Raw genomic sequence first — 130,337 nt, 5'->3', positions numbered from 1 at the left:
CCTATACTTTTCTTTATGTTGACTGATTTCGTATATACGGTTTTGGTAGATTGGAAACTTTGTATGTGTTTATATGTCCTCAGAACTGGAGGAATCTGCTATAAGGGGCCTTTTTGTTGGTGAACTTCCATGTGACAGAAGGACTTCCTAATCTTCTGCCTGAGTACATGTATTTGGCTGCTAAAATTCTGGGAAAGGGAAGGAAGAATGAAGGAAAGAAGCTTAGGAGCCCATTATTCAAGACAGGCGTCCACTTCATTCCTTGTTTTTGATACTATGACTCACCTCCACCTCTCTCTGGGCCTGGTGGCCTCACATCTGAAGCCTCTATAGTTTCATTTCTGCAAATAATAAGGCTTGAAGAGGGGTGACAGCAACTCCTGGCTGTGAGGGGTGGGAAGGGACACTTGGGATCCGTTATTTCCTTGCTCCATTTTTAGCCCATTGCCATATGCCTCAGTTGTCCATGGTAACTGGTACCTATAAATCCTGGAACTCTTGGGATCCCATCAGAGAAAATATACCCACTTCTTATCGACATCCCCCTTTGAAAACAATGAGGTTGTAACTTATGCTCCACGTCAGTTAGCTCTGTTTTCCATCTTCCATTTTTTAAAGACTAATATTTACATACATAAAAATTTTAATTCTCACTTGCTGATGTCTCTTGCTCCCTAATTTTTATCTTTGTAGGTTTATACTTTTAAAATTCCGTGTCTGCCATGCTGGTGGGGGTAGGGAGAGATCATTTAATTTTGTGTGGCTATATATTACCCTAAAATCTTGATGGGCTTTTGAGAAATCTCTCATGGCACACTGAAGAAATGCAGTTTCCAGCATTGGTCACACGGTGGCGGAGCGACCCTACGTTTAATTTATAGTTTCTCCATGCAAGCCCCACTGCCAACCCCACAAGAGTTGGGGTATTGGAGTCCTGGCTAATCCAGCAAGGTGGACTACAGAATTGTAGAATATTTCCATTGAACTGTTGGAGAGCTTTCGAGTCCATCTCCTTTAGAGACAAGGAAATGATTCACAGGAGTCAACTAATGTATCCAATACCCGGAAGTAGTAAGAATAAATTTGAACTTTAAATTTTTTTTTTTTTTTTTGAGGCGGAGTCTCACTCTGTTGCCTAGGCTGGAGTGCAGTGGTGTGATCTCGGCTCACTGCAACCTCCGCTTCCCAGGATCAAGTGATTCTCCTGCCTCAGCCTCCTGAGTAGCTGGGATTACAGGCATGCGTTCCCATGCCTGGCTAATTTTTGTATTTTTAGTAGAGACGGGGTTTCACCATGTTGGTCAGGCTGGTCTCAAACTCCTGACATTGTGATCCTCCCACCTCAGCTTCCCAAAGTGCTGAGATTACAGGCATGAGCCACCAGGCCCCGCCTTTTTTCTTTTTCTTTCTTTCTTTTTTTTTTTTTGAGACAGTCTTGCTCTGTTGCCCAGGCTGGAGTGCAGTGGCATGATCTCGGCTTACTAATACCTATCTCAGGTTCAAGTGATTCTCCTGCCTCAGCCTCCCAAGTAGCTGGGATTACAGGCACGTGCCACCACACCAGGCTAATTTTTATATTTTTAGTAGATGCAGGGTTTCACCATGTTGGCCAGGCTTGTCTCAAACTCCTGACCTCAAGTGATCCACCAGACTCGGCCTCCCAAGTGCTGGGATTACAGGCGTGAGCCACTGTGCCCAGACTAAAAGTTATAATTGAAGTTGCCTTTGAATCAAGATGGGACTGTGAATGTATGGAAGTGGGGGTGGGGAAAAGGAGGCCGCTGCATCCCCTGCTTGAATGTGATGGGAGAGGGAAGCTGAAGGAACGTCACCGGTTCACTCACTGCATGTTCTGAGCACCTGCTGCGTGGACAGCAATGCAATAAGATTTGTGAAAACACAAAAAGGACTAGAGTCCCTGCCCACCACTCGCTCACAATCCATTAAAGAGATAAGCCAGTTAACCACAAACAAGGAAGTAGGCAATAAATGCCCAACGGAAAAGCAGGCCAAATGTATTCTTCTCGGGATTTAGAAGAGAAAGGCAACTGCTCTGCTCAGAAGTGGGGAATATACCTGCTGGTGGGATTCGGGCTGGCCTTGGGAAAATAGCATAGGGCCACCTTTCTCAAATTGTAATTTGTGTGAGACTCCTCTGGGGCTTTTGTGTAATCATAGATGTGAATTGTGCAGAGCAGCTGCAGTTCTCAGAAGCTCCCAGGTGATTCCCATGCAGGTGATCTGAAGAACACACTTTGAGTAGCAAGGGTATGGGAACTGGTTCATGAACTTGGCTGCACATGGGAATCACATAGGAAGTTAAAAACGAACAAAAAGCCACTATCATCTCAGGAATTCTGGGGTGCAACCTTGGCATTAGTTTGTTTGCTTATTGTGTAAAGAAAGTGTCTCACTATACCCTCAGGCTGGTCTTGAACCCCTGGCCTCAAGCAGTCCTCCCATCTCGGCTTCCCAAAGTGCTGGGACTCCAGGCATGAACCACTGCACAGAGCCAGTGCTTGTATTTCTAAAAGCACTCCCCTAATGTGCAGTAAAGTTTGCACACCACTGGCATAGTAGATATTTGTCACTCTTTTTGCCCATCCAGTTACCTAAATCCCCCATCTTAGAGTCAGAGGCCACCTCCCACTATTGAAGCTGAAAACAAGAGATTCTCCCTTTTCCCCACTTCCCTGGCACCTGGGGCAGGGGCATGTATTTTGGGCTTCACCAACCAATAACCATCCAGACTGTGAACAAGAAGCCACTGAAACAAAGCAGAATCCATACAGTATCCATCCACCTTTGCAGGAGTTTTGGCACTGGCGGCAGCCAGTTTTCAGAGGCAGCAGGGACAATTCTTGGGGCGTGATGTCTGTGTTGATCAGCAGTGACTACAGGGCCTTAGCAGACCAATTCTTTTAAGTCTAATTTTGAGCACTGGTCTTGATGCACAATCTTTTTTGTTGTTGTTTTGGAGGGCACACCCGGATCTTGGTGCACAGCCTTTAAGACTGGTTCTATGGTCTTAGAGACTAGGAGCTACCCAGTATAACCGTAGACACACACGTTCACAGCCCTTTAGGGCTAAACTTATAATACATTTTTTTTTTTCGAGATGGGGGTCTCACTTTATCAACCAGGCTGGAGTGTGGAGTGGAGTGCAGTGGTGTAATCTTGGCTAACTATAGCCTCAACCTCCAGGACTCAACTGATCCTCCCACCTCAGTCTCCCAGGCAGCTGAGACCACAGATGCACACCACCATGCCTGGCTAATTTTTGTTATTTTTTGTAGAGACAGATTTTCGTCATGTTGCCCAGGCTGGTCTAGAACTATTGAGCTCAGGCAATCCACCCACCTCAGCCTCCCAAAGTGCTGAGATTACAGGCATGAGCCACCACGCCCAGCCCTTATAATACAAATTTTAAAACTTAATAAAACAAATGGGTAGATTAATAAATTGTTATAAGGCAAACCCCCTTGCAACCAATATCCATGTGAAAAGATTTTGCTATCCTAGGAACCCTCTGCTAAGAATATCCCTATCCTGGCCGGGCACAGTGGCTCCCGCCTGTAATCCCAGCACTTTGGGAGGCTGAGTGGGAGGCCGATTACCTGAGGTCAGGAGTTCGAGACCAGTCCGGGCAACATGGTGAAATGTCATCGCTGCTAAAAATATAAAAATTAGCCAGGCGTGGTGGTGGGTGCCTGTAATCCCAGCTACTGGGGAGGCTGAGGCATGAGAATCACTTGAAACTGGGAGGCAGAAGTTGCAGTGAGCCGAGATCATGCCATTGCACTCCAGCCTGGGTGACAGGGCGAGACTCTGTCTCAAAATAGTAATAATAATAATATCCCTATCCTGACTTCTAGGATAATGATTTTCTTAATTTACATTAGTATATTATGCTGTACTTTCCTAAACGCACTATAGTTCAGCTTTGCCTGCTTTTCTCTCTCTACCTATTGAAATTGAATTTTGAAGAGGCTGAAGCAATTGTCCTGTAAAGTTTACGGTCTGGATTTTGTTGATTGATTTAGTATAACATGTTCTGTGCTCGTTTTTCCTATAAATTAGCAGTTGGCTCTAAACTACAGATCTGATCTTTTGATCAGGCATGGCCTCCTCATAAGCATGGTGCTCTTGGTCAGAAGGAACATAAATGTCTGTTTTGTTGGATCTTTTTGTGATGTTAGTAGCCATCGACCGTTGCCTAGATCCATGAATTCATCAGAGGTTGTGAGATAAGACTCTATTACTTCTTCTTTTTGGTTGTTGTTGGAATACTTCTGTACAGAGAAACTTCATCTTGTTGACTATTCAGTTACGCAGTGGTATAGTTCATATAAGGAAGGTAAGATTAATTATTGATTCTTTTACTTACCACCAGAGGAGTTGTAGGGGGAGGGAAGAGCTATTTCCCTGGCATTCTCCAATAGTGACCAATTAGGGGTGTGTGCATGTGTGTTTGGTATCATCATAAACTCATGGATTTACACATATTCAACAGGTTCAGACTGTCCCATCTTTAGCCAGAGTGAGCATCTTCAAGTTAACTCCCAAGCCATCTTGATAACATCCCTAGATTTTGAGTTTGAGATCTGATGTAATCAGCTATTTCAGGCTCATTTTACCCCTTTCCTGACACAAACTTGGAATCTGCCATTTCAAGAAGCCCTGGTTTCAGAGGAGGGAGGGTGCACAGTCTCAGCCCAGAGCTTCAAAACAGCCCGGCGGCCTTGCCTCGCACCCCAGCCGGTCCATCGGTCCAGCAGCCTGCGTAGCGGCCAGCGCCGGCACATCCCGCTCTGGGCTTTAAACGTGACCCCTCGCCTCGCCCTGCCCTATGAAAATGTTGGTGCTTCTTACTTTCACCGTCGCCTTCCACATCACCTCTGCGGCCTTGCTGTTCATCGCCACCATCGACAATGCCTGGTGGGTAGGAAATGAGTTTTTTGCAGATGTCTGGAGAATATGTACCAAAAACACGAAGTGTACAGTAATCAATGACAGCTTTAAAGAGTACTCCATGGGCCGGGCGCGGTGGCTCACCCCTGTAATCCCAGCACTTTGGGAGGCCGAGGCATGCGGATTATGAGGTCAGGAGATAGAGACCAGCCTAGCCAACATAATGAAACTCCGTCTCTACTAAAAATACAAAAATTAGCCGGGCGTGGTGGTGCGTGCCTGTAATCCCAGCTACTCAGGAGGCTTGAGGCAGGAGAATCGCTTGAACCAGGGATTTGGAGGTTGCATTGAGCCAAGATTGCGCCACAGCACTCCAGCCTGGCGACAGAGCGAGACTCCGTCTCAAAAAAAAGAAAAAAAAAAAAGAGTACCCCACTCCGCGGCCGGGCATGGTAGCTCACGCCTTGTAATCCTAGCACTTTGGTAGGCTGAGGCGGGGGGTTCACCTGAGGTCGGGAGTTTGAGACCAGCCTCACCAACATGGAGAAACCCCATCTCTACTAAAAATACAAAATTAGTCGGGTGTGGTGGCACACACCTGTAGTCCCAGCTACTCGGGAGGCTGAGGCAGGAGAATCGCTTGAACCCGAGAGGCGGAGGTTGCAGTGAGCCGAGATCGCGCCACTGCACTCCAGCCTGGGCAACAAGAGCGAAACTCGTCTCAAAAAAAAAAAAAAAAAAAAAAAAAAAAAAAAAGTACACCATGCTACAATGTCATATCTGTGCCTCATGATTGCAGCCTCCATTTATACAGACAGGCGCGATGAAACAACGGATTTCTATTACCTGACCAAAGAAGGCAGCTATGGCTACTCCTACATCCTGGCGTGGGTGGCCTTCGCCTTCACCTTCATCAGCAGCATGATGTACCTGATAACTGAGGAAGCCGAATAGAGTTCCAGAGCTGGGTTGCTTTTGCTGCAGTATAAAATCCACATTCAGACAACCATTTTGTATATAATCTTTTTTTTTTTTAGGTTTTTCTAGCAAATGAATTGTTTCCTTTAAAAGTAAAAAAGAAAAAAAAAAAAAGCCCTGTTTCTTAAAGTGGGAGAAGGGACTTTCTTAGAGCCTACTGTAGTACTGTAATAACCTTCAGTTTATTGTGGGTCTCTCTTGCTCACTTGCTATTGGTAGTGTGCACACCCCTTCCAGTTCCAGCCACTGCTCTCAAGCTGGCTTGCAGCCTTCAAGTACCTGCTGGCTATCTGGAGCTCCCAGACCAATCAGATGCCCCATTGCTTCCCTTTGCTTTCTTCTGCGCGAGATGCTGAGGGGTAATATAAAGCAGAAACAGTAGTAAATGAAGTATACTTCGAGGGTATTACTCTTTGTTAGAAGGTGCCAAGGTTGGGCTAAATGGTCACACAACCACTCCAGACTCTTCCTGCTGTCTCTGCCACCTGTTCATTACCCCAGGCCCTCCTGAGAACTGTGATAAGGTGAAGTGAACACAGGAGGGACAGTGGTGTTGGCCTGGTTTCAAAATCCGACTCCAGCACCAACTGGCTGTGCAACCTTAAGCAAATGACTTAATCTGAGGCCGTTTCTTCTTGGGTACTAATTCACAAGGACGTTGAAGACCTAACCCAAAGTACCTAGAGCAGTGCCAAAAAAGCACCTAGCAGGCTCACCAGAAATACACCGCGCCCCCATTCACACACTACCTTTGCCTTCAACCCTGCATTTCCCTCTGCCATTTTAGCCCGGTCTTATTGAAACCCTGATTAACACGACTTCCCATGTGACCTCTAGAACCCTTGTTTCTCCTATTCAAATCCATCTAAACTTGCTTTCCACAAACACACTGCTCTCGCCACTCTCGAGTTTACCATGACTCCCCAGGGCCTGTCATTGTCTAGTCTCTGTGGTCTCTTCTTACAATGACCTCCCCATCTGCCCTAGCCAGTGAATCGACATTTCGAAGAACCAATTAATGTCCCTCCTCCCCCCAAAAGCAATCCCATTCTCACCAACTGAACTTGATATATTAATACAGCAATTAAAATCCAGATTACAATTATTTGGCTCTTGTATATGCTTAACTTGATGAATTACTTTTGTTTTCTAAACTAGACCATCGATTTAAGGGGGGAGACCATATCCTATTTCCCTACACCAATCTTGTTTGTTTTTTTTTTTTTTTTTTTTTTTTTTGAGACAGAGTCTTGTTCTGTCACCCAGGCTGGAGTGCAGTGGCATGATTTCGGCTCACTGCAACCTCTGCCTCCCGGATTCAAGCGATTCTCCTGCCTCAGCCTCCCAAGTAGTTGGGATTACAGGCATGTGTCACCATGCCCGGCTAATTTTTGTATTTTTAGTAGAGACAGGGTTTCACCATGTTGGCCAGGCTGGTCTCGAAGTCCTGACCTCAGGTGATCCACCCGCCTTGGCCTTCCAAAGTGTTGGGATTATAGGCGTGAGCCACTGCACCCAGCAAAGGCAGAATTGTAGGTCCCAACAAAACAAGTATGTTGGGGGGAAGGAATAGAACATTAAAAACACTCCATGTGATTCTTAAAATCACTGCATCTGAGAAAAACTCTACATATACTTTCAGCAGAGACAATCTTGTCAACAAATATTTATCTTTATTATTGACTAATAAAGCCTGAATATAGGATCAAACATTTCTTTTCCCTACACATAAAGACAAGGCTGTTGCTATGTATAACAAAAGCAGGAAATACTGTTTTTTGTTTTTTTTTTTTTGAGAAGGAGTCTTGCTCTATAGCCCAGGCTGGAGTGCTGTGGTGCGATCTCGGCTCACTGCAACCTCTGCCTCCTGGGTTCAAGTGATTCTCCTGCCTCAGCCTCCCAAGTAGCTGGGATTACAGGTATGCGCCACCACGCCCGGCTTTTAGTATTTTTAGTAGAGACGGGGTTTCATCATGTTGGCCAGGCTGGTCTTGAACTCCTGACCTCAGGTGATCCACCCGCCTCGGCCTCCCAAAGTGCTGGGATTACAGGCGTGAGCCACAGCGCCCAGCCAATACTTTTTTTTTTTTTTTTTTTTTTTTGAGACGGAGTCTTGCTCTGTCGCCCAGGCTGGAGTGCAGTGGCGCTATCTCGGCTCACTGCAGCCTCCTCCTCCTCCTCCCGGGTTCACGCCATTCTCCTGCCTCAGCCTCCCGAGTAGCTGGGACTACAGGCGCCCGCCACCACGCCCGGCTAATTTTTTTGTATTTTTAATAGAGACGGGGTTTTACCACGTTAGCCAGGATGGTCTCCATCTCCTGACTTCGTGATCCGTCCGCCTTGACCTCCCAAAGTGCTGGGATTACAGGCATGAGCCACCGCACCTGGCCAATACTTTGTTTCTTAGTAAGAGGCCAGCTGCTGCTAAAACAAGGATTTACCCTCCAGTATGAGGAGCCCAGCTTGGTCCCCCTGAGGAATCAGGTGACCTCAGCTGTAGTGGCCTTAGGCACATCCAACTAGTGTAAGCCAGGTGTGATTAGGATCGTGGCATCTCCTATTTTGGCACAAGGATGATTCCGCTTTAGGATCCCAGAGATAATTCTATTTTTTAATGTAGTTTCTCAGCAAAGACAGTTCTTGAAATTGCCTTTCCAGTTTTCCATAGGTTGACAGTGATTTCCCATTTTTGTCAACTCTTTGAGTTTGCGATTCCACATTTTTTTCAGAAGTAATCTTCCAATTCCATAAATAAATGAAAACCAAACCACACAGCTGGAAATCAAGTTTTGTTTTTATATGAACAGAAGTAGACCATCTAGAAATATTTCAGTTTATTTAAATTGTTAAGTAGAATATGAAACCGAATTTGTAGCTAGTACCAGAGAATGGACTTAACTGTTTGGTGTTTAATGAGAACAGCTTCTACACAGGATCCCAAGAGACTTACAGAAAAGGGGCAAAGCCCTAATATTAAGCAAATAAAACTCATGTTTCAAACAGATTATACAAAAATTGATTTATACTTCATTTCCCTTTTTTGATATTTAGAAAGTGCAGATTTAACAAAAGGTAGCCATATCCTTTCTATGTACAATGCCGATTATAATTATGCAAAACTGTCAGTCTGTTATCCAAAAATCCCAGTGTTTAGCTCTCCAACCTTAAGTCATGGAATTGAATAAGAATTAAAGAGGGTTAAAATAAAAAAGCTAATGCCACATTCCAGATAAAGGGAAGCAACAAATACATTAATCTAACAACAGTAGGTTTAACCTAAACTTTTCAAAAAGCTTAACATCATTTCATTATATTTTTAGTGGAAAATTAGGGATTATTTGGCAATGCTGCTTTTTACTAGTAGTAAACAATGATAAAGTCAAGTGTGGGAATAACCTAAGAATAACAACCAGTGAGGCATATAAAATTGTTTTTAGGGCACTATCTGAAAAATTTGTGGATTTTCATAGCAGATACGTCCCTATGTTGTTTGCTTATGTGAGCCAAGAGGTCATTAAAATGCTATTCACGACACAGAAAGACTTCTCAATGGAAGCTGCTGTCCTAAACTCAGCCTCTGCTAGAAATGAATCATGCTATTCACAATTCTTTCAACAAAGGTATCATCTTAGGATGCTAGCAGCATAGCAAACTTCACTTACCCTATCCTAATGATAAGCAATGAAGCAAAACTAGAAAAAATGCAGTGAAAAAAGGACAGGGTTAGAGATAGCTAAAGATCTTATCTTTACATGAAAAGCCTTTCGTTGTCCTTTTTCCAAACCCATGGTAATACAAGTTTTCCAAAAGGATGTAAAGACAGGACTTAAAATTAATAATATTCTAAAGTATTTCTGAATCTTAAGGTAAAGAAACTTAACACTGAAAAAGTGTTCTTCAGAGGCCAAATCTCAATACATTTGGCAAACATGTTAATAAAATTCACTCCTCCTTCCTGCTTTTCCTTTTTTAAAAAAACAACCTGTACTAGGCTACCAAGCTGCTAGAGGAGTTGCCAAAATGCAGACTACTCAAATTTAGGTTAAGAGATTTATTCTAGGAAAGTGAATAGGCTATACACCTAATTAGAAAGACAAACCACAACACCCTCCAAACACTAGTGCATGCAGTTAACTCTTCCATTTCATAAACTCAATGGATAGACAGGAAGGGAACAAAGAGAGGAGGAAAAGCAGAACATAGAAGTAAAACAGCAAATGAAGGCATCTGGGACACATTTTAGGGAAGAGAGCAAATGAGGGGGGAAGACACCAATTAACTGACATTGGATAGTAGGCAGTTAGAACTTATCTTTCCGTTTACCTAGCAAGTTACATCAGTGCTTTATATTAAACTTGACAAACCTACTAGTTTGTCCCTTTCACTCTTAAATATACCATGAGGTGGTTGGGGAGGGAGAAGCAAATAAAGCAGCATGCAGGGAGACGCAAGGAAGAAGTGGCCAAGGAGAAGAAATGGTGGCAGGAATAGTTTTAAATATCAAGGCCACTTAAAACAAGACTCAGCAAACCAAAGCTATCACTTCTGCATTACCCTTTGTCCTCAATTAACTACTTTGAAAATTACAGCCAAGCAAACCACAAACATTTTAATGGTTTATGTTTGGATGATATGTCTCCTGCACATGCTTCCACCAGAACAAAAAAGGAAAACCAAAGAAGTTCCTTTCCACATAAGGCACAGGACAAAATTAATCCCATTTACATATTCAAGGCGAAAATGAGTGTTTTCCTGGCTTTTGTTTGTTTCTTTTGCTATCACATGTCTATAGATTATAGGGACTCAAGCACATTATCCATGACAGAAAATTCCACTGTTGTACAAAATAAAATTGTTAATTCTAACTTTATTCTTATACAATTTGCAGAATAGATTTGAAATGATTGCTATAGGTTTTAATGTTGATAAGAACTGGACTATAATACAACTGAAATGCAGTTGAGCTGAGCAAGTACATTTAAAAATGAACTCACAGACATGATTTTTCTATACATTTTTTTGTTTGAAGAAAATTATGATAAAGTCAGCAAGCAGTCACAGATGAAAGAACAAATAAAATAGGTGGCTTGGATAGTTAAGATGAGAAACAAAAATATCTGTTTAGAGTTAAAAATGGACAGAGTGGTTTATTTTGCAGCAAGAAGAGAAAACGGGGTAGTGGATGGCAACTGATGGAACAGGAGAATGCTCAGCAGCATTTGCTCTTCCAGCCTGTCACGCCTCCTCCACTGCTGATATCTACATTTTCACTGTTGGGCTCTTTTACAGGGGTCTGCAACAAACACACAAGGAAAATAACTCATGAAAAAACACTGCCATGGATAAAATCACGATTCAACAGGAATATTCTTATGTCAATTTATACAACAAAATACAACTACAATCACAGGAGATAGGTTTCCCCTCCGTGCAAAGTAAAGATTTGGAAGCTTTGTTTTGATTTTCTTTTTGCCTGCTTCCTCCAAGCTGTGAAATATTGTAGACATTTCCTGGCATGCCTTTATAAAGCTTCTGAAATCTTCTCAGCTCTAACTCTTAAATAGATTTTGTTATCTTCTAGCCCTGACCTCTGAATATGTTTAGTACTTAAAAGGCATTGTGGAGCAAGTTGTATGAAACCAGTGTTAGGTATATGTAACGTCACAGAAATAAAACTGCCCTTTTCTGTTATCTGCCTTTTTAGACCAATTTTATTACTGTATCATAGTTTTAAAAAGGCAACCTCAACTGATTAAGTGAAAAGGAGTGGAGCAAAATGTAGTTATCTAATTCATGTTAAAAATGGATATAGATGGCTGAGCACAGTGCCTCACGCCTGTAATCCCAGCACTTTCAGAGGCCAAGGTGAGAGGATCACTTGAGGCCAGGAGCTAAAACCACGTTGGGCAACACAGCAAGACCCCCATCTGTATAAAAAATTTAAAATATTAGCTGGACACAGTGGCTCAAGCCTGTAGTCCCAGCTACTCAGGAGGCTGAGGCAAGAGGATCACTTGAGCCCAGGAGTTCAAGGCTGCAGTGGGCTATGATCACTCCACTGCACTCCAGCCTGTGCAACAGACCAAGAGAGTAAGACTCCTCCCAACTCCTCTAAAAACACCGAAAAACCCCAAAGGAGATACAACAAAATACTAACAGTAGCAACCCTTAGGTGGTAAAATTATGGTTGATTTAATTTTATTCTTAGTATAATTCTGCTTTTTCCCAACACTAAATATTACTTTGAAAATCAGAAGGGCCGGGTGTCGTGGCTGAGGCCTGTAATCCCAGCACTTTGGGAGGCCGAGGCGGGTGGATCACCTGAGGTCAGGAGTTCGAGACCAGCCTGGCCAACATGCCAAAACCCTGTCTCTACTAAAATTACTAAAACTAGCTGGGTGTGGTGTTGCACGTCTGTAATCCCAGCTACTCGGGAGGCTGAGGCAGGAGAATCGCTTGAACTCGGGAGGCAGAGGTTGCAGTGAGTCAAGATCCCGCCACAGCACTCCAGCCTGGGCGACGGAGTGAGACTCCATCTCAAAAAATAAAAAGAAAAAGAAAAAGAAAAAAAAATCAGAATACAGTATTTTAAAAGGGTAGGCCCATTTTTATATATTAAAAATATTTTTAAAGTGATACCTTACATACAGAAAAGTACATAAAGCTTAAGTGTAAGCCTGATATATTTTTAGTATATATTGTCAAACTACCAGATCAGGATATAGAACATAATACTCCCAAGAAGGCTCCCTTGTGCCCCTTTCCTGCCAGTACTGCTCTCTTCAAGTTACCCAATATTCTGATTTCTATCATCTAAGATTAGTTTTTTTCTATTCCTAACCTTCATATACATGGAACCATAGTTGAATATATTCTTCTCTGTGGCTTCTTTCACTCAGTATCAGTCTTTGAGATTTATCGATGCTATTGTATAGAACAGTAGTTCATCACAACATTTTGAAAGCTAGGACGTACCTGAGAACTTATTCTCTCATGGAAACAATATAAAGTTAAGGGCTTTTGTAGCCCAAGAGGGAAAAAATTAAAATATTTTAAAAATATTTTAAAACCTCAAGTAGCCTAAGACAAGCCTAGTTAACTCATACTGAAGTGACACTGCTACTTGCCCTTAGAGCTCTCCTACTTACTCCCACTGCCTAATTGGGATTCTTCTCCTCCATGTATGTTAAAGCAGCAAATTATGCATTAAAAAGACCTCTGTGGGGTTTCCAGTACAAGTGACTTTGCTCCTAATACAGATCTTTGAGAAAAATGTAAAGAAGAAAAAGGGGCAGACCAGCATCCAGCAAGAAAAAAAAGTACAGTTGCACTGAAAATACTCTCTCTCTGGGAACTTCCAGGTATGAGTCAGGTTAAAGACAACCAGGGAGGCTCCTACAACTGATTTTCTTATCTTTTTAGAATTTAACTTAGATCCTTGAAACAGATTTAAAAAAAAGGGGGGGGGGTATCTCTTGCGGAGCAAAATCTTTTACAGCCAAAATATTTATTAAGTTGAAGTTGAGTTTTAATTAAGTTTATTAAAAGTTTTAGGCTGGCTCCTAGCTAAGAATAAGAAAAGGCCAATAACCAAATAGAAAAATTGGGCAAAGGAATAAACAAACAAAAATACTACAGAAAAGGAAATGTAAAAGTGATTCTTAAACATATGTTTTCAGGTCACGCGTGGTGGCTCACGCCTGTAATCCCAGCACTTTGGGAGGCCAAGGTGGGCAGATCCCTGAGGTCAGGACTTCGAGACCAGTCTGGCCAATATGTTGAAACCCTGTCTCTAGTAAAAATATAAAAATTCGCCAGGCGTGGTGGCGGGCTCCTGTAATCCCCGCTACTTGGGAGGCTGAGGCAGGAGAATCTCTTGAACCTGGGAGGCAGAGGCTGCAGTGAGCCGAGATCATGCCACTGCACTCCAACCTGGGCAACAAGGGCAAAATTCCGTCTCAAAACAAACAAATGTTTTTAAATGCTCAGCCTTACTCAGAAATTACCTGCGAATTAAATCTACATTTTTTAACCTGTTAGACTGGGAAAGATCTGAGTCTTGTAAATCCACTGTGCTGACCAGGGTGTGAATAACACATATTCTCATATACTGCAAGTGGGTGTGTAAATGGGTATAACCCTCAGGACAGACTTTGGCTGTATTTATCAAAATTGCAAATGTACATACATGTACGCTCTTTGGCCAGTTCTCAGAATCTGTCCTTCAAATGTATGTGCGTGTGGAAAATAATTTAAATACAAGATTATGTACTACACACACAGTTAATGTGCACATAAGTTTGAAAATAATCTAAATGTCCCTCACTGGGAGACTTGTTCAATTATGATATAAACAATCAAAGGAATAGCATGTAATTATTTAAAAAGTAAAATTATTTTGCTTATAGTAAGTGAAATAAGCAAAGTGACAATCAGTGGAGTATGTTACCTCATCTGTTAAAAAGAAAAGGTTGTGGGGGTGGGGTGGGACAAAAATATATATTCATATTTACTCAGAGTAATAACTGATAAATTAATTACATCAGTTACCTGGGGAGTAAGGGGGAAATGAGGAATTGGTAACATTGAGGGAATTAAAGGGAACAAGGTGGGAAATTTCTGTATCCTTTTTTTTTCTCCTTTTAAAATGTTTGAAGCAAGAGAATGAATCATGTAGCCAAATAATTAAATTAAAAGATGTTTTAAATTGCTTTCATTTTAAGTTAATTCTAATGTGAAGGAAGTTTACATTTGCTGTTTTAACTCACAACTTCACCACATCTAAGTGTATGGATGTGTATGAAAAAAAATTGCTACCTAGTATTTGGGCCTGCTTACTTGGGGAAAACTCTAGACCAAGTTTGTCCAACCTGCAGCCTGCACACAGCCCAATACAACAAATTCGTAAACTTTGTTAAAACATGATGAGATTTGTTGTGTGTGATTTTTTTTTCTTTAGCGTACAAGCTATGGTTAGTATTAGTGTATTTTATATGTGGTCCAAGACAATTCTTCTTCTCCACTGTGGCCCAGGGAAGCCAAAAGATTGGACACCCCTGCAAGTCTAGACTGAGATCTTTATTTAATAGTATACTCATACTTTAACCTTTAATAATGATAATAAGGAAAGCTCTATCTCACTGGGGCACAAAATTATATATATAATGGCTATATAGCACTATTCAAAAAAAAAAAAAAAAGCCAAGACTGATGAGAAGATCAAAGGACATAGTATAGACAGAAAGTAAGCAGAAACCACGAAGACCAAAAAGCCCAGAAAGAGAAAGGACACAGAGACAAGAGCGTTTCACTAGGTCTTGCAGTAACTCCTGCCAGTCTTATCCTGGTCTTTAACTCGATTGTGAATACTGGATAATGTTTCATCCTGACCCATTAATGTCTGAAATACAAAGTACCTTCCACCAAGTTTAAAACAAGCATTTTTCTATTTCTTTTATTCCCTTCATTTAATTAAAAATACAATTTTTGGCACGTGGCTCACACCTGTAATTCCAACAATTCAGGAGGCCAGGGTGAGAGGATCACTTGAGGCCATGAGTTCAAGACCTGCCTGGACAAAACAGTGAGACACCCCCAATCTCTACCAAAAAATCTGAAAATTAGTGAGGGATGGTGATGTGTCCTCGTGGTCCTAGCTACTCAGAAAGCTGAAGCAGGAGGATGGCTTGAGCCCAGGAGTTCAAATCTAGCCTGGGCAACATAGTCAGACCCCATCAATTAAAAAAAAAAAAGAGAGAGACCAAGCCAGGCTTGATGGCATACCCCTGTGGTCCCAGCTACTAGTGTATCACTGGAGGCCAGGAATTTGAGGCTATGGCCAGCATGATCACACTTGCCAACAGCCACTACACTTCAGCCTGGGAAACACAGTGAGACCCTGTCACAAAAAGAAAAAAAAAAGGAAAGAAAGAAACACATTTTTTCCTAGTTGTATTCTTCTATTCTTTTGCTCTTCAAAAGAACAATAAATAATATAGATTTATTTTCTCAAGAAATTCTAATGGGTTTCACCTTAACTCAATTGTGAAAGACTATTCTTTCAAAAAAAATCTTAAAATTGTTTTTATAATTCAAAAAAGAAAGCTGTTGAAATTTCAAAACTAAACTGCCTATAGTCGGTAAATGAATCTGCCCTATGATCCGTCCCCCTTACCACCATCACTCTCTTGGAGTGCTATTTAGACTTTGGTATCTACCCTTCCAGTTCTCTAGTTGCTAAAAATAACAAAATGTATCTGCGTGTACATATGTATGTTTGGTATCATATAATCTTGAAAAATGAGATCACTTCACATATTATATCCTAATTTGCTTTTTATCACTCAATACACTATGGAGATCTTTTATACTTATTTTAATTGCTGTCAGCCTCTCTCATTCTCTGAAATAAAATTCAATTTTTGATCTGACTGGATTCTCATAGAAAAACATCTCCTAAAGCAGGAAATCCCAAAATATGATATGCAAGGAAGCTGGCAGACTCAAAAGGGCACCAATTTTTTAGTCCCATTGAAGAGCAATAACTGATGACTGTTTTTTCCAGTTTGAATATTCAATTGTAGTAAACAGATACCTACATTTCACTCTAAAAATTAGGTCCCTTAGTTTTAATGCCTCTATATAATTTACTTCAATGTAAATATCTCAACTCAATCTCTTATAATTGCTCAGAAATTTCACTAGATTTATATGTGACATACCACCTCTACTACAGCTAATGTCTCTGTCCTTCCAAAGTGGAGAAAGAAAACTGGTTGGTTAAGAAAATTTAAAAACAAACATCTACCTTTTATGTATAGGTTGGTTTTAGAAAAATATATTAATATTTCAAATATAAAAATAGAAAGGTTACCAAATGTAATTACATTTTCTCCTATACAACATCTGCTTCTCTTTTAGGATGTGTGTCAGATTTTTTTTTTTTTTTTTTTTTTTTTTTTTGAGATGGAGTCTTGGTCTGTCCCCAAGCTGGCATGCAGTGGCGTGATCTCGGCTCACTGCAACCTCTGACTCCCTGGTTCAAGGGATTCTTCTGCCTCAGCCTCCCAAGAAGCTGGGATTACAGGCACGTGCCACCACACCCAGCTAATTTTTGTATTTTTAGTACAGATGGGGTTTCACCGTGTTGGCCAGGATGGTCTCATCTCCTGACCTCGTGATCCACCCGCCTCAGCCTCCCAAAGTGCTGGGATTATAGACGTGAGCCACCGCGCCTGGCCAATGTATGTCAGATTTTATCTGTATTTATTTGCATTTAAAATTTCAACAGATTGAACAGAGAATTCAGGACTCATAACCAAATCCATGCATTATACCTATTCACTCGAGGGAAAATACGAAAATCCGATTTCCTAATTTGACTACATGTTACTTACACTAGCAAATATTGAGAGTCACAAATCTTAAACCCAGAAACAAACCTGAGGTAAAATATAAATTCCCCAAGATCACATTTTCAGCATTATTTATTTTCTTACATAATAGGTTTTATTCAGTACGTACAGAATATGTACACGCCCTTTATTTGCCTGAGAAGTGACTAATATGGCAGAATAGCAATTCTGTGGCAATAACTACTTAATAGATTCATTTCTTAAAATTTCCTAAATTATCTTTGAGAATGCAAAGTACTCATTAAGCGAAATGAGTCCAAGAGTAAAAAGGCTAGAAAAGACAAAAAGCTGGAAAAAATAATTGAACTAGGGACTAGACAGTGACTGTGGAGCTCAGAATATTAATGGTTACCACTGACTAGATCCTTCAGATTTCTAGATGGCTTTCTGTTTCCCCAGTTCCTTATAGCACAAGTCCCCAACCCCGGGGCTGTGGACTCTTACCGGTCCGTGGCCTGTTAAGAACGGGGCCACCCAGCAGGAGGTGAGCAGCAAGTGAGTGAGCATTATTACCTGAGCTCCGCCTCCCATCAGATCAGTGATAGCATTAGATTCTCATAGGAGTGCAAACCCCACTGTGAACTGCACATGCAAGGGATCTAGGTTGCGTGCTCCTTAGGAGGATCTAACGCCTGATGATCTGAGGTGGGGTAGTTTCTGGGTGAAACTACCCCCCAGTACGGTCCATGGAAAAATTATCTTCCATGAAACCAGTCCTTGGTGCCAAAAAGGCTGGGGACTGCTGCCCTACAGAAACAATACCACCCAAACTCAAATTCTGTATGTAAATCCAGTACTTCAGAATAGACAAAATATTCAACAGAGATACTCAGGTACCTGGCAGGATATAAAAACAGGAACTTACCTTTCGAAGGATATCTTCAGCTAACGTGAGGAACGCCTTTTCGATGTTTATATTTGCTTTTGCACTAGTCTCAAAAAACCTAATACCATGCTCCCTTGCAATCTAAAACAGAAACAAAATATCATCATAAAATTATCAAGCATGGGTTGCCAACTGCTGACTTTAACAGCTTAAATATTAATCTTATTCTGAAGGCAGTGGTCCCAACTAGAATATATAACACAGAATATTTCAGCAAGTCAAGCTCTTTCATAAAACAAACAAAAGAAAAGTAATCTCCTTACCCCAAAAGTTTATTTCAGATATTCTAAGTCAGATACTTCACACTGGGGGCAAACTTATGAGAAGCTCAACCTGACTCCTCAGGGTCTAATTTCTGCTCACCATAGGCTCCTGATTGTCACATTTTAGAACCATACTAATTGATACATTTCCTTAAAGTCCTAAGTTTAAAAACCGAGGATTAATGACTTATATTTTTCTCTCTTTGTAGTTTAAATAAGGCTAAAAATACTATGGGCACATTTGATTCTCCCATACATGTTAAATATGCACTGAAAAAAAATTCACTCAAATGATAAAATATTATTTCCAACAAGCATTTTAAAAACTATGTAATTAGCTTAGTGTGTTCGATCACTATTACTATAAAAATAATCAAAAGTAGCATTACCTTTACAAAGACAGAGCAGAGTATCAGTTTAATTCAGATTTTTACCTGTTCTCCTTTTCCTTTAGGTACAACTCTTTTGTCGTCCATATCACACTTGTTTCCTAGTAACATTCTTTCCACATCTTCATTGGCATGCTAAAATGAAATAAAATTTTACTTTTACATACTACCATGAATTACGGCTTAACAGTCTTTAAAAGTGACTTTATTCTCTCAATTTAGAGGGTCATTTCTATAGCTTTGAAGTTTTAAAGCAGTCACCCTAAAACTACTCCATACTAAAAGCCTACACAAATTCTTAGATTACCTAGCAAAAGAAACGCAATTCCCAAGACATATCCATGTCAAATACTATTTCCTCCCTAAAGGAGGCTGTCTACTTTCTAGGTATGTTCTTTCTTACCAAAAGAGAAGATACAAGCAAAGAAACTTGCATAATCTAAATCCAGGCTGGATCATTTCAGATTTTATAATGCATACTACCCTATAGAAGCCTTAATTAAACATTTTATAGAGCCTTAAACTCTCAAATAGCTGTGCTGCTATGGCACAAGGAGGTCCATGCAGAAAAATCAGTTAAAAACAAGTGGTTGTCCCCTTAAGATCCCAATGACAATTTTTGCAGAAATAGAAAGATCTATCCAAAAATTCATATGGAATCTAACATCAAAAGAATCTCTCTTTTTGAGACAGAGCCTTGCTCTGTTGCCCAGGCTGGAGTGCAGTGGTGTGATCTGGGCTTCCTGCAACTTTCGCCTCCCGAGTTCAAGCGATTCTCCTGCCTTAGCCTCTTGAGTAGCTGTGAGTAGCTGGGACTACAGGTGTGTGTACTACCATGCCAGCTAATTTTTGTAGTTTTCTGGTAGAGATGGGGGGTTTTGCCATGTTGGCCAGGCTGATCGCGAACTCCTGGCCTCAAGTGATCCACCCCCATCGGCCTCCCAAAGAGCTAGGATTACAGGCATGAGCCACTGAGCCCAGCCAAAATAATATTAGCTGGGGGAGTCAAATTTCAGAACTTACTGCAAATCAAAAAGTGTGGAACTGGCATAAAGACAGATACACAGACTAATGGAATGGAATAGAGAGCCCAGAAATAAATCCTCACATACTTAGTCAAATGACCCTCGACAAGGATGCCAAAATCAGTCAATAGGGAAAGGACAGTCTTTTCAATAAATAGCACTAGGAAAACCAGATATCCACATGCAAAACAATGAAGCTGGATCCTTATTTTAAACCATATAAAAAAATTAACTTGAACTAGATCAAAGACCTCAAACTATAAAACTCTTAGAAGAAAACATAGGGAAAAGCTTCAGGACACTGGATTTGGCAATGGTTTCTTTGACATGATACCAAAAGCACAGGCAATAAAAGAAAAAGTAGTTAAACTGTACTTCATCAAAGTTAAAAACTACTGTGCAACAAAGGACGCTATCAAGAGAATGAAAAGACTACCCACAAAAAGGAGGAAATATTTGTAAATCATGTATTTGAAAGGGAATAATACCTAGAATATATAAAAAACACCTAAAACTCCTAACAACAACAAAAAATGACAGCACTTTGGGAGGCTGTCAGGAAAATTGCCTGAGCCCAGGAGTTCGAGACTAGCCTGAGTAACACTGTGAGACCTCATCTCTACAAAAAATTTAAAAATTAGCCAGGCACGGTGGTGTGTGCCTGTAGTCCCAGCTACTTAGGAGGCTGTGGTAGGAGAATCACTTGAGCCTGGGAAGTTGAGGCTGCAGTGAGCCATGATCATCATGCCTCTGTACTCCAGCCTGGGGAACAGAGCAAGAACCTGTCTGGAAAAAATTTAAAAAAAAAAAAAAAAAAAAGCAAGCAAAGGATTTGAATAGACATTTCTTCAAAGAAGATATACAAACAAACAATATGCACATGAATAGATGCTCAATATCACTAAGATTAGGAAATGCAAATCAAAAACCACAATGAGAGATACCACTACATACCCATTAGTATGGCTACTATTAAAAAAACAGAAAACACATATTGGCGAGGATGTGGAGAAACCGACACCTTTGTGTACTGTTGGTAGGAATGTAAAATGGTGCAATCACTGTGGAAAAGTCTGGTGATTCCTCAAAAGGTTACACACAGAATTATCATATGATCCAGCAATTCCACTCATGGGTATACACGCAGAAGAATTTAAAGCAGGGACTCAGATATTTGTACACCAGTGTTCACAGCAACATTATTCACAATAGTAAAAGGGTGAAAACAACCCACATATCCAACAATGGGTGAATGAATAAACAGAACATGGCATATAAAAACAATGGAATATTATTCAGCCTCAAAAAATAAACAAGTTCTGACACATGCTACAATGTAGATGAACCTTGAAAACTTTATGTTAAATGAAGTAAATTACTTACAAATTGAACAAATACTATATGATTCCACTTATATGAGGTACCTATAACAGTCAAATTCATAGAAAATAGAATGGTGACAGTTGCCAGGAGATGGGGAAAGGGGGAGACAGAAATCATTGTTTAATGGATGCAAAGCTTGAGTTCAGAAAGATGAAAAAGTTCTGGAAATGGATGGTGGTGACGGTTGCACAACAGTAGAATGTACTTAACACCACTGAACTATACACCAAAATAATAGTTAAAATGAAAATTTCATGTTGTATGTATTTCACCACAATTTTAAAAAGTATTCAAAAACAACAATAGGCTGAGCACGGGGGCTCATGCCTGTAATCCCAACACTTTAAGAAGCTGAGGCAGGAGGAGCACTTGAGCCCAAGAGCTCAAGGCTGGAGTGAACTATTATCACTGCCACTGCACTCCAGCCAGGGCAACAAAGCAAGAACCTGTCTCAAAAAAAAAAAAAAAAAAAAAAAAAAAAGCAACAACAACAATAAGAAAAACAACAGCAACAAAACTGCCAAATGGCTGCGGTTACTTCATTTCCTGTAGCTATAAGAAAAAAAAAAACTAGGAAAGTTATAAAATATGCTGATTTAAAACAACATACAGTTGACCCTTGAACAATGGGGGTAAGGGTATACCATGTATAACTTTTACTCCCCAAACACTTAATTAGTAACAGCCTGATGCTAACCAGAAGTATTATCAGTAACAGTCGATTAACATATTTTATATATGTATTCTATACTGTATTCTTACCATAAAGTTAGAGAAAAGAAAATGTTATTAAGAAAATCATAAGGAAGAAAAATATATTTACTATTCATTAAGTGGAAGTGGATCATCATAAAGGTCTTCATCCTCAATGTCTTCAAATTGAGTAGGCTGAGGAGGAGAAAGAGGAGGGGGTTGGTCTTGCTGTCTCAGGGAAGGCAGAGGCAGAAGAGGTAGAGAAGGTGGAAGGGGAGGCAGGCACACTCAGTTTAACTTTACGGAAAAACATTGTAATTTCTTTTTTGCTTTTTCATTTCTTTAAAAATATTTCTATACAAAACCAATCCTTCTTTCATCATTTGCTTCAGTTTCAGTGCCTGTATCACACAATGGTCCATGTTGTACAGTAAGTCTAAAGCAGTCTTGAATAATCAGAACCCTTCTGCCAGATTGTCTACAGTCAATTTGTTTTCTGGCACTACTTCTTTGCCTTCTTCCTTATCGTCCAACGCTGGTTTGGAAGCACCGGCATCTTCATTAAATCATCTTCTGTTGATTCCTCTGGTTGATGTCTATTAGCTCTTGTCTTATCCACAGTCTCTTTCATAAATTCCTTGACTGGCTCTGCTACAAATCCTGTGAAATCATGCTCAACATCGGTACACAGTTTTCTCCAGCAGGAAGTTACTGTTTTGTGCTTGATGGCTTTCATGGCTTTTTCTATAACGATGGCATCTTCAGCGGTGTAATTCCTCCAGATTTTCATGATGTTCTATTGAGGTTAGAGTACCGTGTGTTATTAACCTTAAAGGTCCTCATGATCCCCTGATCTAGATGCTGAATTAGAGACTGTGTTCGGGGGCAAGTAGACCACTTCAATGTTTTCGGTGTTAAACTCATGGGGTTCTGGGTGGCCAGGGGCACTGTCCAACATCAAAAGAACTTTAAAGGGCTGTCCCATAATGGCAAGGTATTTCCTGATTTCAGGGACAAAGTATTGATGGAACCAATCCAGAAAAAGGATTCTCAGTGTTCAGGTCTTCTTGTTGAATGATCAAAAAACTGGCAGCTTCAAAAGACTTTTCCCTTCAGGTCTTGGGGGTTAGCAACTTTATACGTAAGGGCAGTCAGTCCTGATCATAAACCCAATTGCATTTGCACAGAACAGTAGTTAGCCTATCCCTTCCTGCCTTAATTCCCTGTGCTTTCTTCTTTTCCTAACACTCATGTCCTTTGTGGCCTGCCCCCCTCCCTGCCACCCCGAGAATAGGACACTTTTAACTGCATTAAAGACTTGTTCAGCGGTGCCCAGGAACTTGTCTGCTGTGTCTTAGTCAGCAGAAGCTGCTTCTCCTGTTAGCCTGCCATTTTTAGGCCAAGCCTCTTTCTAAAATTATCAAACCATTCTTTGCTGGCATTAACTCCTCTAGCTTCTCTTCCGTTTTGCTTTAAGTTGTCATATAATAACTTCACTTTTTCTTGAATATCATAGTCTACAAGTATGCCCTTTTTTTTTGTTTTTTTTTTTGAGACAGAGTCGCTCTGTCGCCCAGGCTGGAGTGCAGTGGTGTGATCTCAGCTCACTGCAAGCTCTGCCTCCCGGGTTCACACCATTCTCCTGCCTCAGCCTCCCGAGTGGCTGGGACTACAGGCGCCCGCCACCACGCCTGGCTAATTTTTTGTATTTTCAGTAGAGACGGGGTTTCAACGTGTTAGCCAGGATGGTCTCGATCTCCTGACCTCGTGATCTGCCCGCCTTGGCCTCCCAAAGTGCTGGGATTACAGGCGTGAGCCACCGCGCCCAGCCTACAAGTATGCCTTTCTTATAGCAATCCTGTACCCACATAAGAGCTGCATTTTCAACATGAGATAAAAAGGTATTCTGTAAAAAGTGCAAGGTTTCACACCTCCTGCTGTGGCTGCAGTGATGGCTTCACAAATTTTCTTTTATTTAAAATGGTCCTTATGCTGGATTAATTTATCTTGAAATAACGGGCAACCACAGCTGCAGACCTCATTCTACAGTACATATTAAGCAATTCAATTTTTTCTTGTAATGTCATGACTTTTCTGTTTCTCAGGATTGCTTCTGGCATCACTAGTGGCACTTTGTATAGGTCTGATGGTGTTATTCAAGGTTTATGGTATTGCACTAGACACGATGAAAACACGCAAGAACCACAAAAGACCTCTTTTGATTGCAATATGGGATTTACTGGAGACACAAACTGTTCACGGGGAGATGATCCACATCACATGGTGTTTTAAGCAGACACTTGGAAACATACGAGCTCACCAAAATAGCAACAGGAGGTGGCTACAAAATTATCACAGTAGTACAGTATGTATTAGTTATTTTTATGCAATTATGATTTAATACTGCATCTCTGTTACATTTCTCTTGATGCAAAAGGTGCCTTGTATGGGCTCTGTGTGTTTGAGTGTTAATAAATTTAAACTTTTAATAATAGATCTGTGTATGTTTTATGGTAGTAATAAAATAGACTAGTATCTACATATACTTTAGACATTCATAATATACTTAACTTTTTCTTAATTTCCCCCCCGCCCAATATTTCTAGGTTATGTGGCTTGTCTGTGAGTTTTTCAAGTTGTTGCAAGTCTCTAACATTTTTTCCAAAAGATTTGTTTTTAAAAACCTGTTTATAGAGCTGGGTGTGGTGGCACACACCTGTAATCCCAGCTTCTTGGGAGGCTGAGAAGGAAGAATCACTTGACCCCTGGAGTTTGAGACCAGCCTGGGCAACACTGCGAGTCCCCATCTCTTTAAACAAAAATATCCATGTGTAAGTGAACCTGCAGTTCAAGGGTCAATGACAGTTTAAAAGGGGGTAGACAAAGGTGGGATTAGGGAGGAAACAACTCTTTTGTTGCAAGGACGATACCCTTAGTAGAATCACAAGCTTAACAAAGAAAAATTATACCGCATGTGGTGGCTCACGCCTGTAAAGCCAGCACTTTGGGAGGCTGAGGTGGGTGGATCACATGAGGTCAGGGGTTCGAGACCAGCCTGGCCAATATGGCAAAACCCTGTCTCTACTAAAATTACTAAAATTAGCCGGGTGTGGCGATGCACGTCTGTAATCTCAGCTACTTGGGAGGCTGAGGCAGGACAATCACTTGAACCCAGGAGGTGGAGGTTGCAGTGAGCTGAGATGATACCACTGCACTCCAGCCTGGGTGACAGAGCAAGACTTTGTCTCGGGAAAAAAAAAATTATAATATACTATAAAGAAACTCGCTGGCTGGATGCGGTGGCTCATGCCTATAATCCCAGCATTTTGGGAGGCCGAGGCGGGCGGATCACGAGGTCAGGAGATTGAGACCATCCTGGCTAACACAGTGAAACCTCGTGTCTACTAAAAATACAAAAAATTAGCTGGGTGTGTTGATGGACGCCCTGTAGTCCCAGCTACTCAGGAGGCTGAGGCAGGAGAATGGTGTGAACCCGGGAGGTAGAGCTTGCAGTGAGCCAAGATAGCACCACTGCACTCCAGCCTGGGCAACAGAGCGAGACTCCGTCTCAAGAAAAAAAAAAAAGAAACTCCCTATTTAGGGATTCCATGGTCTTATCTGAATTTAGTGCCTCTTAATTTATGTTACTGCTAAAACAAAGGCAACTTGGCAAATATCCAGTAATAAGCAGCAATATACCAGGTGCTCCTAAAATCCTGCCATGTGCTAAAAGTAAGAGGCATTTTGATCTCAGAATCTAAGGATGGACTTCGGGGACATCAATAATTCCAAGGAGCACACATAAAACTTTGCAAGTTGTATAAGTACATCATTCTGGTAAGATTCTAATTTCTCAAAGGGGTCCATGATCCCAAAGAAGTACAGAAGCATGGTTTTAAAAGCTCCCAGCTGCTAAATGGACAAATTATCACAGTGACCTGTAATAATCTACCCACATCCTAAACACTGCAAGTTACCAGAGCCACTAACATGAACCTCCACTCAAAGAGAAGATAAATTATCTGTAGCTTTAGAAGTCACTGTTCTACTAAGAACACCTGTAAGTTAGGTGCAAGCAGGCTGATGGAACGAAGCCGAAGCCAATAAATAAATGATCAATGAAGTATAAAAAAGGGAAAATTACCTTATATATAAATTTATAAGTGTTAAGATATTTTCAGCCTGTTTTTTAAAAAAGCTTTAGCAATCAGACCACCAATTTACAACCTACTACACCTCCACGCCAACTCACATCAGTATTCTGGGGCTAGTGAGGAAATAGGTATAATTCTTTATACATGTGTACCATTTCAGAGCATAAATATAATTCTAGCTCAAAAATATATTTGAAAGTAAGCCTGCTGGGCACAGTGGCTCATGTGTATAATCCCAACATTCTGGGAAGCCAATGCAGGAAGATTGCTTGAGCCCAAGAATTTGAGGCCAGCCAGGGCAACACAGTAAGACCCCATCACCACAAAAATAAAAATTAGCCAGACATGATATAGCACGCTTGTGGTCCTAGGTACCTGGGAGGCTAGGCTGGGAGGATAGCTTGAGCTCAGGAGGTAGAGGCTGCAGTAAGCTGTGATTGTGCCACTGCACTCTAACCTGACAGAGTGAGACCCTGTCTTTAAAAAGAAAAAAAAAAAAGCAAAGCTAAGACCTGAAAAGACTTGGGATACACTTCTTTGAATAACAAAACACAAAAACTAAGACAAAGGTCAAAATAGTATTATACAACTCTTTTTAAAATTTATTTTTTTTTTGAGACAGGGTCTCGCTGTGTCACCCAGGCTGGAATGCACTGCTATAATCAGCTCACTACAGCCTTGATCTCCTGGGCTCAGGTGATCCTCCCACCTCAGCCTACCAAATAGCTGGGACTACAGGTACTCACCGCCATATCCGACTTTAAAAAATAAACTTTTTTAGTAGAGATGAGGTCTTGCTATGTTGCTCAAGCTGGTCTCGAACTCCTAAACTCAAGCAATCCTCCCACCTTGGATTCCCAAAGTGCTGGGATTACAGGTGTGAGCCACCGTGCACAGCCCTATACATCCTTACTTGGATGATCTTACTAACAATAAGCAGCAAGCATGATGAGGTTAAAGACTTCACTGCTGAGCCAGGGGACCAATAAAACAGCACTCAGAATACACAGAACTTCTCTCATACATTTTCTTATGCCAACATGCACATTAATCTTTTTTCAGTCGGATACGCATTGTGTTTACAACCACTTACGGCAAAAACACCCAAAGAAAGATTGGTAGTTGCACCACACAGACATATCCATAAAGAGACATGTTTATGCAGGAGGACACATATCTCTATGAATCACACATGCAGACTGTAACTAGCTTAAAATATGGTTAATTTTCCCAAGGTACTAATACAGAGAGGTGCATTTAGACCAAGGTTTCTCAACTTCGGCCATACAGACATTTTGGGTCAGCATTCTGGGTTAGCATTCTTCTTGTACCCAAGCTGTGATAACCAAAAATATCTCCACATATTGACAAATGTAAAACTGTCCTTGACTGAGAATCACAGATTTAGAGATCACTGTCTATCATTAAATAGAAACAACAAATACTTTAAAAGGATGTTGAAGTTTAATAATAATGAAACCATTCAGAAACCAATATATATTTCACAAATATAAGCCTCATAGTTGTTCTGATATTTGACTAGGTACATGAGAACCTGTTAATTCCCCACCCCCACCCCACCCCCGGCCTTTGTTTTTTTTTAAAGCACTTATTTGCCCGGGAGGTCTGGGCTACAGTGGGCTGTGTTCACACCACTGCACTCCAGCCTGGGAAACAGTGAAACCCGGTCTCAAAAAAAAGGGGGAGGAGGGGACGTTACTTTGTAAAAATTGGAGCTAAAAGAACATCTTTTTGGCCGGCGTGGTAGCTCACGCCTGTAATCCCAGCACTTTGGGTGGCTGAGGACGACGGACCATGAGGTCAGGAGTTCGAGACTGGCCTGACCAACATGGTGAAACCCCGTCTCTACTAAAATTACAAAAATTAGCCAGGCGTGGTGGCACACGCCTGTAATCCCAGCTACTCAGGAGGCTGAGGCAGGAGAACCACTTGAATCCGGGAGGTGGAGTTTGCAGTGAGCTGAGATTTGCGCCACTGCACTCCAGCCTGGGCAACAGAGCAAGACTCCGTCTCAAAAAAAAAGAACATCTTTTTATATCTATTAGAGAAATAATCTGAGACTTGGGTTTCCTAAGGATTTGTCCTTCCTAAGCTAAGTTATTTGGTCCAAAGTACGTTTCTCTAAATATCTCTATAGCCAAGGTAGTTATGTTCCCCAGTTACCCAAAGTAAATTAACATATATGATCTCTCTTAAATTGGAATCCACTGCACTTTTTTATCAGTCCCATCTTTATCTGGGTAACTTCTCATCTCCTCAGGTCTCAGTTTAAAGTCGCTCCTCTCACCTCCCAGGCTATGTTAGTTAGGTACTTGTTTTATTTACATGTTAACAACTTTGTACTTCCTAACTCTTTTGTTTTTTTTGTTTTTTTTTTTTTTTTGAGACGGAGTCTCGCTCTGTCGCCCAGTCTGGAGCGGAGTGCAGTGGCACGACCTTGGCTCACTGCAAGCTCCGCCTCCTGGGTTCACGCCATTCTCCTGCCTCAGCCTCCTGAGTAGCTGGGACTACAGGCACCCGCCACCATGCCCGGCTAATTTTTTTTCTTATTTTAGTAGAGACGGGGTTTCACCGTGTTAGCCAGGATGGTCTCAATCTTCTGACCTGGTGATCCGCCAGCCTCGGCCTCCCAAAGTGCTGGGATTACAAGCATGAGCCCCCCGCACCCGGACCTTCCCAACTCTTAACACTAAGTAGGGGATCATTTATGTTGTTTACGCTGCATCCCCAGCCTAGTTCAAAAACACTGATCCCAAGAGTTGTCCCTTGATGTAAAGTTTCACCTCAACAAGTTTCAAAACCTTCATATAATAACTCCCCCTCTTGGACATTCGCAACACACTAAAGCATATAAAAATTGAATAAAAATACCTATTTAACGTATTTGTCCACAGAATGTCATATGCCAAGTAATACTACTAAAAAGTAGAACACGCTTCAGAAAACACAGATTTAAGAGTATATAAATTCTTCTTATCTCTATTCCAAGGAACAGAAAACTTGTATTTGTCTCCTTTTGCTAAAGAAATACAAAGAGTGGCACAGTGGCACATGCCTGAAGTCCAGCTAACTCAGGAATTTGAGACCAGCCTCCTGGGCAACACAGCAAGACCCTCTCTCTTAAAAAAAGAAAAAGAAAAAAAAAAAGGCCGGGCGTGGTGGCTCACGCCTGTAATCCCAGCACTTTGGGAGGCCGAGGTGGGCAGATCATGAGGTCAGGAGATCGAGACCATCCTGGCTAACACGTTGAAACCCCATCTCTACTGAAAATACAAAAAATTAGCTGGGTGCGGTGGCGGGTGCCTGTAGTCCCAGCTACTCGGGAGGCTGAGGCAGGAGGATGGTGTGAACCCAGGAAGCAGAGCTTGCAGTGAGCTGAGACAGCGCCACTGCACTCCAGCCTGGGCGACAGAGCAAGACTGCGTCTCAAAAAAAAAAAAAAAAAAAAAAAAAACACAAGACAGAAAGAAAGAAAAGAAATACAGTCTCCATGGGGAATGGCTGATTGGTTCCAGGACCCTACTTCCTTTATCAAAATCCATGCATACTCAAGTCCTGCAGCCAGCCCTGTGAAACAGACATATACAAAGAAGGCTCCACACCAACCTATATTATATGTGAGTATCAAAATTCATATTTTCAATCTGCCTTTAGTTGAAAAAAATGTATATTAAGTGGACCTGTGAGTCAGGCATGGTGGCACATGCCTGTAGTCCTAGCTACCAGGAAGGCTGAGATGGGAGAATTATTGGAGCTCAGGGTTTTAACACCAGCCCGGGCAACATGGTGAGACACCCATCTCAAAAATATTTTTTAATTAAAAAATATTAACAACTGGTGGGGCGCAGTGGCTCATGCCTGTAATCCCAGCACTTTGGGAGGCCAAGACAGGTAGATCACGAAGTCAGGAGTTCAAGACCAGACCAGCCTGACCAAGATGGTGAAATCCCATCTCTACTAAAAAATACAAAAAAAATTAGCCGGGCGTGGCAGCATGCACCTGTAGTCCCAGCTACTCAGGAGGCTGAGGCAGAAGAATCACTTAAACCAGGGAGGCGGAGACTGCAGTGAGCCAAGATGGCGCCACTGCACTCCAGCCTGGGCGACAGAGCAAAACTCCGTCTCAAAAAAAAAAAAAAAAACAGTAATAACAACTCTACCTGTGTAGTTCAAACCCACATTGTTCAAGGGTCAACTGTAATTGTAAGGAAAGGTATTAAAGCTCAATTCAGTTTTTAAAAAAATAACAGTTTTGAGTTTATAATTTACATATCATAAAATTCACCCTGTAAAAATATACAATTCAGTGTTTTTTTAGTTATTTACGAGGCAGTTCAACTATCACCACTACTAACTTTATAATATTTTTATCACTCCCCTATAAACCTGTACTCATAGCAACCACTCTTTTCTCTCCAAACATCACCCCCAGCACCTGGCAATCATGAATCTACTTTCTGTCTCTATGTTTTTGTCAATTTGGGGCATTTTATTTAAAGGGAATCATGTAAGGCCTTTTATGTCTGGCTTCTTTCATAAGGTTTTCAAGGTTCACCCACACTGTACCAAGTATCAGTCCTTCATGCCTTTTAATGGCTGAGTGATGTTCCCTTATATGAATATACACATTTTATTTATCCATTCATCAGTTGATGGATGTTTGGGTTGTTTCTGGTTTTTTTTTTTGGCTATTGTGAACAATGCTGCTATAAATACTTGTGTACACCTTTTGTGGATATATATTGTTAATTCTCTTGGGTAAATACCTAAGAGTAGAACTGCTGGTCATAAGGTAACTGTATGTTTAACCATTTTGAGAACTGCCAAAATATCTTCCAAACCAGCTGCATCTTTCTACAATTCTACCAGCAATATATGAGGGTTACAATTTCTCTCCATCTTTGTGAACGCTTGTTAGAGTCTGTCCTCTTTTCTTCCATTCTGTGGGTTGGCTTTTTACTTTCTAAATGGTAGAACCTTCAAAGCACAAAGGTTTTAAATTTGATGTAGCCCAATTTATCCATTTCTTTTCTTTTGCCACTTCATGGCTTTAGATCTTACATGTAGGTCCATGATCCTTTTTGGTTTTTTTTCTTTTTTTGAGACAGAGTCTCACTCTGTTGCCCAGGCTGGAGTGTAGTAATGCAATCATGGTTCACTGCAGCCTCGACCTCCTGGGCTCAAGTGATCCCACCTCAGCCTCCCAGATAGCTGGAACTACAAGTGCATACCACCATACCCGACTAATTTTTTTTTTTTTTTTTTGTATATTTTTGTAGAGATGGGGTTTCACCATGTTGCCCAGGCTGGTCTCAAACTCCTGGGCTCCAGCGACCCACCCACCTTGGCCTCCCAAAATGTTGGGATTACAGGTGTGGGTCACCATACCCAACCTTTGTGGTCCATTTTGAGTTAACTTTTCTGTATGGTATGAAGTAGGTGTCTAACTTTCATTCTTCCACACAAGGATAGCCAGTTTTCCCAGCACCATTTGTTGGAAAGACTATTCTTTTGCCCATTGAATTGTCTAGCCATCTTGTTAAAAGTCAACTGACCATATATGTAAGAGTTTATTTTTAGACTCTCAATACTATTCAATCAATCTTTATGACTATCCTTATGTCAGTATCACAGTGTTTTGATTATTGTGGCTTTGCGGTTAAGTTTTAAAACCAGAAAGTATAAATCTTACAACTGTGTACTTCCTTTTCAAGATTATTTTGGCTACTCTGGGTCCCTTGCCTTTCTATATTAGTTTTAGGGTCAATTTGTCAATTTCTACGGGGGGGAATTTTTAAAAAAGCAATTGGGATTTTGATAGGGATTGCACTAAATCTGTAGATCACTTTGGGTAGTAATGCCATCTTAATATTGTCTTCCAATTCACAAATAATGGCTATCTAATTATTTAGATCTTTAATTTCTTTCAACAATATTTTGTGGTTTTCTGTGTTCAAGTCTTACACTCTTTTGGTTAAATTTACTCCTAAGTATTTTTTGCCTTTTGATATTATTACAAATGGAAATTTATTCTCAATGTAATTTTTAGGTTATTGCTAGTGTACAGAAATAAAGCTGATTTTTATATGTTGATCTCATTTCTTGTAACCTTGCTGAACTTGTTTATTAGTTCTAAGAGTTTTCTGGGTATATGTTTGTGGGTTCTTAAGGATTTTCTATATAAAATATTCTACCATTTATAAATAGTTGTTTCACTCTGGATGGCTTTTTTTCTTTCTTTCTTTTTTTTTTTTTTTTTAGCTCTGGCTGGAACTCAGCATAATGTTGAACAGAAGTGGCCAGAGTAGATATTCTTGCCATGCTCTTGATCTTAGGGGACAGGTACAATAATAGCTGTGGTATTTTTATAGATGTCACTTACAGGATTAAGGAAGTTCTTTGCTATTCCTAGTTTGTTGACTTTTTTTTGAGACAGAGTCTTGCTCTGTCGCCCAGGCTGGAGCACAATGGCACGATCTTGGCTTACTGCAACCTCCACCTCCTGGGCTCAAGCGATTCTCCTGCCTCAGCCTCCCGAGTAGCTGGGGTTACAGGTGTTTGCCATCACACCTGGCTGATTTTTGTATTTTTAGTAGAGACGAGGTTTCACCATGTTGGCCAGGCTGGTCTCGAACTCCTGACCTCAGGTGATCCACTTGCCTCGGCCTCCCAAAGTGCTGGGATTTACGGGTGTGAGCCACTGCGTTTGGCTGACTGTTTTAATCATAAAAGAATGTTGGATTTTGTCAAATGTTTTTTCTGTGTGAACTGAGATAACTGTATGGTTTTGTCGTCTATTAATATGGTGTATTACATTGACAGGTTCTGACCCTTGCATTCCTGGGTAAGTTCCTCTTGATCATGTTATATAATCCTTTAATACACCAGAGAAACAAGATTTCCTCTTTCTTTCTTTTTGAGACGGAGTTGCACTCTGCTGCCCAGGATGGAGTGCAGTGGTGCAATCTTGGCTCACTGCAACCTCCTCCGCCTCCTGGGTTCAAGTGATTCTCCTGCCTTGGCCTCCTGAGTAGCTGAGACTACAGGTGCCCACCATCATGCCCGGCTAATTTTTTGTGTTTTTCATAGAGACAGGGTTTCACCATGTCGACCAGACTGGTTTCAAACTCCTGACCTCAGGTGATCCGCCTGCCTCAGCCTCCCAAAGTGCTGGGATTACAGGCATGAGCCACTGCGCCTGGCCAAGATTTTCTTTTTAAATAACTTCTTTTCTTTTTCAGAGACAGAGTCTCACTCTGTCACCCAGGCTGAAGCACAGTGGTATGATAATAGCTCACTGCAGCCTTGAATTCTTGGGCTCAAGCAATCTTTCTGCCTCAGCCTCCCAAGTAACTGGGACCACAGGTGTACACCACCACACCCACAATTTTCCTTTTTGATACCTGGGTTGTATGTTTCTCAGTTTATCTTGGGAAACAAACCATCCAGTCTACCATGTCAGATGTTTAAGTCTGCGGTATAATAAAAACATATATTAGGTCTTTGTTCCCAGTTCCTGTCACTGACCTCCCAATTTCCTGAGTGACAGGGTTGTCTTTTGTTATTCATAACAAGATTCTTTTGACTATAATGAGTTTATGCTAATGAGGTGACTGATGACAAGGCTCCTATCTAGCTTCAGAATGGGGGCTGGTCTCCAGAGGAACCAACCAAGTGATAAGAGGATTGGAAATTTCAGTCCCACTTCCTGACCTCCTAGGAGGGGAAGGGAGACAGACATTACACTCAATCACCAGAAGTCAATGATTTAATCAATTATGCCTAAGTGATGGAACTTCAATTCAAAAATCTGAAAAACTGAGGGTAAGGAATATTCCAATTCGGTGAACACATCAAGGTGCTGGGAGAGGTGGCGTATCCAGAGAGGGGATGGAAGCTCTGGAGCCCTGCCGCTACTCCCCACATATGCCTCTCTTCCATTTGGCTGTTCCTGAATTGTATACTTTATAATGAAACTGTAATCCCAAGTATAGCATTTTCCTAAGTTCTATGACTCACCCTAGCAAATGATCACATGGAGTGGCATTGTTGGCATCCCCAAAATCTATAGCCAGCTTGGACAGAAGGCAGAAATGTGGGTAAGCCTGGGGACCCAGGACTTGCAAATGGCATCTCAAGTGAGGGCAATTTTGTAGGAATGAGTCCTTAAACTTGTGGAGTCTGATACTAATTCAGGGTAGTCAGTGTCAGAATAGCATTGAATAGCAGGACACCAGTTCATGTGGTAGAATCAGAGAATTGGTGGTTGTTGGAAACACACTGCAGAATCTCTAAACTGCTCTTACTACAGACTACTTACCTGAACAATAAAATAAAGAATAAGGAAATCAAAATAAAGCTTTTTTGTTTTAAGATTTGTATTTTTTTTTTTTTTTGAGATGGAGTTTCGCTCTTGTTGCCCAGGCTGGAGTACAATGGTGCGTGATCTCAGCTCACTGCAACCTCCACCCCCTGGGTTCAAGCGATTCTCCTGCCTCAGCCTCCCAAGTAGCTGGGATTACAGGCATGTGCCACCCCACCCAGCTAAGTTTGTATTTTTAGTAGAGACGGGGTTTCTCCATGTTGGTCAGGCTGGTCTCGAACTCCTGACCTCAGGTGATCCGCCCACCTCGGCCTCCCAGAGTGCTGGGATTACAGGCGTGAGCCACCGCGCCCAGCCAAGATCTGTGTATCTTTAAATAATTATTAAAAAATAATAAGCTTCTCCCAAAGATTTATTGTAGCAACAAAACAGTGGTAATGAGCCCTTAGGATTGCTACCATTAGGGGTATTATCTTGGGTCTAATATTGGTTTAAGACTTGGTCTTTGTGTATCTGGCCAAAATTTGCTTCAAAGAGTTACTGTTAACAAAACTCAAAGCCTAGAAGGTAGCAATAAGGCATGAAAAACAACTCTTAACAAGAAGCCACCTATGCTGTAGCAAAGAAACAGACATGCTTTGATACATAATTTTAACTTATAAAAAGTAACATCAGGCTGGGTGCAGTGGCTCATGCCTGCAATCCTAGCACTTCAGGAGGCCAAGGTGGGCAGATCACTTGAGGCCAGAAGTTCAAGACCAGCCTGGCCAACATGGCGAGACCCCATCTCTACTACAAATACAAAAATTAGCCGGGTGTGGTGGTGCACACCTGTAATTCCAGCTACTCAAGACACTAAGACACTAGAATCACTTGAACCCAGAAAGCAGAGATTGCAGTGAGCCAAGATTGTGCCACTGCACTCCAGCCTGGGTGATGAAGTGAGACTCTATCTCAAAAAAACCCAAAATACAGAAAAAAAAACAACATTTTCACATGCAATGGAACTATTTTCTTAGTTAGGTTTTTACTATATTAGTATTCCATATATTTCAAAATGCCTAGAAGCAATATTATATTTCTATAACATGAAAAATAAAGTTTTAAAAAATTACTACCGGACATTTCATTCATTCAATAAAAATTTATTAAGAAAAAATTCATTTCCAGAAAATCATTGTAAAATCACTGGTAGCTTCTATTTGGGGTCATCTTGTAAGATGGCTATACAGAGTTTTGGAGTAATTTACTAATTGTCTTGAATGGGGCTCTAGATAGACTGTCCAAAAACTTAAGAAAAAATTAGCAAATAACAACATTAACTTTTTTTTTTTTTTTTTTGGAGACGGAGTCTTGCTCTGTTGCCCAGGCTGGAGTGCAGTGGCGCAATCTTGGCTCATTGCAACCTCTACCTCCCAGGTTCAAGAGATTCTCCTGCCTTGGACTCTTGAGTAGCTGGGACGACAGGTGCACATCACCACACCCAGCTGATTTTTATAATTTTTAGTAGTGATGGGGTTTCACCATGTTGGCCAGGCTGGTCTTTAGCTCCTGACCTCAGGTGATCCTCCCACCTCAGCCTCCCAAAGTGCTGGGATTACAGGCATGAGCCACCATGCCCGGCCAACATTAACTTTTAGAAAATAGAAATACTTCAATAATAATGACTTCAACAGTACATTATATCCTGAAGATCAGTTGGAATATTTATTCTTCCTAACCAAGCACACAAATGTGTGTTCATGAAGGGTTTATACAAGTTCTAGGTCTTACCTCATCTATGTTTCTAAGCCATTTGCTGATGTTTTCAAAACTTTTACCATTGGTGATGTCATATACTAGCATGATACCCATTGCGCCTCTGTAGTAGGAGGTTGTGATGGTGTGAAATCGCTCCTGGCCTGCTGTATCCCTGAAATAAACAGCCAATAATTTCTATTAAGCATTTTGATATTACTACATTTCACATAAAGGACAAAACAAGAATAGTTTTTCCTAAGTATATATAAAAACTTTTTAGTTGAAGGAAATTAATAACCTACCCATACTGGATGAAAATCTGAAAGGGAAAACAGTAGGAAGTGACACATAAAACTCAAGTTTATTGAATAAGCACTAGCAAACACCATAGAAACTCTTAAAATTTCATTTTATTTAATAATTTAGTTCCATAATGTAACACAAAAGCAGGTAGGATTTTTAGAACATTAGAGAACTATACCATAGTACAGTCATATTTACATTTAGAATCATTAACCAAAAGTTGTAAAGATAACCTCACTTATAAATAATAAGACAGAAATGTAAATAGTAGTATTTTCCATTATTTAATGCTTAAAGCCAAAGGTGTAAGATGTATTTTGCTCCTGTAACTATGCCCTCTCATTTGTATCATCATTTTGCTCTTTTATGGATCATCTCATCAGCTTACAAACATGTTTTAGTATCTTTTTTAAAAAAGCAAAAATAAGGTCGGGCGCAGTGGCTCACACTTGTAATCCCAGCCCTTCGGGAGGCTGAGGCGTGTAGATCACTTAAGGTCAGGAGTTCAAGACACTTGGCCAACATGGTGAAACCCCATCTCTACTAAAAATACAAAAATTAGCCCGGCATGGTGGCACGTGCCTGTAATCCCACCTGCTCGGGAGGCTGAGGTAAGAGAACTGCTTGAACACAGGAGGCACAGGTTGCAGTGAGCCAAGATGGTGCCACTACACTCCAGCTTGGGTGACAGAGCGAGACTCCGTCTCAAAATAAATAAATAAATAAATAAATAAATAAATAAATAAATAAATAAATATAAAGCAAAAGACCCCAATCTCAACCCTGTATCTCTCCAACTATCCCTGCTCCTCTTTCGAGTTAATATTTTTAAAACTTTTATTTTGAAATAATTACAGCCTTACAGGAAGTTACAAAACTGTGCAGAGAGGTCCTGGGTACCTTTCACCCAGCTTTTCCTAATGATAACATCTTATATTACTGCAGCATAATAGCAAAACCAGAAAATGGACATTGGATACAATCTACAGACCTTATTAAGATTTCAGGGTTTTTTTTTTTTACATGCACTTATTTGTGTATGTGTGTATATATAGTTCTCTACAATTTATTACATGTACAGATTTGTGTAACTACCACAAGACAAAGAACTATTACATCACCTCTTTACTCCCCATAGTCCCTAAACTCTGATCAATAATCTGTTTTCTATGTTTATATTTTTTTCATTTCCAGAATGTTACGTAAGTGGAATCATGTAGTATGCTACCTTTTGAAATCGGCATTTAACACTTCTTTCACCATAATGCTCTTGAAGTCCTCTCAAGTTTTGCACATAATCCTGGTCTGTCCCATTTCATTGCTGGGTAGCATTCTATGGTATGTCTGTATCACAATTTGCTTAATTATTCACCCATGGAAGGACATTCAGGGTTGTTTCCAGTTTTTGGCTATAACAAAGTTCGAAGAATATTCATTTACAGGTTTCTATGTGGACATAATTTTTCATTTCTTTGAAATAAATGCCCAGGAATGTTATTTATGGGTAATATGGTAAGTGTATAACGGTAAGAAACTGGCCAACTTTTTCCAGAGTGGCTCTATCACTTGACATTTGCACTAGCAACATATAAAAGATCCAGTTTCTCTGCATCCTCACCAGCATTTGATGCTGTCACTTTTTTATTTCTGTAGTTCTAAGAGGGCACATAGTAATATTTCATCATCACATTAATCTGTATTTCCCTGTGGCTAAGATGGTGAACATTTTTTCATGTGTTTATTTGCCATCCACATGTCCTCTTTGGTGAAATGTCTGGTTTTTTTTTTTGCCCATTTTCTAATTGGATTGTTAGTTTTTTGTTTTTGGGGTTTTTTTTTTGAGATAGAGTTTCGATCTTGCCGCCCAGGCTGGAGTGCAATGGCACAGTCTCGGCTCACTGCAACCTCTGCCTCCTGGGTTCAAGTGATTCTCCTGCCTCAGCCTCCCAAGTAGCTGGGATCACAGGCGCCCACCACCACGCCCAGCCAACGGTTGTATTTTTAGTAGAAATGGGGTTTCACCATGTTGGCCAGGCTCGTCTCAAACTCCTGACCTCAGGTGATCAGCCCGCCTCAGCCTCCCAAAGTGCTGGGATTACAGGCGTGAGCCACCGTGGCTGGCCTGGATTGTCAGTTTTTTTGTCTTTTTACTGCTGACTTTTGAAAGTTCTTTTTATACAGAAGTCCTTTGTCAGATACACTGGCTTGTAAATATTTTCTCCAAGTCTGTAGCTAGTCTTTTCATTCCCTTGACAGGGTATTTTGTAGAGAGGAAGCTTTTAATTTTGTGAAAGTCTAATTAATTTACTGATTTTTTTTTCTTTTACAGATCATGTGTTTAGTGTTATGTCTAAGAATTCTTCACCTAGTCTTTTTTTTTTTTTTTTTTTTGAAACAGGGTGTCGCTCTGTTGCCCAGGCTGGAGTGTAGTGGCACGATCTTGGCTCACTGCAACCTCCGCCTCCCAGGTTCAAGAGATTCTCCTGCCTCAGCCTCTGGAATAGCTGAGATTACAGGCACGTGCCACCACATGCAGCTAATTTTTATATTTTTAGTAGAGATGGGTTTTCGCCATGTTGGCCAGGCTGGTCTTGAACTCCTGGCCTCAGATGATCTGCCCGCCTCAGCTTCCCAAAGTGCTGGGGTTACAGGCGTGAGCCACCACACCCAGCCTCTTCACGTAGTCTTATGTTCCAAAGATTTTCTCCTGTATTTTCTTCTAAAAGCCTTATGGGTCTTTTTTTCTTTTTTTGAGACAGAGTCTTGCTCTGTCGCCCAGGCTGGAGTGCAGTGGTGTGATCTCGGCACATTGCAACCTCTGCCTTTCGGGTTCAAGAGATTCTCCAACCTCAGCCTCCCAAAGAGCTGGGACTATAGGCGTGTGCCACCACACTGGACAATTTTTGTATTTCTAGTAGAGACGGGGTTTTGCCATGTTGGCCAGGCTGATCTCAAACTCCTGACCTCAGATGATCCACCCGCCTCAGCCTCCGAAAGTGCTGGGGTTATAGGCGTGAGCCACCGTGCCCGGCCACCTTATGGTTTTATTAAACCGATGGTACATTTTGAGTTAATTTCAAATAGGACATTTCTATGAATGTCCTATTGCTCAAGCACCATTTGCTTGAAATGTCGAAGTAATAACCTTGCTCCATTGAATTGCTTTTGTACCTTTGTCAAAAATCTGCAGGCCATACCACAGTTCAATCTGTGTCTGGGTTCTTTATTCTGTTGCAATCTCCTATGTGTCTAGGCCTCCTCCATTACCATACTGTCCTAGATTACTATGGTTAAATAAAAAGCTTTACAACCAGATAGATTGATTCTTCCCACTTATTTTACTTTGTCAAATTGTTTTAGCTACCCTAGCCTTCCCATATAAATACTAGGATAAGCTTGTCTATATTTACATAAAAATTTTCCCAGCAAATTTCTTTAAAGAGTTTTCTCCAGTTGCTGTTTTCCCACTTTCAGTCCTTAACTGATTCTAATAGGATTGCTATTACTGATTACTCTATCAAAACTCCTTTTCAGAAGGTCTCCAATAACCTGGATGCCAAACCCAATAGCTATTTCCTCTTTATATATCATCCACCTATTAATGACAGGGATATATTCTGAGAAATGCATCATTAGACTATGTCATCATTGTGCACACATCATAGAGCGTACTTATACAAACCTAAATGATTAGAGCCTACAACATACCTGCACTATGTGGTATATAGCATATTGCTCCCAGGCTACAAACCTGTAGAGTATGTGACTATATTGAATACAGTAGACAACTATAACACAATAAGTATTTGTGTATCTAAATATGTCAAAACATAGAAAAGGTACAGTAAAAATGTGGTATTACAATATTGATAAGACAACCATTGTGTATGTAGTCACTGACTAAAATATCATTATGCACTGTATGACTGCATCTTAATCACTAAGTAGGATTCTACACAGTTGACTGCATTCTCTTTTTTCTTTTTATTTTTTTCCTGAGACGGAGTCTCACAGAGTACAGTGGCACAATCTCGGCATACTGCATCCTCCACCTCCCGGGTTCAAGTGATTCTCCTGTCTCAGCCTCCCAAGTAGCTGGGATTACAGGTGTGTGCCACCACGCCCAGCTAATTTTAATATTTTTAGTAGAGATGGGGTTTCACTATGTATGTTGGCCAGGCTGGTCTCAAACTCCTGACCTCAGGTGATCTGCCTGCCTCGGCCTCCCAAAGTGCTGAGATTACAGGTGTGAGCCATTGTGCCCAGCCGACTGCATTCTCTTCTTGTAACACTTTATTCTCATGACTCTTTGGATAAGTTTCTGGTCTTCATTCTAAGTCACTGGCTGCTTGTTAACAATACCTTTTGTTGGCATTCTAAGATTCAGAGATGATGGACTGCCGTTCTCCACACACCAGCCAGAGTGATCTTCTTTAAACATTATGTTTGATCATATTATTCTGCTTAAAACTTCTAATATCTTCATTGGGGAAAAAAAACAGGCTTTCCAACAAATGGTGCTGGAACAACTGAATATATCCATGCAAAAGAAGTAAGTTGGACCTCTACCCCATACCATATATAAAAATTACCTCAAAATGGCAGGGCGCGGTGGCTCACGCCTGTAATCCCAGGACTTTGGGAGGCCGAGGCGGGTGGATCACGAGGTCAGGAGACTGAGACCATCCTGGCTAACACAGTGAAAACCCAACTCTAATAAAAATACAAAAAATTAGCCGGGCGTGGTGGTGGGCACCTGTAGTCCCAGCTACTCAGGAGGCTGAGACAGGAGAATGGCATGAACCCAGGAGGCAGAGCTTGCAGTGAGCCGAGATAGCGCCACTGCATTCCAGCCTGGGCGACAGAGCAAGACTCCATCTCAAAAAAAAAAAAAAAAAATTACCTCAAAACAGATCAAGACCTAAATCCAACAGCTGAACTATAAAAACTCTTAGAAGAAAACATAGGGGTCATCTTCAAATCTTGGATTTGACAACTGTTTCTTACACATGTCACCAAAGCACAAACAACAAAAGAAAAAACAGGTAAATGGGACGTGAAAATTAAAAACTTGTATTTCAGCGAACAATACAAGGTGAAAAGACAACCCACAGAATGGAAGAAACTATTTGCAAACTTGTGTATCTGATATGGGACTTGGGTATGCAGAATATACAAATAACTTACAACTCAACAATAAAAGGACAAATGACCAAACTTAAAAATCAGCAAAAGATCTAAACAGGCATTTATCCAAAGAAGATACACAAATAGCCAATAAACACTTAAGATGCTCAACATCCTTAGTCATTAGTGAAATGCAAATAAAAACCATAATGAGATACCAACCTAGCTCCCCACCACCACAGGATGGCTATGACCCAAACGACAATATACGTTAGTGAGGATGTAGAGAAATTGGGACCCTTATACCCTGTTGGTGACAATGTAAAATGATGCAGCCATGTTAGAAAACAGTCAGGTAGTTCCTCAAAATGTTCAACATGGAGGTACCATATGATCCAACAATTCTAGGCATATAACCAAAAGAAATGAAAACTTGTACGTCCACACAAAAACGTAGACGTGAATGTTCACAGCAACATTATTCATAATAGCCAAAAAGCAGAACAACTGAAAGGTCCATTACTAATGAACGGATAAATAAAATGTGGTATATCCATACAATGGAGTATTATTCAGCCATTAAAAAAAAAGAATGAAGTACTGATTCATGTACAACACAGACAGACCCTGATAACCTCATGCTAAGTGAAAGAAACTAGTCACAAAAGACCATATATTATATGATTCCATCTATTTGAAAAGTCCACATAAAGAAATTTTATACAGACAAAGTTGATCAGTGGTTTCCCTGGCCAGGGAATTGGGAGGATAAAGAGTGACAGGTATGGGGTTTCCTTGGAGGGGAGATAAAAATGTTCTGAAATGGTAACGATGGTTGTACAAATTTGTGAATATACTAAAAACTATTAAATTGTTTTAAATGGGTATATTGTATGGTATGTGAATTATGTATAAAAAAGTCATTATAAAACAAACTGAAAATATGACTAGGCTTTCCAAAAAAATAAAAGTAAAAACAGAAAACTTCCAATAAAAACTCATTATAACCAGAATCAATTCCAAACTCTTTATTCTGGGGATTACAAAGCCTTACAGTAGTTTAAACCCTTCTCCAGCCCCTCTCATTTTGAGGTACTCTTTTCCCCAATCACTAGAAACCATTTTTAAATTCGTAAGTTTGTTCCTACTAAGAGCTTCTGCAAGATCTGTTCCCACTACCTGCATATGACTGGTTTCTCAAAATCTTTTCATATCTTAAATGCACTTAGCATGTTCACATATCTGCCATCTATTCATTTATCCATCAATCCGAATATTAACTGAATGTCTACTATAGGTTGGGCATTATGCAAGAATATACACAGAACATGGGTTTGGGGTCAGGCTTAAGTTTATCCTCAGGTTCTACCCCTCCCAGCTTAGTGACCTTGAATGTACTTAGCTTCCTTGGACCTTAGTAGTTGTTGTTGTTGTTTTCACTTATAAACAATAAGGAGGGATAATGAACAATAAGAAGTATTTTCCATAAAAATATGCAAGGCTGCAATAATGTCAACGTGAGACTCAAAATTTCATTCTATGTTTTTAAGATGTCCTAACAATGCTCTAAATCAAGACCATCTTTGCAGACAGATGCTCTATGGTATTAAGAGCTCTCAAGTTAATATTTATCTGTGCTTACGCAGTACTCAAAGCTGCTTCACAAGGAAAACCCTGGCTTTGCCTGTAGCCCATTTCTATGTAAGTAAAATAAAATGGTGTTTAGCTAAGTGAAAGACTTGGACTTTTTAATCTTAAGAAAATCACAGCCTGGCCAGGGGCAGTGGCTCACGCCTGTAATCCTAGCACTTTGGGAGGCCGAGGTGGGCGGATCACAAGGTCAGGAGATCGAGACCATACTGGTTAACACGGTGAAACCCCGTCTCTACTAAAAATACAAAAAATTAGCTGGACGTGGTGACAGGCACCTGTAGTCCCAGCTGCTCAGGAGGCTGAGGCAGGAGAATGGCATGAACTCAGGAGGCAGAGCTTGCAGTGAGCCGAGATAGCGCCACTGCACTCCAGCCTGGGTGACAGAGCGAGACTCCGTCTCAAAAAAAAAAAAAAAAAGAAAGAAAAAAGAAAAAAAAAAATCACAGCCCAGTCACTTGCTCATTTCATCTCAAAATATATAGATCTGCCCTGGAAAATAAGACAATATCCCATTCTTTCATTCTACCAGTATTATTAAGTACTACACACTAGACATTATTCCAGGCACAAGAGATAAAGCTGTAAATGAAATAAAAATTCCTGCCTATTGAAGATAAACACATAAATAAAACATTATGGAATGTCAGAGAATTATTAAGTGTTAAGGAAACAGAAAGCAGAGCAAGAAAAGAGATTAAGCCTTCTCAGAGAAAATACCAAATGGCAGATCCTGCCACTATCATGGGAGGGTGTGAAGGCACTAGGGGCCCTAGACTGGGAGGCTTCAGGAGTGGTGACTGGGCCAGGGTTGCTGCTGAGGCCTAGGAGCTCAAGGAGGCAAGGACAAGGACAAGGAATAGCTCTCTGTCACCAAGGTGGGTTACCTGATCAAAGACATGACGAGTTCCTGGAGGAAATCTCTCTATTCTCCCCGCCCATCAAGGAGTCTGAGATCGTTCACTTTTTCCTAAGGATGTCCTCAAAGATGAGGTTTTGAAGATTATGCCCATGCAAAAAGAGACCTATGCTGGCCAGTGGACCAGGTTCAAGGGATTTGTCACAGTCAGGGACAAGAGTCACATCAGTCTGTGTGTTAGGTATTCCAAGGAAGTAGTCCCTGCCATCTGCAGGCCACCATTCACTGGCCAACCTCTCCATTTCCCATGTGCAGTGAAGCTACCTGGGGAACAAGATCATTAAGACCCACAGTCCCTTGCCAGGTAACCACTGCAGCTCTGTGCTGGTGGCCTCATCCCAGTCCCTAGAAGCACTGCCCGCCCCTGTGCCCAAAAGCTGCTGCTGATGACCCCTATCAATGACTGCTACACCTCCACCAGGAGCTACACTGCTACCCTAGGCACCTTTGCCAAGGTCACCTTTAATACTATCTTCAAGACCTATAGCTATCTCATCCCCAACACCTCAAGAAAGACAACACGTTCAATGAGTCTCCCTATCAGGAATTCACTGACCATCTTGTAAGACCCATACCGGAGTCTCCATGAAGAAGACCCAGGCTCCAGCTGTGGCTGCTATGTAGTGCTTTTATACAAGAAAAATATAGTGAATTAACTAGGACTCTGAAAAGGGAGAGGGTCCAGCCTGGGCAACATGGTAAAAAGCATAGTAAGATCTAGACTTACCCCACTAAAATGTAAGCTTTTGCAGGCAGGGCTCCTATCTGTCCGATTTATGCTTATATTCCTACCACCAACACCTGGCAAATACATACTCAACAAACATTTATTGACTAAATGACTTTGGTTGCTTACTGTTCGTATTTCACTTCTCATCTTAAACATCACCTCTATAGAGAGGACCTCCCTGATCATTCTATCTAGATCACTTCCTCCCTCATCCTTACCCCATTCTCCAACACTTTACCCTATTCACCTTGCTAGCATTTATCACAATTTGTGATATATTTATTTACTTGTTTGCTCCTGTCCCTATGGGTGTGAGCTCTGACAGGGCAGGTGTCAGGCTGTCTACTTTTGGGAAAAAAAAAAAAAAATCCTTGAATGAAGACAAACATAATTTAAGTTCATGGTATTTTGGGTATAGACAAATTGTTTATCTCTGAAGACATCCAGGTCTTCTTAAAATAAAATGCAACATGAGAAATTTGACATCCTAATTTATAAGGTAAGGAATAACTTCATTATGTTACCAAAAAACACAGGGTTATGAAATCTGGGGTCTCTGCCTTGCAGAGCAGATTGATATGCCTCTGGCCTGTACTGGTTTTGTCAGTGCCCAGACCAAAAATAACTGTCACAATAACAGCCAGAGTACACAGCTTCCCCAACCCCAAGTGTGGTACTAACAATTAAGGAAATATACCTTTTTAATTCCTAGAAACGTATCACTTCTTTTTTATAATGTCAGTGGGAAAAGTAGGATTTCACAGCAATTATTGGCTGTCTATTTATTACTTTAAGTAAGGACAATTCTATTCTCATTGTCTTGTAATTTCAGAAACTTGATCTTACTAAGTAGACTGTCAGGGAATAATTTTTTAATGGCAGAGGATAAGAGAGTAGTTTTGAAAGCAGGCTTAGAAACCTGTATTATGGTGACATAAAAAGATACTGTGAACATGTACAATGTTTAATTGTCCCTTCAGATATTTAACACCTTCTTTTGCTTATTGGATTTGACCTGCTGGACTGGATTAGACTTGGGCATATGTGTGTATGCAAACCTAAAAATAATGTCACCAATAAACAAGCAGCTGTGGCTATTTTTAGCCCTGGGCAACAGATCATCAGTAAGCCTAGAAATAGTGAGGCAAGGACCCTGTTCCCTGATTTGAAATAAACTATTGATTGCCTTAACAACTGGTGGGGGATGGTATAATCAGAGTCCGGGTAGGACCCAGGACAGGACCCAGGAAAAGGATACTTTAAAATCAAGGAGCTAGGTCATTCTGCGGGGTAGATACAGTCATGTTGAAAAGTATAAAAGTTTGAAATACATAAATGAAAATGGGATCTAGAATGTTAAAAAAAAATTGACCAGGCGCAGTGGCTCACACCTGTAATCCCAGCACTTTGGGAGGCCAAGGCGGGCGGATCACGAGGTCAGGAGATCGAGACCATCCTGGCTAATACAGTGAAATCCCGTCTCTACTAAAAATACAAAAGAAATTAGCCAGGTGTGGTGGCGGGCACCTATAGTCCCAGCTACTTGGGAGGCTGAGGCAGGAGAATGCCGTGAACCTGGGAGGTAGAGCTTGCAGTGAGCCGAAATAGCGCCACTGCTCTCCAGCATGGGCGACAGAGCGAGACTCCACCTCAAAAAAAAAAAAAAAAAAAAAAAAAACCCAAAAAAACAAAAAACAGAAATACAGTGACAGAAAGCACAGTGGCTGCCTGGGGACCAGGGGTAGCAGGGAAGAAGGGATTACAAAAGATCACAAAGAGGCTTGAGGAAACTTTTGAGGTGACAAATATGTTCACTATCTTGACTGGTGATTGTTTTACAGGTTTATACGTATGTCAAAACTTAACAAATTTTACACTTTATGTGCACTTATTCTATATCAGTTAGATTATACCTCAATAAAGCTGTTTTCTCAAAAGGAGTAACAGATTTCACAGGGTCCTTTTTAGTAATTAATGGGTTAATATACATAATACACATTTGCTGGAAAATATTGCCATTATAATTCTAAATTCTATGATTCAGACAAATACAAATTCAAAGGTTTGTACTTCTTCAGGCAAACCTAACACAAACTAATAAAAATAATGCCCATAAAAAGTTAAAAACATATTAAAGAAAACAAACATTTTCGCAATGCATTTCACTAAAAACTTTGCATATATTATTTCATGTAATCCTTGTAACAATCCATTGAGACGGGTGTTACTATCTCCCTTTACATATGAAGATAAAAAGCCTAATAATGAGTATATAATCTGCCTCAGTTCACACGGTAAGTAGAAAAGATTATTAGATCTCATGGACTTAAGTCCATGCAATGGTTTTTACTGCACAAAAAGGTCACCTGACTGCCTGCTTTAAAAACAAAAGTCTCACAGAATCTAAACCTGTGACAAAAAAGAATTTCACTGTGAAACCTTAAGGAACCTGACATTCTGCTACATAAAGTAAATTAGCATCACTTACCATATCTGTAGCTTGATCTTCTTTCCTTGTAATTCAACTGTTTTGATCTTGAAGTCTATTCCTACAATGCAGAAAAAAAGGTAAACTGTAACTGTGGCTTTACATTTGGCTATACTAAAATTAATCACAGTAAAAACGCTCACACCTTTTAAACTTGTCTGTGTTTGTTTGATTCCAGATATTCACCAAGTATGCAACACTGAGCAAATGTATCCAATTTTAAACCTGAGTAATACAAGATCCAGGATAGGAGGAAAAATAGATACAGAAAAGACCAAGTTTTGGGCTGGGCATGGTGGCTCACGCCTCTAATCCCAGCACTTTTGAGAGGCTGAGGTGGGCAGATGGTGTAAGCCCAGGCGTTCGAGACCAGCCTGGGCACATGGTGAAACCCTGTTTCTACTAAAAATACAAAAATACTAAAAACACAAAAAATTAGCCAGGCATAGTGGCACACAACTGTAGTCCCAGCTGCTCAGGAGGCTGAGGTGGAAGAATCCCTTGAACCCAAGAGGCAGAGGTTGCAGTGAGCCTTTAATTGTGCCACTGCACTTGAGCCTGGGCAACAGAACAAGACCATGTCTCAAAAAAAAAAAAAAAAAAAAAAAAAAAAGAAAGAAAGAAAGAAAGAAAAAGAAGAAAGAGTGAGTTTTTACAAATTAGGATATAAGAAAGTAAAATTTAAAATATCTAATATTCTAACACATACGAATAAAAAGGTTCCTAGTGGGGGAAAAATATTGCCTTCACTAAGCTGCAGAACAAAGGAAAACTACCAAGGATAGAGGGTCATTTCATAATGATAAAGCAGTCTATTCTTCAGGAAGGGATAAAAATACAAATGTTTAGCATGAAGCAAAAATTAATAGAACTGCGAAGAGAAATACATAAACCTACAATTATAGTTGGAGACTTCAACATCCTTTCCCTCAAAACCAGATTTCTTTAAGTAGACAGAAAAATCAATAATGATACAGAAGACTTAAACCACACTATATTAACCAATTTGACATAACTGACATATACAGAAATCTCCATCTAACAGCAACAGAATACATACCATTTTCAAGTGCAGACTGAGTATGTATCAAGAGAAAACATAAGGGTCGTAAAAGAAGTTTCAACACATTTAACAGTATTGAAGTTGCCAGGCACGGTGGCTCACGCCTGTAATCCCAGCACTTTGGGAGGCCAAGGCAGGCGGATCACCTGAGGTCAGGAGTTCGAGACCAGTCTGGCTAATGTGGTGAAACCCCGTCTCTACTAAAAACACAAAAATACCATGCCCAGGTGTGGTAGGGCATGCTTGCAATCCCAGCTACTTGGGAGGCTGACGCAGAAGAATCACTTGAACCCGGGAGGTGGAGGATGCAGTGAGCTGAGATCGCGCCACTGCACTCCAGCCTGGGCGACAGAGTGAGACTCCGTCTCAAAAACAAACAAAGAAAAGAGTATTGAGGTCATACAAAGTATGTTTTCATTTTCTGGTTTTTTGTTTGTTTGTTTTGAGACAAGGTCTTGCTCTGTCACCCAGGCTAGAGTGCAGTGGCATGATCTCAGCTCACTGTAACCTCCACTTCCCGGCTTAAGTGATCCTCTTACCTCAGCCTTCCAAGTAACTAAGACCACAGGCACGAGCCACCATGTCTAGCTAAGTTTTGTATCTTTTTGTAGGACGGGGTCTTGCCACGTTGCCCAGGCTGGTCTCGAACGCTCAAAGTGACCCACCGGCCTTGGCCTCCCAAGGTGCTAGGATTACAGGCGTGAGCCACCGCACCCAGCCCAAAGTATGTTTTCTGTCTGCAACAAAACTGAACTGGAAATCAATAACAGAAATACATCTGGGAAAACTCCCAAATATTTGGAAATTCATGGTCAAAAAAGAAATTATAGTGAAAATTAGAAAATTTCTGAAATGAATTAAAATGAGAATATCAAAATTTGTAGGATACAGCTAAAGCAATATTTCAGAGAGAAATTCATAGTATTATATTAGTATTCATAGTTCACATTAGGAAATAAAACTGTAACAAAATTCAAGCATTGTTTCAGAAGGGGTCAAATACCAAAAGAACAGGTTAAGTCAGTAATTCTTAAAGTATGTTCCAAAGATCAAAAAAGCCAAGTTTTCAAAAGTAGTTCCCTATAGGGCTTAACTTGACAGAGTAGAAAAGAAGTTACTAGAGAAAGAAAAAGGTACCTTCAAAACAAAGTCAATCCAGAAAAAGGCATAAGCCGCAAACTAAACATTACTAGAAGATCCATCCATCCATCCATCCATCCATCCATCCAGCCAGCCAGCCATCCATCCAGCCATCCATCCGCCCACCCACCCACTATGGCAAGCACACTACAAAAATACTCTAAAGTTCTGGCATACATCCTTACACTTTCTACATCAGAATTCTGAAGCTGCTCTGTGACTGTATCATGTTATGAATGACAGCAATAGTCCATTTGACTTGAAGGCAATAAATGGAGTAAAAAGACAGTAAAAAGCAAAGTGAAAGACAGGGCTAACATCTGTTTATAAAAGGAATATTAAGTAAATTTGCAGACAAATTTGAGTTATTCAATCCCAGCAATAGAGCAGTCCCAATAAACTGAAACTTATTTCACTACAAAACATCCAGAAATGTTTCATATATCAAGCACACTGGCAATAAATTTCTCCAAGAGAAATTGCTGTACACCAGAAATAAAGACGGAACTGAAAACCAGAGCAGATAAATAGGCGTTACTTGCACTTCGGCAGTGGCAGGGCTGTGAGAACAAAACCAAAGAGCTTGCTTTTTGTTCTGTTTTGTTTTTTGGAGACTGGCTGTCGCTCTGTCACCCAGGATGGAGTGCAGTGTCAGTCATGGCTCACTGCAGCCTCGACCTCCTGGGCTCAGGTGATCCTCCCACCTCAGCCTCCTGAGTAGCTGGGACTACAGGTATGTGCCACCCTGCCCAGCTAATTCTTGTATTATTTGTAGAAACGACGTCCCAATATGTTGCCCAGGCTGGTGCTCCAACTCCTGGGCTCAAGTGATCCTCTTGCCACAGACTCCCAAGATGTCAGGATTACGGGCGTGAGCCACTGCGTCCAACCTGAGCTTGCTTTTTTTTTTTTTGAGACGGAGTCTCGCTCTGTCGCCCAGGCTGGAGTGCAATTGCGCTATCTCAGTTCACTGTAAGCTCCGCCTCCCGGGTTCATGCCATTCTCCTGCCTCAGCCTCCTGACTAGCTGGGGCTACAGGCATCCGCCACCATGCCTGGCTAATTTTTTGTATTTTTAGTAGAGACGGGGTTTCACCGTGTTAGCCAGGATGGTCTCGATCTCCTGATCTCGTGATCCGCCCACCTTGGCCTCCTAAAGTGCTAGGATTATAGGCATGAGCCACCGCGCCCGGCCTGAGCTTGCATTTTTAACAGCCATACTGAGAACACGATGAAAGGTCTAGGTCTGGAGGCTTTAAGTAATTGGAACCAATAAATTCTTTGCCTGAAACCCAGAAAGGACTACAATCTTAGTGAGAGTTGCCTAGGGAAAAAAACAAAACACAACTATTCACTGGCAAAGGGCGATCATAAGGAAGTTTCTGATACCAGGCCTCATGGTTCAGATTTGACAATCCGAATACATAAAAAATGATCCTTGGCTATTAACAGCAAACGTAAAAACTGTCTGAAGGTACAAATCCTTTCTTCAGACCCTACAGGATTCCCACAAATAAAACTCTATTTAATACTAGCTCATTAAATTAAGAAACATTAAACGCCACATAAAACTTACCCATTTTGAGTAAGTTAACAAAGACAACCGAACCCCCAAATTTTCAAATGCAATAATTACTTAACATGATTAAAATTACTAAGTGGGGCCGGGCACAGTGGCTCACGCCCGTTATCCCAGCACCTTGGGTGGCTGAGGCGGGGGTATCACTTTAAGTCAAGAGTTCAAGACTAGCCTGGCCAATGTGGTGAAACTCCGTCTCTACTAAAAATACAAAAATTAGCCAGGCATGGTGGCACGTGCCTGTAATCCCAGCTACTCGGGAGGCTGAGGCACGAGAATTGCTTGAACCCGGGAGGCGCAGGCTGCAGTGAGCCAAGATCGCACCACTGCACTCCAGCCTGGGCAACAGTGCAAAGCTATGTCTCAAAAAAATACATAATAAATAAATACGGCCAGGTGCGGTGGCTCACGCCTGTAATCCCAGCACGTTCAGAGGCTGAGGCGGCAGGGTCACCTGAGGTCAGGAGTTTGAGACCAGCCTAGCCAACATGGTGAAACCCCATCTCTACTAAAAATATAAAAATTAGCCGGGTGTGGTGGTGGGCGCCTGTAATCCCAGCTACTTGGGAGGCTGAGATAGGGGAATTGCTTGAACCCGGGAGGTGGAGGTTGCAGTGAGTCAAGACCGTGCCACTGCACTCCAGCCTGGGTGACAAGAATGAAACTCTGTCTCAAAAACATAAAATGAAGTGAAAAAATGAGATGAAATGAAATGGATGAAATAAGGGGGCTTTTTTTTTAAGTAAGGAAAAAGGCTGGGTGTGGTGGCTCATGCCTATAATCCTAGCACTTTGGCAGGCCAAGGTAAGAGGACTGCTTGAGTCCAGGAGTTTAAGACCAGCCTGAGCAACAAGGCAAAACCTCATCTCTACAAAAAAATTAGCCAGGCATGGTGGTGCACACCTGTAGTCCCAGCTACTTGGGAGGCTGTGGTGGGAGGATCACCTGAGTCCAGGAGGTTGAAGCTGCAGTGAGCTGTGATCATGCCACTGCACTCCAGCCTGAGCAACACAGTTAACACCCCACTCCTCAAAATAAATAAAAAACATGAGAAAAACAAAAACAAGGTAGTAAATTTTTCATAAAGCTTGACTTTAAAAGATGTCCTTTTATTGAGATTACAGCCAGGGTAAGTTTTTGAAAATGACAAGTTGATTTGTTTTCTCTATGCTTTCAGGATAAAATTGTGAAAATGCCTCTTAGTATCAAAGTCTTCAGTCTACATGACATCCCTGATCATCATGTTTTCTCATGTCTCTCGTTTAGCATATGCTACTTCGTAAATCCTCTCCTCATCCCAGTTTTCTTTTCCTGGTAAACTTCATTTATCTTTCGAGATTCAGTTTTGCTCCTGTGGAACAAACACAAAAGAGGTATCTATGCAAGCCTCAACTGATAGTGAACATTTAATTAAGCAATCTAAATACATAAACAGACCTAAAGGTAAATCGAACTTCAGAAGAAAATATGTGCTGCAATCTTAAATATATATTATGAGATAATTAAAACCTGTTATGTGTTTCTAAAGAATATTGGTTTGATCCATATTGCTGACATTGTCTTTCCATGGCAGATGGATGATAGTATACACCAATAATTAAAACTTCAAATAAAGACTTCATACATTTTTCCAGGGAAAAAATTATTTTTGGTCCAAATATTCTGGGGATCCACGGAAGAAAAAAGAAAACAAAGTCCTTGCCCATAAACTTCTGCAAAGAGGTCCTGGGGTAGGGAAATGCTCACCATATAAAAGGAAGAAACAATATCATTCAGTGAGTTTCCTGCCCATACCTTAGCTCTACTCTGCATCTCATTTTTCATAACTAACCTCTCACCAAGAAATGGTTTAACACCAACCTTCAACAAAACCTGTTATCCCTAGAATCTACAATAATGCCCCTATCCCTTCAAACTCTTGGGTTTACCTTATTGCTCCCCTCTTAATTTGAGCCAGTCTGCTTTTTAATCAGTCAAAATCTTTCAGCTTGCCCCATTATGTTTCTCATACACAATCAAAAGAAAAAAGGGTCATTTACCCACCATTTAACCTAACCCTACTTCTACAGTCCATATTGTTTTTCTTTAAGAATTTCTCAGAAAATCATCCTAAAATGACCCGGCTGTCTAGACTAACCCTGAACATGACCAACAACTTCAGCTAGGTATACAATTTATTAATTAATCTTAATGACAAGTGTGACAACTGATACTATTTCAGGAAACTTGCCTGAAGAAAGATGAAATAAGGATACAATCTGAAAGCGCTAAACCCCCTGGCATGGAAACTAGGCATCACTGGAAAATGTCTAAGAATTTGGGCTGTTTTCAGGTACCTACTTAATCTAACTGGTCAAGACAGAAGCCTCATTTTGGACTCCTTGAGTTTCCCTCACATTTCTTCTAGTCAATAATCACAACTACTAGGTTCTATTACTAAACCTTTTAAATTTGGAGGTTAAGGATCCTTCCTCACTAAGTTTCCTCTCTATTTCACTTTTTGTTTTTACCAAACTTCTTCGAAGTTACCTATATGTGCTGTCTCTAGTTTTCTCTCCTCTCACCTCTTGAATCCTTTCCAAACAGGCTTTGTTGTTGTTGTTATTATTAACCACCCCAACACACACACACACACACACACACACACACACACACACACACACACACACACACACACACAGCTCTCACTATGATCAATGATCTCCATGTTCCCAAATCCAATGATCATTCCTAAGTCCTCATCTGATCTTTTTTCTTTTTTTTTTTTTCTGAGACACAGTCTCACTCTTTCATCCAGGCTGGAGTGGAGTGGCACTATCTCAGCTCACTGCAACCTCTGCCTTCCAAGTTCAAGCAATTCTCCTGCCTCAGCCTCCTGAGAAGCTGGGACTACAGGCACGCACCACCACACATGGCTAACTTCTGTATTTTTAGTAAAGTCAGGGTTTCACCATGTTGGCCAGGCTGGTCTCGAACTCCTGACCTCAGGCGATCCACTCACCTTGGCCTCCCAAAGTTCTGGGATTACAGGCATGAGCCACCATGCCTGGTCCTCATCTGATCTTACTAGCTGTAGATGAAGGAATTCTTCACTCTTTTTTGCATGAAAACTCCTGACTCTCCTACCTTTCTAGCCACTCATCAATCTTCATTGCTGGTTTCTCCTCATCTCTCTGACCCCTAAAAACTGAAGTGGACTTCTCTTTTCTATCTTGACGCATTCCCTAGTTTCATGGCTTTAAATTCCACATACACACTGATGATCTCTCACCTCAACTCTCCCCTGAACTCCAAATCCAAGATACCCAACTGCTTATTAGTTATCTCCATATCCCATCTCTTACAAAGACTAAAAGGAAAACTCTTTAAATCCATAAATAAGGCCCTACATATTCTCCCACCTACCCCTCTCTACCCTGCCCTCAACATTTTCTACATCATCTCACTCTGATCTAGCTAATTGTATTGACTTCCTTTTTGTTGCTCTATGCACAAGACAGCCAGGTTCGCCTCTCACTACCTTTCCATAAAGGTACTATTCCCCTAACCTCTGACTACCTTTCTCATCCATCATGGCTCTTTCCCCTAGCTACCCTAAGTTGCAATATTTCTCTATGTTTCCCACCCATTGTCTATTAACACTTCTAACCTTCTTCCTGACTTTTAAACTTTAACGTGTCCTTATTTCTGTTATTATTCATCTCTCATTGCCAAAATGTGAGACTGAAAAGGGTAGAGATTTTTATCTGTTTAATTGAGTTAAATTCCCCATACCTAGAACAATACCTGACATTTAGCAGGCAATCCAAGAAATATCTGTCAAATAAACAGATAAATGATGTTTTCTGGAGAAATTAAAGAGTCCCTGAGAAACATGTTTTGCCCTTAATTTGAAACATCACTTGACAAGCCCCACCCTTTTCTACTCTGCTTTCCATCAGCTTTTTAGCGCCTCAGGCCAAAGGTTCCAATGAGATATCAGAATTTTTTTTTTTTTTTTTGGGGGGGGAGACAGGGTCTCGCTCTTTTGCCCAAGCTTGAATGCGGTGGCATGATCTCAGCTCACTGCAACCTCCACCTCTCAGGTTCAAGCCTTTCTTCTGCTGCAGTGCCCAGAGCGGCTGGGACTATAGGCCTGTGCCACCACACCCAGTTAACTTTTGTAATTTTAGTAGAGAGGGGGTTTCACTATGTTGGGGAGGCTGGTCTTGAACTCCTGGCCTTATGTGATCCGCCCTCCTTGGTCTCCCAAAGTGCTGGGATTACAAACATGAGCCACTGCATCCGGCCAGATATCAAAACAATTAAGGGAAAAAAAAAAGTTAACAGAGGCAGTGTGAGACATAATAAATTAGAAAAGCAAACCAAGAGGTCTGACATCTAACAGAAGTTTGAAAAAGAACAGAGAAAGTGACATATAGAAAATAATAAAAAAAAAAGGCAAGAAAACAGAACTAAAAGAATCTACTTCTAAACTGAAAAACCCACCAAGAACCTAGCATAATGAACAATAAGCATAAAACTTACACCAAAGTACATCACAATGAAATTTCAAAATACCAGAAATAGTTTATAAAAGTATGCGCAGAAACAAACTAAGCCACCTTAAAAGATCAACTCTCAACTTCTCAATAACACTAAAATCCAGAAGACAAAATGACAGTATCTTTTAAAAATACTTTCAACCTATATCCAGCCAAAACCAAATGAAAGGCATTCCCAGACATGGAAGATCTCAAAATATTTAGCTCCCATGCATCCTTTCTAAGATAGCACTAAGAAATTGCTTTACCAAACCAACAAAGAGGAAGAAATGAAATCCATTCAACAGTGTGAAGTAAAGGGTAGACAAAATTGCCTAGAGAGCAACCAGTTCAGAACAGAAAAGTTCCAGGGGGGATTTTTCCTGGGAGTGGGAAGGAGGAAACAGTATTAGAATTTATATGAAAAACAAAAGGATCTGACAATTCTACATGAGATAAAGAAGAGACAGTGCCTTGAAATCTAGGCAAATGTAACAACGAACTGTAAACTACAATAAAAACAAAAAAACAAAAAGTTGTCCGAAAAAGAAAATGCAATTATAGTACACTACTTGGCTTAGCAGTTAACCAAAATATTTATTACTAATTGAAATGATTAAGAAAGAGGTGCCAGGAATATCTGGTGGTGTAAGAGTATTAAATTCTCATCTTCCATAACAAGAAGAGTGTTTCTAAGACTAGGTTTTTTTAAAGTTTAGAAACATATGACTAGAGAATATGGAGTTGAATAACAGAAGAAAAAGCCTAAAAATGTTTGGGAAAGGTAAGGCACAGGTGCATACAGGGCAAGAATTTGTTGTTGCAGTTGCTGCTTCACTGTCACAGCCCTGAAGTAATAAGACTTCTAAAAATCTGTACCTATTAATAGAAATAAAAATGAGGCTAACAGAGAAGGAGGTATGTTTACAAATGCATTCTCTCCACTGCTTAACCACTTCAATTCAATCCATCACTCTCTCTTTTTTTTTTTTTTTTGAGACAGAGTCTCACTCTATCGCCCAGGCTGGAGTGCAGCAGCGCAATCTCTGCTCACTCCAACCTCCACCTCCTGGGTTCAAGCAATTCTCCTGCCTCAGCCTCCTGAGTAGCTGGGATTACAGGCACCCACCATCATGCCCGGCTAATTTTTGTTTCTAGTAAAGACAGGGTTTCACCATTTTGGCCAGGCTGGTCTTGAACTCCTGACCTCAAGTGATCCACCCACCTTGGCCTCCCAAAATGCTAGGATTACAGGCATGAGCCATCGTGCCCGGCCTCAATCATCACTCTCTATGAATAAATATATTTCTGAGCATGGCCCCAAGCCACCTCTCCAGTCTTATTCCCTCCAGTTTTTCTCCTGTAGTCACATTCAAACACAACTTTCATAGCGCTAAACTTTTTTCAAGTAAATATCATGGTTTCATTAGTGTGTACTTTCCACCCTCCCCCACCCTATATACCCACATGCAAACACCTAAGAAAAACTGAAGATAAGCCGGGCATGGTGGCTCATGCCTGTAATCCCAGCACTTTGGGAGGCCCAGGTGGGCGGATCACGAGGTCAGGAGTTCGAGACCAGTCTTGCCAACACGGTGAAACCCTGTGTCTACTAAAAATACAAAAATTGGCTGGGTATGGTGGCGGGCGCCTGTAATCCCAGCCACTCAGGAGGCTGAGACAGGATAATCACTTGAGAATCACTTGAACCGGGGAGGGGGAGGTTGCAGTGAGACGAGATCGCACCACTGCACTCCAGCCTGGGCGACAGAGCAAGATTCGCAAGACTCCAACTTGGTGGGGGGACAAGTTAAACTAAAGATGAACAGGGTGGAAAAGCTTATAAAATTGAGAGATGAGAGGAAAGTCAATAGCTCAGCTAATAAGAGATGCTAGAAAAGCCTACCACCCTCTGAAATTCTGTCAGAAGAAATAATCAGACTCTCCTGCAACATTACCATTTGCTAAATTAGCACAGAAATCACAGGGTTTGATCCAAACAGTGATTCCTTTTTTGGTTTTGCTTATGTAAAAACACACTAAAGGAAATTCTCACTTTTTACAGATTCCTAGGGCCCAGCTCAAGAGTATTTCAATTTTTAGCTGCTCAAGAGAAAAACAGTATCAGCCACCATATCTGCCTTAATGATGTTGCAGAAGCACCATCCAGTGGCAAGAGGAGTAACTGCAACCTCTAGCCACTCTATCAGTTTTCCAGAGCTTGGCTTCTGATGACTTATCAATACACAGTAATTAATGCAGGCAGAACCAACCAACCAAATAACCAAACCATCATTTATAGTTAAATGATCCATTTCTGGGGTTTTTAACAAGTGAAAATCAAGTGTTTTCCACCTACCTGGAAAGGAAATAATCATACACCTGTATCGTTTGAATGCCGCTTAGGCATTGGATTTCAAGACCAGGTTCTAGTCTTAGCTTTGTTACTAACAGTATACATTTTGAAAAGGTCATTTTCCAATATGGGTATTTGTTTCTTTATCTGTATGCAGATGTGAAAATGTAGAATGTGAAAGTTTCCTCTAAAGATCCTTTTGTGTAATAATAGTAACAGCGTAGTTAACATTTTACAATGTGCCTGGCACTGTTAGAAGATCTTTGCATGGATTAACTCATTAAAACCTCAGGATAATCCTAGTTCATAGTATTATTTCCTTTCTGCAAATGAGGAATAAAATAAAAAGTAACAGCAGAAAGGCTGGGCGTGGTGGCTCACACCTGTAATCCCAGCATTTTGGGAGACCAACGTGGGCAGATCACCTGAGGTCAGGAGTTTGAGACCAACCTGGTCAACTGGTGAAACCCCGTCTCTACTAAAAATACAAAAATTAGCTGGGCATGGTGGCAGGCGCCTGTAATCCCAGCTACCAGGGAGGCTGAGGCAGGAGAATCACTTGAACCCAGAAGGCAGAGGTTGCGGTGAGCCGAGATTGCGCCATTGCACTCCAGCCTGGGCAACGAGAGCGAAAATTCGTCATAATAATAGTAACACCAACAACAGCAGCAGCAGCAGCAATAACAGCAGTAATACTAATGTTTACTAGGTAATTACTAAGAGTGCTAAGCATTTCACATATACTGTCTCACTATTCATAAAAATCCTGAGAGTACCAATATGCCTATTTTATAAAACAGGGAGTTCAAGGTAATTTACTTAAAGTTGCAGGATTAACAGATGGCAGAACCAGTATTCAGTACCATGTCTGATTCATACCATGCATGCTTTTAACCTACACTAAGTTCTGTTCATTTTTATTTTTTGAGGTAAAATTCACAGTAAACTGACCACTTTAAAGCGAACAAAAAAAAAGAAAAAATAAAGTGAACAATTCATAATGTTGTGTAACCTCCACCTCTAAATAGTTGCAACATGTTTTCATCACCTCAAAACGACCCCATATCCATTCAGCAGCTTCCCATTCTCCCCTCCCCTCCAGTCCCTGGAAACCACTCATCTGTATTCTGTCTCAGTGGATTTACCTATTTTGGATACTTCATGAAATAGAAGCAAACAACATGTTAGCTTTTGTGTCTGGCTTCTTTCACTTAGTATGTTTAAGGTCCGTCCGTATTATGCAGCACATATTAGTATACCGTTTTTATGACTGAATAATACTCCACTGTATGCGTACACCATAATTTGTCTATCCAATCATCTCCTGATGGAAATCTAAATTGTTTCCACCTTTTGGCTTTTATGAATAGAGCTGTTAAATTCCACCTTTTGGCTTTTATGAATAGAGCTGCTATGAATATGCATATACATGTATTTGAGTATCTGTTTTCAATTCTTTTGGGCATACACAACAGGTGGAACTGCTGAGTCACATGGGAAACCTTAGTTTAACTTTTTAAGGAATTGCCATGGTGGCTGTACCATTTTACATTCACATGAGCAACGTATAAGGGCTCCAATTTCTCCACGTCCTCAATCATACTTGTTACTTTCCTTTTGTGTTTTTAAATAGCCATCCTAGTGGGTAGGAAATGATACCTCATTGTGGTTTTTTATGTGCATTTCTTTAATGACTAATGATGTTGAGAACTTTCCATGTGTTTGTTGATCACTTGTACGTCTTTGAACTCCACAAGTCCTTTGCCCATTTTTTATGAGACAGAGTTTCGCTCTTGTTGCCCAGGCTGGAGTACAATGGTGTAAGCTCAGCTCACCGCAGCCTCAGCCTCCCAAGTAGTTGGGATTACAGGGGACTGCCACCAGACTCAGTTACTTTTTTTTGTATTTTTAGTAGAGATGAGGTTTTGTCATGTTGGACAGGCTGGTCTTGAACTCCTGGCCTCAGGTGATCCACCCTCCTCAGCCTCCCAAAGTGCTGGGATTACAGGCGTGAGCTACCGCATCGGGCCCCTTTGCCCCCCCCCTTTTTTTTTTTTTTTTTTTGGAGACAGTTTTGCTCTTGTTGCCCAGGCTGGAGTGCAATGGTGTGATCTCAGCTCACTGAAACCTCTGCCTCCTGGGTTCAAGTGATTCTCCTATCTCAGCCTCCCAAGTAGCTGGGATTACAGGCATGCGCCACCATGCCCAGCTAATTTTTTTGTATTTTTAGTAGAGACAGGGTTTCTCCATGTTGGTCAGGCTGGTCTCGAACTCTCGACCTCAGGTGATCCACTCGCCTCAGTCTCCCAAAGTGCTGGGGTTACAGGTGTGAGCCACTGTGCCCAGTCTCTTTATATATTTTGGAATCTTAATCTTGATCAGATACATGACTTGCAAATGTTTTCTTCCATTCTGTACCGTCTTTTTACTTCTTTTCTTTTTTTAGAGCTGGAGTGAAAGTTTATTAAAAAGCTTTAGAGCAGGAACAAAGCGAAGGAAAATACACTTGGAAGAAGGTCAAGCTGGTGACCTGAAAGTGCTGTCTTTTTGCATAACTTTTTTTTTTTTTTTTTTGAGACACAGTCTTGCTCTGCCACCCAGGCTGGAGTGCAGTGGCGCAATCTCAGCTCATCACAACCTCTGCCTCCCAGATCAAGCGATTCTCCTGCCTCAACCTCCCAAGTAGCCAGAATACCAGGCGCGCGTCACCACACCCAGCTAATTTTTTTTATTTTTAGTAGAGATGAGGTTTTACCATGTTGGTCAGGCTGGTCTCAAACTCCTGCCCTCAAGTGATCCACCCGCCTCTGCCTCCCAAAGTGCTGGGATTACAGGCGTGAGTCACTGCCCCCGGCCTGTTGTTTCACTTTAATATGCCCTTTGATGCACAAGAGTTCATTTTGATGAAGTCCAATTATTTTATCCATTATTCCTTTTGCCACATGCTGTAGCTCCACTCATTTTGATTTCTGAAATGGGTTGAGATGGAAGAAGTTCCTTGATACTGAAAAATTCTGGGTGACAGAATCAAAGCTAAATTGAACTTTTGCCAACTACAACTAAGAGACTAGTTGTAACTGGGGATAATACAAGCATTTCTAGTACAATGCAATATACACATTCCTAAATAACCCTTTAGTTCTGCAAAATCACAAATTAAAAATAATCAGGCTTATAAGAAAAGTTAGGTTTGAGGTAGTTACTCATAAGCAACTTTGTCCAGAAAACTAAAAATACTAGCACTATTAAAAATACATGAATTCTTAATAAAGAAGCAACCATAAGTATCGAATTTTACCCTTAAAAAAGATGAAGGTAACTCGATGAAAAGGGATATAACGACTGAAACTGAAGGGGTAAAATGTACAAAAATTACATAGAACCTTATAAACTTCCCTTGGCCAAACTGTACCAATGGCAAGGCTGAGGGATGAATTCCATGTGCACACTTTTGTATTCCTCTGGGACATACTGCTGCAATCAACTGTAATAATAATGTACTTGGTATACCATGTACCAAAAACACGTACCATGTACCAAAACATGGTGTACCATGTACCAAAACATAATACACTAGGGAAAAGCACATATGACCCAACATGATTTCCTCATTATTGCGATATCATTCACTTTTTAACAATTGGCTATAAGCTAATTCACATTATAGTAACATGAGTTTCAGTAGGGTAAACCACACTTACTACACACTTGGCAATGAATAAGGCAAAGTCCTTCTGTTGGGGGAACTTATGAAAGGGTATTACCCATTCCCCCCAATTTCAAATCTCTGATGTTAGTAATAATAAATCCTATGAACAAGAACAGGAGGAAGAGCTATCTTATATGAGGTGGTCAAGGAATGACGCACTGAGAGATATTTGAGCAAAGACCTTAAGGTAAGGGAACAGGCCATGTGACTATTTGGGGAGAGTGTTCCAGGCAGAGAAAATAACAAGTACAATGGATTTGACATGCAAATATGTTTGGCATGTTCAAGAAACACAGGGAGCATTTTGAGCAGAGTGATGTGAGCCTTCTAATCCATGAATACGGTATAGCTCTCTTTATTTGGGCTGTCTTTAGTTCTCTCAGCGATATTTTGTAGTTTTCCATGTCTAAGCCTTGCATATATTTTTAAAATTTATCCCCATTTCATTTTCATTTGTTGGATGCTATTGTAAATAATATATTTTTACATTTCATTTTCTCATTGTTTGCTGCTAAACACAGAACTCCAATTGATTAAGCAGGTGCAGCTGCTCACGCCTGTAATCCCAGCACTTTGTGGGGCCGGCGTGGGCAGATCACTTGAGGCCAGGAGTTCGAGACCAGCCTGGCCAACACAGCAAAACCCAGTCTCTACTAAAGATACAAAAAATTAGCCCAGTGTGGTGGCACACACCTGTAATCCCAGCTACTAGCATACAAAAAATTAACCGGGTGTGGTGGCACACACTTGTAATCCCGGCTACTGCAGAGGCTGTGGCATAAGAATTGCTAGAACCTGGGAGGCGGAGGTTGCAGTGAGCTGATATGGTGCCACTGCACTCCAGCCTGGGTGACAGAGTGAGACAAAAGGAAAGTACAGGGAAGGAAAGGAGAAAGGAGGGGAAGGTTTTGGGGGAGGGGAGGGAAGAGGGGAAAGCTGAGGGGGAAGGGAGGGGAGGGGAGAGAAGAGAGAAAAGAGAAAAAAGAAAAATAATACAATTGGTTTTGGTACACTGACCTTGTATCCTGCAACCTGTTACATTCACTTATTAATTCTAGTTGCTCTTTTTTTGTGGAGAAGGTAGGTTATTTAGGATTTTCTATGTATATAACAACACAGTCTAAATAAAGGCACGTTTACATCTTCTGACTTATTTCTCTTGCTTTATTTTATTATCTACAACCTCTAATATACTGTTGTTCTTTATTTGACCTTAGGAAGCTCTAGACTAAATGCTCTGCCATTAAAGTGTGTTAACTGTACAAAATTTAGCACATTAAACAAATGTTCCTGTTCCTAGATTCCTGAGTTATCATGAGGTGTATTTCATCAAATGCTTTGTCTATGCCTACTATGATGGTATGATTTTTCTTCTTTACTCCATTAAGGCAGCTAATTACTTTGATTTTAAATGTGAAACCAACCTTGCATTCCTGGAATAAAGTCCATTTGAGTCATGATGTATTATTCTTTTCATAAATTCCTGGATTTGGTTTGCAATTATTTAGTTAATAATTATTATGTTCTTGAAAAAAATCTCTATGTTCATTAGGGATAGGTCATATCTTTAGTTTTAGTATCCAAGACAAGGCTGATCCCATAAAACAACTTGGAAAGCATACCCTCTTGCATTTATTGGAAGAGTTTAAGATTCATATTGTTTCTTCTTTAAACATTTGATATAAATCACCAGTGAAGCCATTTGGGCCTGAGGTTTCTTTCAGAAAGGTTTTAAATTAAGATCTCATTTCTTAAATATATGTCTACTTATTCTATCAATTACTAAGAGAGGACTGTTAAAATATCCAACTATACAATTATAGATTATTTCTCCTTCCAATTCTGTCAGTTTTTGCCTCAAGTATTTTGATATTCTGTTATTAGGTATATATGACAAACTGACCCCTTTATCATTATAAAAAGATCCTCTTTATTTCTAGAAATATACTCCTTGCTCTAAAATCTACCTTGTCTAATATTAATATAGCACTCCAACTTTAAGATTTGGTCGCTGATTAGATGTGCCCAGTATATTTTTTAGTAGTTTCTCTAAGGCTCATAATAAACATCGTAACTAGAACCATCTACCTCCAAATGGTATTATACCACTTTTAACATAATATAAGAACCTTACAGAATTATACTTCCATTTTTTCCCCTTCCCATCATTGGGCTATTATTGTTTTTTAAAATTTCTTTGTTACACTTCTACATTTTACTGCTAAGTGCTATAAATCCTATAAAACATTAAAATATTTTACTGTAAACAATTATCTTTTAAATAAATTAAAAATTGAGAAGAAATATTTTCTATTTCCACACATTTTTACCATTTCCTGTCATCTTCATTCCTTTTGTGTAAGTTTCGATTTCCATCCGGAATAATTTTTTTCAGGCTAAAACACTTCCTTTAACATTCCTTAAAAGCACAGGTAAAAAATTCTCTCAGCTTTTGTCTGTCTGAAAAATGTATTTTGCCTTTATTAATGATATTTTTGTCAGGAATGAATTCTAAATTGATAGCTTTTCCTTTCTGAACTTAAATATTACTCCATTGTCTTGCGGCTTACATTGTTTCCTTTTTTAAATTCCTTTTTTGAAAGTAAATTTAAGAAACTTTTTATTTCGAAATAACTTTCCAGAGAAGTTGAAAAAATAGTACGCAGTTCACAAATACCTCTTTATCCAACTTCTCCTGATGTTAATAACTTATATAACCCAAGTACGTCAATCAGAAACAGGAAAATAACATTGGTGCAATTAACTAAACTACAAACCTAATTCGCCAGATTTAACTTTTTTTATGTTTCAGGATCCAATTCAGGTTCCCACATTGCATTTAGCTGTATGTCTCCTTAGTCTCCTCCAACTTAAGACAGTCCCTCAGTCTTTCCCTTTCTTTCATGACCTTCATACATTTAACAGTCAGGTATTCCATAGAATTTCCCTCAATTTAGGTTTGTTTGCATTTTGGGGTGGAGGAGTCAGGAATGTCACAGAACATCACAGATATGAAGTTTTACCTTTCTCAGTTGATCATATCAGGGAGTACAAACTATGAACAGATCTATTACTCCATTTTCACGCTGCTGAGAAAGACATACCCAAGGCTGGGTAATTTACTATTGAAAGAGGTTTAATGGACTTACATTTCACATGGCTGGGGAGGCCTCACAATCAAGGCAGAAGGCAAGGAAGAGCAAGTCACATCTTACATGGATGGCAACAGGCAAAGAGAGAGCTTGTGCAGGGAAACTTCCATTTTTAAAACCGTCAGATCTCATGAGACTTATTCACTATCACAGGAAAGACCCGTCCCCATGATTCAATTACCTCCCACCAGGTTCCTCCCACAACATGTGGGACTGTGGGAATTACAATTCAAGATGAGATTTGGGTGGGGACACAGCCAAACCATATCAACAGCCAGACCATATCAACAGGTCTTATTACTAGTGCTATTAACCCTGAATACACTTCAAATACTTGGTTAAGGTGGTATCTACAGAGTTTCTCTCTATTGCAAATTTACTGTCTTCCACTTGGTAATTAATAAATTTCTTGGGAGTCAAGCGCCTGTAATGCCATTGCTTTGGGAGGCCAGGAGTTAAGAGACCAGCCTGGGCAACAACATATAGCAAGATCCCATCTCTACAAACAAAACACAAAACAAAACAAAACACTAGCCAGGTGTGGTAGTGTGTGACTGTAGTTCCAACTATTTAGGATGAGCAGGAGGATCACTTGAGCCCAAGAGTTCAAGGTTACAGTGAACCATGATTGTGTCACTGTACTCCTGTGTACATTTGATGAATAATGGTTAGGTATTGCATAGAATTTCCCTCAATTTAGGTTTGTTTGCATTTGGGGGTGGAGAAGTCAGGAATGTATCACGACAAAAAAAAATTATTGGAGAAGATCCTTTCAGACTAAATAATTATCATGTTTCTCATCATATTTTTGCCCACTGATTTTACATTCCATTCCTGGCTCCTGCCGCAACAATTTTTAGTGTAGTATTTGCCTAACAGTGATTCGGTGTTTCTCTCATTCTTTTTACAGTTCTTAATTGAAATTCTGCTTTTGCAAGTTGTTTCTTCCACCCCATTCATTTGTTTATTCAATTATTTATTTTTGCTACTATGGACTCAAAGATATTTTATTCTATTGGTTTTAATTCAATACTACCATTATTTCATTCCAGCTCTGGCCATTAACAGCTCCTTCAAGCCAGCTCCTGTGTACTTCTAACATGTCCCATCCTTTTCTGAGCACTTCTTTGTTTTCTAGAATCACAAGATGTTCCAGGATCATTCTGTATTTCTCCTACCCCAGCTCTGAAATAAACAAGTTCTTCAGGGGCCCTAGTTCCTTTTATTAAGAAATTGTATTTAAGCCGGGAGCAGTGGCTCACATCTATAATCCCAGCACTTTGGGAGGCTGAGGCAGGTGGATGGCTTGAGCCCAGGAGTTCAGCCTGGGCAACATAATGAGACCTCGTCTCTACAAAAAATGCAAAATTTAGCCAGGCATGGTGGCACATGCCTGTAGTCCCAGCTACTAGGGAGGCTAAGGCAAGAGGATCACTTGAGCCCATGAAGTTGAGGCTTCAGTGAGTTGTGATCCCACCACTGCACTCCAGCCTGGGTGACAGAGTGAGACTCTGTCAAAAAAGGAAAAGAAAGAAGAGAAAAGGGAGGGAGAAAAGGGAGGAGGGATGGAGGAAAGAATTGTATTTATAGTCCAAGATCTGGGCATTAAGTGTCTTTACTGCTACCTCAGCATCATTTCTTCTATGACTTCCCAGCAGAGAGAGGAAATATTTACATTTACGTATCTATATTGAACCATGAGTTCATACTGATACCTCCAATTCCAATCCAATACCACAGTTCATTCTAGCCTTCTTCCTTTCAACTTCTTTCTTCAACAACGAGAAACCCAGCTGTCATTATCTACAAATTTTTACTTAAATGTTTAATCCTAGTATGTGTATATAGTGTGTGTGTGTGTGTGTGTGTGTGTGTGTTTGTGTGTGTGTGTTTCAAACTTGCTAGCTCCTACCCCCACTCCGTGAGGAACCAGATTTGCTAACTAGAATAAAATACATGTATGTGGTTCTTTTTATCTTTAGCCTTACAGTATGTAGTTCACAAAAAAATTTTTTGAGATGGAGTCTTGCTCTGTTGCCCAGCCTGGAGTGTAATGGCACAATCTCAGCTCGCCACAACCTCCGCCTCCTAGGTTCAAGCAATTCTCATGCCTCAGCCTCCAGAGTAGCTGGGACTACAGGTGGGCACCACCATACTCAGCTAATTTTTGTATTTGTAGTAGAGGCAGGGTTTTATCATGTCACCAGAATGGTCTTGAATTCCTGACCTCAGGATCTGCCCACCTTGGCCTCCCAAAGTGCTGAGATTACAGGTGTAAGCCACCACACCTGGCCAAGTCAAAATATTTTCCAAAGTTTCTTTTATTCTTTTATTCTTCCTCAGTGTGATTATGCTGTTCATTTGTTTGGCTTGCAGTGTTTCTGAGAAAAAAGTCAACAGCTCCTATCTTTGCTCCTCTATATAATATGTTCTTTTTTTACTCTGGCTTTTAGTAACTTGACTAGGATGTGCCTCAATGTGATTTTCTTCGTATCTACCCTACCTAGGTTCATCAGGTCTATAGCCTTCATCATATGTGGAAACTCTAGCTGGCCATTATTTCTTCATACTTTTTCCGCAACCCCTCCCCTCTTTTCCTAGACTCCAATTACATGTATCACCTCAGAAATCACCCTAGTCCTGCCTACTGAGCAGTAAATACCTGTCAAAAATCAGCTGACCAGAAATCTAAAGTTTTATTTCTGGATTCTCAATTCTATTCCACTGATCTGTACATCTGTTCTCAGGCTAGCACCACACTGTCTTATTACCACAGCTTTCTTTTAAGCACTGAAATCAGGAAATTTGAGGCTTCCAACTTTTTCTTTTTCAAGACTGTTTTCATTATACAGGGTCCTCTGTATTTCCATATGAATTTTAGGAGCCATATGTCAATTTCTGTAATCAAAATTTTGATAGGAATTGCATTGACTCTATAGAGCAATTTGGGTAGCATGGCCATCTTAACAATATTAAGTCTTCTGGTCTACAGACATTGGATGCCCTTCCATTTACTTAGATCTTTTAAAATTTCCTTCAACAATGCTTTCTAGTTTTCATTAAGTCTTATACTTCTTGTGTTAAATCTATTCCTAGGTATTCTTTTTGATGCTACTGTAAATGGAATTGTCTTACTTTAATTTTTGGATGATTCACTGCTAGTGTACAGCTGATTTTTGTATATCTCATCTACAGACCTTTACCTTTTTTATTTATTTTTTTTTAGACGGAGTCTCGTTCTGTCGCCCAGGCTGGAGTGCAGTGGCGCGATCTTGGCTCGCTGCAAACCCCGCCTCCCGGGACCAAGTGACTCTCCTGCCTCAGTCTCCTGAGTACCTGGGATTACAGGTGAGTGCCACAACATCCAACTAATTTTTTGTATTTTTAACAGAGACGGAGTTTCACTGTGTTAGCCAGAATAGTCTCTGTCTCCTGACCTCGTGATCCGCCCACCTCAGCCTCCCAAAGTGCTGGGATTACAGGCCTGAGCCACTGTGCCCAGCCTCCCATCTACAGACTTTAAGCAGGGTAGCAATTCTATTCTGAAGTTCCTGCACATTATACGGCATTAAAATTGTATTACAAATTAAAACAAAAGTCATTCTAATAAAAAAGTCATCCAAGTAAACAAAAGAAGCTGACATTACACAGTAATGTATCATAAATTCTTAATGCCTAAAAACTGTTGAATCAATAGATGTAAGTCAGAATAAAGAAAGTCTTGTTTGTTACGCATTATTTTAGAAAGATTCATAAGGTCATTAAGATTCTCAGAAATCTGATGAATTCCACAGTACCAGCTAATGGACAATAATACAAAAGCAAGAGAAGCAACACCACAAAAGCAGGAAATTAATGTGTTTCTCTATGCACAAAAGATGTGTTGACTTTCACACTCCACCAGAATAAGAAATTTTCTCATTTGACAATTTAAAATTTCCTTTAATATCTATATTTGTAATACACATGTACTTTTAACAAAAAAATAAACAATTTACATTTCACACGATTTTTTAAAAAATCAAATGCTTTGAAAAAGTAAAACACAATCATGTCTGAATTATTTCGAATTCAAAATTAGTGTAGTAGAAATTAATGCAGATTTCACAAAAGTCCTAAGATGTATATCCAGAGGTGGTTTTAAATTTGGCATGTGTAATTAATTCCTTGAGTTCCTAATGAATTCCTTCATTTCTTTTATTTCTGAGCTCTCTTTATAGTGCTATTTTGACACTTTTCTGTTTTTTTTTTTTTCTCTTTTTTTTTCCTCGCTCTTGTCCCCCAGGCTGGAGTGCAATGGTGTGATCTCGGCTCACTGCAACTTCCGCCTCCCGGGTTCAAGTGTTTCTCCTGCCTCAGCCTCCCGAGTAGCTGGGATTACAGGCGCCTGCCACCACGCCCAGCTAATTTTTGTATTTTTAGTAGAGATGGGGTTTCACCATGTTGGCCAGGCTGGTCTTGAACTCCTGACCTCAGGTGATCTGCCCGCCTCTACCTTCCAAAGTGCTGGGATTACAGGCGTGAGCCACCGTGCCTGGCCTCTTTTGACACTTTTCTAAATATAGGAGAAACTTTTTTGTGTAAAAGAACTGAGTAAGTAGATTCTGCGATGAAACCCCATTTTGCCGCTTTTGCTGTCACCTCCACTATCTAATACTTTGGGGGCACCTTCCAAAATAAGGTGTTCTCCAGAACATGGCAGTATCTTATGTCCTTATCAGGAGGAGATCATTGAGAGTAATCCTGCCTCAAATAACTACCTGGATTCCTACAAAGCTACTCCCAAAAAATTGTGATGGTGTCAGGTTACAAACTACACACCAATAAGCAAATACAAGTTTAATGTCAACAGTAGATTCACTTTCAGAATTAAGAAAAGCAGTACAGAAGGTAGTAATTAAGAGAATTCAGAAAAACATGGTCTCTGGCTCTGCCACATTCTAGCTTTGTGGCATCAGGTGAAATTTTAACTTCTCCAGGTCTCTGTTTTCCCCACCTACAGTGGGTATTATCATTTCTATCTCCAATATGTTATGGGGATTAAATGAGATCATGTGTAGGAAGCCTAGGACAGGGCCTGGGTACATAAACAGCCCTCAATTAAGCTATTAAATTCTCTTGCTTCTGGATACTACTCTAGCTACTCAATTTCAGCCTTCTCCCAATCCATCCCTTTGCCACTAGTGAGCCAAATGTCTGCCTTCTTTTTGGCCTGCCCTTATTGATACACCTCCCTGATCCAGCCCAAACTGTATCCCAAACACCATGACTCTCAGGTCAGCAACTCTATTCTCAATTTTCTCAGAACCTGCTTACTTATCTCCTAACCCCCTGCTTGTCTTCCACCCCCTAACCCTCCACCTTTTAAGGACATTTGTAAGTTTTCATATTTTTCTACATCACTGAAAAATGAATTCAGATATTATCCTTAAAGGCCACCAAATCCTCAGAATTCAAGACTTGTTGATTAACTGTTTCAAATTTATTAGTGCATAATGCTTACTTCCCACATAATGTCATGACAACTTGTCCCTTGGTCATGATTATTCTGTATTAGAAGAAACATAACCACTTTAAATTCCTGCTGATTTGTTTACCTCCGTCCTTCTCCCCTTCTAGCTTTCAGTTCAGGTTTTATGTTTTCCTTTTAAAAAATTTTGTAAAACCTTTCAAGCAAACTGTTCTTGAGCTTTTTTTAATCAGAGAGACAAAACATCTGCTTAAACAAGTTAAACCTGTGCTTATCCATTCAAGACCCCTCCAGTCAAAGCACAAAAACAGTTCATTCCAACAAAGAGGGAGGAGGTGGGTGGGAAGTATCTTCAAACAGTATCGGGCAATACATGACTTAATGGAAGAGATAAGGACTGTTCTCCCTGTTGGAGAAAGAAAGAATAGCTCTACTTTTGGTACTAAAGAATTTAGGGTACAATGATTTGCTAAGAAAGTATGACTGGGAAAAAAAGAGACAGAAAGGTACTAGGAAAAATTGAACACAATGTTCTTTAATTCCTTACCTATATTTTACCTTCAACTTATCTCACCTTGGCATCTTTTGTATTTTGCTCTCCAGGAAGCCTGTACTCTGATAATACTCCATCTAGCTGCTCCAAAATTTAGAACCAGTCCAGTCTCTCCAAGAGCTACCAATTAATCTTATTTTCTACTCCCAAGAAATGTGAGAGAAGAACTTCGACCTTTCCCAAGTTTCTGTCCCTCCCAAAAGTCCTTGGCTTTTATTACTGTTTTTATTAACATTTATAGTGCTTACTATATGCCAGACCCGTTCCAAGCATTTTACAAGCATTTACTCGTTCGATCCTCATAACAGCTCTTAAGGAGTGTTATAGATGAGAAAAACGAAGGCAGAAGGAAGTTAAGTAACTTATTCAGGCACACGAGGTTAATAAGTGACATGAGTTCGACTCCAGATCCCATGCTCTTAACTATGAATGCTCCTTCTCACTTTTTTCAACATTTAAAGGCCAGGTGCAGTGGCTCACGCCTGTAATCCCAGCACTTTGGGAGACCAAGGCGGGTGGATCACCTGAGGTCAGGAGTTTGAGACTAGCCTGGCTAACATGGTAAAACCCCATCTCTACCAAAAATACAAAAATTAGCTGGGCGTGGTGGCAGATGCCTGTAATCCCAGCTACTCGGGAGGCTGAGGCAGGAGAACTGCTTGAACGCAGAAGGCAGAGGTTGCAGTGAGCCAAGATCATGCCACTGCACTCCAGCCTGAGCGACAAGAGTGAATCTCCATCTCAAAAAAATAAAATATTAAAATTAAAAAAATAAAATACTTTAAAAGTACACTTCTCACCGTTTCTAGGCCCTCAATTCCACAATCACTTGCTTCCAATCCCAACTATACAATTTGATTAGAGATAAGCTGTTTAAAATATTTTAAGTCATCTCTAATTTGCCTTCATTCCACCATTTATAATCTAGAAAGTTCTCAAATCTGTTTCATTCAAAATACTCTTTGTAAGGGTCTTTTCTCCACTACCATACCATCATCTCAGGCTCAGATTACCAATGACCTCCAAGGCAATCTTCCTGATACTGTCTCCTCTTCTGTATCATCCTGCATTTTCTCATCATTCTGATCTTAATATAAGATGCCTTTCATCATGTCAATCTTGCTGACGTTTCTACTAGACAAAGTCCAAATTCCGTTGCCAGTTTTTCACAGCACTCCACATAAACTGCCCCTGGTCTACATATTCAACCTGATTTCTCATTGCTCTAAAATATATAACATCCTCTAAACTGTAATCAATGTACCCATTGTAATCTCCCTTTATTTATATTGATCAACTAACTGCCTAGAAACCCTCCGATTCTATTCAGTCAAATCTTATCTACATCCATTTTTAGTTTTCTTCATAACACTTGAGCTCGAATCATTCCCTTCTGTACTTTTTCCTCCCTTTACTACAGTGTAATATGGCAACCAGACTAGGAATTGGAAGGTAACTGTGGAGTCCTTTCTTATTTATGCAGTGTTCATAGCTGACTGTAACTATCTGATGCTCTTAGCACTGTATTTACTCTTCTGTTTTCTTATCTATGCTGCCAAGCTCTGAAAGCCTACAAACTACATTTCCCAGACTCCCTTGCAAGCTGAGTTCTGGGTAGGTTCTGCCAATGAAAGGAACTGGCAGAAAACTAAAAAGTAGGACAAAAGGAAAATCCATCTGATCCTGGTGACAGCTACAACATAGTCAGTGGCTGTGGCTTGAGCTCATAGGCAACACAATGGTGGGAAGCCCAGTACAATGGCAATAGCCCAATAGTTTTACCAGTAGTAACAACGAGAACAGTTCTTGCTTAATCAGCAAAGGGATACCTCTAGCAGCTCAGCAACAAGTACAGGTTTAGGGAGATCCAGTCCAGACAAAACAGCAGTTTGCTGATCTCTGGTTAATAGCCCCTTCTCCCATTTGTTCCTCTAGCCCTTCCATCACTTTTGAAACAATTCCTGCATTAAATCCTTCTCTACTTTTAAAATCAACAACACTATTCCCAAATCAAACCTGAAGTGGTTCCTGTTTTTCTGATGGGACACTAACTACCAATACACACCAAATCTCTTACTCTCTCAAGCTTAAGAGATAAGCTTGAGATAAATCTCATCACTGAAACTTGGATCAAATCTATTACATAGAAGCAATGAAAGAAGTACACCAATGCTTCTCAAATTTTTTGTTCTGCAAACTCCTTTACACTCCTCAAGTTCCTGAGGATCTCAACAAACTTTTGTGTAGGTTCTATAAATTCATATTTACCATATTACAAATTAAAACTAAGAAAACAATTTAAGTATTTAATGCAATTTAAAATAAATCCAATCCATGTTAACATAAATGACATTTTGTTAAAAATTACTATATTTTCCAAAACAAAACTGCAACTTTAATGTTTAGCTTAATAGATAACACTTGGATTATACCTGCTTCTGCATCCAATTTATTGTAATATGCTGTTTTGGCTGATGAAGCATACAAAGAATATGAAGTATATGAAGAAAATCTAGCTACAAACAGATATGTTGCTAGAAAAGGGAGGAGTATTTTAAGAACCTATTCAGATAATCCTAAACATTATTCTTCAACACTACAAAGCTCAGCAAGTAATTTCTTTTTTTCTTCTTTTTTTGCATGAGTCACAAGGAACAAGCAGTAATTTCTTAAACATTAGTTGCAAGGTAGAATCTGAAACCCTGTCAATGGTGTTTTCATGTTCTATTATTATTTTTATTATTATTATTATATATGTATTTTTTAGATGGAGTCTCACTCTGTCGCCAGGCTGGAATGCAGTAATTTGATCTCAGCTCACTGCAACCCCCACCTCCCGTGTTCAAGTGATTTTCCTGCCTCAGCCTCCCGAGTAGCTGAGAATACAGGTGGGTGCCACCATGCCCAGCTAATTTTTGTATTTTTAGTAGAGACCAGTTTCACCATGTTGGCCAGGATGGTCTCAATCTCTTGATCTCATGATCCAGCCGCCTCGGCCTCCCAAAGTGCTGGGATTACAGGCGTGAGCCACCGCACCCAGCCATGTTCTATTATATTAAAATCCATCAGTTACTTTGCACTCTGAATAGGTCTTTTTATCTGCGCAATTTTATAACAGCATGTATTGGTCATTTGGAAATTAATAGTTCATTAACACAGTTCTTCCAAATGTTGGCGTATTTCATTATACAATATGAAAAAAATAATATTATCACCATGGACCTCATCAAGAGAGTATGTACAGAAAAGCTGTCACACTCACAGCAGCAGACACAAGTTTTCCAAATATATTTTATTTATTTATTTTTTTAAGAGACTGAGTCTTGCTCTGTCACCCAGGCTGTAGTGCAGTAGTGTAATCACAGCTCACTTCAGGCTCAAACTCCCAGGCTCAAACAATCCTCCCGCTTCAGCCTCTTGGGTAGCTGGAATTACAGGCAAGAGTGACCTTGACTGGCTCAAAATTCCAAACTTCCTTTTTTTTTTTTTTGAGATGAAGTCTCACTCTGTCACCCAGGCTGGAGTTGCAGTGGTGCCATCTTGGCTCACCGCAACCTCTGCCTCCCAGGTTCAAGCAATTCTCCTGCCTCAGTCTCCCAAGTAGCTGGGATTACAGGTGCCCACCATCATGTCTGGCTAATTTTTGTATTTTTAGTAGAGATGGGGTTTCACCATGTTGGCCATGCTGGTCTTGAACTCCTGACCTCAGGCGATCCACCCGCCTTGGCCTCCCAAAGTGTTGGGATTACAGGAGTGGGCCACCGCGCCTGGCCAAAATTCCAATCTTAAAAGCATAAATTTTATCAGTGGCAACAAATACTGTCACTTCATTCATTCAAGACAGTATCTGCCAAGGACTCAAGTCTGAATAACCATAGTTTGCCAGTTGTTCTTTCAAGGATAAATGATGTTCTATAAAAATGGTGGCCAATCCAAACAATTTCACAAGTGCCTTTGCTTGAGACAACCATCACTGTCTCAAAACGAGGCAGAAGTGCTTTATATTTACCTCCCATTTCATCATACACCAAAAAGATATATGCTCAAAGGTCAAGATTTAACAAAAATTAATTCTACTTCATCAAGGATATTCTTGAGGAAAATTATTTTAGTTTTCTCTTGTGAGTACATGGTGGTAAATACAATGACTACTAGTCCAGCTTGGTTCCATTGTCTTGATTCATGCTAAGGTCAGCAATTTTACATACCATTGCTTCTGTACCATCAGTACAAGCATCAACATAGTGAAAAAGGCAAATGTCTTAGAATTATTATGAAAAGTTTTGACCTTCTGGTCAAAAAAACTCCCTAGGTGGTGGTCAGTGGGGATCCACATGTTGAAAACCACTGAGAAACAATTACATTTGGTGAGAATTTACATGCCATACAATGGGATGCTTCTATTATGTATTCATTTGCTCCTTGCAATAATCTTAAAAGACATTTTTTAAACTGTAAGAAAATTTAGGTGGAACCAAAAGACAAATCCAAATGTTTCTATAATTACAAAGCTTTCCATCGCTATGTTTAAGATTTGGCTCTGATATATTTGTCATATTATCAAGGGCAGGTCATTAAACTCTGCTTCCTTACCTGTAAAATGATAATAGTTACCTACATAGCTTGCCCTCTTCATAATATTGTACAAGGTTCACAAGAAGGAAAACAGTACTCTAAAATTTTTCTTAAACTATTTTAAGTATGATGAAACGAACAAAACTCAATTCCGAGAATAAAAAAATCCTTGAGGTTCAAAAAGATAGTCACTTTAAGTGACTGTGAAAATGTACCTATGTTTTAAAACAGGTGAAAAACAGATAAAACCAGATTTAATACTACTTCACTGAAATCACACAACTACTTGATTTAATCTAGTCTTTTCCCACCATTTCCTTTTGAGCTCTCAAGCATATCTGCCTGTAGCAAGTTCTCATCTGCACACGTCCTAGAAAAGCCAAAAGCAAATTCTCTACTCTGAAAAACTGAGGCCAAGAAGGCCACATCCTGTGATAAAGCCAAGGACGCATAATTTCAAGTCCAAGGATCTCTAGAAGAATTCGTGTAGCTGCACATCCATTATAGCTCAATATAACACAATGCAGAGTGAATATAAATCTAAGACTGACACACACACACCTCCCCCAAACCAAGATTATTGTCAAAAGTATCGGAGGCCAGGTGCGATGGCTCACGCCTGTAATCCCAGCACTTTGGGAAGCCGGGGAGGGCAGATCACTTGAGGTCAGGAGCTCGAGAGCAGCCTGGCCAACCATGGCGAAACCTCATCTCTATTAAAAACACAAAAATTAGTGGGGCATGGTGGCACGTGCCTGTAGTCCCAGCTACTTGGGAGGCTGAGGCAGAAGAATCACTTAAACCTGAGAGGTGAAGGCTGCAGTGAGATGAGATCATGCCACTGCTCTCCAGCCGGGGCAACAGAGTGAGACCCCATCTCAAAAAAAAAAGTATCTGAGTAGTTGTTTTTCCTTTTTTCTTTTTTTTTGGGGGGTAGGGGGGCAGAGTCTCGCTCTGCCGCCCAGACTGGAGTGCAGTGGTGCGATCTGGGCTCACTGCAACCTCCACTTCCTGGGTTCAAGTGATTCTCCTGCCTCAGCCTCCCAAGTTGCTGGGATTACAGGCGCCCACCACCATGCCCAGCTAATTTTTGTATTTTTAGTAGAGACAGGGTTTCACCACATTGGCCAGGCTGGTCTCAAACTCCTGACCTTGTGATCCTCCCACAGTGCTGGGATTACAGGTGTGAGCCACCAAGCCCAGCCAGTTGAAGTTTTTTTAAATGCCCTTCTATTATCCTCAGGATATGTCTCAAAAAGTTTAAATTATAGAAAAAAATCTGTAAATCCCAAAGAACACTACAACTCAGCATTAATCCTAAAACTGTTGGGGTTATCTCTTTTACTAGTGGGAAACATGCAGTTTACTGTGCAACTAGCCAAAGGCCTGCTAATGCTGATGGGACCATTAGCCTCAACCATGGTTCTACTGCAGAAATGAAAACCACCTTACCAAAGCCAACTTTTTGGGCATTAAAATTTCAAAGCATCTCAATGCTGTTCAGAGGGCAAATAGGCTATATTAGACATTAAGAAAGAAATTATCAGTTGAAATTAAGAATATATATGTGAGAGATTACAGAAAAGCTTAAGACAAACTAGAAATTCTTAAATTCAAACTGCCACTAAAATGGAAGGCAGTGCATCAGTAGTTCCTGAGCTATGTGTACTGTATTCTCTCCCCCACGAAGAGATAATCTGCATGAAAACAATAAGTGAAACATTTTTGAAACAGCTCTTTCATCTGACTTCTACAGAAGAGGTAAAATGTGTCATCACTAAATTTGCTTAGCTGGTTTTAAGCCTTGCCCACAACGTCTGAGGAAATGACTCAGCAAGACTCAGCCCATATGTTAACCAGAGTTAAGCGATTAACACAATTAAAGTTAAGCACACATTTCTCAAACACGCCCAATTTACAGATAAAGAAAGAGGCTCAGAGTTTAAATGACTTGCTCAAGCTCACAAACCAAATTAACTATGATCAGAACTCTGTCTCTTGGCTCAGGATTGTCTGATGTATTTGGCACTAAAAAGATCACCTCAAAAAAAAAATTAAAGGCTCACTGTCACAGTCACTGACAGGTATTTTCACATATAATCGCTCATAATCCTTAAAGATTAAATAGTATACAGTAAGAGTTTAAACACATCTTTGATAAGTCTTTAATTAGAAAATTCCAACTCCAATCCATTTTCCACATTTTCTGGGCCAACCATCTTTTAAAAATTGAATCTAACCATGTCACATCCCTGCTCAAACCTTCCATGGAATTCGAATCCTTAGCATGGACTACCAGGCTCTGCACAATCTGGCTCAAACCCACGTCTTCAACATCTATTGCTTCTGCTAGCCTCACAAGTCACATTTGCAACACACATCATCTTTCAGTTCTTTGAACTCAAAAAGCTCCTTTACTAAGGACCTTTTTGTGCCCACTTCCTCTGCCTGGAATGATGTTCTTCTACCTAACTTCTAATCATATCTCATGTAGCAGTATAAATGTCATTTCCCCAGGACAGCATTCTCTAGGCCACCTGACCATCCTCTGAAATAGATTAATTAATAACCTGTTTATTCTCATTTTACTAACTAGAGAACTACTCTGGTTTGATGTTTCTGTTTACTTGATGAACATATATCAACCCCCCAGCAAATTCTGCTGCAAGTATGGTGACCATAAGTCTGTTTGACCTCAAGTCTTCATTTATGATTGGTGTTTCCAAACATCGTGTACAAATCTACTGTCTTAGACTTTACATTTTTAACAAAGTTGCATCAAAATAAGTATTGATGGTTTCACAGACATTGAATTGGTGTTTCTAACTTCTGACAAGGTCTTACACAGTAGTCATGTGAGATGTGCATTGTAAACAGCTATCACATTTTAACACATGATTAAATCTAACAAGATGACTAGTGGTAGTCTGCCTCTTTTCTTAACCCTTTACAAATTTGAAACAATTGACATTTTCCTTTTTAGGACACCAAGTCAATATCAAGTATGGTAACAGGCAGCTAACTCCCTCCTTCAGGTGTTGACAGTTGCTGGAAGGAGAATATTCAAGGCTGTTGCCCCCATCCATCATCTGTGCCATGGCCAGTTCCTCAGCCAACAAGAAGCCATCAAAATACTGTCAGTGAGATCAGTAGGAAACATGGAAAAAATATGTACATAGGAAATGTGTATGAGTGGTCCTTTCATAGAGTATGCAGATACAGTATAAACCCCTTTTGCTACAATGACCTTTTCATTGTTACACAGTGTATATCTACAACTAATCTATGTATTTTTAAATAAGCCCTTTAGATAGCAATGCACTCAAGTATATATTTAAAGTGGTAACAATGACTTCAAGCAGCAAATCTGAAGAAGCATCAACATTTGGCTAGGTGAGGTGGTCCACACTTGTAAACCTAGCACTTTGGAAGGCCACGGCAGGAGGATCACTTGAGCCCAGGAGTTTGAGACCTGCTTGGGCAACATAGGGAGACCCCGTCTCTACAAAAAATACAAAAAATAGAGCGGCATGGTGGCTCACACCTATAATCCCAGCACTTTGGGAGGCTGAGGCAGGTGGATCACTTGAGGTCAGGAGTTCGAGACCAGCCTGGCCAATGTGGATAAACCCCATCTCTACTAAAATACAAAAATTAGCCTGGCGTGGTGGCATGTGCCTGTAGTCCCAGCTACTCAAGAGGCTGAGGCAGAAGAATCACTTGAACCTGGGAGGTGGAGGCTGCAGTGAGCCGAGATTGTGCCACCGCACTTCAGCCTGGGTGACAGAGTGAGACTCCGTATCAAAAAAAAAAAAAAAAAAAAAAATTGATGGCATGGTTTTGCTGTGTCCCCACCCAAATGTCATCTTGAACTGTAGTTCCCATAATCCCCAAGTGTCATGGGAAGGACCCGGTGGGAGGTAATTGAAACACAGGGGTGGTTACCTCCATGCTGTTCTCATGATAGCGAGTTCTCACAAGATCTGATGGTTTTGTAAGGGGCTTCGCTCCTCTCATTCTCTCTCCTGCCGCCCTGCCTTCCACCATGACTGTAAGTTTCCTGAGGCCTCCCCAGCCATGAGGAACTGTGAGTCAATCAAACCTCTTTTCTTTATAAATTACCCAGTCTCTGGTATTTCTTCATAGCAGCATGAGAACAGACTAATACAATCAACATTTAATTCAAAGGCAATAAGCAGTTATTGTAAAATTGTGTCTGAAAATGACAATACATGCAGCTGTAAAAGATGCCTTTACAAAACATTCTATGAAACATAACTTGTAATTAGATCCAATGACTGTTCTTCTAAATTAATCTTTTTTTTTCAATTCCAAGTTTTCTTGTCCACTGGAAAAAAAAATCGGTAATTGTTCATGTTGGCTTCACTAGCAGAAATTCCCAGAGACAACTGATGCAAGTTTATCACTATCATGAGACCTCTTCCATAGAAAAACCATCATCACATTAACTGCTTGATTTCTTTCATCCAATTCATGGAATCAAAATAAAGCTTTTGAAAGTTAACTCTGTTCAAAGTAAAACATCTCATATTACTGTGTATGTTGTGAATTGTTTAAAAACATGTAACACTGAAGATAAAATTTTTGTTTTAGTGATGATGAGAATACAAATATTGGTTAAGTAGACTGTCATGGTAAAAACAATATTCCCACTAAGCTAAAACAAAAAAAGGATAAAACAAAAAATATACTTGAAATGATTATGGAGTATACATTACTCATAACTATATGCAAAAAGACTATAATATTTTACCAACTGAAAGATACGCTGTAGATGTGGAAATGTACAAATATACATAGTAACTGAACTATAAAATCTGTGATCAAGATGACAATTTACATATTAAATACATATAAATGACAGCATGTGATTTCTGTTACATGTCAATGATATTTTTGGAAATGTTTGAGCCTTTGAAGAACTACTTCATAAATCAACTTAAGTGTCCTACAATGGTATCAAGTTTTATAAATGAGTCTTCTGATTTTTGGTTGAATGTTTTTTAAAATCATTAAATATTTTCTAATCAGTTGGAAATATTCAATCAAAGTATTCAATAAACTGAAGTGCCACAAAAAAAAAACCTTCAGGTTTTGAAGTCTTTGGCAAACTGTAGTTGTTGAAAACAAAAGCTTGCAAACAGGGAAGTGCCAAATGAAAGTGTTGACCATTTCCAACTTATCAACCATAAAATACAACTTAGAGGGCTGTAAAAAATTATATTAAATATATATAGCCATACTGGAGAAAACAATCCAGAAAAACACAAGGAACATGGCATTAGAGATACAGCTAATAAAGGCACATGAAAATGCACAAAGAATGATTCTACCTGGGTCATGTTTTTTTTTTCTTTTTCTTTTTTTCTTTCTTCTTAGAGTCATGTTTTTAACAAGCACTGCTGTTTGGTCAGTCAACAAACACACTGAATACTCACTATGGGCACAATGAAAAACTGAGAATGCCTAATGGCTGGAATGACCATGTGACTTATTATCCAAACTGAAACACTCTTTTAAAGAGCCAGCGTCTTGCTCTGTCACCCAGGCTACAGAGCCTGCAGTGGCGCGATCAGAGCTCACTGCAGCCTCTAACTCCTGGGCTGAAGAGATCCTCCTGCCTCAGCCTCCTGAGTGGCTGGGATTACAGGTACACACCACCATACCCAGCTAAGACAGTGAGTGTGTGCGCACATGTGTGGAGACAGGAGTCTTGCTAGGTTGACTACACTGGTCTCCGACTCCTGGCTTCAAGAGATCCTCCCACTTCAGCCTCCCAAAGTGCTGGGATTACAGGCATGAGCCACCACACCCAGCCCAAACTGAAACATTCTTGAAAGAGAAAGAGGGTGTTAAAATGATTACATAATTTGTTGAAATATTTGTTCATCTGTTGAATAATTTGTTCATTTTTACTTATTTAAAAACTATTTTCAGGCTGTGCACAGTGGCTCCCAGCACTGTAACCCCAGCATTTTGGGAGGCCAAAGCAGGCAGTTCACTTGAGCTCAGGAGTTTGAGACCACCCTGGGCAACATGGTGTACACCCCATCTCTACAAAAAATGAAAAAAAAAATTTTTTTTTCCCAAAAAATTAGCCAGGCGTGGTGGCACACCCCTGTAGTCCCAGCTACTCAGGAGGCTGAGGTGGGAGGATTGCTTGAGCCCAGAAGTGGAGGTTGCAATGAGCAGAAATGCATCCCAGCCTGGGTGGCAGAATGAGACCCCACCTCAAAATACAAAAACAAACACTCTACAAAAACTATTTTCAAAAACAGTTGTATTCATTAAAGCAAAAATAAACGTCTGCAATCACCAAAGCAAAAGCTTCTGTGCTTATACATCCTTGGCTTTATCACAGGATTTGGACCTCATTATTATTTATTAATTACAAAGGGGAAGAGTACTTTCAATGAAGAAATATGGCAGGCTATATCCTACCAAAAAGCTCAAATTTATTATCTCCAAAAATAGAACAAAAGGACATTAAGCAGCTCCTACTGGATGAATTGAGAAAGACATTACCACCAAGGCGGGCAGATCAGCTGTGGTCAGGAGTTCGACACCAACCTGGCCAACACATAGTGAAATCCCATTATCTACTAAAAATTACAAAAATTAGCTAGGCATAATGGCACACACCTGTAGTCCCAGCTGCTTGGGCAGCTGAAGCAGGAGACTCATTTGAACCCGGGAGGCAGAGGTTGCAGCGAGCTGAGGTCACGCCACTGCACTCCAGCCTGGGCGACAGAGTGAGACTCTTGTCTCTCCAAAAAAAATGGTGAGAAAACAAATTGTGAAACATTCTATTAAGACTCATCGAAAAATGTCAATGTAACGACTGGATCTGTTCTAGATTAAGGAATATAAAGAGACAAGGCAATTAAATTCAATGCATGATCCTGAATTGAACTCTAGACATCTTACCAGAACCACCACTTGCCAAAATGCAAAAAAGTTGAGGAAGCTTGAATAAAGATTATAAAGTATATGTTATTTACTAATATTAAACTTCTTGCATGTAATGATACTGTGCTTATGTAAGACAATGTTCTTGTTTTGAAGAGGTACATGCTAAAGTATTTAGAGATGAAGTGTCAAAACATCTGTAGCTTACTTTTCAAATTTTCAAATGGTCTAGCAAAAAAAAAATCACATAAAGAATGTGAGTGAGCAAATGTAATAAAATGGTAATAATGAGAAAATCTACATGAAGGGTATATGTTCAATTGCACAATTTTTCCAGAGTATCAGTAGGTATGAAACTTTTCAAAATAAAAAGCTGAAAGGGAAAAGGGACATAAGGAACAGATGGTCCCTCTTCTCCCAGACGATCTGTCCAACATGACTGGAGTCTAAAACTGCCAAGGCTATCTACACAAGAAAGCGAGCCTGAGGAGGACAGTCTAATAGATTGACCATTAGATTTTAAAAATAACTAGATTCCTGATTCTTTTTTTTTTTTTTGAGATGGAGTTTCACTCTTGTCGCCCAAGGTGGAGTGCAATGGTGTGATGTCGGCTCACGGCAACCCCTGCCTCCTGCATTCAAGCCATCCTCCTGCCTCAGCCTCCCGAGCAGCCGGGATTATAGGCGCCTGCCACCATGCCTGGCTAATTTTTGTATTTTTAATAGAGACAGGGTTTCACCACGTTGGCCAGGCTGGTCTCGAACTCCTGACCTCAGGTGATCCACCTGCCGCAACCTCCCAAAGTGCTGGAATTACAGGCATGAGCCACCACACCTGGCCAAGATAACTTAGATTCTTGAGGTTGCTCAACAAACTAACCCTAGAAGTGGCAATTCTTTAGAAGGTTAAAGTTCTTTAAACTTTTTGTTGTTGTTTAAGCCAGTTTGAAGGGTTTTTTTCCTTTCCTTTATTTATTTATTTATTTATTTATTTTTGAGACAGAGTCTCGCTCTATTGCCCAGGCTGGAGTGGAGTAGCATGATCTCGGCTCACTGCAACCCCCACCTCCGTGGTTCAAGCAATTCTCGTGCCTCAGCCTCCCGAGTAGCTGAGATTACAGGTATGCGCCACCAGGTCCAGCTTATTTTTGTATTTTTAGTAGAGTTGGGGTCTCACCAGGTTGACCATGCTGGTCTCAAACTCCTGGCCTCAAATGATCTGCCTGCCTCAGTCTCCCAAAGTGCTGGGATTACAGGCATGAGCCACCATGCCCAGCAGCACTTTTGTAGTTGTGTTTGTTTGGGGAGGAGGGGATGGGCTGTCACTTCCAAATAAAAGCATCATAATACATAGATCCACTGGAAAAAGTATTGCCACCAAAATTACACTAAGGCTATGGAGCAGAGGATGGGCTGCAATGAAGGATTATAGTATTTATATTTTCTATGCTATACAATCTATTACTATGTTTTTAAACTAACAGGCACTACTTTTTAAAATTTAAGTTTAAATATAATTCCAACAAAAACAGATGTATATATTATTGCCTATTATGGGAAATTACCCTTACTATAGTAACTTACCACACACAAAAAAAATTTATTCTGAACCAAAAAAGACATCACATACAGAAACCCCAACTCCACCCCTTTTCCCCAAGCTCCTAGAACCATCAACTGTTCATGGTAAGAGACTTTGCTGTTTCAGCAGGTTCCTTTAAAAGCATATGATGTTTAGCCTGGGCAACAAACTGAGGCCCTGCCTGTATAAAAAAAAATTAGCCAGCTACATTGGAGGCTGAGGCAGGAGGAGCACTTGAGCCCAGGAGGTCAAGGCTGCAGTGACCCGAAATCGTAGCACTGTACTCCAGCGTGAGTGACAGCGTGACATTCTGTCTCAAAAACAAGGGGGGGTGGGGTGGGGAGCAGATATGAAGTGAAGAGAGATGACTACTTAAAATTACTGTTAAGCGAGAAAAATAAGACTGGGGACAATGACTCACACCTATAATTACCGCCCTTTGGGAGGCCAAGGCAGGAGGATTAATGGAAGGTAGGAGTTCGAGACCAGCCTGGGAAACCTAACAAGACCCTGTCTCTACCAAAAAAAAAATTTTTTTTAATTAGTCAGGCATGGTGGCATGCACCTGTAATATTAGCTACATGGGCAGCCAACACGGCTGTGGTGGCCTATTACTGTGCCACTGTTCTCTAGTCTGGGTGACAGGGCAAGACCCTGTCTCTCAAAGGAAAACAGGGCTGGGCACAGTGGCTCACACATGTAATCCCAGCACTTTGGGAGGCACAGGTGGGCAAATCAATTGAGCTCAGGAGTTCAACACCAGCCTGGGCAACATGGCAAAATCCCGTCTCTATAAAAATCACAAAAAATTAGCCGGACCTGGTGGTGTGCACCTGTGGTCCAAGCAACTTGGGGGCACTGAGGTGGGAGGATAGCTTGAGCCCGGGAGGCAGAGGTTGCAGTGAGCTGAGATGGCACCACTGCAATCCAGCCCAGGTGACAGAGCCAGACCCTGTCTCAAAAAACAAACGAACAAAAAAAAAAAAAAAAAAAAAAAAAGACAGAGATAAATGGAAAAAAAAATTTTCAACTGAGTATCAGCTCTTTCAACCTATATTTTTAAAGAAGCAAATCAAGTTATTTTATATAAAGAAACTACATCTAGTCTGTCTATAACCACTCCCAAAATTACATGTAACTGAAGAAATCACTCATCTAGAAGCTATTTTTCAACAAAGTTTTTTTCAAGTAGCAAAATGGAAGCTCTGTAGCCATCTTGAAAGACATTTAAGTCGGGCCAGCAGATTTTTTATTGTTGTGTTTTTGTAACTAGTAAGTTTTACTTTTTTAAAAGAAAATATCTATTTCCAGCTTCTCTGGCATAATGTGATAGAAAGAACATGGTTTCTGGAGTCTGACAGACCTGGATTAGCAATTCTGGTTCTACCACTTACTATTAGCTACATAACCTTCTTTGATAAATTACCTAATGTTTCTAATCCAAAATTTTCTCACTGGCAAAATAAGGATATACAATTTTCCTCAGAGAACTACTGTGAGAACAGGCCGGGCACGTTGGCTCATGCCTATAATCCCAGCACTTTGGGAGGCCGAGGCGGGCAGATCACGAGGTCAGGAGATCGAGACCTGGCTAACACGGTGAAACCCCATCTCTACTAAAAATACAAAAAATTAGCCAGATGTGGTGGTGAGCGCCTGTAGTCCCAGCTACTCGGGAGGCTGAGGCAGGAGAATGGCGTGAACCTGGGAGGCAGAGCTTGCAGTGAGCCGAGATCGTGCCACTGCACTCCAGCCTGGGCAACAGAGCGAGACTCCGTCTGAAAAAACAAACAAACAAACAAACAAAAAAACAAAAAAGAACTACTGTGAGAACAAAATGAAAGAGTAATAGATATAAAAGCACTTCACACAGTGCCAGGCACACAGCAGTTGTTCAATAATTTCCTTCTCTTTCCCCCTCCATATTAGAGAATTCATGGCATTCACACGAATTCACAAATTCTAAATCCAAACAAGCTTCTTCAGACTCTTGCCAATTAAGGAGGATTTTAAAAGACTGGCATTATAAGTAATCTGCCTCTACCTCCAATTCTAGCTATTATTATGTGTTCTTAGAACATGACCATGATGGTATGGCCTGAACTATGCTATGCAATCCCAACCTAGTTATGACAATCTTTTAATATTTTTATTGTGGTAAAAAAAACCCACATAATTTAAAACACATCAAAGCTATTAAAACTTACCACTAACAATTTTTAAGTGTACAGTTCAGTAGCAATTTTCAGTGTTGTGAAACGTATCTCCAGAACTTTTTCATCTTGCAGAATGAAACTCCATACCCATTAAACAACTCTCCTTCACCCCTTCCCTCCCCCAGCTCCTGATAACCACCGATGGACAGTTAAGTTGTCTCCACCTCTTGGCTATTGTGAATAGTGCTGTTATAACATGGGTATGCAAAGATCTCAAAACCTTGCTTTCAGTTCTTTGGGATATATACTTGGAAGTGGGATTGCTGCATCGTATGGTAATTCCATTTTTAATTTGTTGAGTAATTATAATTTTAATACCAAAGTACTCACAATTTTTACCCCAACAAATTTCTGAAATATTTACTTACCATGTGCTTCTCAAATTTTGCATTTAGGTTAAAAAAACAAAATCCCTAAACTAAGGGTTATTCTAATGTATGCTTGCTTATGCTACTAAATGTTAGAAGTTATATTCTAGTACATTGTGTTTATTTGATACATCTGTCTCTCCCACTAGAATAAAATTTCATAAGAACTTTGCTGCCATATCCCCAATATCTAGCACATACTGGACTATTCAAACATTCGAATGAATGAATGCATTAGCAAAACAAAAATATACTGCATCTCCAACTTTAAGTTTGTTGGGGCTCCTAAATAAAGAGTCCACTGTAATGATCAAGTACAGATTTCCAAACTGGTAAAGCAATTAGTGTAATACTTCACACTGCAACATCAACTTTTATAAAGCACCTACTATATACAAGGAACTGTATTTAAGATACAGAACTGTTAAATGTGGTCTATGATTTAGAGATCACTAGAAACAGATATTAAATCATTTTTGTCTTTCAAATATTTGAGAATGTACAGGCATTGTCCTAGGGAGATATAGAGGTGAGCAGACATCCCTGCCCTCAGCAGTTCAGATTCTAAAGGAGATGGCCAATTAACAAAACAAGTAAAACTTAATCAGAAGTCATATTAATTACTGTGTAGAAGTCAGGTAAGCAGAATGGTAGATCTGAACTGGAAGAGGGGAGCTGTTGCTATTTTATTATAGGATAGAAAGGGAAGACTTCACTGACAAAATGCTATCTGAGCAGAAACCTGGAAGAAATGAGAGAATATGCCACACAAGTTAAGTACCTAGGCAGAGTGGCTACAGCCAGAGAACAACAAGCGCACAGGTCCTGAGGCAGGAGTGTGCTTGGCAAGTTCAAAAGAGAGCAAAGATGAATTGCTGCAGGGTAAACAAAACAATCTAAGTTAGGAGTTGAAGCTCTAAGCAAAGAGGTATCAGATTTAGCCGGGGCACAGTACGGTGGTATACATCTGTAATCCTAGCTACTTAGGAGGCTGAGGTGGGAGGACTGCTTGCACCCAGGAATTCCAGGCCAGAGTGAGCAGCATAGCAAAACCCTGTCTCAATTTAAAAAAAAAGAAAAGAAAAAAGCATCAGGATATCATGTAAGGACACGGAGCCTTACATGTTCTTTCTGAGATTGAAAGCCACTAAAGGCTCTAAGCAGAGGAGTAGAAGAGTGACATATATGAATTCAACTTTAAATGAATCATTATAGGTGCCCCCTTGTCAAGAAGGGGTTGTAGAGGACAAGAAAGAAAGCAAGGAGGCCAGCTAAGAACTTACAATAATCCAGGCAACATGATGGTGTCATGGACCAGGCTGGTAGCAGCGGAGATAATGAGAAGCAGGGAAATTCTGGAGGTTAATCCAAAAGAATCTGCTAATGTGAGATACCAGTGAAGGAGGCATCAAGGATACCTCCAAGATTTTTAGTCTTCTTAACAAATATCTGAGTATCTACTATGGTCCAGGCTCTGTACTACAGTTCACATCTTTCCATTTAATTCAATCAATTTTTTCAAAGTAGGGGTTATCAGCCCCTATCTAAAAGAGAAGTTCAGAGAGACTTTAAAACTAGCCTTTAGGCCGGGCATGGTGGCTCACACCTGTAATCCCAGCACTGTGGGAGGCCAAGGCAGGTGGATCCCTTGAGGTCAGGAGTTTGAGACCAGACTGGCCAACATGGTGAAACCCCGTCTCTACTAACAATACAAAAATTAGCTGGGTGTGGTTGCGCCTGCATGTAAATCCCAGCTACTGGGGACGCAGAGGTGAGAGAATCACTTGAACTCGGGAGATGAAGGTTGCAGTCAGCAGCGATCGCGTCACTGCACTCCAGCCTTGGGGAAAGAGTGAGACCCCGTCTCTGAATGAATGAATGAATGAAAGAAACTTGCCTTTAGTCAAATAAGGGACAAAACAAATTTTAACTAATCCATGTTCTTTTTCTCTACACCATCCCCCCAACCACTCTAGCCACTGCTTCTTAATTTCTTGGCTGGATTCCTATCCTGTCTACACCTTAAATGTTAATATTCCTTATAGTTTTTATTTTTTAATTTTTTTTTTTTTTTAGAGACTGTCTATGTTGCCCAGGCTGGAATGCAATGGCTATTCATAGGCGCAACTGTGCACAATGCAACCTCAAATTCCTGGGCTCAAGCAATCCTCCTGCCTCCAGTCTCCCAGTAGCTGGGACTACAGGCACCCACCACCATGCCCAGCTTCCTTAGCTTTTGGAGGTCTTCTCACTCCATGCTCATTGAAGCCACTATGACTTCAAGTAGTTTTATTTCTCAAGACTAGATTCTACTCCTTACCTCCCAGACATAACATACAAATGTCTACTGGACACGTTAACTTAGATATCCTACAAGCACATGTCACAGGGTGGAATATCATGCCTCTCAGATCTGCTCCTTCTTGCATATTCCCTAAGTTAATGGCACCAATTGGCCCAGCCAGTGGCAGTACCAGAAATACGTGGCATAGAGCTAATGCTGCCACTCACGACGCCTCTATATAGCAAAGTACAAGCTTATTGTCAGATCAGAGTCCTTCATAGTAGGCACCACACAGTTTTTAGGGCCAGGCTCAGTGGCTCACACCTGTAATTCCAGCACTTTAGGAGGCAAGAGGATCGCTTGAGGCCAGGAGTTCGAGACCAACTTGGGCAACACTGCAAAACTCTGCCTCTACAAAAAACAAAAAAATCTAGCTGGGTGTGGTGGCATGCATCTGTAGTCCTAGCTACTCAGGAGGCTAATGGGTAAGACTGCTTGAGCCCGAGAGTTCAAGGTTACAGTGAGTTATGATCACACCACTACACTCTAGCCAGGGTGACAGACCTAGAATCTGTCTCAAGAAAAATAAATAATTTAGGGAATACATTAAAATACATCTTGTTTATTTTGAGTCTGGATTGTACTCAGAGATTGATAAAAGACTAATTTCTAGATAAATGTAGTCTTACTAAACTGAGTGTTTAAAATTCTACATCTTAAAACAAAGGGCCAGGCTCGGTGACTCACACCTGTAATCCCAGCACTTTGGGAGGCCAAGGTGGGTGGATCATGAGGTCAGGAGATTGAGACCATACTGGCCAACAAGGTGAAACCCACTATCTACTAAAAATACAAAAATTAGCCGGGTGTGATGGCACGCACCTGTAGTTCCAGCTACTGAGGAAGCTGAGGCAGGAGAATTGCCTGAACCCGGGAGGCGCAGGTTGCAGTGAGCCGAGATCACGCCACTGCACTCTAGCCTGGCGACAGAGCAAGACTCCATCTCAAAAAAAGGAAAAAAGAGAAAAAGAAAGGCCAGACACGGTGGCTCACGCCTGTAATCCCAACACTTTGGGAGGCTGAGGCAGGAGGATCCCTTGAGTTCAAGAGTTCGAGACTAGCCTAGACAACATAGAGAGATCTCATCTCTACTAAAAAAAACTAATCCAGGTGTGGTGGTGTGTGCCTGTCATCCCAGCTACTTGGGAGGCTGAGGTGGAAGGATCGCTTGAGCCTGGAAGTTTGAGGCTGCAGTGAGCTGTGATTGTGCCACTGCGCTCATCCTGGGTGACAGAGTGAGACCCTGTCTCAAAAAAAAAAGAAAAAAAAGTTCTACATCTTTCTGGAGGTACATCAACAATAACTATGTAAGGTAAGAAAACAAAACAGAAAAACACAGACCAGGCGCATGGTGGCTCACACCTGTAATCCCAGCATTTGGGAGGCCAAGGCAGGTGGATCACTTGAGGCCAGAAATTTGAGACCAGCCTGGCCAACACTGCAAAACCCCATCTCTACTACAAACACAAAAATTAGGCTGGGCAGGGTGGCTCACACCTGTAATTCCAGGACTTTGGAAGGCTGAGGCAGGCAGACCACCTGAGGTCAGGAGTTCAAGACCAGCCTGGACAACATGTTGAAACCCCGTTTCTACTAAAAATACAAAAAATTAGCTGGGCGCAGTGGTGTGCACCTGTAGTCCCAGCTACTCAGGAGGCTGAAGCCAGAGAATCACTTGAACCCGGGAGGCAGAGGTTGCAGTGAGCCAAGATCACACCACTGCTCTCCAGCCTGGGAGAAAGAGTGAGTATCTCCAAAAAAAAAAAAAAAAATTAGCCAAGTGTGGTGTCGCATGCCTGTAATCCCAGCTACTGTCTCAAAAAACAAAAATAGTGACTTAAAAGGCATAAAGCCTGTATTTCCCACAATGTAAAATGTCTTAGAAGAGCAACAAAGATACTGAGAATCATATTCTAACTTCAGATGATAAGAAAGTAGTTGGATTTTAGTGCACTTCTAACAATCCTCCACTAGAACTGAAACTAGACAAGAGCAGCCACCAACTGTATACTACACACCATTGCATCCCTAGTGCTTAGTAGAGGGTGCCTAACATATTAAAAGCCTCAATTTTTTTTTTCAATAAATGGCAAACACAGGGGATTATAACTTAATTTTCTAGTTTGTAAAAAAAAAAGACTATGCTCATCTCAAAATGCAGATCTTTAATCTTTTTTTTTTTTAAGGTGGGGTCTCACTCTGTCACCCAGGCTGCAGTGCAGTGACGTGATCTCAGCTCACTGTAACCTCCACCTCCTGGGCTCAAGCAACCCTCCCACCTCAGCCTCCCAAGTAGCTGGGACTACAGGCGTGTGCCATCAGACTTGGTTAATTTAATCTATCTTGAATCAGACATTACATCACAAGCAAAATAAACTCTCTTGAGAGATATAAAAACAAATGTAGCAAAATGCTGACAACTGGTGAATCTGGAAGATCTAAGGGGATTCATCGTAATGAGTGTTCTAACTTTCCTGCAGGTTAGAAATTTTTCAAAATAACGAAAAAGTTTTAAAAATGCTTAATCTCTTAGAGAGTTAATGTTTGAACAACTATTCTGATATTATATTTACCTTCCATAGCACTCTTGCCTATTAACTATGCTGAATATATATCCCCACATTAAAATATGCAAAAAGAAACTACTAGATTTTTTAGAATTACACCCCTATCCGGCCACGTGTGGTGGCTCACGCCTATAATGCCAGCATGTTGGGAGGCCAAGGCAGGTGGATCACCTGAGGTCAGGAGTTCCAGACCAGCCTGGCCAACATGGTGAAACCCCGTCTCTACTAAAAATACAAACATTAGGCCGGGCGCGGTGGCTCAAGCCTGTAATCCCAGTACTTTGGGAGGCCAAGACGGGCAGATCACCTGAGGTCAGGAGTTTGAGACCAGCCTGGTCAACATGGTGAAACCCTGTCTCTACTAAAAATACAAAAAAAAAAATTAGGTGGGCGTGGCGGTGGGCGCCTGTAATTCCAGCTACTTGGGAGGCTGAGGAAGGAGAATTGCTTGAACCTGGGAGGCAGAGGTTGCAGTGAGCCGAGATCACGCCATTGCACTCCACCCTGGGCGACAGAGCAAGACTCCAGCTCAAAAAAACAGGAAAAAAAAAAAAAAAAGAACAGAAGGGAAAAAAAAAAAAAAGAAAGAAAAAGAAGCCGGGTGTGGTGGCTCACACCTGTAATCCCAGCACTTTGGGAGGCTGAGGCAGGAGGATCTAGACCAGCCTGGCCAACATGATGAAACCCTGTCTCTACTAAAAATACAAAAATTAGCTGGGCGTGGTGGCACACGCCTGTAATCCCAGCTACTCAGGAGGCTGAGGCAGGAGAATCGCTTGAACCCGGAAGGCAGAAGTTGCAGTGAGCCGAGACTGTGCCATTGCACTCCAGCATGAGTGACAAGAGTGAGACTCCATCTCAAAAAATAAAAAAAAAAGAAATATACACTTGTCCATTAATATCTAATTTAAGGAAAGCAAAAGCATTTATGTAACACTAAGAATATATAAAGAGGTAGATGAACAATACTCCCACTTTGTAAGCACGAATATTTACCAGGTTTCAAACCAGCAAAAAATCAAGAATGATAACTTATTATTCAATGCCAAATGCTATGATATATAGGACCCACTGAAATCCTCTAATAGATTATGAATTTGCCGAATCACTTGCTGTTCAGTATTCTATAAAATAGTATCCATCAAGAGCATAAGATTGAAATTTAAGACTACAGTTCTACTTTGTTCAAAAAGCAAAAATACTCCATTTCCCCCCAAGTAAATCAGCTAAAAATTACACATCTAAATTAAAGCTGTCTCCTTTAAATGTCACTGATCTGGATAGTGGTGGAACTACTTGGACTCAATACTACATTCCACTATCCTAAAGAACAAAAATCTCATTATTTTGAAGGAGGACTGGATATTTACAAAAACAATAGCAAAATATCATTCACCCCAACTCTACTAATGTTACAAGTTTTAAAAAAGTGGAGTCAAAAATCATTTGAAGTCAAAAATTACCTCAACCTCCAGTTGAGACAGCAGAGAGATCTTTCTAACCCCTTCTCTCCAAAGTCACACCAACATAGAGAAAACAAGAAATATAAACTTTTCCTCCATTTCAATGAATAGACATTGCAACTGTAACCACAGTAGATGAAAACAAGCTTACAACTTCAAGGCCCACTGAAGACATCAAAGAGGAACAAGTCAATTCATTTGGGAGGGTTTAGCAGTAAGAGATATCAGACACCAAGGCAGAAAGTGAGGGGTGTATATAAGGACACCCCAACACATAGCTTCCATCTCATATACCAATATTGTCATCCCTCAAGACCAAAGCAGGTGTCTAAAGGCTCATTCTCTAGAAAATCTGCAACAGATACACTCAGCAACACCAGGCTAAATGGAGTATGGGAATGAGACTACAGATAGGAGATTTGAAAAAATAAGATTAAATACAAATGTGTACAATGAAACTAAAGTTAACCCCACACCTGCCCACCCAAGTTCCTTTAGCTGCTCAGATTCAAGAAAGCAGGCAGTCAAGCTTACATTCTCCTCCCCAGATTCGAGGCAGGTGATCTGAGTCTTTCTCTGGAGAAACAGAATGGCTCCAGAAACAAGACCAACAAACATTAATGCTTGGAATCTCTCTCAGTGAAAAAAAAAAAAAAAAAAAAATTGGCTCACGGTTCCATCATCTTGTAGCAGAGCCCACCAGTGAAAAGCCCTGCCCATGTTTAGACCTTGAAAACATCTTTTCTTTGAGAATGCGTCTCACTCTGTTGCCCAGGCTGGAGAATAGTGGCGTGATCATGGGTCTCTACAGCCTCAACCTCCCAGGCTCAAGCAGTCTACCTACATCTGCCTCCCAAGTAGCTGGGACTACAGGCGTGAACCACCATGATCAGTTACTTTTCTTTTTTTAAATTTTTTGTAGAGACGGGGGTCTCCCTATGTTGCCTAGGCTGATCTCAAACTCCTGGGCTCAAACAATCCTCCTGTCTCAGCCTCCCAAAGTGCTAGGATTACAGGCATAAGTCACCACGTCTTGCTGCAAACATCTTTTTAATGACTTTTTGTTTTTTTTTTTTTGAGACTGAGTCTCGCTCTGTTGCCCAGGCTGGAGTGCAGTGGCGGGATCTCAGCTCACTGCAACCTCCGCCTCCCGGGTTCAAGTGATTCTCCTGACTCAGCCTCCTGAGTAGCTGGGATTACAGGTGCGTGCCACCATGCCCAGCTAATTTTTGTATTTTTAGTAGAGACGGGGTTTCACCATGTTGGTCAGGCTGGTCTTGGAACTCCTGACCTCCTGATCCGCCTGCCTCAGCCTCCCAAAGTGCTGGGATTACAGGCGTGAACCACCTCACCTGGCCTTAATGACTCTTTTTTTTTTTGGAGACGGAGTCTCGCTTTGTCACCCAGGCTAGAGTGCAGTGGCGCAATCTTGGTTCACTGCAACCTCTGCCTCCTGGGTTCAAGTGATTCTCCTGCCTCAGCCTCCCGAGTAGCTGGGACTACAGGCACTCACCACCACGTCCGGCTTTTTTTTTTTTGTATTTTTAGTGGAAACGGTGTTTCACCATGTTGGTCAGGATGGTCTCGATCTCTTGACCTCGTTCGTGATCCACCCACCTTGGCCTCCCAAAGTGTGGGGATTACAGGCGTGAGCCACTGCGCCTGGCCTTTAATGACTCATTCTTAATTATGAATGTGCAGTCTGAAATCAACAATCATTTGAGGAAGGCTTCCAAAAAAAATTTACAATAAAACGGGGGGGGGGGGGGGGGGCAAAAAGGGAGGACTTGAAGGAAGGGAAGAGAAAGTAAGAAATAGAAGAAAACATCAAATAAGCTATCCTCCAAGAAGAGAAAATAGTATATTCAAAAAACAAGAATTTTAAAAAACAAATTTATGCCAGGCATGGTGGCTCACACTTAAAATCCCAGCACTCTGGGAGGCCAAGGTAGGAGGATCAATTGAGCCCAGGAGTTAAGATCAGCCTGGACAACATAGTGAGGCCCAGTCTCTACAAAAAATTTAAAAATTAACCAGATGCAGTGGCACATGCCTGTAGTCCTAGCTACTTAGGAGGCCGAGGTGGGAAGATCACTTGAACCCAGGAAGATCTCTTGAGCCCGGGAGGTTGAGGCTGCAGAGAGCCCTGATCACGCCACTGCACTCTAGCCTGGGAGACAGAGCAAGACTCTGTCTCTAAAAAGAAAAGTCAAACAAAAAAATTTAAGGACAGGCACAAGGACTCACACCTGTAATCTCAGCACTTTGGGAGGCTGAAGTGGGACAATCACTTGAGCCCAGGAGACAAAATGAGACCCATGTATAGAAAAAAAAGAGAAAAAATTAGCCACGTGTGGTGGTATGCACCTGTGGTCCCAACCACTCAGGAGGCTGAAGTGGGAGGATTGCTTGGGCCCAGGAGGTTGAGGCTGCAGTAAGGCTGTCACAAACCTGGGTGACAGAGTGAAACCCTGTCTCCAAAGAAAAAATTAAGGAATAGACAAGAAAAAACTACCAGAAATTAAAAATATGACAGCTGAAAACCTTCAATATAAAGGTAAAAAGATAAAGTCAAAGGAATCTCCCAGGCAGTAGAACAAATTAACAAAGTTGGAAGGACCTGGAAAGGCCCACCCAGTACCCAGAACAACAGATTTATAAAAAAGACCCACCTACCAAGGTACGTAATTATGAAATTTTTTATTAAGAACTTAAAAAATTAGAAATCTTCCAAAGATAAACTAGGCTACTATAAATAAATAATTATCCTACAAATAAAGGATAAAGAATCAGAATGGTATCAGAACTGTCAGCAACTAGAAGACAATGGAGTAATGTTTTCAAAGTCCTAAGGGAAAACTGTTTTCAACCTAGAACTCTATGCCTTGTCAAACACTCAACTGAGTGAAAAGGGAAGAATTCAGACTTTGTCAAACATGGAAAGCCTCAAAAAATTTCCTTTACCATGTACCCTTTTAGCAAAAAGCTACGATAGGATGATATGCTCAAAGGCAGTAAACCAACAAAGAAAGGTATTGCAAAAAAACAGGGTATCGCATACAGGAGAGACCCTTAGGAAATTCCCAAGGCATTAATTGTGCAACCAGGCATAATTAATAACCAGTCCATTATTGAAGCAGGACAGAGAAAGTATCTAGCAGAGAGGTGTCCAGGAAAACAACAGAAACCAAAAGATTATTATCTGGTGGTTTGGCTATGTGGAAATTCATTTTGAGAGGTTGCTGGAGTACATAGGAAGATGGAGATTAATCAAATAAAGAGGAATTTTTAACTTCAGAACAAAGGAAATATAGTAGGCTACTTAACTAAATGGAATATTTATACAGGCATAGTAATGTAACCACTGCATACCATTTTAACAAAGAACTGAAACAGAGAGCGGGATGAGATTATAAAAGGTTAAAATTCTCATCTAGGCCAGGCACAGTGGCTTATGCCTGTAATCCCAGACTGAGGCAAGAGGATCACCTGAGGTCAGAATTTCGAGACCAGCCTGGCCAACATGGTAAAACCCCATCTCTACTAAAAATATAAAAATTAGCCAGGCGTGGTGGTGCGTGCCTGTAATCCCACCTACTTGGGAGGCTGAGGCAGGAGAATCACTTGAACCCAGAAGGTGGAGGTTGCAGTGAGCAGAGATCGTGCCACTGCACTCCAGCCTGGGCAACAAGAGCTAAACTCCATCTCAAAAAAAAAAAAAAGAGGGAAAAAAAACTTTCAGAAAGCGCAGTGTAAATTACGGCAAGAGTCAACCACTAAGTCCATTTTCATTCCTGTCAGGTCATACAGAATCTCTGAAATCTTGAGAACTCCTACATCATCTGATTAACTATATGAAATTAGGAGAGGGGAAAAGGCCTTCATATTAAATAAATGGTACGGGAGCAATCAGACATCCCTTCCACAAGCAAAAAAAAAAAAAAAAAGTCGACCTCCATCTAAACCCCCCACCATATACAAAAATAACTCAAAATAGGGTGTAAAATATAAAACTATAAAACTTTTAGGAAAACACAGAAGAAAATATTTGGGATCTATGATGGACAGAGTTCCTAAATACCAAAAGCATGATCCACAAAAAGAGAGGAAAGTCCAAAAGCATGATTTATAAATTGGACCGCATCAAAGTTCCAAATGTTTGCCCTGTGAAAGCCCATGTGAAGAGGATGAAAAGACAAGCTACAGACTGGAAGAAAATATCTGTAAACCACATATCCAACAAAGGACTAGAATTTTATTTTATTGTATTGAGATAGAGTCTCACTGTCGCCCAGGCTGGAGTGATCACAGCTCACTGCAGCCTCAACCTCCCTGGCCTCAGCTGATCCTCCCATCTCAGTCTCTCAGATAGCTGAAACTACAGGTGCACACCACCACATCCAGCTAATTTTTTTCTTTTTTGTAGAGATAGGGTTTCGCCATGTTGCCCAAGCTAGTCTCAAACAACTCACCCACCTAGGCCTCCCAAAGTGCTGGGATTACAGGTGTGAGCCACTGCACCTGGTCAAGACTAGAATTTTAAATGTACAAAGAATTCTCTAAACTCAACAGTTAAAAAACAATCCAATTAGAAAATTGGCAACCACATGAACAGACATTTTTCCAAAGATGGCAAATAAGCACATAAAAGGACTTTTCAACACCTTTGGCAATCAGGAAAATGCAAATTAAAAACCACAATGAGATTATCACTACACACTTATCAGAATGACTACAGTACAAAATAGTATGATAACATTATCAAATGCTGGTGAGGATGCAGAGAAAGTGCACTCATACACTGCTGAGGATGGGGGTGTAAAATGGTATAGCCATTCTGGAAACAGTCTGGCAGTTTCTTATAAAACGAAACATGCAATTACTATGTGACCCAACAATTGCAGTTTTGGGTGTTTATTCCAAAGAAACAAAAATTTATGATCACACAACCTGTACACAAAATATTCCTAGCAGCTTTATTCATATTAGCTAAAAACTAGAATCAGCCCAGATGTCGGTCAATGGGTAAAGATTAAACAAACTGGTACATACCATGAAGTATACTACTCAACAATTTAAAAAAAAAAAAAAAAAAACTAATGGGCCCGGCACGGTGGCTCACGCCTGTAATCCCAACACTTTGGGAGGCCAAGGCCGAGGCCGGCAGATCACCTGAGGTCAGGAGTTCAAGACCAGTCTGGTCAACATGGTGAAACCTCGTCTCCACTAAAAATACAAAAAAATTAGCTGGGTGTGGTGGTGCATGCCTGTAGTCCCAGCTACTTGGGAGGCTGTGGCAGGAGAATCGTTTGAACACAGGAGGCAGGGGTTGCAGTGAGCCAAGATTGTGCGACTGCACTCCAGCCTGGGCAACAAAGTGAGACTCTGTCTCAAAAAAAAAAAAAAAAAACAGGCCAGGCATGGTGGCTCACACCTGTAATCCCAACACTTTGGGAGGCCGAGGCAGGCAAGGCAGATCACCTGAGGTCAGGCGTTCAAGACCAGCCCGGCCAATGTAGTCAAACCCCATCTCTACTAAAAATACAAAAATTAGCTGGGCATGGTGGTGGGTGCCTGTAATCCCAGCTACTCAGGAGGCTGAGGCGAGGAGAATCACTTGAACCTGGGAGGCAGAGGTTGCAGTGAGCCGAGATTGTGCCACTGCACTCCAGCCTAGGCGACAGAACAAGACTCTGTCTCAATAAAAAAACAAACAAACAAACAAACAAAACAAATGATACACACAACTTGGATTAATCTCCAGGGAATTATGCTGAGTTGGGGGGTGGGGGGGAGCCAATCCCAAAAGGTTACATTCTATATGATTCCATTTATACAACATTTGTAAAATGACAAAATTTTAGAAATGGAGGACAGTTTCATAGTTACCAAGGTTTGGAGTGTAGAAATATCGGGAGGCTATAATTACAAAAGAACATGAAGGGTCCTTGTTCCTTGGAACTGTTGTATATTGACTATGGTGGTGGATACATGAACCTATGAATGACAAAATTGTACCAAATTTCATATACACACAAATGAATAAAAATAAAACTGGGGAATTTTAATAAGGCTGGTGTACTACACCAGATGTCAATATTCTGGTTGTGATGTTATAAAAATTTCCCAAAACTGCTACCATTGGAAGAAACTGGGCAAAGTATACAAGAGATCCCTTTGTATTACCTTTTACAACTGCATGAGAAATTACAATTATCTTAATAAAAATTTCAACTTAAAAAAAGTCTGTACAGAAGCATTGCTAATTATACGAAAGAAACAAATCAACACTGTCCTTTGTTCTAATTTTGATATGATGTACTTTTTGGGTCTCCAGAATAATGGTTTTTCCATTTTCTAATGTTTTAAACCTTGGAAGCTCTGTTTCTGGGTCGTATGTGAAACACAGCATTCTAGGCCAGGCGTGGTGGCTCCCACCTATAAATCCCAGCACTCTGGGAGGCTGAGGCAGGAGTACTGATTGAGCCTAGGAGTTCGAAACCAGCCTGGGTAACATGGCGAGACCCCATCTCTATTAATTTTTTTTAATCAACAGTAAATAATAAATAAAAAAAAGAAATGTAGCATTCCATTAATAGTTGCTGTTTTCCTCAAAAATATTATTTTTCAGCTCTGGAAAGAAGAATAAACATCAAGCAATCACTTATGCTTGCAACCCAAAATACACTGCACTGTCTTCAAATAAAAACGTTTTTCTCATTTCAGATTTCCCTTAAGACTGAGTTTTCTTCACTAAAATTTCATTTTAATCAACTTTTCAAATTCCTTTTCTTTTTTTTTTTTCTTTGAGACGGAGTTTCACTCTTGTTGCCTAGGCTGGAGTGCAATGACGTGATCTCGGCTCACCACAACCTCTGCCTCCTAGATTCAAGCAATTCTCCTGCCTCAGCCTCCCGAGTAGCTGGGACTACAGGCATGCGCCACCATGCCCAGCTAATTTTTGTATTTTTAGTAGAAACAGGGTTTCTCCATGTTGGTCAGGCTGGTCTCGAACTCCCGACCTCAGGTGATCCACCGGCCTTGGCCTCCCAAAGTGCTGGGATTACAGGCGTGAGCCACCGCACCGGGCCTCAAATTCCTTTTCTTACAGTCCAAATTTAATGAACTAATTTCATAAACCCTCAATTATTCATCTATTTGAAGGACCCACCTCTATGACCTTTACAAGACTTTTAGTCTTCTGGGTTCAGATGTCCTGTTAACCTCAACATCCTTTGTAATCCTTTAAACTCTTTTTTTATATATAAAATAAAGTTTTAAAAAGCTGGCCTTGGTGGCTTTAGAGGCTGAGGCAGGAAGACTGCTTGAGCCCAGGAATTTGATCCAGTCTGGGCAACACAGCAAGACCCTGTCTCTACAAAAATCAAATCAAATAAAAATGAAACTCCTCCTTTATGACTTAACCATCTCAATAAACAGTTTTCCCAGGCAAATCTCTTCAGCTAATCATACAATTTATATTTTGTGCTAAATAATGGTCTCTTACTTGTAAATCAACACTCAACAAGCTCCTACTCCTTCGTTCTTCACAACTGCTACCACAGCTCTGCCTGGGCAACCTTCTACTGTTAGACGGCCGGGCGCGGTGGCTCACGCCTGTAATCCCAGCACTTTGGGAGGCAGAGGCGGGCGGATCATGAGGTCAGGAGATCGAGACCATCCTGGCTAACACAGTGAAACCCCGCCTCTACTAAAAATACAAAAAATTAGCTGGGCGTGGTGGCGGGCGCCTGTAGTCCCAGCTACTCAGGAGGCTGAGGCAGGAGAATGGCGTGAACCCGGGAGGCGGAGCTTGCAGTGAGCCGAGATTGTGCCACTGCACTCCAGCCTGGGCGACAGAACGAGACTCTGTCTCAAAAAAAAAAAAAAAAAAAGTTGAAAGAGATTGCCAGTATTTCTCTTATTAGCCTCTCCCTTTTGCAAACAAAACGAGAATACCAGTATTTCCTTTGCCATGCTTGTGCGTCATTATACACCACAATTCTTGAAAAGAAACATCATCGGCTCTTCTCTATTATGCGCTAAGATGGCAAAGGACAAGTAACCCGAACAAAATCCTTGATATTTTATTCTAAGACTTGTTACTTACCTATTCGTGCCCCTCCAAAAAAAAAAAACAAAAACAAAACCACAGCAACTCTACTTTTCAAATTGAAATTGATGAGCAGGAAAACTATCACTGATTTTTTTTAACATAACAATGAAATTCTCAGAATGAGCAATGTGGTTATGAATAAGATTGGCTGTGGATTCTAATAAAAACTCCTGGCGGGGCGCAATGGCTTACACCTGTAATCCCAGCACTTTGGGAGGCCGAGGCAGGTGGATCACCTGAGGTCAGGAGTTTGAGACCAGCCTGGTCAACAGGGCGAAACCCTGTCTCTGCTAAAAATACAAAAATTAGCCAGCAGTGGTGGCTCATGCCTGTAATCCCAGCTACTCGGGAGGTTGAGGCAGGAGAATCATCTGAACCCGGGAGGTGGAGGTTGCAGTGTGCCAAGATGACGCAACTGCACTCCAGCCTCGGGAACAAAAGTGAAACTCTATCTCAAAAAAAAAAAAAAACTAATTAGCCATGTGGCCTTTTGGCCTTCTGGAAGTTACTTCACCTCACCAGTCTCAGTTTTCCCACTTTGAAAATTCATTTAAGGGTTCATTCCTGCACTAACATTCTGTGATTCTAACATTCCAAGAAGGTCTATGCAAATACAGACAACAAAAAGACAAATCTGCCTTCAACAACTGAAAGTACAGACCAGTGATATTAAAGCATGGGAAAGTACCATAAAGGATCCTCTTGATTCACAACCACTGGTTAACAGTAGCTAACACCTGGAACAGGAGGGGCCGTCTGTGATCAAATGCTCTTTTAGAGAACTGGGTCGAGTGTTAGTTTTTTGGGTTTTGTTGAGCGGTGGGGAAAATATATCTAAAACATTTACCATTTAAACCATTTTCTAAAACATAACATTAAATTTGCCATCTTAACCATTTTTAATGTGTACAGTTCAGTAGGTGTTAAGTGTATCACACCATTGTGCAACAGATCTCCAGAGCCTTTTCATTCTGCAAAACTGTAATGCGTTGTTTTATACTCATTAAACACCTTCCTATTTCCCTCTTCCCCAGCCCCTGGTAATCACCATTATTTCTGTTTCTATGAATTTGACTTTAGATAGCCTCATATTCATATAAATGAAATCACATAGTATTTGTCTTTTCATGCATTTCAAACATTTTTAAGTGTACAATTCATTGGCATTAAATTAATTCACACTGTTATACAACCATCAACACTATTCCTCTCTGGAACTTTTTCATCCTTCCAAACTAAAACTCTGTGATCATTAAGCAATAACTCCCCATTACTCTGTCCCCCAGGCCCCAGTAACCACTATTCCACTAATTTTGTCTACTATAGGTACCTCACACATTATTTGTCCTTTTGTGTCCAACTCATTTTACTTAGTAAACTATTTTCAAGGCGTATCCATGTGGTAGCATGTTAGAATTTCCCTCCCTTTTAAGGCTGAATAATATTCCATTCTATGTGTATACCACATTTTGTTTATCCATTTATCCACTGATGAACATGTGAGTTGTTTCCACCTTTCAGCTATCGTGCATAATGCTACTATGAATGCTGGTGTACAAATAGCTGTTTGAGTCTTTTTTGTTGTTGTTTGTTTTGAGACAGGGTCTTGCTCTGTCATCCAGGCTGGAGTACAGTGGCATGATCATCAGCTCACTGCAACCTCCGCTTCCCGGGTTCAAGTGATCCTCTCACCTCAGCCTCCCAAGCAGCTGGTACTACAGGCATGCGCCAACATGTACAGCTAATTTTGGGGGGTTTCTTGGTAGAGACAGGATCTCACCATGTTGCCCAGGCTGGTCTTGAACTCCTGAGCCCAAGTAATCTGGCCTCCTAAAGTGCTGGGATTTACGGGCATAAGCCACCTTGCCTGGCCCTGTTTGAATCTTTGATTTAAATTATCCTGGATATAACTCGAAGTGAGATCACTAGATCATATGGTAATTTCATTTTTAATTTTTTGAGAAACCACCCTATTGTTTCTCACTGTGGCTGCACCATTTCACATTCCCACCAGCAATGCACCAAGGTTCCAATTTCTCTACAACCTCATCACTTGCTTTTGTCGTTTGTTGTTGTTGTTATAACTATCCTAAATGGTCGCAAAGTAACATCTCACTGTGGTTTTGATTTGCATTTCCCTAATTATTAGTGATGCTGAACATCTTTCCATATGTTTATTGGGCATCTGCTTAGCTTCTTTGGAGAAATACCTACAGAGGTTTTTTTTTTTTAAATAGTAATTATGAAACAATTCACAAATTTGCGTGTCATCCTTGCGCAGGGACCATACTAATCTTCTCCATATCCTTCCAATTTTAGTATATATGCTACCGAGACAAGCACTCTGGATGGTCTTTTGGGGTTTTTTGTTTAAGACAGAATCTCACTCTGTCATCCAGGCTGGAGTGAGATGGTACAATCATAGCTCACTGCAGCTTCAAACTCCTGGGCTCAAGTGATCCTCCCATCTCAGCCTCCTGAGTAGCTGGGACTACAGGTGTACACCACCGCACCCAGCTAATTTTTTATTTAAAAGCTTTTTTTTGTAGAGATGGGGTCTCGCTAAGTTGCCCAGGCTGGTCTCGAACTCCTGAGCTCAAGCTATCCTCCTGCCTCAGCCTCCCAAAGTGTTGGAAATACAGGTGTGAGCCACAGCACCCAGCCTAATCAATCATTTCTTAAATGCAGGTTAGTGGAACCAACCTACTCTTCCAAAACTTAGCAAAATCATCCTGACAACAAAATGTATGTATTATACCTCTCTTAGGGACAAGAGCCTTTACCAACTTGATTTCTTACATGGAGCCGAGAGACTCCAATTCCCAGTGAAAAATATTCCCTGTTAAAAAATGAGTAAGCCTGTGGTGGAGAAAGGATTAATGACACCAAAAGGTAGCACATCCAGTATAGAAGCAGCCCACTAAAAGCTTGTGCTTTGGGGACAAATCCATGTAATTCCCACATCACTAATAAGTAACGCATTCCTGAGCTCATACTACCAAGATGGTTATGGTCAAATCAACCACTGAAATCTTCTCATCCAAAAGCAGTAACTCTCTTAAGCCTATTTTTCAAACAACCTTTCAATTTCTCTTTTTCTTTTCTTTTTTTTTGAGACAGAGTTTTGCTCCTGTTGCCCAGGTTGGATTACAATGGCACGATCTCGGCTCACCGCAACCTCCGCCTCCCTGGTTCAAGCGGTTCTCCTGCCTCAGCCTCTAGAGTAGCTGAGATTACAGGCATGCGCCACCACGCCCAGCTAATTTTGTATTTTTGGTAGAGACAGGGTTTCACCATGTTGGCCAGGCTGGTCTCGAACTCTGACCTTAGGTGATCTGCCCGCCTCGGTCTCCCAAAGTGCTGGGATTACAGGCGTGAGCCACCAAACCCAGCCCCAACCTTTCAATTTCTAAGAGCAGTCTTGCCCTATTAAGCCAAACAGCTAACATTCTTTTTTTTTTTTTTTTTTTTTTTGAGTCAGCGTCTCACTCTTGTCACCCAGGCTTGAGTGCAGTGGCACGAGCTCAACTCACTGCAACCTCCGCCTCCCGGGTTTAAGCAATTCTCCTGCCTCAGAGCCTCCCAAGCAGCTGGGGCAACAGGCACACACCACCATGCCTAGCTAATTTTTGTATTTTTAGTAGAGACGGGGTTTCACCATGTTGGCCAGGCTGGTCTCAAACTCCTGACCTCTGGTGATCCACCTGCATTGGCCTCCCAAAGTGCTGGGATTACAGGCATGAGCCACTGCGCCCGGCCACAGCTAATATTGGTAAGTCTGATCCCAATCTACTTCATATAATGATCAGAAAGTAGGTAAAAAGGAAAAATTTTACATAAACTACCCCCAATTCATATTAAGGGGATCCTGATTGTACCACCTGTCTGCCTACCTGCCTGCCTTCATTCATTATTTATGGTGCACCCATTAAATGCAGGTACCCTTCCAGGTGTTTAGCACACATGAGAAAAAAAAAAAAGACAAAGATTTCTGCCTTTGTGCAACTTATATTCTGGTGCCCTTGGATTCGTTTTGAGATTGGTTGAGTGTACCATACCAGTAATTTGTTTTTTGCAGCAGTCTCCAATAAATCTGACCATAAATACAATACATAATTTCTAATACGGATGTATGAGAATTGAAAATATATAGAAAAATTCAAATACAGTAGTCTTTGTGAACACCATCCTATAAATCTATAAAAATTATTTCTTCAAAAAACCATAGCCAATAAGAAACTTAAATGACTGCACCTGAAATAATGAGGGCCTGCCTTATTTTGGCAGTCAGGTCCTTCTGAACACCTGCAAGATAACTACTTCTATACAAACCTCTGGATGTTTTCTGTTTTTGTTTTATCATACACGGTCTCGCTCTGTCACCCAGGCTGGAGTGCAGTGGTGTGATCCGAGCTCACTGCACCTTTGAACTCCTGGACTCAAGTGATCCTCCCACCTCAGCCTCCCCTGTAGCTAGAACTACAGGAACATGCCACCATGTCCTGCTAATTTTTTGTTTTTGCAGAGATGGGGTCTATGTTGCCCAGACTGGTCTCAAACTCCTGACTTCAAGTGAACTTCCCAACTCAGCCTCCCAAAGTGCTGGGATTACAGGTTTGAGCCACCACGCCCAGTCCTCAGGATGTTATAGATTCTCTATAAATCATTTATAGAGAATGCTCTAGATTTTAAAAACAACACAGCCAGACGCGATGGTGCTCGCCTGTAGTCCCAGCTACGTGAGAGGCCGAGGAAGGAGGATTGCTTAAGCCCAGGAGTTCGAGGCTACAGTGAGCTATGATTGCACCACTGCACTCCAAGTTGGGTGACAGAGTGAGATTTAATCTTTTAAACAACAACAAGAAACCCTCATCACTTAATAACATTTAACACATTCCTGAAAGTAGTCTACATTCAAAGTATTTCTAGTCATCTGCACGTTGACCAACTGGCTACTTTACATTGTTTAGACACATACCATCCAGTATGGTAGCTACAAGCCACATGTAGCTATTAATCACTTGAAATATGCCTCTTTAAAATTTATTTTTTCATTACATAATATACATCCATGTAGAAATACGCCTAATCTGAGATGAGTTGTAAGCATAGCTTACAAACCAGAGAAAAAGAATGTGAAATATCTCAACAATTTTAATTTTTTTTTCATACAGACAGGGTCTCACTATGTTGCCCAGGCTGGTCTTGAACTCTTGGGCCCAAGCAATCCTCCCACCTAGGCCTGCCAAAGTGCTGGGATTACAGGTGTGAGCCACTGAGCCTGCCCTCAACAATTTTTAAATCTTGATCACACAATAAAGTAACATTCTAGATATGAGTTAAAATATATTATTAAAATTTACTTTTTAGGCCAAGTGTGGTGGCTCACGTCTGTAATCCCAGAACTTTGGGAGGCCGAGGTGGGTGGATCACCTGAGGTCAGGAGTTCTTGACCAGCCTGGCCAACATGGCAAAACCGCATCTCTACTAAAAATACAAAAAAATTAGCTGGGCGTGGTAGTGGGTACCTGTAATCCCAGCTACTAGGGAGGCTGAGGCAGGGAGAATTGCTTGAATCTGGGAAGTGGAGGTTGCAGTGAGCCCAGATCGCGCCACTACACTCCAGCCTGGGCAACACAGTGATACTCCATCTCAAAAAGAAAAAAAATTTTTTTACTTTTTAAAATGTGACTATTTGGCCAGGTACAGTGGCTCATGCCTGTAATCCCAGGATTTTGGGAGGCCAAGGTGGGCGGATCACCTGACGTCAGGAGTTCAAGACCAGCCTGGCCAACATGGTAAAACCCTGTCTCTACTAAAAAATTCAAAAATTAGTTGGGCATGGTGGCACACGCCTATAATCCCAGGTACCTGGGAGGCTGAGGCAGTAGAATTGCTTGAACCTAGGAGGCGGAGGTTGCAGTGAGCCAAGACTGCACCACTGCACTCCAGTCTAGGCAACAGAACAAGACTCTATATCTTAAAAAAAAAAAAAAAAAAAAGTGGCTATTAAAAGTAATATATGTGGCTCACATTATTTCTTTTGAACGGCACTGGTTAAACGCAATGGTAGATTTTTTTTTTTTTTTTTTTGAGACAGAGTCTCGCTCTGTTGCCCAGGCTGAAGTGCAGTAGTGCGACCTCGGCTCACTGCAAGCTCCGCCACCTTCTGGGTTCATGCCATTCCCCTGCCTCAGCCTCCCGAGCAGCTGGGACTACAAGCGCCCACCACCACGGACAGCTAATTTTTTGTATTTTTAGTAGAGACGAAGTTTCACCATGTTTGGCAGGATGGTCTCGATCTCCTGACCTCGTGATCCACCCACCTCAGCCTCCCAAAGCGCTGGGATTATAGGCGTGAGCCATCGCGCCCCGCCCAATGGTATTTTAAACCTGTGCACAGAGCTAATACATGTATGTGTTCAAGCTGTACTCAGAATCATTTATTTTCTCAACTTACACTATTCAACATCTTATATGTGAAAACATTTTTACCTGAAAGTATGAAAATGTCAGAGTCTAGGCTGGGCGCAGTGGCTCATGCCTGTAATCCCAGCAGTTTGGGAGGCTGAGGCAGGTGGATCACCTGAGGTCAGGAGTTCAAGAGCAGCCTGACCAACATGATGAAACACCACCTCTACTAAAAATACTAAATTGGCCAGGCGTGGTGGTGCGCACCTGTAATCCCAGCTACTCAGGAGGCTGAGGCAGGAGAATCGCTTGAACCTGGGAGGCAGAGGTTGCAGTGAACAGAGATTGTGCCACTACACTCCAGCCTGAGCAACAAAAGCGAAAATCCATCTCAAAAAAAAAAAAAACAAACAAACAAAGGAGGGCAGTGTGGTGGCTTCCGCCTGTAATCCCAGCACTTTGAGACGCTGAGGCGGGCAGATCACCTGAGGTCAGAAGTTCGAGACCAGCCTGGCCAACATGGTGAAACCCCGTCTCTATTAAAAATACAAAATTAGCCAGGTGTGGTGGCATATGCCTGTAATCCCAGCTACTTGGGAGGCTGAGGCAGAAGAATCACCTAAGCCTGGGAGGCGGAGGTTGCAGTGAGCCGAGATCACACCATTGCACTCCAGCCTGGGCAAAAAGAACGAAACTCCGTCTCAAAAAAAAAAAGAAATTGTTTAGTGGAGCACCAACAAATACTTGGGTACCACGGTGTGCAGGATGTTCAATCCATAAAATAACATGTTCTGCCACACCTCCACAGCAGAAGAGTCACATATTCTATATATAGCTAATATGCACTGTGCTCCTACAAAGTGCCTGGTCCTGGCACCATGTGAAGTGCTTTACTCTCACTAACCCCTAAAATCCTCACAACTACCCTATGTGGTAGATATTATGATTGACACTTTTTTTTTTTTTTGAGACAGAGTTTCACTCTTGTTGCCCAGGCTGGAGTGCAATGGCACGATCTCGGCTCACCACAACCTCTGTCTCCCGGGTTCAAGCGATTCTCCTGCCTCAGCCTCCTGAGTAACTGGGATTACAAGCATGCGCCACCACGCCCAGATAATTTTTGTATTTTTAGTAGAGACAGGGTTTCTCCATGTTGATCAGGCTGGTCTCGAACTTCCGACCTCAGGTGATCCGCCTGCCTCGGCCTCCCAAAGAGCTGGGATTACAGGAGTGAGCCACCGTGCCCAGCCTTAACACTCTTAAAGAGCCTGAAGCCGACAGAGGTTAAGTAATCTGCCAAAGTTGCACAGCTAGTAACCTGTGGAAACAAGATTCCAACCCAGCAGACTTGATCCAAAATCATCACACATCTTCCCAAGTAAAAGGGCTACAAAAAGATTATACCATTATCTTACAGGATTGAGTTTTAGTTGGGGGCATGCACCCTTTACAAAAAGATTGGAGTAGACAGAGTTAATGTTTTGCTTCCTACTCCACACTGTTCCTAAGGATAGGTTAAAGTTGACCACACAGCCAGGCGTGGTGGCTCACGCCTGTAATCCCAGCACTTTGGGAGGCTGGGGCGGTGGATTGCTTGAGGTCAAGACCAGCCTGACCAACATGGTGAAACCATCTCTACTAAAAATACAGAAATTAGCCAGGTGTGGTGGTGGGCACCTGTAGTCTCTGCTACTCAGGAAGCTGAGGCAGAATTGCTTGAACCCCTGAGGCGGAGGTTGCAGTGGGCCGAGATCACGCCACTGCACTCCAGCCTGGGCCACAGAGTGAGGCTCAGTCTCAAAATAAATAAATAAAGTTGACCACATGAATTAAATCCTCAACCTTACTATACATTTGTTCTATGCTCCCTTTTCCAGAAAGGCCCTATCCTACCCCTCTGACTCTATTCCTATTAGTCCTTCAGACTTCATTTATTTATTATTATTTTGAGACGGAGTCTGGCTTTGTTGCCCAGGCTGGAGTGCAGTGGCACAATCTCAGCTCACTGCAACCTCCGCCTCCCAGGTTCAAGTGATTCTCCTGCCTCAGCCTCCTGAGTAGCTGGGACTACAGGTGCCTGCCACTACGCCCAGCTAATTTTTGTATTTTTAGTAAAAACGGGGTTTCACCATATTGGCCAAACTGGTCTTGACCTCCCGACCTTGTGATCCGCCCGCCAAGGCCTCCCAAAGTGCTGGGATTACAGGCATGAGCCACCGCGCCCGGCCCAGACTTCATTTTAGGTATCATCTCCACGTAAGCCTACTCAAACTCCTCACGATTTAGACTAGCCACTCTTCCTCCCTGTGCTTACTATTGTAGCATCTTCCACACTATTATGATTATCTCACCGGAATGCTCCTCAAGGGGTCTGTTGTGTTCATCATTTATTCCCAGTGCCTAAAAACAGTGCCCAGCATTAGGTGCTCAATAAATATTTGCTGACCCATCTGATCACCTAACCCTAGCCAGCTACAGCTAAAAGTGGAGTGTTAAAAGCAAACAGTGCTAGGGAAGTGCTAGCGCTAAGTGCTAGTATTCTCTAACCCACAAGTTAGAGAACAAGCTCTAAGTTTCATGAAATTTATGACAGACCAAGAAAACAGTATGATACTCTGGAAATAAGGATTATGATAATTTGCCTCCCAAAAAAGGTAAGCAAAATAAAAATCTATTTAAAAAATCACTTGTCCAATTTAATTTCAGTATAATTTCTTTTGTGAGAATGAAGCAGGTATTTGTCACAAAAGAAAACCCAAACCAAATATTTCAGTTACGCTATACAAACTGTTTCAAATCAGCTTAATTTTGACAATTCCCAGAGTTCAAAGACGACTGCCGTTGCTTTTTAAAAGCCTCTCAATATAAAAGTACATTTAAAAATGGGTTCAACTGCACCGCCACAATGCTGAGAGCCATGTGTCTTTTAAGAAATTTATTGCGGAGCGGATGGGTTTCACAATTAATATAGCACAATTAGCGTCAATGCCACTTAAATTTTCTAACCAGATTCAAAAGGGACTTTCCTAGAGCCTTCCCTTTTCCTTTCCTAAACGGGAAATTCGATTAAAAAGGTCACTCTTTAGCTCTTACTTCCACACTAAGTAATTCTGAAACATGGTGAAAGTGCATTATAAGTCCATAGGGCTATGACTGGCAAAATACTTTCCTGTAAATACTAGAGTCAAATAAAATAGAAGAGAGAGCTTGACTTCACTCCGTTGGGTTTGAGGACAGAAACTGATCATCTCCCTCAGATTACTGCTTCTGTTGATGTCTCGAAAAGCACTGAGGCAAATATGCCAGAGTCCCACCCCAAGCGCGAAGAGCCTCCGATTGTTTGACACATCAATGGATTAGTGAATGAGGGCAACTCACTCTTCCCTTCTAATTTACCTTAATTATTCTTCTCAGAAACCCTCAAGTTTACTCTAAGTTATCACCATATGGAATCTTTTCTTTGCCCCAAAGTATAAATTCAGGCCTTTCCCAAATAGCTAGTACTGCTTCAATCGCAACCACTGAAATAAATACCTTAAAAATATCACACATCTACTAATTCCACGCAAATGTGGAAAAAGCCAGTCCAGTCGCCTGAAGAAATAAGGTTCTGGAACATGGTTAAATGATGCATATTTTGTAACAGAAGGCACTGAGCATAGTGGGAGACTCGAAAGCAAAAGACCGGATGGAAATCATGGGAAGACCCCGCCCCAGTAAGCTCGATGCCGATTCAAACAGTAACTTGGATGTGTCGTTTGGAATCGGAATCACTGAAACAAAGGCGTATATTACGGGAAGCAAGATGTCTGGAGTAAAATAAACGGTATGCAGCTACCGAGACCGTACACCGTCCTCCCACAGGTCTTACCTATGGTGGAAATAAAGGTAGTATTGAAGGCATCATCCGAAAAACGAAAAAGGACGCAGGTCTTCCCCACTCCGGAATCCCCGATCAGGAGCAGCTTGAAAAGCAGGTCGTACGTCTTCTTCGCCATTGGGAGGAGCGGCTCGGGCTCTCGCCGCCGGCGGCCCCAAGGGATCGGTCCCTCTCACTACGGCCAACTCCTCACTCGGGCGTTCTCAGGCCGGAGGACCGGGGAAGCGTGGGAAAAAGGCTCGAGACGGCGCGGGCGACCTACGAACAGCTTTGAGGAAGCCCCGACAGTGGCGGCGTCCAGTGCCTCCGAGGGCGGCGACCGCGGCTCCGCAGCCTCTCCCAGCCCGTCCGCCCGGTTCCGGGGAGTCGGTCGGGACAAAATGGCCTCCCCTCCCCCCTCAGGGCTTCTCGGCCGGGACGCTCCCACGGGCGAGCAAGCCTGCTCTGCCGTCGAGGAGGCGCAGCGGGCGTGAGGACAGTCTCTCTCCCGAGCGGAAACTCCCTGCTAGCACGCGGCGAGGGCAGCGAAGAAGGACCCCTAAGTCGACGAGCTCAGTTACATAGCCCCAGGAAACCGAGCCACCCCGGCCAGAGCCACCTTTTCCCCGTGCCCTCTCACGCCGGCGTGCGCGCTGCCTGAGACGCACGCAAGGGCGTACGCCCGCCCTTCCCTCACGCCCTAGCCTTGCGGTCCGCCTCTGCGCACGCGCACAAGAGGGCATGGGGGCGCGCCGAAGTGGCGAGTGGAATGCTCCTGTCTCCAAGCCTCAGTCTGAGGCTGGACCCAGAGGGGAGAAGGGAGGGGCGAGAAAGGGCGAGGCCGCGGGCGCGCTCCCTGTGGCCGCCTGATAGGGTGCGCGGCGTTACGAGCACGCCCCGGGGGAGACGCTACCTAGCGACTGCGCAGGCGCAGCGCCCCCCCTCCGACCCCCGCCTCCCGCCTCCCGCTCCCCGCTCCCCGGGACACCCTTACAGAGCCCAGCACCTCCTTCCCCTCCCGGGGTCTCCCGCTGGACTGCGCTGCGGTTTCTCTGCACAGCGCTTGTCGGGTGTGTTGAGCTGGAGGTCTTGGCGCAGCGACGGGCTTGGGTGGCCATGTGTTCCCGTGTAGGTGGAGCTCGTAAACGCGAGAAAAAGCCGCGCCCTGGGTCATTTAATAGCCTCTTTGCTAGAACGAGACGCCTCCCGGCGTGCCCCCTCTCCAGGGCCAGCCCTGACGGGGAAACATGAGCGCTCCATCCGGATTGACTTCAAGAGCAAGAGTTTGAGATGGAAAAGCTGGCCACGCCGCTCGGGTTGGGATGAGGTAATCCTCACAACCTCTTCCTGGGCGAGGAGAGGAAGGTTGAGGAACACCTGGGCGCAGGAAGAACCTCCCTGCGAAGTGGAGGGTTCTGTGCGGTGCTCAGAGAACCTGCTTCAGGCCTTTGCCGTCCTTCAGGAATCCGGGAGAACCCGAGAGCGCTCTGCAGAGGAGGTGGGGCCTCTGCCTGCCGCCAGCGTCGTACCACTGGGTTGAAAATTGAAAGGTGGTCAAGCCTACTCCCAGTCCGACACAGCCTGCTTCCTCGCATTTTCTTTTTCTTTTTTTCTTTTCTTTCTTTTTTTTTTTTTTTTTTTTGAGATGGAGTTTCGCTCGTTTCCTCGCATTTTCTTTTTCTTTTTTTCTTTTCTTTCTTTTTTTTTTTTTTTTTGAGATGGAGTTTCGCTCTTGTTGCCCAGGCTAGAGTGCAATGGCACAATCTCTGCTCACTGCAACCTCCACCACCTGGGTTCAAGTGATTCTCCTGCCTCGGCCTCCCAAGTAGCTGGGATTACAGGCATGTGCTACCACGCCCGGCTAATTTTTTGTATTTAGTAGAGACGGGGTTTCACCCTGTTAGTCAGGCTGGTGTCGAACACCTGACAGGTGACCCGCCCGCCCCGGCCTCCCAAAGTGCTGGGATTACAGGCGTTAGCCCCCGCGCCCGGGCCCTCGCATTTTCTTTGCATTTGCTTTACCTTCTGTTCTCTCTCCCCATCAGTCCTGTTTACGCCACCCTTTTTCTCTCCTACCCTTCTGTAGTTGCAGTATGCATGCTGCTGACCTTCCATTCTCAGGGACATCCATCCCTCAAAGCACACCTAGGTGTGATGGCACAGGAGTTGAACCTGGTGAGCTGGTTCAACCTGATAAAGTGGAAAACGCTGAAGTATGTGGAAAACAAGAAACAGGGATAGAGAAGTAAAAACTACATTTTCACACACACCACCCCAAGATCGCCAAATCACCAAAATGTGTATTTGATATGTAATTAAAGTTAGACTTTCAGGCAATTCCGTCTTACATTTCTGTCTTATATTTCTGTCTTACATTTTTCCTTTCTTCTCAACCACCCCTAAAGCGTCCTTACCGAAGATACTTGTCTTCACTAATACAGCTTTCTCTTCAGTTGTTTTCTCCAATTGCTCCTAGTCTTGTCACTTAAACATTTTTTTTTTTTGAGACAGACTCTCACTCTACCACCCATGCTGGAGTGCAGTGGCACAATCTCGGCTTACTGCAGCCCTTCCGGGTTCAAGTGATTCTCCTGCCTCAGCCTCCTTAGTAGCTGGGATTACAGGCGTGTGCCACCAAGCCTGGCTAATTTTTATATTTTTAGTAGAGACGGGGTTTCACCATGTTGGCCAGGCTGGTCTTGAACTCCTGACCTCAGATGATCCATCCGCCTCAGCCTCCCAAAGTGCTGGGATTACAGGTGAGAGCCACTGCGCCTGGCCTCACTTAAACCTTCTTATCCTCTATGAATCATTCTGACTGTAGTCGGGAATGCCTTATGATAATAACAATTCTAAAATAGACTAGCTATGCAAATCACAAAGTGAGTGATGGTCAGTGCAGCACAGGTGTGTCGTCAATTCAGCGTCAGAAGGAAAATCTTGTTACCTTGATTATTCCTTTCAAAATAAGTTAGATTAACTCAAGCCTCAATGTTACAAAGTATTTTAAAAGTCTTGAAAGTTTTTAAGCTGGGCACAGTGACTGAACCTGTAGTCCCAGCTATTCAGGAGGCTGAGGAGGGAGGATTGCTTGACCCCAGGAGATTGAGACCAGCCTGGACAACAGAGTGGACTCCATCTGTGAAAAAATGAAGTGTTAAAGGTTTTGTTTGTTTTTAAGACAGGGTCTTGCTTGTTTCCCACACTGGAGTGTGGAGGCCTCACTGCAACCTCAAACTCCTGGCCTCAAGCGATCCTCCCACCTTGGCTTCCTAAGGTGCTGGGATTACAGGTGTGAGCCAACAGGCCCAGCCAAGACTTTTTCCTGTAGAAGGCCTAATTTGGGCCGGGCCTAGTGGCTCTCACCTGTAATCCCAGCACTTTGGGAGACCGAGGTGGGTGGATCGTTTGAGGTCAAGAGATCGAGACCATCTTGGCCAACATGGTGAGACCCCATCTCTACTAAAAATACATTAATTAGCTGAGCATGGTGGCATGCACCTGTAGTCCCAGCTACTCAGGAGGCTGAGGCAGGAGAATTGCTTAAACCAGGGAGTCGGAGGTTGCAGTGAGCCAAGATTGCACCACTGCATTCTAGCCTGGTGACAGAGCAAGACTCCATCTCAAAAAAAAAAGCCTAATTTGGAGAGTAATACCACTACGTAAATTTTGGGGATAATGGACAGTTGAAAAATCTGAAAAACCCAACACAAATGATAAATGTTTGAGGTGATGGGTAACCTCATTTGTAATGATTTGATCATTACACACAGTATGCATGTATCAAAAATCACATGTACTTCCATTAATATGTACAAATATAAGTAAAAAAGATTTTTTCACTTTATTTTTTATCCTGTAACCAACAATTTTATCACTTAGAAACCTTTCCCCATGAACTCATATTCTGAAACTTTAGGAATTATTACATTTATTAACAAATTATCGATCATAGACTTTTTTTTTTTTGAGATAGAATCTCACTCTTTCACCCAGACTGGAGTGCAGTGGCACAGTCTTGGTTCACTGCAACTTCTGCCTCCTGGTTCAAGTGAAACTCCTGCCTCAGCCTCCCAAGTAGCTGGTATTACAGGCACCGCCACCACGCCTGTCTTGAGTTTTGTATTTTTAGTAGAGATGGGGTTTCATCATGTTGGCAAGGCTGCTCTTAGACCCCTGACCTCAAGTGATCCGCCCTCCTCAGCCTCCCAAAGTGCTGGGATTACAGGAATGAGCCACCGCGCCCAGCCCCTGGACTACATTCTTTATAGAGCAATTCTGAAAAAAGCATAAGCCTTTAACTAGGGCGTGAGCCACCATCCCTGACCAGGATAGTCTTGAACTCCTAACCTCAAGTGATTTGCCCTCCTTGGCCTCCCAAAGTGCTGGAATTATAGGCGTGAGCCACTGTGCCCCGCCAGGATACCTTTTTTTTTTTTTTTTTTTTTTTTGAGGCAGGTTCTCACTCTGTCGCCCAAGCTGCAGTGCAGTGGAACGATCATGGCTCACTGCAGCCTCAGCCTCTTGGGCTCAAGCAGTCCTCCCACTTCAGCCTCCCAAGTCCCTGAGACTATGGATGTGCACCATTACGCCCAGCTAATTTTTATATTTTTTGTGGAGATGGGGTTTTGCCATGTTGCCCAGGCTGGTCTTGAACTCCTAGGCTCAAACAATCTGCCAGCCTTGGCCTCCCAAAATGCTGGGATTACAAGTGCGAGCCAACATGCCCCACCATATATTTTAAATCATAATTTGACCCCTGCACGTAACTCACAGATGAGGAGTCTGAGATTCAGAGAAGTTAGGGCCTTCCCAGAGGTCACACTGTTAGTGCAGAGCCTGGACTATACGGGCAAGGGAAAAGAGAAGAAAACCTCCACAGGACACCGTATTACCTCAAGGTGAGAATTGCGAGGATTGAGAGGCTCGGCCAGTACTTAGCATTTGGATTCTCTAAAGTTAATTAAAGGTTTTGCTGGAGTGAGGCCTAAGCATCAAGCTATATCTGCCAGTGAAGCAAGCAGAAGTGATCAAGGTATGGAAGATCTCTGACTCTAGAAAAGAAGAGTAAAATGGGGATCTACACAGGCCTAAAGGATAAACCTAGAGTTATGAAGAAATATTTCATAAAAGTGGAAACAGTGAAAAAAATGCCAATCTACTGCTAGTTTAGGGGTTATGCTTTTTTCAAAATTGCTCTATAAAGAATGTAGTCCAGAGGCCAGGTGCAGTGGCTCATGCCTGTAATCCCAGCACTTTGAGAGGCCCAGGCGGGTGGATCACTTGATTAGGAGTTTGAGACCAGCCTGGCCAACTTGGTGAAACCCCATCTCTACTAAAAACACAAAAATTAGCCAGGCATGGTGGCAGGTACCTATAATTCCAGCTACTTGGGAGGCTGAGGCAGGAGACTCGCTTGAGCCTGGGAGGCCGAGGTTGCAGTGAGTCGAGATCGCACCACTGCACTCCAGGCTGAGTGACAGAACGAGACTCCATCTCAACAACAACAACAACAAAAAATGTAGTCCAGGCCAGGCGCAGAGGCTCATGCCTGTAATCCCAGCACTTTAGGAGGCCAAGGTAGGCAGAGAGCTTGAGTCTAGGAGTTCCAGACCAGCCTAGGTAACATGGTGAAGCCCCATCTCTAAAAAAAGTAAGAAAAAATTAGCCTGACATGGTGATGAGTTCCTGTGATCCCAGCTACTCCGGAAGGCTGAGGTGGGAGGATTGCTTGAGCCTGGGAGGCTGAGGCTGCAGTGAGCCATGATCCTGCCACTGCACTACAGCGTGAGCAACAGAGTGAGACACACTGTCAAAAAAATAAATAGACTGGGCACAGTAGCTCACGCCTGTAATCCCAGCACTTTGGGAGGCTGAGGCGGGTGGATCACGAGGTCAAGAGATCGAGACCATCCTTGTCAACATGGTGAAACCCTGTCTCTACTAAAAATATAAAAATTAGCTGGGCCTGGTAGCGTGCGCCTGTAGTCCCAGCTACTCAGGAGGCTGAGGCAGCAGAATCGCTTGAACCCGGGAAGCAGAGGTTGTAGTGAGCTGAGATCACGCCACTGCACTCCAGCCTGGGCGACAGAGTGAGACTCCGTCTCAAAAAATAAAAAATAGTTGTGTGGCGACATGAAACTGCTCACCCACAATCTGCTGAGCTCGCATGTGCGGGGGATGGGGTCCCGTGGCTTCCCCCTGTGCCTCCAGGCCACCGAGGTCCGTATCTGCCCTGTGGAGTTCAACCCCCAATTTATGTGGCATCATACGTGGCACGTATCATACGTGGTACATATGATACCTAAGGTGGAGTGGTCGGCGTTCCTGGAGGCGGCCGATAGCTTGCGCCTGATCCAGATGCCTAAAGGGCCAGTTGAGGGATATGAGGAGAATGAAGAGTTTCTGAGGACCATGCACCACCTGCTGCTGGAGGTGGAAGTGATAGAGGGCACCCTGCAGTGCCCGGAATCTGGACGTATGTTCCCCATCAGCCGCGGGATCCCCAACATGCTGCTGAGTGAAGAGGAAACTGAGAGTTGATTGTGCCAGGCGCCAGTTTTTCTTGTTATGATTGTGTGTATTTTTGTTGACATATACCGTTTCCGAATTCTGCCGTGTGTATCCCCAACCCTTGACCCAATGACACCAAACACACAGTGTTCTTGAGCTCGATATTATATATTTTTTTCTCATTAAAGGTTCAAAACCAAAATAAATAAATAAATAAATAAAAATAAAAATAAAAAATAAATAAATAAATGGGAGGCTGGGCGCGGTGGCTAACACCTGTAATCGCAGCACTTTGGGAGGCCGAGGCAAGTGGATCACGAGGTCAGGAGATCAACACCATCCTGGCTAACACAGTGAAACCCCGTCTCTACTAAAAATACAAAAAATTAGCCGGGCATGGTGGTGGGCGTCTGTAGTCCCAGCTACTCGGGAGGCTGAGGCAGGAGAATGGCGTGAACCCAGGAGGCGGAGCTTGCAGTGAGCCGAGATCGTGCCACTGCAATCCAGCCTGGGCAACAGAGCGAAACTCTGTCTCAAAAAAATAAATAAATAAAATAAGTAAATAAATAAATAAAGGAGGGAGGGAGGAAAAGAGAAAGTAGTAGTCCAAATATTTGCAAAGCCAAGAAAAAAGAGGTATATTTATATGTTTATACTATCAATTAAGGTATTATCTCTATATTTTTCTAGAAAAAGCATAGTTGACCAGTTCATGGTTCTAGTCTTCAACTTAAGCTTTTAGGACCTGCCTCTACCTTATAAAAAACTCCTGCCTCAAAAGATATTGAGGCAGGATCATCTTTACCACTGTTCCCATGCATATTCAGTCTCTATACCTGATTTCTTACTCTTTTATCCCTCCCCAACTTGCTCTCCGTGTTCTTCATAAGAATTGAGTCTTCCAGGCCGGGCGTGATGGCTCACGCCTGTAATCCCAGCACTTGGCCAGGCTGAGGCAGGCGGATCACCTGAGGTCGGGAGTTCCAGCCTAGCCTGGCCAACATGGAGAAACCCTGTCTCTACTAAAAAATACAAAATTAGCCAGGCATGGTGGTGCATGCCTGTAATCCCAGCTACTCGAGAGGCTGAGGCAGGAGAATTGCCTGAACCCAGGAGGCGGAGGTTGCAGTGAACCGAGATCGTACCATTGCATTCCAGCCTGGGCAAAAAGAGGGAAACTCCGTCTCAAAAAAAAAAAAAAAAAAAAAAAGAGAGAGAATCGAGTCTTCCCTTGAAGGGCCAGCCGACTGCTACGTCATCACCTTGCTATAAAACCTTCCCCTCCAGTCTCCAGGACTTTGTGTATTTACTACTGCTTATTTCCTGTGTTCACACCCACAGTCTTCCTGCAGGGACTTCATGAGGATAGATCTTGGTTAGACTTTCCTGATGCTAAGTACTGATTGCCTAGTGGCTGGCAGCCCGTCAGTATTCTGCTCTGCCTGCATATCTTGACTTAGGCCTCCTCTTGTTAGAAAATAATTGCCCTACCAGGCATGGTGGCACATGCCTGTAGTCCCAGCTACTTAGGGGGCTGAAGCAGGAGGATTGCTTGAGCCTGGAAAGTCAAGGTTGCAGTGAGCCAAGATCCCGCCACTGTACTCCAGATTGGGCAACAGAGCAAGACCCTGTCTCAAAAAAAAAAAAAAAACAAAAAAACAAAGCCGGGTGCGGTGGCTCACGCCTGTAATCCCAGCACTTTGGGAGGCCGAGGTAGGCAGATCACAAGGTCAGGAGTTCGAGGCCAGCCTGGCCAACACGGTGAAACCCTGTCTCTACTAAAAAAAAAAGAATTAGCCGGGCATGATGGCGTGTGCCTGTAATCCCAGTTACTCGGGAGGCTGAGGCAGGAGAATCGCTTGAACTCAAGAGGCAGAGGTTGCAGTGAGCTGAGATCATGCCACTGCACTCCAGCCTGGGTGACAGAGCAAGACTCTGTCTCAAGAAAAGAAAATGATTGCCCCGGGAGTCTTCCCCAGTCCTTTGGCTATGTTTGTTCTAATCCACTGCCAAGGATGCCTCAGTTCTGAAATGCTGATCTCAGCTGGCTGTTGAGGGGCTCCAGGCCCTCGCCAACAAGTCTTATTTTCTATCCTAGCTTCCATATGCTAATCTTCAGAGAAGCTGAACGAGACTTCTTTCCCACACTATCTTCTGTATTCCCACAGTAAACTTCTGGGCTCAATTGAGTCTCCTGCCTCAGCCTCCCAAGCAGCTAGGACTACAGGAATGTGCCACCATGCCTAATTTATTTTATTTTTTTGTAGAGATAGGTTCTCACTATGTCGCCCAGGCAAGTCTTGAACTCCTGGCTTCAAGTAATCCTCCTACCTTGGCCCAGTGTCTTGCATGTAGTGGGAGCTCAATAAACTTTAGTTAAATTAAATTATATCTATATTGGGAGAAATGTTGGAAGTTGTAACTAATTTCCTGCTCCATGAAAAAATGCCCCAACCAGCCTCTATATCAACATGGCCAGTGAGCTTGCCTTGCAGACAGCTGATTGCAGGGCTAGGTATTTGTGACAAAAAAGCATTCCACAGACTGAGAGTAACTATGTTTGTCTATAACATCACCCATTTGTTTTAATTCCATCCTCTAGGGCAACACTGGATAAATCTTTCCCTAATTTCACATGACAGTGCTTTAACTATCTGAACATAGTATTGGTGTTTTCCTCTAGGCTGCTTCAAGTTAACCCTCTCTCTTTTTCTTCCCCTTCTGAGGTATTGAAACTCTTTTCATATAAGACGATTCTCAGAAAACTATCATCACCATCATTCTGCTTTGCTTATGTCTCTCTTAGAGTATGACACCCATAATTGAACATTATGTTTGAGTTGAGGGCATAATCCCATGGAAATAACCAGATCAAGCTACCACTGGCAGGTAGTAGAAATATCTAAGACGAAGATGGTTTCAAAACCACCTTCCAGGTTAACTGCATTGTAACTAAAGAGCTATACAATAAATTATGATTAAAATTACATTTCACATTTACAAATTTAAAATAGACCAAGAAGGCTAGGCACAGTGGCTCGTGCCTGTAATCTCAACACTTTGGGAGGCTGAGGAGGGAAGATCACTTGATCCCAATCAGCCTAGGCAATATGGCAAGACCCTGTCTCAGCCGGGTGCGGTGGCTCACGCCTGTAACCTCAGCACTTTGGGAGGCCAAGACGGGAGGATCACGAAGTCAGGAGATCGAGACCATCCTGCCTAACATGGTGAAACTCCGTCTCTACTAAAAATACAAAAAAATTAGCTGGACCTGGTGGTGGGCGCCTGTAGTTCCAGCTACTCGGGACGCTGAGGCAGGAGAATGGCGTGAACCTGGGAGGTGGAACTTGCAGTGAGCCGAGATAGTGCCACTGCACTCCAGCCTGGGTAACAGAGAGAGACTCTGTCTCAAAAAAAAAAAAAAACCCTGTCTCTACAAAAAATAAAATTAGCTGGACATGGTGGCTCACGCCTGTAGTCCTAGCTGCTCAGGAGGCTGAGGTAGGAGGATCACTTGAGCCCAGGAGTTCAAGGTTGCAGTGAGCTGTGATGGTGTCTCTGCACTCAAATCTGAGAGACAAAGGAAGACCTCTTCTAAAAAAATAAAATTAAGAAGAAGAACAGGCAATTAACAGAAGTGTATGACTATATGAAGAAATGTTCTGAAACAAAATATTCAAGTTTGTAACCAGAGAAATTAAAATTAAACAATAAGATAATATTTTCCATCCATCAGCATGGCAAAAATTAGAAAGATGGATAATACCAAGTGTTGGTAAAGATGTGAAGAGATGAGAACTCTCATGCATAGCTGACAGGAATTCAATCTGGTCTACCCATTCTGGGAAGCAACAAGGCAATATTTAATAAATAATGTACATACCTGTGACTCAACAGCACTATTCCTGGGGGCGTCCAAGAGAAATTCCCACACAGGTTCATCATTGCTTTGTCGTAGCTAGATGTTGGATTGGAACCAATCTAAGCATCTATTACTAGGAGAATAAGTAAATAAAATACAATGGATGCTCACTGAGTTAGAGCAGATCAGAAAGGGTTGGCTTGGGTTTGAAAATTGGCTATTATGACAACTCAGACCCAAGTTAAGGTTGTTAGCACTTCTGTTTATTAATAAACTGGGGCCAGGTGCGGTGGCTTAAGCCTGTAATCCCAGCACTTTGGGAGGCCATGGCGGGTGGATCAATTGAGGTCAGGAGTTTGAGACTAGCCTGGAAAACATGGTAAAACCCCGTATCTACTAAAAATAAAAAAAAAAAATTAGCCAGGCGTGGTGGTGTAGGCCTGTAATCCCAGCTACTCGGGAGACTGAGGCAGGAGAATCGCTTGAACCCAGGAGGCAGAGGTTGCAGTGAGCTGAGATCATGCCACTGCACTCCAGCCTGGGTGACAGAGCAAGACTCCCGCTCAAAAAAAATATAAAAATAAAAATAACAAATTGGCAAACAAGCTAAGCAAAGAACAATGATACAGGCATGCAATGTGAAATAAGCACATAAGCAAAGAACAATGCTTTTCTAGTTCCTCACAGAAACATGCCTAAGTTCTGGTGATCACCGCAGGCCTTACCCATGGCCTATCCCACATTCATAGGGAGAAAACTGGTCTAATGAGGTCAGAGTTGGGACTAGCTTTTTTTTTTTTTTTTTTTGAGACGAATTCTCGGTCTTATTCTCCAGGCTGGAGTGCAGTGGCATGACCTCGGCTCACTGCAACCTCCGCCTCCCAGGTTCAAGTGATTCTCCTGCCTCAGCCTCCCGAGGAGCTGGGATTACAGGTGCATGCCACCACACCTGGCTAATTTTTGTATTTTTAGTAGAGATGGGGTTTCACCATGTTGGCCAGGCTGGTCTCAAACTCCTGACCTCAGGCGATCCACCCACCTTGGCCTCCCGAAGTGCTGGGATTACAGGCGTGAGCCACCGCACCCAGCCTGGGACTAGCTTTTTTTTGTAGGATTAACCACAGGAGGAGGCCAGGTCAGCATTCAAGGGCCTACCGTATACCATATAAGAAAGTTTCTTGTATTATTGGGCCGATAGCAGGCTTGCCCGTGGCCTATCCCACATGCACTATTAAGCCCCTAACTAGCTACACCTTCAGCAACATAGTGAACTGAAACAAAGGAAACAGAAAATGAATTATAGGCTGGGCGTGGTGGTCACACCTGTAATCCCAGCACTTTGGGAGGCCTAGGCAGGCAGATCACGAGGTCAGGAGTTTGAGACTGGCCTGTCCAACATGGTGAAACCCTGTCTCTACTAAAAATACAAAAATTAGCCAGATGTGGTGGCAGGCGCCTGTAATCGCAGCTACTCGGGAGACTGAGACAGAATTGCTTGCACCTGGGAGGTGGAGGTTGCAGTAAGCCGAGATCATACCACTGCACTCCAGCGTGAGTGACAGAGCAAGACTCTATCTCATTAAAAAAAAAAAAAGATTTATAATACAATGCCATTCAGGTAAATTACAAACAACAACTTTCTTTTATGAGGTTTCACACATGTTTAATAACATACATCAAACATATTACACATGAAACCTATGGAAGAAGAAGGCAATGAGAGGGAAGAAGGGGGAAAAATAGGCTGGGTACAGTGGCTCACGCCTGTAATCCCAGCACTTTGGGAGGCCGAGGCGGGCTGATTACCTGATGTCAGGAGTTCAAGACCAGCCTGGCCAACATGATGAAACCCCGTCTCTACAAAAATACAAAAATTAGCTGGGCATGATGGCAGGTGCCTGTAATCCTAGCTACTCGGGAGGCTGAGGCAGGAGAATTGCTTGAATCTGGGAGGTGAAGGTTGCATTGAGCCGAGATCGTGCCATTGCATTCCAGCCTGGGCGACAGAGCGAGACTCTGTCTCAAAAAAAAAAAAGAAGGGGGAAAAATATAAAATGAGTAGGACCTTGCACAGACCACATAGTCAGTGGTCAATGTGCTAGAAAGTGAGGAATGTGATTAACTCAGTGCTCAGCATCCCAGATCTAAATTTTTAAACAAATTGAGAAGATCAAATTGCACATGGAGGTAGATGACATTGATATTGATACTCTTTATAGTTATCATTTGCAGAAAAATATCAAAATGAGAAGAAAAACCCTAAATATTTGGTTTGGATCAATACAAAAAATATAGATTCTGGCTGTTTCTTTTATGCCTAACTGCCACATAGCATAACAATAGTCATGCAAATTTAAAAATGTGACAGATTTATTTCATCATATGAACTTGGCCATGGACTTTATGGAATTGTCAGTTTCTGAAGCTTGGTGCTCAACTCTCAGCTGTCAGCTCTTTCCCCTCCCTGTCTGGTGCTAGCTGTTTGGAAAAATCCAGTTATTTGCAAGCTACCTCACCTTTTTCCTGGAGCCAGAGAAAGAGTAGAAGTATAGGTTATCAAAAGCCCTTACACACCTGCTAATTGAGTCAGTCACTGTCAAGACAATATCTAAAAGCAGCCATCTCTGTTGGCCAAAATACCTCCAAGAAAAATAACTTAGGGGCCGGGCGCAGTGGCTCACACCTGTAATCCCAGCACTTTGGGAGGCCAAGGTGGGCGGATCACGAGGTCAGAAGATCGAGACCATCCTGGCCAACATGGTGAAACCCTGTCTCTACTAAAAATACAAAAAATTAGCCGGGCATGGTGGTGTGCGCCTGTAGTCTCAGCTACTGCAGAGGCTGAGGCAGGAGAATCGCTTGAATCTGGGAGGTGGAGGTTGCAGTGAGCTGAGATCGCGCCACTGCACTCCAGCCTGGGTGACAGAGCAAGATTCTGTCTCAAAAAATAATAATAATAACTTAAAGGAGTATAATTTTACTGTTTGTAACTCAAAGGATAAATGCTTGGGGGGATGGATACCCCATTTTCCATGATGTGCTTCTTTCACATTTCATGTCTGTATCAAAACACCTCATGTACCCAATAAATATATACACCTACTATGTACCCACAAACATTGAAAATAAAAATAAAAGAAAAAATACTCCCAAGAGGAAGCCAGACTTTTGCCCATGTAGCTTATGCATTCAGGGTTCCACTACCTTTTGCCCTCCCTCAGGGCACTGGTGTCCACAGGGCAAACCTGCCCTGTGTCCTTGAAGGCCAAATAGGGATGCTATTTCTTTCTTTCTTTTTTTTTTTTTTCTTTTTTTGAGATGGAGTCTTACCCAGTCGCCCAGGCTGGAGGGCAGTGGCACAATCTCAGCTCACTGCAACCTCCACCTCCCGGGTTCGAGTCATTCTTCTGCCTCAGCCTCCTGAGTAGCTGGGATTACAGGTGTACAGCTACACAAAGAAGCAGGCACAGTGAGGGCGACTGAGAGCAGTAGCACTTGGTTTCTGGGCCACCTCTGGACCCCAGAGCTGGATGGGATCCCAAGTCCAGTGCTGGCCACCATGGTGCTATAGGCTACAGAATCTCTTTGGGGTCCGGCAGGGGCAGTGATGGACTCACTGCTTGGCCTAACAGACTGAATCTGTGGCCTGTTGCTTTCCCCAGATCCCTGAGCCTGTTTCTCTAGCCTTCCCAGTAATTCTGAGAGCTTCCCAATAGCCTTTCAGTAAATGTATGTTCTGCTTCTAAATGCCAAATATCAGTTTCTGTTGCAACCAAAACCCGTGACTGATACACTTGTTTCTGGTAAAATTCCCAGGATGACTCCAGCTCTACCTGACATTTGTGCACGTCCACTTCCTCTTTCCCACCTTCTGCTGACCTTGCCACTTGAATGTGCTGCACCTCTGCTGAAACTTGGCTCCTGCCTGCCCTCCAAGGCTGCTGCAGCCTCGGTTCCTCTTTCCTGGGTCTCCACTGCCTCTTTCTAGCCCCCTCTACCCCAGGTTCAGGTGACCTGTGCTCCCAGCCCATCCTGAGGCCTAGACAGGTTGGGCAGTCATCCTAACCCTGTCATGATGTCAGCAGTGGGCCTCGTGCTGGCAGGGCAGAGTCCTCAGATGCTGGAAGGGAGGGTCACCAGGAGGAAAGAGGGACACAGGCAAAGAGATAGGAAAGTTGCAGAGGCTCCCTTTTTTGTTTGTTTGCTTGTTTGTTTGTTTGCTTGTTTTGAGACTCAGTCTTGCTCTGTCCAGGCTGGAGTGCAGTGGCACCATCTTGGCCCACTGCAACCTCTGCCTCCTGGGTTCAAGCTGATTCTCCTGCCTCAGCCTCCCGTGTAGCTGGGATTACAGGTGTGTGCCATCACACCCAGCTAATTTCTTTTTAGGCGGGTCTCACTCTGTCACCCAGGCTGGAATACAATAGCTCAATCATAACTAACTGTGGCCTCAAACTCCTGTGCTCAAGTGATCATCCTGCCTCAGCCTCCCAAGTAGCTGAGATTACAGGTGTGAGTCACTACACCCAGCTAATTTTTTTTTTTTTTAAGTGGAGATGGGGTCTCACTATGTTTCCCAGGCTGGTCTTGAACTCCTGGCCTCAAGCAGTCCTCCTGCCTCAGCCTCCCAAAGTTCTGGAATTAGAGGCGTGAGCCACCATGCCTGGGGTATTTTTATATTTTATCTAACAACATGAGTTTTCATTTATGGAGTTCCTGCATTGTTCTGGCCCTTTAGAGGCATGACTTCACAATAATACATTGATGTAGGAACTATGATCATCCCCATTTTCAGATGAAGAAACAAGTGTTTAAATAGGTTAAAAGAGGCCGGGCATGGTGTCTCACACCTGTAATCCCAGCACTTTGGAAGACCAAATCTGGCACATTGCTTGAGGCCCAGGGTTCAAGACCAGACTGGGCAACATGGTGAAACCCCGTCTCTACAAAAAATACAAAAATTAGCAGGGCAAGGTGGTATGCACCTGTAGTCCCAGCTGGTAGGGAGGCTGAGGTGGGAGGATTGCTTGAGCCTGGGAGGCGGAGGTTGCAGTGAACCGAGATTGCACCACCACACTCCAGCCTGGGCAGCAGAGCAAGACTCTATCTCAAAAAAAAAAAAAAGAAAAGAAAAGAAAAAGATGTGAAAAGACATGGAAGGTGGGGTGCAGTGGCTCATGCCTGTAATCCCAGCACTTTGGGAAGCTGAGGCGAGTGGATCACCTGACATCAGGAGTTCGAGACCAGCCTGGCCAATATGGTGAAACGCCATCTCTACTAAAAATACAAAAATTAGCCAGGCATGGTGGCGGGCACCTGTAATCTCAGCTACTCAGGAGGCTGAGGCAGGAGAATCATTGAACCCAAGAGGAGGAGGCTGCAGTGAGCTGAGATTGCACCACTGCACTCCAGCCTGGGCAACAGAGCAAGACTCCGTCTCAAAAAAAAAAGAAAAAAAGAGATGGAATGTGATGATGCCTGGTATTTCCTTCAAAATAAGTGGGAGCAAAGGGGATAAGTAGAGTATAGATGAAATAAAGTTACAGTGGGTTAATGATTATTCAAGCTGGATAATGAGTATATGGAGGTTCATCATACTAATGTGTGTCATTCATATATATTTGAAGCTTTCCATAATTAAAAGTTGTTTTTAGTCTGATCTAAGTCATACAACTATAAATGATGAAATTAGGTTTTGATCCCAGGCCCTCCTAACTTCAGAGCCTGCTCTCTTAACCTCTATGCTGGATACCTGGCAAGGTGCCTAAAAAGAGCTAAGCAGAAAAGATAAGTGATTTTCAGAGAATTCAGAAGGGATTTGGAAGCCTCTCAATTAATTTCTGCTCCGTTTTCTAGGTACTTCATGGGAAGGATCAACATAAGTAGAGCCAGATATTAATACCCCTCACCCAGAGCTTCTTATACAGAAGATGCCCTCCTTTTTTCTGCCTGCTTCTGAGTAGGTGCAGAAGCACCCATGAGAGAGTGGTTGGCAGCCAAAGTTTTCTAAAAACACCCAGGCAACAGCTGTCCTTGGCTGTCACCTGACTCACCAGGCCCTGAGTCAGCACCACTCCCCGACACAGCCTCCCCTGCTGAGCCAGATCTGACCTGCCCTTTCCTGGCTGAGCTGAACTAGTTGGGCCAGCCCAGCCCTGCACTATCCCAGCATTCTCCTCAGTGGGCAGCTTCTTGCTCCCTTACATGCATCTGGAGTTCCCACCCATGTGCTACCCTTGTCATCCAGGGCAGCAACCATATGCCTGAAACTCTAGCTCTGAAGAGAGCTAAAAGGCCCGCTCCATGTCCTCAGAGGCATGAACAGGGATCTGGAATCTGTGTCTGGATACAGATGACATAGGATGGCCTGGGCGCCAGCATCTTCCACCATCTGCAGAGGAAAGTCTTCCCTCTCTGGGTATCTCTGGGATTTGCTTTAGGCAAATAACCAGAATGAAATGTAAAGACACCCCCCTATTCCTGCAGAGCAGGATTCTAACACTAGGTTCAGTCCCAGAAGAGAACAAGTCTGGGGCAATATGAAGACCAAGATTTTGCTTCTGTGTTTGGTCTGTGTTTCTGTGAAAAACTCTCATGGATCATCTCATCTCAGCCTTTTCTTGGCCTAAACATGAAGCTACAGTAAGTGCTGACATATTCTCCAGGCATTCGTAGAGACTGAGCCTGGCACCATAATTGGAGGACACAGACACTGACCTCATTCCTAAGTCATTAAGGTGACACCTGCTTCCAACCTCAGACCTCCAGGCCACCCTGCTCTGAATCCTGGCCCTGCCACTGAGGCATACATGATCTTGAGCTAGTAACTAACCTTTGTGAGTCTCAGTTTTTCTCATCCGTACAGTAGGAATACAATACCTACCTTGCAGGTTGTCGTGAGGGTCAGACAAAGTAGTGCATGTGAAGCACTTTGTGGGTGAACAATAAAAATCTGTGTCCTTGCCTGGTGCAGTGGTGCATGCCTATAATCCCAGTACTTTGGGATGCTGAGGCCGGAGGATGGCTTGAGCCCAGGAGTTTGAGACCAGCTTGGGTAACATGGCGAAACCCTCTCTCTATAAATCCGGAAAAAATGGCAGGTGCAGTGGTGCATGCATGTAGTCTCAGCTACTCAGGAGGCTGAGGTGGGAGGATTGCTTGAGCCCAGGAGTCAGAGGTTGCAGTGAGCTGAGATCATACCACTGCATTCCAGCCCAGGCGACAGAGTAAGACCTTGTTTTAAAAAAAGGCTGGGTGCAGTGGCTCCTGCCTGTAATCCCAGCACTTTGGGAGGCCAAGGCAGGCAGATCACAAGGTCAAGAGATCGAGACCATCCTGGCCAGCATGGTGAAATGCCATCTCTATTAAAATTTAAAAAATTAGCTGGGCATGGTGGCATGTGCCTGTAGTCCCAGCAACTCAGGAGGCTGAGGCAGGAGAATTGCTTGAACCCGGGAGTCGGAGGTTGCAGTGAGCTGAGATTGCGCCACTGCAACCCTGCCTGGCGACAGAGCAAGACTCTATCTAAAAAAAAAAAAAAAAAAAAAATCAGTGTCTTTCACTTTGCCTTGTTCCTTGGGACCAGCTCTTATTCAAACTGTACTGATATCAAAGCTTTTAGGCCTGAGACCAAGCTCTGCCCAGCTCTCCACTCTTGATTCTGGGCATTCACACCAGAGTCCCAATACCTTCCCACTGATTCCCACGTCAAAAGACAAAATTCCAACAAATTTAGTTTAAACATTTTAACTGGCTTTCATTTGAAATTCCAGAATTGGGCAATATCTCATTCTACAAGGCAGAGTGAATGTTCCCATGAGCCGAGCAGAGGAGGTTGGTTTTAGAGACAGAAAGCAGAAACAAAACGAAAAGTGGATTCGTCGTTTCAAAGTTACTTTTCTCATAAAGGTTAAAGCAGAGGGGACTTCCTTATCACGCTGGCTAAAACTGGCCTTTTTGGAAATTTGGCTATTATCTCTCATTCTCCTGATTTCTTAGAAGGTCAGATAAACTTAATTTCAGCTTGGTGACATGAAACTTCAGCATGAGTAACTTCATTTTGGTTTGGTCTGTTGGACCTAGTGCAGGAGCTCAGTCCAAACCAATGGTCTCCAATAAATTGTATTTATACCTACATGGGCCAGTTGTTTTCTGGTCGTCTGCCAGCCCAGACCACACCACAGTCCTGACTTCATAATTCCATGCACTTTTTTTTTTTTTGAGATGAAGTCTCACCCTGTATCCTAGGCTGTAGCTTAATGGCATGATTTCGGCTCACTGCAAACTCCGCCTCACGGGTTCAAGCGATTCTCCTGCCTCAGTCTCCCAAGTAGTTGGGATTACAGGTACCCGCCACCATGCCCGGCTGACTTTTGTATTTTTATTAGAGACGTGGTTTCACCATGTTGGCCAGGCTGGTCTCAAACTCCTGACCTCAAGTGATCTGCCCGCTTTGGCCTCCTAAAATGCTGGGATTACAGGCGTGAGCCACCATGCCCAGCCCTTCATAATTCCATGCACTCTTAATTTGTGTCTGTCCCACTGGCTACTACCACACAGTTGGATCTGATAATTTCTGTGTACTCTCTCACTA

General features: G+C 41.9%; 1 protein-coding gene, 2 long non-coding RNA genes and 4 pseudogenes across 4 annotated transcripts, besides 6 other annotated features; 4 read left to right on the top strand and 3 right to left on the bottom strand.

Moving 5' to 3' along the window:
- EMP2P1 (EMP2 pseudogene 1) lies at nucleotides 4,753-6,003 on the top strand (annotated as a pseudogene).
- On the bottom strand, nucleotides 8,666-112,835 carry RAB10 (RAB10, member RAS oncogene family). Of its 2 annotated transcripts, none has more exons than XM_047443004.1 (6): nucleotides 112,379-112,835; nucleotides 47,398-47,458; nucleotides 36,214-36,352; nucleotides 18,887-18,976; nucleotides 18,169-18,270; nucleotides 8,666-11,182 (listed from the first exon to the last, which is right to left on the bottom strand). In XM_047443004.1, exons 1-6 carry the CDS (start codon nucleotides 112,488-112,490, stop codon nucleotides 11,099-11,101), a joined length of 588 nt encoding a protein of 195 aa, XP_047298960.1. In that variant the 5' UTR covers nucleotides 112,491-112,835; the 3' UTR covers nucleotides 8,666-11,098. The 2 variants fall into 2 exon arrangements, with proteins under 2 accessions (XP_047298960.1, NP_057215.3); NM_016131.5 differs by lacking the exon at nucleotides 112,379-112,835 and adding an exon at nucleotides 111,385-112,036.
- Nucleotides 43,984-44,803, top strand: RPS2P15 (ribosomal protein S2 pseudogene 15; annotated as a pseudogene).
- Nucleotides 50,981-51,480: an enhancer, noted in NCBI's record as "H3K4me1 hESC enhancer chr2:26317509-26318008 (GRCh37/hg19 assembly coordinates)". NCBI's record gives its function as "activates a minimal SCP1, AML or CMV promoter by ChIP-STARR-seq in primed H9 embryonic stem cells {active_cell/tissue: H9 hESC(primed)}" and the evidence as "EXISTENCE:reporter gene assay evidence [ECO:0000049][PMID:30033119]".
- Nucleotides 51,481-51,982: an enhancer, noted in NCBI's record as "H3K4me1 hESC enhancer chr2:26317007-26317508 (GRCh37/hg19 assembly coordinates)". NCBI's record gives its function as "activates a minimal SCP1, AML or CMV promoter by ChIP-STARR-seq in primed H9 embryonic stem cells {active_cell/tissue: H9 hESC(primed)}" and the evidence as "EXISTENCE:reporter gene assay evidence [ECO:0000049][PMID:30033119]".
- On the bottom strand, nucleotides 52,267-85,609 carry LOC105374333 (uncharacterized). Its single transcript, XR_939851.3, has 2 exons — nucleotides 70,963-85,609; nucleotides 52,267-52,529 (listed from the first exon to the last, which is right to left on the bottom strand). It is a non-coding gene; the product is annotated as an uncharacterized LOC105374333 (long non-coding RNA).
- Nucleotides 77,373-77,422: an enhancer, noted in NCBI's record as "active region_15468". NCBI's record gives its function as "activates an Ori minimal core promoter by ATAC-STARR-seq in GM12878 lymphoblastoid cells {active_cell/tissue: GM12878}" and the evidence as "EXISTENCE:reporter gene assay evidence [ECO:0000049][PMID:35858748]".
- Nucleotides 103,339-103,445, bottom strand: RNU6-942P (RNA, U6 small nuclear 942, pseudogene; annotated as a pseudogene).
- Nucleotides 111,781-111,830: an enhancer, noted in NCBI's record as "active region_15467". NCBI's record gives its function as "activates an Ori minimal core promoter by ATAC-STARR-seq in GM12878 lymphoblastoid cells {active_cell/tissue: GM12878}" and the evidence as "EXISTENCE:reporter gene assay evidence [ECO:0000049][PMID:35858748]".
- Nucleotides 112,141-112,370: a silencer, noted in NCBI's record as "silent region_11268". NCBI's record gives its function as "represses an Ori minimal core promoter by ATAC-STARR-seq in GM12878 lymphoblastoid cells {active_cell/tissue: GM12878}" and the evidence as "EXISTENCE:reporter gene assay evidence [ECO:0000049][PMID:35858748]".
- LOC124907743 (uncharacterized) lies at nucleotides 112,371-113,709 on the top strand. The gene is made up of 2 exons (XR_007086249.1): nucleotides 112,371-112,442; nucleotides 113,459-113,709. It is a non-coding gene; the product is annotated as an uncharacterized LOC124907743 (long non-coding RNA).
- Nucleotides 117,045-117,573: an enhancer, noted in NCBI's record as "H3K4me1 hESC enhancer chr2:26251416-26251944 (GRCh37/hg19 assembly coordinates)". NCBI's record gives its function as "activates a minimal SCP1, AML or CMV promoter by ChIP-STARR-seq in primed H9 embryonic stem cells {active_cell/tissue: H9 hESC(primed)}" and the evidence as "EXISTENCE:reporter gene assay evidence [ECO:0000049][PMID:30033119]".
- Nucleotides 117,496-118,087, top strand: TRMT112P6 (tRNA methyltransferase subunit 11-2 pseudogene 6; annotated as a pseudogene).

This window comes from Homo sapiens, chromosome 2, assembly GCF_000001405.40.
Source record: "Homo sapiens chromosome 2, GRCh38.p14 Primary Assembly".
NCBI lineage: Eukaryota > Metazoa > Chordata > Mammalia > Primates > Hominidae > Homo > Homo sapiens.
The sequence above is the reverse complement of the archived record's forward strand: the minus strand, read 5'-3'. Positions and strand labels throughout refer to the sequence as shown.

Excerpts from the sequence above, each read along its gene's own strand:
- RAB10 (NM_016131.5), bottom strand. The coding sequence starts at position 111,511 with ATGGCGAAGAAGACGTACGACCTGCTTTTCAAGCTGCTCCTGATCGGG. Across the intron at positions 47,459-111,384 it reads TACCTTTATTTCCACCATAG|GAATAGACTTCAAGATCAAA; the intron begins GTAAGACCTGTG and ends TCTGCATTGTAG. Across the intron at positions 36,353-47,397 it reads AAGATCAAGCTACAGATATG|GGATACAGCAGGCCAGGAGC; the intron begins GTAAGTGATGCT and ends TGTTTATTTCAG.